Genomic DNA, 144179 nt, shown 5'->3' with positions numbered 1-144179 from the left:
AAAATTTTGAGTTCCAAATTCTCTCCGTCCTTTCCCTCCTTCCTCCTTGAGAAGGTAAGCAGTTTGATATAGGCTATACAGGTGCAGTCATGCAAAATATATTTTCATATTAGTCACGCTGTGAAAGAAAACAGACCAAAAAACAACAACAAAGGAAAACAAAGTAAAAAAAGTGTGATTTGATCTGCATTCAGACTCTAGTCAGTTCTTTCTCTGGAGGTAGACAGCATTTTTCATTTTAAGTCTTTCATAACTGTCTTGAATTAATGTATTTCTGATAATAGCTAAGTCATTCACAGTTGATTATCATTCAATATTGCCATTACTGTACACAAGGTTCTCCTGGTTCTGCTCACTTTACTTTGTCTCAGTTCATGTAAGTCTTTCCAGGTTTTTCTGAAAGCTCGCTGCTTGTCATTTCTTATAACATAATAGTAGTATGCCATCACAATCACATACCAGTTTTTTCAGCCATTCTCCAATTGATGGGCATTCCCTTGATTTCTAATTCTTTGCCACCACTAAAAGAGCTGCTATAAATTTTTGTATAGGTGGGTCCTTTTTTTTTTTTAAAAATCTTTTTGGGATACAGACCTAGTAGTGGTATTGCTGGATAAAATGGTATGCATGGTTTTATAGTCTTTTGAACATTGTTCCAAATTGCTCTCTGGAATGGCTGAATCAGTTCACAACTCTACCAACAGTTCCTTAGTGTCCCAATTTTCCCAAATCTCCTCCAACATTTGTCATTTAAAATTGCCTGTTTTTGTTTCTTCTTTCCCTCAAGGACCTCACAGTCTAGTGAGGGAGATGATAATAATCAAATATGTACAAAGAGCTACAATATATATAGAATAAATAGGAAATGAGTAAGAGAAGGGAAGGCATGATGAGAATCAAGAAGGGTTTGAAAAAACTTTCCGTAGAAGAGGAGATTGTAGTTGGGACTTGGCAGGGAGCCAGGGAAGTCAGCAGGTGAAGAGGAGGGAGAGCACATAGGGGACAGCTAGAGGAAATGCAGCCAGCTGAAAGATGGAGCTTGGCAGCCAGGAGCCTGGTTCTGTTGCCAGCTTGAACACCAATTAGCAGTGTGACTGTGATCTGACTTCTCTACCTCTTGTCTTGAGTTTCCTCAACTGTACAGCACCCAGTATGTCTTCCGTCATATATGAGACTTAGCAGCCAGTAAGAGGACATATTAGTTCATTTAATTAAGTAGCATATTAAATAAAGGATTTCTTTCCTCCTTCCCCTCCCCAATCTGCTTCTACACATATGGACTTAACCCATGGCAAGTGAGGGAGAGTAAATATGAAGAGCATTCACATGATTATTTCTTTAGCACCCTTCATAATCTGAATCCTTCCTATATTTTCAGTCTTTTTATACTTTATTTTTAAAAAATTATTTATTTTATTCTTAATTTATGGAATAAAACAAGCATTTCTGTAACATAGTATAATAAAAGATGATTTCACATCAAACTACAAATCTATTACATACAACTTGCTATTCATGTTAAAACATGTCATAAAGTTATTATGTAAATTTTTTCTTTCCTCCCTATCTCCAGTCCTAGAGATGGCTGTCATTAGACACAAATATGTATTTGGAAAATCATTCTATACACCTATTTGTCAATTCTTTCTCTGGATACAGATACAATAATATTATAATAATATTTATAATTATGGCAACTGCTTGAAGTTGTTCTTAAAACAATATTCTTATTACCATGTACAATATTCTCTTAGCTTTGTTCATTTTACTCTTCCTTATTTCATGCAAGTCTATCCTTGTTTTTGTAAGATTGTCGAGCTCCTCATTTCTTATACTTTGCTTTTCTCCTTATACTCTACAAAGCAGTGGTACTGGCTTTCTTCTTGTTCCTCACAAAAGACATTCAATTTTCCCATTGAGTATTTTTCCTGGTTGTCTCTCATTCCCAGAATGCTCTTCTTCCTTATCTCCACCTCCAGCTTCCCTGGATTCTTTCAGGTCAAATCTTACCTTCGACAAGATACTTTTCCCAATACCCCTTAATACTCCACCTTCCCTCTGACATCACCTCCAGTTTGTCCTCCATGTATCTTGCTTGTACATAATTGTTTGTATGTTGGCTCCCATTAGATTGTGGGTTCTTTGAGGGCAGGGAGTTGTTTATGTCTTTCTATGCCAATATCCTTTTATAAAATTGCTTGTATTTTATTTTTAATTTATTAAATAAAACAAGTATTTCCATAACATGGATTTTAAATAAAAGATAATTACATACGAAATGGCAAATCTATTATGGACAACTTGCTGGTCCTAAGGGTATTCAGGGGCTATTTTTACCTTTTTTTATTCCCAGACTTAGCAGATTGTCTGGCACATAAAAAACACCTAATAAATGCTTGTTGATTTATTGATGCAGAGGGAATGTGTGCAGCCAGGAAACACACATGAAGGGGCACACACCAAGGACATGTATGATGAGGGAAACACACCTCTGCTGCTTCCAGGTTGCAGCTATCCCCACTAATATCATTAAGTTGCTTTCTACTGAATGTTGAGTTGTCTTTTCTGCCTGTTTCTACTAATCAGATTTCTCCTTTTCCCATCTTCCGGTCTTTAGCTGTTCAAAACTATCTTTTGTCGACATGTGCCTATCTACTGCTAGGGTGTGGTGACTTAGAAAATCCATCCCTAACCAGAGTGGGCTGCACTTTTTAGTCCATTATCATGGCTTTGAAGTACCATACATCACCAAGACAAACAAAAGCCAGTCAAGGCAGCCCCAGATTAGTTCTCTAACTTTGAATTTCTGTGTCTGGTGCTACTTTGAAGGCTACACTCGTGGACAATCACCTAACTTAAGGTTAGGAAATTTCATATTTTCAATATCTAACAGGGATTCTGTGATTTTCCCATTACTCTCCCCCACCCAAAGTGAAAACAAAACTTCAGATCCACAGGATCTCTGCTTAAAAAGCCCCCATGAGAGCTTGGTTGATGAAATTAAACCCAGCTTACCCCGAAGAGCCTCTGAATGAATGAATCTGAGGGAGAACAATGACTAGAGGAGGAAGACAAAGTCATTGTTCCCATGGCACTGGCCCACATTCATGTCTCTATCATATCTATCTTCCAGAAATAAGAAGCCCTTGGCTTTGTGTTTCCTTCTGACCAGCACAAAATCTCATTATCTTCTTACATCTATAAAATGATGAGGACTGATTAAATGATTCCTAATACCCCTTTTTATCTTTAGCAACCTATGTTTTATCTTAGTGGATCTTTGTAGTTATTTTTGGGAAATGTTTAAAAATTTGTCTATCAGTGTCAGAAAAGCAAAAATTTGACTTTATGTCATTTCTGTACCTAGTGGGGTGTCAGGCAGGTACAATCTGGTTTTAATTCAAGACCTGCTTTCTTGAAAAAAGAATGATTTTAAAAAGAGACTTTTTTTTTGCTAAGATCTGACATTGTTAGAACAACATGCCATAGTTTTTCACTTTCTTCTTGGTGAAGATGAAACTCCTAAAATATTAATTTGAGGTTTTTTATTTTTTAATTAGATTTTATTTTTAATTTATAAAATAAGCATAACATAGTATAATAGTGAGGGATTTGCACTGGTCTATCCTCATACGATTTATATCATTCTTGTTTCTTTATACTTAGATGTGTGACACAGAACCACGGCTCTGAGCTCACTTTGAACAGGGTCAATCACATGGTTATAAAACCATGGATTTAGAGCTGTGTTGGGGGGCTCAGAGGTCATTAGTCTTACCCCCTCATTTTACAGATGAAAAGGAACTGAGACCCAGAAAGGTTAAAGCATTTGATTTTTGGGGACCTCTCTCTAATAAGAGTCTCTATGACATACTTCATCCTCTCTCAAGACTCAGTCCCTGGGGTTACCTGATTTTAGTTTATTTCTAGAGTTTTCCATTTTCTTTTGTGGGCCAGGCAAGTAATAAATACTTAAGCACATACTTTAGGGGAAGGGGAGAGACAGAGAGGAAGAGAGAAAAAGAGAGAGAAAGAGAGAGACAGAGACAGAGAAGGACACAGAGACAGAATGAGAGAGACAGAGAGACAGAGACAGATACAGAGACAGAAACAAGGAGCCAGACACACAGACAGGAAGAGACAGAGAGAGACAGAGACAGAAAAACACACACACACACAGATAGAGAGAAACAGAGAGAGAGAGAGAGAGAGAGAGAGAGAGAGAGAGAGAGAGAGAGAGAGAGAGAGAGAGAGAGGAGCTCCAGAGGGTAAGTGGAGTTGAGGGGGAGGGATAATAAATGGATAGCAGATACCTTCACCAGGTCCCACAGAACCCTAGGGCAGGTATAAATAGGAAAACAGTAAATTCTATGTGGGCAGAATTCTGTGTCTACATGTCAGTGAGCCAGAGAAAGCCCTGACCACTCCAATTATATTCCTTCAGAGTGGTGTGTTTTATTTATTTTTGACCAGTGACTGGTATTCCATATCTGGAGCTTCTCTCCTGTCCCATGATCTCAACAGCTTTTCCAGTCTGCTTGACTCTTGTCTCCCATGATCTTCGAAAGTATATCTTCCATCAATAATAATAGCTGTCATTTACATAGAGCTTACTATGTGCCAGACATTGGGCTAAACACTTTACAATTATCTCATTTGATCCTCCCTACAGCCCTGGAAGGTGGCTGCTATTACGAATCCCATTTTGTAAATGGGAAAACAGAGAAACAGAGATTAAGTGACTTGCCCAGAGTCTCATAACTAGTAAGTGTCTGAGGTCAAATTTGAACTCAGGTTTTCTCAGACATTTCAGTTTGACATGGCTGAAAAATGACTGCACACACACACACACACACACAATGCTTATCCTCTCTACAGTAAGCACACCCATGATCCTGGCCCCATCACACTAGTGACACACAAATTAATGGAGGAAAACATATCCACAATGCTCTTGTTAGCAAATGTGTTAGGAAGTTTTATTACAGCAAGAGTCAGACCCTTCCTGAAGAATTAGAGAGACCCTGAATTATGCAGTACAAGAGATTCTGAAAACTCTATGACCGCACTCCCATGGCCCAGCTGCCATATATCTTTGGCCCAGCTGAATCAAACCTGTAAAGGGGCCCAGAGCAGGCCTTCATTTCTTGTGGGAGTCTGCTTGTGCTTTAACTAAAGCAAATCTCTAATAAGGCCCCCTGCAGCAAGTAAAAACCCTTCCTTGCTTTCATAGATTGTCTGCAAAAGGTTATCTGGAGCTGCTTCAGGGCCCCGGGCCTGCTGCTGATAAGAAGGGAGCTCCAGCTTTGTTTTCTGAATTTGAGCTGAAAGACTGAAACTCGATGGAGCTAGATCAGCCTTGAGAATGAAGTCACTCAAAAAAGGTGGAGGGAATGACTAGTCATTAGTGGGCTCCTATTTCCCTCTCTGGTCTCTTTCCTTAGGCATATAGAATACATTTCCCTGCAGCACACCCAGAGAATTTTATTTTAAAAATTATTTTCAAAGGTTAATATTTATTGCCTGGTCAATCTCTCCCAGCTAAATGTTAAAAGAAAAGAGGGCTAGGCTTGGAGTCAGGAGGGTCTGAGTTCAAATGTTGATGAGCAAGCCCTATAACCTCATGCATCCCTTTTCCTTATCTATAAAATGGGGATAATAATTTCTCATTTCAATTCTTTCCTCAGATGCTTACTAGCAGTGTGGCGCTGGGCAAGCCCCTTCACGGCTCTCAACCTCAGTTTTCTCATCTGTATAATGGGGATTATATTAGCATCTGCTTCATAGCGAAGATACTGTGAGGATCAAATGAGATAATGTATAAAGTACTCTGAAAACTTTAAAACGCCATGGAAATATATTATTATGTGCCAGGCCTAGAGGCCTGAGGGCTACCCAAGTCTTACCTTACCTATCACAGGTCTTCGGCTGGCCAAACCAGATAAACGTATGAGAGAAGAGACTTTCCGGAGTCGAACAAGGGTTAGGCTTTATTCAGGGTCCTGGTTACATGTGCAGGGGGAACTCTTCCTTAGGAGAGAGAGAGAAATCTCCCAAGAAGGCAAAGATCTTACAGTAAGAGAATGAAAGCAGAAGTGGAAGTGGGGAGAGAGGGGGGAGGGAAGAGCGAAGAGAGGAAAAGGGGCCTTCTGTCTTGTAAGGGCCCCTCAGCGCTAAGAGCGCCTTTGGGCTTTCCTGACCCTACTTAAGCTCTCCTGCCGCATAGTTTGCACCTGAATACCGTGCCTGTTAGACAACAATAGGTGTGCCCAGATCCGGGCCAGTCTCAAGGGCGGGGATGCTCTCTCCCATCACGTTCTCACGGGAAGAGGCGGAAATACACGAGATCTCACTCCTCAATTCCCTGCTGTTTCCTGGGGGGCCTCATGAGAACTCTAAGGTTTAGAAGCTCTCACCTTTACCCGCCTGAGACTGTCCACATGGAACTGAGCTTACACCCCCAACAATTATGAAGTTCATTATTTTTACTGACTAAGCAAACTAAAGAAAATAAAACACCTAAATGTTGAAAATCAACAACCAAACTTTACTTTAGAAATATAAACTTTGCAAAGGTCTCCTTTTCTTTTTCTTTTTTATTGAGAATGAAAAAAGAATTTTTATAATAAATATGTCAAGGTAGCACCAAGAAAGATATAGGACTCCTTTTTCATCTGACTCTAAATGCAAACCAACTTTTCCAGTCTTATGCACTTGCCTTAAATCTAATCTTTTCCAGTTGGGCTTTGCTTCTGACTTCACATCTTTCTGAGAAAGCCTCACACTGATGTGAGATGCCTCTCCTTAAGACTGACATATATAAACTATTTTTGTCTTTTTGGTCTCTATGTGCTAGAGCCCCTGGGGTACTGAGGACTGAGATGTAGAAAACTAAGTGATCATGGGAGTCAAAAGAGAAAATAACATTTGGTTGGTTTTTAGCCTGGTCATTTACAGCATTTTGAAATACCTAGGTGGGAGGGTGGAAAAAAGGACCAAGAAGGCAAATGGTCATTGTGATACACCCCCCACCCCCAGGAATTGGGCCCTACAAATATAGGTAGGATGGAAGCAGCCTCAGCAGCACCAACATCTGAGAGAGAGTCTGGGGATAGTTGAGGGCCAACTGAGTCACGAGACTTTTCCCTCTTCTCCCTGCACCAGAACTTTTCTAGAGGGAGAAGTAGGGGCGGAAACAATTGTAAGGGTGGAATCTCCAGAAATTTGGGGTCACTAGAGACTGAGAAAGCCACCCCCTTGTGCCCAGCAGGCTCTGAATCCTAAGAGAGAAGGTTGCTGGCACATAAGTATGATGAGACACACCCATACAGACTTTATGTGTGCCCCTGTGTTTCTTGTATCAACTCAGATCTTTCCTGATTCCCCCAGATGAAATTTTCTTACAGAAATTTGCATCTTTTGATTTTCCTACTCTCCTTGTGCATGGATCATATATTTGTTGAGTCCTGTATTAGATTATAAACACCTTGGGCAGGGCCCATGTTATTTTTCATTTTTGCATGCTCTGAGAATCTTTGTATGTACAAAATTTAGCATGGTGTTTTTTAACATGATAATTTATTTTATCCTCTAATTACATATAAGAACAATTAGTATGATGTCTTGAATTAGTGTTAGATTGAAGTGAATTCTTCATCTATATTTTGTGATTTGGGAGACTGAGCCTGCCTGCTCCCAAATGTGTCTCCTACCAGCCTCTCAAGGCCTAATGTTCTCTTAGCAGGTCTGAAATCTCCTCATTAAAGTTATTCCGTTGGGTTATGTAATGACAATTAGGCTGTTTTTCCCCTTCAAAATCCAGCACTTAAAATGTTACCTGGGTAACATTTCTTTTAAAAAATTAATTAATGAAAAAAAGGTTACTTTATCAAATGAACTGATTTCTCCTTTGGAAAATCTGGTAAATGGATGAGATATTCTGTGAGTTCTTTTCAACAGAGGGAAGAAAAAGCAAGGATAGACTCTTCTCAGTCTAACTGCCTCTGAAGGAGAGTGTGTTCTGGGGAGTGGGTCTTGTGAGGAACAGCTGTAGAAAATGGGACAGTGCAGAAAGGAGTGAGGTCATTGAAAGAGTGGGCCCTGAAGGCGAACTTAACTTATAGTATATAAATTATTTTCTATTAACTAACTCTTCATCACCCTGTTTTTTCTTCCAGAAAAGAGTATATTTATAACAATCCAGTAAATTAATAATTGTGGAAATATTCACTGCATGACTTCTGAGGCTGGCATCTGTTTGCTATGGTGGTCTTTAAAATTTTATATTTTCTTTTTCTTTCTGTTCTCTTCTTTTGATAATGAATTAAGAGAGGCAGCCTGGTGAGTTGCATGGAGGGGCCACCTTATTCTGACACATATTGACCACAGGCAAGTTACCTAACACATCTGTGACTCAAACAATTCTCTAATTATATAAACTGCAGGAGAGTTGCAAATTTCCCTAGTGAAGGGAGTTCCCATGCTAGAAGCCTACAGTTATAGACTTTTTTTGAAAGTGTAATTAATTTAAAAGCTCAGTGAACTTGGGCCCTTTGTTACAATTTTCGTGCTAGCAAAGACTTATGAATCAAGCACTGTGGTCATGGACTTTTTTTTAATAAAGAAGATTTCTATTTATTAATCTTGTTTGCTGAAAATTCTCTTAGAGCTATAGTTCCTTTGCAAATAATTTATGAATATTTATGGCTTATTAAACTCTTTGGCCATACTAATTACTAACCTTCAAAAAGAACTTGTAAACATATATGTGGAAAGAAATCCATTCTAATCCTATCTATGCAATACTTTCTTTATGACCTAAAATGACTACATTCAAAAAAATTTTAATGGAATATATATTATGACTTTCTACAAGAATAAAGATCATTAAATTTTAGCCAAGGTACATGTAAATGGATGGTTTAAAAAAAAATGTTGCTTTTATAACATTCCAGAATCAAGGGAAAGTATAGGTAAAATATATAATATTGTAATAATACCTTACACACAGACACAGACACAGACAAACTAACAGATAGACACACACACACACGCACACACACACTTACGTTACTGTTCTTCTAGTGAGCCCAAAGCTCTGCTAGAGAACTGAGCAATGCTTCCCTGATTATCTGTTACAAAAGTTTTAAGAAAACATAATGTGCTATCTCTGAACCAGCCATGTTCCTTTCTTGCTGAGCTTCTGGTGAATGCTGATAAAGAAGGGGAGTGAGAATGCCCCCACAACAATTCAGAGGGAATAGAAAAAGGTGATGGTTGTAAACTGTTATGCTTTGTAGCGATGTGGTAATATTACGTTTAGATGAAACAATGCTATTTACAGCTGAGCTTCACTTTGTTTTTTAATTTGTTTTCCAATCAACGTATTTTTTTTTAAAAAAATAAACTGGGAGCCAGCAATCTCAGTTGCTTCACCCAGTTGCTTAATCTCCCTATTTCTTGGACCCTTCAACTACAAAATCCCATCATGTTTAGGAATGAAGCTCACCTATGATAAACTGGATCATGGGCATTGTATTCTTTGAACGTATGAGGTAGAGATTCATTGGAAAACAGCAATGGTTGGGAGAAGAGACTTTCATTTGAGCCCAAAGCTTCAGTTTTCCACTGAATGATCATGGGATGCCAATTGACTGCCCTGTACTCCAGTTTTCTCCCTTTGTAAGGTGGAAACAAAAAAACCCTTGCAGCATTCTCCCTACCTCAGAAGAATAATCTTAAAACCTTAATAACTTAAGATTGCACTAAGACTTTTGGAACACCCTGTATAACAACAAAAATAACATAATCATAGATTGTAGGTTTAAAGGTGGATCACAGGACAATCTTACCAAATGAGGTCATACAGTCAGACATGACTGAAAAACCAACAATAGAAGATAATCATAAGGTAGTTAAGTGGATATAGCACTGGACCTGGAGTCAGGAAAATCTGAGTTCAAATCCAGCCTTAGACACTTGAGATCAGTGTGACCCTGGGTAAGTCCCTTAACCCCTATTTGACTCAGTTTCTCATCTGTAAAAATGAGTACACACTAGAGAAGGGAAATGGAGAACAATTCCAGTATTTTTGCCCAGGAAACACCAGAGACAAGGTCATGGTGTCCTGAAGACTTGGACATGACTGAACCAACAATATAGAATAACAGATTTAGATATAGAAGGGAATGTAGAACTCATCATAGCCCAACCACCTCATTTTAGAAATTAGGAACCTGAAAGTTAAGTGCCTTGCTCAGGGTCACACTCAGAGTAATTGAAGCGCTTGAGATTTGAACCTAAGTTCTCTGATCGCAAACCTAGGTACTATACAACATGGGCATGTTACGTATTGTTGTAGTATGCAAGTACTTGTAATAACTTGTACTTGAAAATACCTACTTATGTAAAATTATCTATGTTAGAATAATTAAAACTTTTTTTTCCATTAAAGTCATTCTGAAGATGTATCTTGGGATCGGGTAATACTAGGTTCATAAAATCTGTTAGAGAATTACAAGCTTTGACAGGTCTTATGAAACTTTCAGTATGAACCCAGTATCTATTATTCAAGGGCCTACGTAACAAAGTTCAGAATGAGTTATTCAGAAGATTGACCAGGAGGTGCTGACTTTTTGTCCATATCCATTATTTTTTTAAATGACTGTTTAAAATCAGAATGAATATTTTATCCCCTCACTGTCTCTTCACAATAGAACAATTAAAAATGGGAAAAAAACCCCTCACAATTAATATGTATAGTCCAGCAAAGCAAATTCCCATATTAGCTATATTGAAGTGTTTGTATATTATTCTGTGTTTTAAGGCCACTCCCTCTTGGGTAGGAGATATATGCCATGTTTTGTATTCAGTGCTCAAAGCTCCTGGCTTGTCATTGAATTGATTAGAGTTTGAAAGTCTTTCAGAGTTATTTTCCTCTATAATATTGTCACTGAAAAAAACTGCCCAATTCTGCTTACATTACTATTTATAGAGGTCTTTCCACTTTCCTTTGAAACTGGCCATTTTCTCATTTCATGACAATAATATTCCATTGCATTCATATTTAGCCATTCCCCAACAGGTGGACACCCCCTTAGTTTCCATTTTGGGACAACTATGAAAAGAATTCTGTGATCAGTAATTAATAATAATTGAGAAAACAATCCTAGCTGTAACATTTCTTAAGAAAATAAGCACAATAAATTGGTCAATGGACTCCTTAGTCAGCCCAAAGACCCTGAATCCAGAGACAGATTTTTACATGTTAAAAGCAACTAATCAGATATGACCGATTAATCAAAAGAAGACAATTAATCAGGATACAAAAAGGGGTAATTTGATTTCTAATTGGAGAAAAGATGAGCAACTTTCCAAGTTGGGAGGGGGAGAGTGAACAGGTGCCAGTCCCTGAAAACAGAAAAAGAGGTATCCCATCCACTCCAGCCTTCCCAATGTTTGTACACAATCAAAGGAACATGTAAACAATAACTGATTGCCCAGTTTGGGGCCAGTTTTCAAACAAAACATGTTGGTTGTCTAAGATGTGAAACTCTGAGAAAATGCTTCGCGTCAATCTTCAGATCTGACTGGATTTCTAGTCAGCATAACGTAGATCCTTAGTTAAGCGTCTCTAAGCATCAGGGAAAGGTGGGCCAGCTCCCCAGCCATGTAGAATGTGGGTTTAAACAATGCAATAAAGTTTTCTCACAATTCCCATATTTGAATCAAGTGTTTTCACCAGGTGGAAATTGGTCTAGACCCATAATTTAATAGAAAGGAAACTGAGTTAAATTCAGAATTGAATCACGAGATAGCATCAGTGTGGTTCATTCAATTCCCACAATTGTTATAGATATATTTGTACATATAGGCTCTTTTCCTGTTTCTTTGATTTCTTTGGTGTATAGAATTAGTAATGGTATCGTTAGATCAAAGAATATGCACAGTTTAGTAGCTTTGGGATCTTTGTTCCAAAATGCTTTTCAGATAGGCTAGATCAGTTTATAATTCCATCAACGATGCCTATTTCCCATAGTCCTTTCAACATTTGTTATTTTCCTCTTTTGTCATTTTTGCCATCATTTTTGTGATATAATGCATGAGGTAAAACCTCAGTGATGATTTAATTTGCATTTCTTAAATTATTAGTGATTTACAGTATTTTTTCACACAGTGCTTGATAGTTTGAAGTTTTTCCTTTAAAAAGTCCTGTTCATGCCCTTTGGCCATTTATCTATTGAGGAATAGCATAGTCTTTTAAATTTCAATCAGTCCCTTCACATTTTGGATACGAAGCCTTCATCAGTGAAATTTGCTGTGAAGGTATTTTCTATTTACTTCTTTCTCTTCTTATGTTAACTGTGTTGGATATGTTTGTGCAAAACTTTTAAATTCTACGTAATCAAAATTGTTCCTTTTATGTCCTGTGATCTTCTTTATGGCTTATTCAATCATAAACAAGTTTAGTCATAACTATAAAAGATAATTTCTTCTTTGTATTTTGAATTTGCTTATAACGTGACCTTTTCAGGGCTGCTCATCCACCTTTGGTGTCCACTTGGCATGCAACTCTCACCTGTGGTTCCAAGAAACTTTAGCATGGGTGGTTGCCACCCCCTGGTAAAACCATATTGGCAAGTGGGTAACAGATGTACCACAAAACCCTCGGTGAATTAGGGTGATGCCTACTGCAAAAATGCATATTTCCTCTGGTGCCATAGTTGGATGACAATAACTCATTCCAAGGGCCAGAATGACTGAAGCAGATGTTTAGAGATTGGTCAGATATCCAAGATGCCAAGGTCATCCACTACATCCTGGGCCATCTTCAGCCATCCTGAATTTTGTCTTTTTTTGCCACTGGACTTAGATGACTCTGAAAGAGTGTGAGCCTAATGACTGTGCAACTCTGCCATACTTAAATCCAGTTCACACAGTAGTGAAGACATCATCCTGTGATGTCATTGGTCCTTTTTAAAAACAAAGGACAAAAACCAACATTCTGACATAGACTTTGAGATGCTGATAAATACCTCATTTCTGCCAAACTGCTTTCCAGTTTTCCAGGCAGTTTTTGCCAATTAATGAGTTCTCACATTAGTAGCTAAGGTCTTTAGATTTGCCAAACATTATGCTACTATTTTCATTTGCTTTTTTATGTTGTGTAATTAATTTGCTCCATTGATTAACCTCTATTTTTTAAACCAAAATTGTTGGAATGGTTACTGCTTCATAATTTTAAGATCTGGTACTGACAGACACCTTCCTTCCCATTCTTTTTCATTATTATCTTTAAGATTATTAACATTTTATTTTTCCATAAAAATTTTGTTATTTTTTCTAGCTCTATAAACTAGTCCTTTATTAGTTTTGTTTTAGTATAGCATTGAATAAGTAAACTACTTTATGAAGTGTTATCATTTTTAGCATGTTCAATTTACCTACCCATGAGAAACTGCTATTTCTCAAATTATTTAGTTCTGTATGTATTTCCATAAAGAGTATTTTACACTTAGATTTATATAGATTCTATGGTATATATACTCTCAAATATTTTATAACTTCTGATCACATCCATTATTGAAGTTCTAGTAGGACATGGAAAGGTTTGTGATGTGCATTAATAAAGGGTACATCCACGCTGGTGAAAAGGGAACTTTCAAAAGACTAAAGAATTGATCAATACCTTGTAAATTTTGGAAAACTAATGTTTATTCATAATTAGAGTGGGGGTCCATGCTAATTCATTTTATGTGAATGAATAAATGACAAACCAGTCAGTAATTTCCTACTATGTTAGTCACTGTGGTGGGCCCTAGAGAAAACAAACCCAAAACTGAGACAGACTTGTCTTCAAGGAGTTTACATTCTAATAAAGGGATGAGATATGTATAGGGAAATGATGGTGAGGGAACGGAGATTTGGTCTGGGTAGTTACCTGGATGGTGAGTGGAGTCATAGGGCAGTCCACCAACAACCTTTATGGTAATGATGGTAGTATTAATTTGATGACTATTCCCAGAGCAAGAGAAAGAAGTAGAGAAATGGACATGCGTGTTGGGAGAAGGGGGGAGTCCAGGAGAGTGCTGGGACAGAATGCAAGATGCCTGGTAAGTCCTGGTTTCCTTCTAGTGGGTGGTAAGATGGAATGGGGGTACATGCTCTGGGGTCAGATAGACAGTTGAGTGAACTGGAGCTCACTCACCAATCAGGATTTATCAATTTCAAGGCAGCAGTAAAGCTAAGTGGATGAACACCCCATGGTGAAAGAACATGCAGTCTTGGAAATATACTCTGTTCCAGGTAGGGAGAATTGGGGAATTGACAGAGCAGATGACAAGATGTGATGTAAGACAGTAAATGGTTTGCATGTGTGATTAAAAATTAGCAAACATAAAAAAGATATGGAAATTCTTGTCACCATCTTCAACAAGTGTCTACTATTTATACTAGACTTTAGCAGCAAATGGGGCATAAGAACTTGAGTGTGGAGAGATAAAGTATATGTCTCTGTTGGTAGGGAATTTATAATCTAGTTGGAAGACAAGACATACAGGCGTCAGAAGGAAAAGAAACAGCAGGTGATACATACCAGGTAAGAGATAAGATAACAAATCCTATAAGATTTCTATTTGGTATGCAAAGCCCTTTATAACCTGCTTCCTCCTATCTTTCCCGTCTTCTTACACCTTATTGGAGGAAAGATTAGACACTTTACAAGTTGGAAGAGGGAGAGTGAAGAGGTACGATTCCCTAAAATCACAAAAAGAGGTATCTTGCCCACCCCAGCCTCCCCAGTGTCTACAAACAATCAAAGGAACATGGAAACAATAACTGTAGAGTATGTATATGTTGTTCATCCTTCATTTTTGAAGAGACCAATGACGTCAGAACGTTGGGGTCAGGGTACTGTGCGTTTGACTATGACTGGTCAGTCCAGTATGAATTTGGAAGACTCTAGCACGGGTTGATTAGAAGTATTCTGTTAGAACATTTGGGATGGAGATGTTTTTCCGACCACCATGTGAGTTCCTGCCTCGTGTGAGTTCTCTGTAAAATAGTCTTTTGGGTAAGTGTGAGTTTGGCATTCAGACTACATAGCCAGCCCATGACAACTGCTCTCTCTGCAGTAGAGTTTGAATGCTTGGCAGTTCAGTATGAGAGAGCATCTCAGTTTCCTGTGTCTTTGTCTTGCGAGGTGATCTTCAGAGTTTTCTTAAGACAATTCAAGTGGAAGCAATTCAGTTTCCTGGCATGACATGGATAACCTGTCTAGGTTTCACAGGCTGCAGCAATGAGGTCAGCACAATGGCTCTGTAGACCTTCAGTCTGGTATCCAGCCTGATACTTCTTCTCCCTCACACTTTCTCTCCTATCTATATCTATTTTTCATATCTATCTATCTACATAAGTGTACATATGTATATATGCATACACACATATCATATGTAATATATTAACTTAGCCCTTAGATGCGCACTATTATTGAAATATCAAAGCTTTGCATTATTCTAATCATATGAAGGGCTTTTCCTATACGAGAAATTGAAATGAACATCTGAGACAATGAGTATTTCAAACAAAATTTTTTCTCTTTTAGAAAGGACAATGTGTTTGCTTTTATAGTATTCTTTTTTAATTTTGATCTCAGTTAATAAGTGATTATAAAGTGATGAAAGATTTATCAGAATAACACAGACATCTCATCTAGGTCCTATGTAATTCCTGAGCATCTCTTCATAGCAGAATAGTTAGTTCAATGCTGTCTAGACAAGGCTGAAACCACCAGTATACCTTTTCTCCATCCCTGCCCTACACATTTTTCAATCAACTGGCTAGATTGGCAGGTTTTTATATGGATTTTGTCTCTCTTTGTATCCTCAACTCTTAGCACAATCCCTGGTCTTTGGCCAGTGATTGGTTGATTCATATGGAATATGGTTGAAATGTTGAGACAGTATCATCAACAAATCTAGATCTTAAAACAGTTAAATTCTACATATACACATGGTTTAAACTCCTCAAGGGTAAGTTCTGTTTTTGTTGTAGTCTGTATACTTAGTACCTAGTACAGTGCCAGGCACATGGTAAGCATTTAATTAATGCTTGATAATTGATTGATAAGAAGCTGCTGGGTGGTATGGTACTGGACCTGGAATCAAGTATATGTCTCTGCTGATAGGGAATTTGTAATCTGGTTGGGAGACATACAGGTATCAGAAGGAAAAGATAGCAGGTGCTACATACCAAGTGAGAGATAACACGTCATTTAAGACTTCTGCTTGGTATGCAAAGCCCTGTATAACCTGCTTCCTCCTACCTTTCCAGTCTTATCACATCTTACTGGAGGAAAGATTAGGTACTTTCCAAGTTGGGAGCGGGAGAGTGAAGAGGTTTGATTCCCTGAAATCAGGAAGACCTGAGCTCAAATTCAGCCTCAGACACTTTCTTGTTATGTGATCCTTGGCAAGTTATTTAACTTCTGTTTGCCTCAGTTTCCTCACCTGTAAAAACTCTGAAGTTAAATAGTATCTAGTTTCTTCAGAATGTTTGTGAAGGCACTCTTGAGAAATTATAAGATATTCAGCACAAAGACATAGGGAGAGTAGGTTTTATTTTGGTGGAGTGGGGAGTGGAAGAAACACTGCGTTTTAGAAGTCCACTTGAAATACTGAAGAAGAATAGATCATTTAGTAAATGTCTATAAACCTAAATTCCTATTGGGTTCTGAAAAGCTTTGAATTACCTGGTTTTAAAAAAATGACAACTCCATGGCTAATATAGATGCCTTATGCCATATGCCCAATACTGAAGCCCATTACAATAGAACGTGCTAGGAAAGGCAGGTGTGGTGGCTTAATGACAAAGCAAGCAGCTGCTAAGGTGGGAGCTTGCTGATACTAATATGTCCCAGAATAAAATCTAGACAAACTACAAAAATCAAGTGAAATATGAAAGTGAAAAAAAGAAAAGAAAAACAATAAAATATCTGAAAAATTTGTAGAGGAAAAATAGAATCCAGACAAGCACACAGGCTCGTTGTAGCAAAGCTCTCCAACTAAATAAGTAGGTCAAACTCTGCAGCCTTTGTACTTTAACCTGGGCCTCCTGGAGAGCAGCCCAATGAGGAGACTGGCTTTGACAAAACAACCTCCTCCCTCCACCCCACTTCCCATGATTGATTTCTGACAGTCACTTCACAGAATCTTAGTTGAAATCCCTTCTGCTTACATACTTTTATTGGCATTAGTCAGCCTTGAGAATTACCCCCGTTTCCTGCAGTGTTTTCTTTCTCAACCATCAGGAAACAGTGATTTTTCAAACTCCAAATCAGGCAAGTTTGGAAGATCATGTAGAACTATTTGAGATAGAAATAACTGAGATCACTCTGAAGTATTCCTGGGAGCCATATTTAAATGGGATGACTACAGTATGATTATTATCATCACAGCTTTCCCTCAGGCCAATCTACAGACTAGGGACCTGGCAGATACCAGGCTGATGGCAGTAGTCACAGATAGTGTTTCCAGTGTAGCACTGGAGCATTTTTTCTAAGTACTGGCAGTTTACAAGGACACAGTTTAATAGTTTTTGTTTGTGTTCTACTCTTTATGACCCCATGGACCATATTGTCCATGGGTTTTCTTGGCAAAGATACTGAAATAGTTTGCCATTTCCCTCTCTAGTGGATTAAGGTAACAGAGGTTGAGACCTGCTCAGCATCATATAGGTAGTGATTGGATCCAGATTTGAACTCAGGTCTTCCTAACTCTAGTCTCAACACTGTCTACTGAGTCACCTTGCTGCCTCAATTAAATATAGTTTAAGATAGAGGAAAGTTTTATATATATAGGATCCTAGCCCTAGAGTTGATAAGGGTCTCTAAGGCCATCTAATCCAGTCATTTTATAGTTGAGGAAAGTGAGGCACAGAGAGGCTAAGTAGGTAATAGGTGTTTGAGGTGGGTCTAGAACCCAGAGCCAGTGCCCTTTTCTATGGTACCATCTTCCATTCTAAGTCTAAATGCTTGTTGGATGGAATTCTAGTCAGCCATCTTATTTGTGGTGGGGAAAATGTAAGATGTTATATATGGAAGAGTTAAATAATTTACACTGATTACATCTATTAATAGAGTTTGGTTGCTAATCACATGAGGGCAACTAACTGGTACAGTCAATAGAGTGATGACCCTGGATTCAAGAAGACGAGTTAAAATCTGGCCTCAGATGCATATTACCTATGTGACCCTGTACAAGTCGCTTAACTCTGTTTGCCTCAGTTTCCTCATCTGTAAAATGAGAAGAAATTGCAAAAAACCACTCTAGTATTTCTGCTAAGAAAACCTTAAATGGGGTCGGGTCACCAAGAATCAGATATGACCAACTAACTAAACCACAATAACGTTAATCACCTGAGCAGGTCTACAAAGACATCTCGAATCAATACATTGGCCCATAAAGTTTGAAGTCAATGTAATATATGACAGATCACTATGCAAATGGGTGATAGGTGCCATGTAATTTCATCCCTGGTATTTACTCAGTCTCTTTTCTCTTTCTTCTCTAAAGTACCCAGAAAAACTGAGGACTCACCAGGTTTTTTGTCAAGATAAAAAGACACTGAAGTTTATCATTTCTAACTGTCTGCACTGGCCCCTCTGATGTCAATGGAGATAAAATATATTTCAGTTCTAAGGTTAGTTCGTGGTATTGGGATTTGAACAAAAGCATTTGGAAAAAATTGGAAATTTATTTAAATTTATATTTATATTAAACATATGTTTATATTAAATTTATTTAAAAACATGAACATTAGCCATGCAAAGTGTAATCCATAGAATGGACTGACAGAAATAATTGTAACTCCTATGGGTTGTGAAGTTTAACAAATAAAACTCATAGTAGAAAAAGGTGTTTTTCACCCCCTTCTATTATCTGGGCCAGTGAACCAAGGCGAAAGATGCAAACTAATGAACATAGTTCCTGTTTATTCTTTATTTTCCTTTTAAATAAGACAAGCATTTCCATATACAAAGCAGAACTGAAAAAAAAGGAATATACATGAAACTTCAAATCCACATTATGAGTGCCTTGCTTTTCACTTTACTGGTATAATAAATTTAATATGTTAGCTTTAAACTTGCCTGTTTGTCTGCATTTCTTACCGACCTCTGTCCTGTTTTCTTCTATGTATTTTTATGATACTTTTTAAAAAATATATTTATTTCATTTTTAATTTCTGTAATAAAGCAAGCATTTCCATAACAGAGTACAATAAAAAATGATTGCACATGAAAACTGCAAATCTGTTATGTATAATTTGCTATTCCTTTTACATATACAATGAAGTTATCATGTCAATTTTGTTCTATGTATTTTTAAAATGCTTCAATGACCCTCTTGTCTTCTTTTATTTTTTTAAATTTTGGTAACACTTTTGGCAAGATGGTTGCAATTTTACTGGATAGATCATGCTATCTACTACCTGATGTAGAGAAGTGATGGACTCAGAGCACAGAATTAGGTATATATTTTTGGATATGTCCAAATTTTCAATATTTTTTGCTTGATCATGTGTATTTGTTACAAGAGTTTTGTGTTTGTTTTTTTCTTTCCTTGTTCTAGTCCATCCATCACTCAGCCCCTAAATATGAAGTCTGACCATGTCAGTCATTCTGTTCAATAAACTTCAGTGGTTCCCTATTATTTCCAGGATCAAGTCAAATTAACAAGCATTTATTTAGTACTTACTTTGTGCCATGTTCTGTGCTAGGGATTAGGTATAATGAAGAAAGGCAAAAAACATGTCCCAGTTCTCAAGTAGCTCGCAATCCAATGAGAGAGAGACAACATGCAAATAGCTATGTATGAACAAGCTACATGCAGAATAAATTTGAAATAATCCCAGAGGGAAGGCATTAACAGGGATCAGGGACTGGAAAAGGCTTTTTATAGGAGATTGAATCCTAGCTGAAACTTGAGGGAAGCTAGGGAAGGCAAGAGGGGGAAATGAAAAGGTAGAGAGTTATGGGTTTTGGGGAAAACAAGTGAAAGTTGAGTGCCTTGTATGAGGAACAGTAAAGGGACCAATGGCACTGGGTTGCATAGTATGGGGTAAGATTTGAAAAGATTTGAAAGGTAGAAGGGGTGAGGTTCCAAAGAAGGGCTTTAAAAGCCAAATAGAGGATTGTGATCCTAGAGATAGTTGGGAGTCATTAGAGTTTATTGAACAAGGTGGTAGCAGGGCTAATGTGAGCAGACTTGTGCTTCAGGAAAACATATTTCATGGCTGACTAGATACTGGACTGGTGTGAGGAGAGACTTGAGGCAGAAAGATGAAGGAGATGGCTATTGCAGTAGTCCAGACAAGAGGTACTTCTCTAGGGTAGTGGCCAAATCAGAGGAGAGTAGGGGACAGTAGGAGAAATATTATGAAGCTAGAATTGACAAGACTTGGATCTTGATTGGATCTAGATATGGGGATTTAGATATGGACAGACTGAGGAGTGGATGATGATACCTACGTTTCAAGCCTGGGTACCTAGGAGAATGGAATGGTTCTCCACAGTGCTAGAGAAGCTAGGAAGAAGGGTGGTTTTGAAAAAATTCTTTTTTGAAATTTAATGAGGTCATTTTTTGAGTATGTTTTGATTATGAGTTTAAGATATTTATGGGAAGCCCAGTTCAACATGTCCTATAGACTTTTGGAGATATGAGACTGGAGGTGAGGAGAGAACTTAGGACTGGATCTTGGAATCATCTGTATACAGGTGATAACTGAATGAATGGGAGCAGATGGGATAATCAAACAAAATAGTACATATTGAGAATATATAGGGCCCAGGATAGAGCTTAGAGTTTTGAGTGACACCCATTGTTAGTGGGCATGAACTCTACAAAGATACAACAAAGATGCCTGAGAAGGGCTAGTTAGACAGGTCAGAGGAGAAGCAGGACACAACAATGCCATGAAAATATGGAGAGAAGAGTTATTAAGGAGAAGGGAAGGGGGTAAAATGTCACAGGGGAAGAAGAAGGAGGGGAAGGGAATAAACATTTCCTTATGCTCTAAATACTTTACAAATATTTCATTTGATTCTCACAACAACCCTGCAAGGAAGGTATATTTTATTGTTGAGGAAACTGAGGCAGGTAGAGGTTAGCACTCTATCCACATCTACCTGCCTCTAGGTCACCTGGATGGAGAAAGATCAAGATTCTTGACTTGTGGCCTTCTAGGTTCTTGAGTGATGGCTTTTGATTGAGTCCAAGTTTTACAGAACAAATCCTATTATTAAAGGGATTTGTTCTGTGAAGTTTGGATTCAGTCCAAGGGCCACCCTTGAGGACCTAGAGGGATGCATGTGGCCTTGAGGCTGCAGGTTCCCCATTCCTGGTCAAGAAGGTTGAAGACTGAGAAAAGGCCATTAGATTTGGCAGTTAATTGGAATCAAATATAAAATCCTGTGTCTGGCTTTTAAAGTCTTTGACATGTGGATTTCTTCTTACTTTTCCAGTTTACTCCCCTCCAGATAGAATATGTCCTCCTTGCTGTTTGGTGAACAAGACACTCCATTTCCATGCTCCAGGCATTTTTACAGGCTCATTTCTGGAATGCCTGGAATTCTCTGCCTCCGCATCTCAACCTCCTGGTTTCCCTGACTTCCTTCAAGTTTCAGTCAAGACCTTTCTGCAAGAAGCCTCTCTCGCTTCCCCTTAAACATAGTGCCTTTCCTCTGAGGTTGCCTTCTATTTATTTGTTTAGATCTTGATTATGCATAGTTTGTATGCTGCCTCTCCCCTTAGAATATGAGCTCTCTGAGAGCAAGGGATGTATTTAACTTTCTTTACGTTCCCAGGGCTAAACAGAGTGCCTGGCAAGTGCTTAATAAACGCTTGTTAATTTTACTTTTCAATAGGGGAGAATTTGGAGGGAGAGAAAATAGATTTTTTGCTAATTGGAAATTAAATTTTAAAACATTTTATAACATCATTGGTATTCTCCACCCACCCATAATGAAAGAAAAATAAAACGTTGGTACGAAGTAAAGCAAATCCCCCACATTGGCCATTTCCAAAAAGGTATGTCTCATTCCTCACCTTGAGTTTATCTCTCTCTGTGAGGAGGTGGCTAACGTATTTCATCACTGGTCTTTTGGAATCCTGGTTAGTCGTTGCTTTAATCAGAGTTCTCATGTCTTTCAAAGTTCCTCTTCTTTAAAACGTTGCTAGTATTTAAATTATTCTGCTGCTTTTACTTATTTCACTCTGCATCAATTTGTACAAGCATTTTAGTTTTCTCTGAAAATGTCCCTTTTGTTATTTTTTATTGCGTTGTACAATTTGTTCTTATATAACAGTTTGGAATAAACTTCTGCAGGGGAGCTGTGATTCAGTTACGGATACCATTTCTTTATCATGTGCATTTGTGATTTAAAAATCTTATACCTGGGAGGATGCGAGCAAGAGCAGTCAGGGGAATTATAATCCTCATAATTCTTTTCCCCACTATGGAAATGTAGCAGAAATGAAACAGAAAAAAAGAACTAGAAGATTTCTCTTCTTCATCATATTAGTATTTCTTCCCCGAGTCTCCTCAGCTCAAACATTACTACCCTACTCTCCTACTGTACTAACCTAACAACTCTAGCCATCCTCATTATATACTAATGTAATGTAAATTCCTTTAGAGCAAGTCTGTTTTTTCACTATTTTTGTAGCATACCTCTTGCATATTACAGGTCTCTAATGCTTGTTGAATTGAATTATTGAATTAAATCTCATGAAATCTCATAATATCGAAGATATGCAAAATATAATATTAAGGCTACAGTTAGGCTTAATTTTTATTGGTTCTTTTTTTTAAAAAAATAAATAGTATTAATTTTTCCCAATTACATTAAAAACAATTTAAAACACTCATTTAAAAAATTTTTAGTTCCAAACTCTCCCTCCTTCCTACCCTACCCTGTGCTGAGATGGTAAGCAATTTGATATAGGTTATACATGTATGACCACATAAAACACATTTCCATATTAGTCATATTGTGAAAGAAATTAGACAAAAAAAGTCATAGAAAATGAAGTGAAAAATAATATGCGTTGATCTGCTTTCAGACTCCATTGATTCTTTCTCTGGAGGTGGATAGAATTTTTCGTCATGAGTCCTTTGGAATTATCTTGGATCACTGTATTGCTGAGAAGAGCTAAATCATTCACAGGTGATTATTGTACAATATTGCTTACTCCTGGTTCTACTGACTTCACTTTGCATCAGTTCATATAAATCTTTCCAGATTTTTCTGAAGTAATCCTGCTTGTCACTTCTTATAATACAATGTTATTCCATTACAATCATATGTCACAACTTGTTCAACTATTCACCAATTGATGGACATCTCCTCAATTTCTAATTCTTTGCCACTACTAAATGAGCTGCTAGAAATATGTATTTATAAATGGGTTCTTCCCTTCCTCTCCGCTTTTTTATCTCTTTGGGATGCAAACCTAGTAGTGGAGTTTCTGGGTCAAAGGATATACAGTTTTATAGCCCTTTGGGCATAGTTCCAAATTGCTTTGCAGAATAGTTGGATCAGTTCACAACTCCACCAACAATGCATTAGTGTTCCAATTTTCCCACATTCTCTCTAACATTTGTCATTTTCCTTTTCTGTCTTCTTGGACAATCTGATAAGTATGAAGTAGTGCCTCAGAGTTGTTTTAATTTGCATTTCTTTAATCAATAGTGATTTAAAGAATTTTTCATATAATTATAGTTAGCTCTGATTTCTTCTGAAAACTGCCTGTTCATATCCTTTGACCATTTATCAGTGGAGGAATGACTTCCATTCTTATAAATTTGACTCAATTCTTCATATATTTGAGAAATGAGGTCTTTATTAGATATACTTGCTATAAAAAATCCCCTAGTTTTCTGCTTTCCCTCTAATCTTGGTTGCAGTTTGTTTGCTTTTTGTGCAAAATCTTTTAAATTTGATATAACCAAAATGATTTTTTTTATATCTCATAATGTTCTTTATCTCTTGTTTGGTCATTAATTTTCCCCTAATCCTTAGATCTGACAGGTAAACTATTCCATATTCCCCTAATTTGTTTATAGTATTACTCTTTATGTCTAAATCCTGTAGCCATTTTGACCTCATCTTGCTATATGGTGAATATTTCCCTTCTTAAAACATCCAGTCTCCTAAGGGAAGAAAGAAGAGGGGAAAGGTGAAAATAATACCTGGGGAAAACTGGGGAGACACCAGGGACATCAGATTCATACTGGGGAGGCTCCAAATGGATGCAGTTGTCTCAAAGATTTTTCTCTATCCAGTTCTGGCTCTTCATCCTTGACTCTACTAGACTGAATACTTCAGACCATTGATTTGAATATGTAACTGACTTGAGACAGTTGTAATCTTTGGTTCAGTCCAATCACTCTTTATGTCTTGGTTTTATTTAGTATTCTACTTTTTGGTCTTCCTCATGCAGTTCATTAGAACTCAGATGCTAGAATCCAAAAGTGGTAGATCTGCTATTACTGATGTGGAAAATTATTTGTATGGAAACATTTAGATATATGATCCAGTTTTCATCTGATTGTTGTTCCCATTTTGTTAACCAAATGCTCTTGGGATGATTGGATTTAATTGGATTTTGTACCAACATTTCTATAAACTAATTTCTCCTTGATGATCCTTTTCCAATATCTTCAAGTCAAATCAACAAGCATTTATCAAACACTTACTGTGTGTCAGGCACTGTGCTAAGTGCTAGGAATATAAATATTAGTAGAAAGGTCAGTCCTTGTCCTCAAGGACTATTTTTCTGGTGAGATAATCAGGGTTAAGTTACTTGCCCAGGGTCACACACCTAGTAAGTGTCAAGTATCTGAGACTGGATTTGAACTCAGATCTTCTTGACTCCAGAGCTGGTGGTCTATCCACTGTGTCACCTAGTTGCCACAGAAGCTGACATTCTAATGGAGGAAGGCAAACACATAAAAGGGAAGAGGGATTTGAGAGAAGTTATGTCCAAATAAGCATTATAGAGACATTCTGGAGAGTTGTGTAGTCAGAAGCAAAATATCATTGTGGGATTAGGTTCTTTCCTCAAAATGGAGATTCTAAGAGGAACTAGTAAATCAGAGAAAGGGAATACAGGAAATTTCAGTGTGAGGAATCCAGAGGTGAAATGAACCTCCAAGATAAGGAGGCTGCTCTGACCTGGTAGAAAAAGTCTGTAAAGTAAGGGGTGGAGGCCAGGGAGAAATGATTCTGCAAATTGGCTTAGGTGTCCTTGACTTCTAGGCAAAGGGGCCATGTGTTCCACACCACTTTCCAGACATTTCTATAACATGCTGTCTCCACTTTCACCCCATGTCTCACAGTGCCAGAATCAGCAACAGGGCCATTGACTCTTGGTTGCAGGCATGGTCCTGAGCATCTCATCATCCTTTTCAAGCATCAGCAAGTCTGGTTGTAGCCCACACCAAGATAAATAGCCCTGGGATGGTCAGTGCCTTTTTCAGTGTACTCCAGTTCTGGCTTTCTATTACATCAAAGAGATTCCTTTTTATTACCTGGTTAGCATACTGAAACAATTCCAAAATATCTGCTCTTGTTCACATCTTTCTAATATATGTCCATTACACTGCATCATGACTTTCCATATTCAGGCTCCCTAGCCTTTTCCACAGAGGGAATTATATACTTCTCTCTCTCTCTCTCTCTCTCTCTCTCTCTCTCTCTCTCTCTCTCTCTCTCTCTCTCTCTCTCTGTCTCTGTCTCTCTGTCTCTCTCTCTCTCTGTCTCTCTCTCTTTCTCTCTCCCCTTTCATTCAACCAATTATTCCTCCATACCACCATTCTTCTATCCCTACATTCCTCTCTCCCTCCAACCATTCATCTATCTATCCATCTATTTATGTTTTATGTTAAATTTTTGTAGAAAATGGTGACAGTGGGAATTGATGTCTATGCCTTTTTCCATTTACCATTTTGTGACCATAAACTTTATGTTTCTAGTCCTTTTTGAACACAAATTAACTCACTGATGTCATATTTGCATAATATGCTTACACAAAATTCTAAATGTACTTTATTAGCAAAAGTAAACTTGTTTTTTTTCTTTTTTGTTGAGGGATATAATCTAGATATACTGGGTCATTATGGAAATTTTGAAATAGAAATTTTTGTTGGTGATATCTACATAATCAGCTGACTTTGACACAGATTTATCTTTGTAACATAATCTTTGAATGATGTTAATGTGGGCTAATGGTATGGGAGGAATGAGAACAAAGGTGATAACATGCTGGGGTTGCAAGAACAAAATTAAAGTACTAATCTGATTAATTGTGTGTATATATCAGAACAACATTCCTGTCTTCTTTGGAGGACTTTACATTTTTATAACATTTCACCTAAACAAATCGATGCCATGAGTGAGTTGCTACAGCTTATAACTCTGTGTGTGTATTTATGCATGTATGTGCATATACATATAGTTTCTTGTTAACTGAGGGTCAACCCAAAACTTTCTTTTTATTTGTTTTGAATCATTTTAGTATTAGTAATATATAATGTAATAGTGAAGGGTATCAATCCACTTTGCATTCTTAAGTCAGCATAATATAAGTTTGAGAGGAATAGAATTATTCTTTGCTGATGAAATATGCTGCCATTTTGGAAACTCTCTATGCTGAATGCCAGTGATCACTGTAGAGGATTGTAGATTATATTTAGCAGTTGGGTTGAATCCATTCTGACCCTAGGAAAATGCCCCAAGGTGATTAAAAAAAGTAGGCAAACTTACTTCCTAATTGTCTGCCTTTGGTGGAGAGGAGGATAATTATTGGCTTTTTTCTCCTAAAATTTGAATACCCAGAAAAAAAAATCCTGGTAAACTAAGAGTTTCACTAGGTGGCTCAAGTGGATTGAATTCAAGACCTGGAGTTAGGAAGACTCATCTTCCTGAGTTCAAATCTGGCCTGTTTTTCTAGCTGTGTGACCCTGGGCAAGTCACTTAACCCTGTTAGCCTCAGTTTCTTCATCTATAAAATGAATCACAGAAAGAAATGGCAAGCCACTCTAGTATCTTTGAAGAGAAAACCCCAAATAGGATCCCAAAGAGACAAATGTAACTGAAACAATTGAACAATAACGGAAAAATCTTGGATTTTATCAAGCCTGAATTTCTTCCTCCTTTGCCATTTGGGTTGGTGCACAGAATCCTGACAATCTAAGTTTCAGTGATTCTATGATTTTTTTAGAGATCTTAGTCACCATGAAGCAATACTCAAACATCTAAATTGTTCTTATTACTATTATTATTTGTGTCTGCAGAAGTAGAAACCCTAAACAGTTGTAAGCTATATCAACTCACTCATGGTTGTGCATATAACATTCCAAAATGGAATCCATTTGTGTAGGGGAAATGATATAAAAATATAAAACCCTCCAGAGGAGTCAGGAATGTTGTTCTGAATCATTCTGTTGTAATTCAAACCTCGAATCCAAGGGACTCAGAGTAGTGCTATAGGATCAGGATGAGTCAACAGGATGAAGTAGCAATCAAAACATCCCCTGAGTACAGTATGGGGCTTCATGGAGAGGTGTACCTTCCAGTAGGGAGAGAATGAGAGTTCATCTGTGTGCTGTCCTGGTTACACTACAATGAGGAGCATTTTGTTCATCTCTGCATGCCAGTTTAGGAAAGACAATGGGGTTCTGGGAATGCTCAGAGGAAGGCAGTCAGGATGGGGAAGGGTCTTGAGGCCAATATCATTCGGGATAAATATCATTCGGGAACATTGAGGATGTTTATCCAACAGAAGAGAAGACTTAAAAAGAACATAATAGTATTCAAAGGCTGTCATGTGGAAAGGGCATTGCACATGTTCTGTTTGGCTCCAGTAGCTATAAGTAGGAGCAATGGGTAGAAGTTATAAAAATGCAAATTTAGGTTTGATGTCAGAAAAAAATTTCCTAGAACTTAGAGTTCCTCCAAACTATAATGAGCCACTTCCCATTTATCCTCCTTTTTTAATTAAAAAAATATTTTAATATAATTAATTTATTTCATTTTTCAACATTCACTTGCACAAGATTTTTAATTCTAAATTTTCTCCTCATCTCTCCCCTCCCCTCACTCCAGAAGAGCATGCACCCCAACTACCCTTTCTCCAATCTATTCTCCCTTCTATCACCCTCCTTCTCCCCTCTGTTTTTCTGTAGGGCAAGATAGATTTCTATACTCCATTGCCTGTACAAATTATTTCCCAGTTGCATGCAAAAGCAATTTTTAACATTGATTTTTGAAGCTTTTTGTTTCACATTCTTTCCCTTCCTCCCTTCCCACCCACCTTCACTGAGAAAGCAAGCAATTTGATACAGGTCATACAAGTGTAGCCATGCAAAACACTCTCAGAACAGTCATATTGTGAAAGACTAATCATATTTCCTTCTATCCTGTCCTGCCCTCCATTTATTCCATTCTTTCCCTTGACCTGTCCCTCCACAATAGTTTTTGCCTCTACTTACCCCTTCCCCCAATCTTCTGCCCCTTCCATTATCCTCCCTCTCCTATCCCCTTCCCCCTTGCCTTCTTGCAGGGTCAGATAGGTTACCATACCCAATTAAGTGTGTGTTATTCCCTCCTTATGCCAAATCCAATGACAGTAAGTCTCACTTATTCCCTCTCACCTCCCTCCTCTTCCCTTCCATTGTAAAAGCTCTTTCTTGCCTCTTTTATGTGGGATGATTTATTACATTCTACCTCACCCTTTCTCTCCTTTCCTCTCAACACTTTATTTTAGTTTTTAGGTGTCCTCCCTTCATATTCAGCTCACCCTATATCTTCTGTGTGTGTGTATACACGCACATATACATACATATACACATATACATACACACACACACATAAAATGTACACGTGCTCACATATATTCTCTCTAACTACCCAATACCGAGAAAGGTTTAATGGGTTACAAATATCATCTTTCCATGTAGGAAGGTAAAGAGTTCAACTTTAATGAGTCCCTGATGGCTTCTCTTTCCTGTTTACCTTTTCATGTTTCCATTGATTCTGGTGTTTGAAAATCAATTTTTCTATTCAGCTCTGGTTTTATCAACAAGAATACTTGGAAGTCTTCTATTTCATTAAAATTCCATTTTTCCCCTGAAATATTATATTCAGTACTTCTGGTAGATGATTCTTGGCTTTAATCCTAGCTCCTTTGGCCTCTGGAATATCATGTTCCAAGCCCTTTGATCCCTTAGTGTAGAAGCTGCTAAATCCTGTGTTATTCTGATTGTATTTCCACAATACTTGAATTATTTCTTTCAAGCTGCCTGTAATATTTTCTCCTTGACCTGGGAATTCTGGAATTTGGCTACAATATTCCTAGGAGTTTTCCTTTTGGGATCCCTTTCAGGAGGTGATTGGTGAATTCTTTCCATTTCTATTTTGCCCTCTGGTTCTAGAATATCAGGGAAGTTTTCCTTGATAATTTCTTGGAAAATGATATCTAGGCTCTTTTTTTTGATCATGGTTTTCAGATAGGCCAATAATTTTTAAATTATCTCTCCTGGATCAGTTTTCCAAGTCAGTTGTTTTTCCAATGAGATGTTTCACATTTTTTTCATTCTTTAGGTTTTGTTTTATAATTTCTTGGTTTCTCATAAAGTCATTAACTTCTATCTGCTCCACTCTAATTTTTAAAGAACTATTTTCTTCAGTGAGCTTTTGAAAGTCCTTTCTCTTTTGGCCAATTCTGCTTTTTAAAGCATTCTTCTCCTCATTGACTTTTGGGACCTCTTTTGCCATTTGGGTTAGTCTGTTTTTAAAGGGGCTATTTTCTTCAGCATTTTTGGGGTCTCCTTTAGCAAGCTTTTGACTTGCTTTTCATTATTTTCTTGCATCACTCTCATTTCTCTTCCCAATTTTTCCTCCACCACTCTTACTCGATATTCAAGATTCTTTTTTGAGCTCTTCCATGACCTGAGACCATTGCATATATTTTTTGGAGGTTTTTGGATGTAGAAGCCTGCCTTTGATGTCTTCCTCTGATGGTATGCTTTGTTCTTCCCCATCTGAAAGGATGAAAGAAAATACCTTTTCACCAAGAAAATAATCTTCTGTAGTCTTATTTTTTTTTCATTTTTGGGGCATTTTGCCAGCTAGTTACTTGACTTCTGAGTCTTTTGTCAAATGGAGGATATACTCCAGCAACTTATAAGTTGTCAGTTCCTCCAGGGTGGCACAAACATAAACTCCTATCCCTTGGAGAGGAGTTTACTCCTCTCTTGGTCTGCACTCTTGTCTATGAGCAACCAAAAGCCTTCTTTTCTGCCCAGGATCTGTGAATAGGCTTCCTTTTCCACAGCCATCACCAGCTCCACCCCACCAGCACCAGTGCTCTTCCTCACCCCAGGACCACTACTCTGGGCTGAGACAGAGATCAGCTGCTTGATTCCCCCAGGGTCCTTAGGCTGAGGGCTCCAAAAATGGATGCTGCTACTGCAGTGACTGCCACTGCCCTGGGGTCAGTACTGGGGCCCAACCCATGCTCCCCTCTTACCCAGGTGAAAAAGTTTTTTTACTGACCTTTGAAGATGTCTTTGGTGTTTGTGGGTTGAGAAATCTGGAAACTGTAGCTGTTACCTATGATTCAGCACCTTGAAGCCTTCTCCAGTCCTGTCTGTGCCATGCTGCACTACCAAGGCTGGGCTGCACTACTTTCTGGGTCTGGTTCCATAGACCTTTCCTGTCAGCCTTCTAGTCTGTTTGGACTGGAAATCTCTTTGACTCTGTCATTTTGTGGATTACACTGCTCTAGAATTTGTTTAGAGTCATTTTTTACAGGTATTTTATGGGCTATGGAGGGAGATCTAGAGCAAGTCCATCCTTCTACTCTGCCATCTTGGCTCCACCCCTTGGGTCTTTTTTGATCATGGTTTTGAGGTAGACCAATAATTTTTAAATTATCTCTTCCACATTTATTTTCCAGGTCAATTGTTTTTCCCATGAAATATTTCACATTGCCTTCTATTTTTTCATTCTTTTGGTTTTGTTTTATAACTTTTTGATTTCTCATCAAATCATTAGCTTCCACTTACTCCATTTTAATTTTTGAAGGAATTGTTTTCTTCAGTGAGCTTTTGGACCTCCCTTTCCATTTGACCAATTCTGCAGATTCTTCTCCTCATTGGCTTTTGGACCTCTTTTGCCATGTGGTTTAGTCTATTTTTAAAGGTGTTATTTTCTTCAGCATTTTTTGGGTCTTCTTTAGCCAGCTGTTAAATTGTTTTTAAGAAATACTTGTTTCCCTTCCTACTTCCTTCCTTCATTCCCTCTCTCCTTTCCTCCCTCCCTTCCTTCCTTCCTTGTTTCCCTCCCCCATGTCTGGAATGATTTTTTCTTCATCTCTCCTGCCTTCTGTGGTTTCTTTCAAGTCCCAGATTAAATATCACTTTCTACAGGAAGTCTTTCTCAATCCCTCTTAATCCTGATGCTTTCCCTCTATTGATTTTCTCAAATTAATCCTGTATGTAGCTTTTTTGAAGGGCAATTAGGTGGTGCAATAGATAGAATACAGTGCTCAGGGCCTGGAGTCAGGAGGACCTGAGTTCAAATCTGACCTCAAACATTTACTAGCTGTGTGACCCTGGCACTTAACCTTTTTTGCCTCCGTTTCCTTATCTGCAAAATGACCTGGAGAAGAAAATGGCAATGACAACAATTTCTTGTTATGTTTTCTCCCCCATCAGACTATGAGTTCCATGGGGGCAAGGACTTTTGCCTTTCTTTGCATTTCCATGGCTTAAGTATAGTGCTCAGCATATAAATGTTTACTGATTGACTGATATTTTTTGACCACTTATATAAGAGGGAATAATTTTTGCTCTTATCTATCTTTTCAGTTGTTTTTTTGCCTTGAAAACTAAACCCTTATCTGAGGAATTTGGTATGAATTCCTCTCCATGTGCCCATTTGGCCACTTTCCTTCTTATCATACATGCATCCATCTTATTCTTGAAAAAGCTTTTCAGTTTCAAGTCATCAGATTGTAATTGCTTCCTCTATCCCTTGTTTGGTTAAGAATACATTTCCTACTCATACCTGCGAAAGACATATGATCTCCTTATCTTCTCATTTTTTAAATGATATGATCTTTATATTCAGGTCATGTATCCATTTGGAATTTAAATATGGTGTAAGATTGTGGCCTAGGCTTAATTTCTGCTAAATTGCTTTCCATTTGTGAGTGATATGGTTCTCAGAGGTAGCATTTTTATTCTGCTGCCTTAAAAGCTGTACATGATGCCAAGTTCTGAAAAAATCTACACTTCATTCCCAAGTTTCAATAAAAATAATGGGCCTTATTAAAGTTGGAAGTGACCTTAGAGATCAATGCCTTAAGTTCACCTAGGTAATAAATAGCAGATCTGAGATTTACATCCAAGACTCCTGACAATACAAAGATATGTGATGTCATCAAGAGGGATACTCTATCACTAGTTCCTGTGACCTTGGAAAAATCATTTCATCTCATGAGGACTCAGTTTCCCACTCTTAATCTATGAATTCCCTTGCCTTCACCCTCATTGGTAGACAGGTTTTTATGAGTTTTAAAGGGAAAAAATTCAAAGCATGATGGCCAGGCTTTAGTAATGAGCTCTTCTCCACGGTTGGTCCTTGAACATAAACTTTCAATTTATCACCCAAAGTTTCCATTGCTTGGTAGCACCTATGAGAGCTTATACCTGACTGACCTAGCCTGAGAATCTCAGACAACCTCAGTAGGGAGGTCCTCATGGGCTAAGCTCTCATAATGGCTTTTGTTGATTTATAGTAGTACTTGCTCCATAAAAAGCTCACACAATTACATTGTTAATTCTTATCAAATCCTTTTGGAGCAGGCTAGAAGGAATAGTACAGCAATTAATTATTTCTATCTTTAAAGGAAACCACACAAAGATAAATGAATTGGTCAAATCTGTGTCAGAGTGGGGATATTTAATTCTTGGATCTTCAGTTACTCACATTTACTATGAAAGTCTTTGGTCCAGAATGGAAGTGAAGTTCAGAATTGTCATAATTTTTCTGGAGAAATTAGTTTAATGATATTTGATATCAAAGACACTGTAGGAGGAGAGGGAAGGGAAAAGAAAGAAATAAGCATTTACATAGCATCTTCTATGCGCCAGTCATTGTACTAAGCTGTACAAATATTATCTCATTTTAACTTTCCTCTGTAAATTATGAGATTAAAAAAATTAAGCATTTATTTTCTCTTACTTCCACTCATCCTCCTTTTCCTCCTTTCATCACTGAAAAAGAGAAACAAAATCTTATAACAAATATGCATAGTCGAGCAAAATTAATTCCCACATGGATGATGTCCAAAAATATAGTTAAAATGTTTAAAGAAAAAGTTGTTTCTACTCAGTGATAATATGATTAAAAATTATCAACCTAGCAAATATGTATTAAGTGCTAGTCTTTAGGTGAGAGAAAAATTCCATTAAGACTTGTTCCTTGTTTTCAAGGGGTTTGCTGTCATAGTTAGGATGGCTGATTTTATGTAATGATGAGCATTTGAGAGTTACCAAAGTGCTGTGAGAAGAATGAAGGAAGGTACCCAATGGAAAGTAACTGAGGAAGAATTCTAGAGGGTCTTGAATGCCGGGCAGAGAATTTCAAACTTTATTTGGCTGATGATTTTGAAGCATAACAGTGATATGACTAGATTTATGACTTATTACCATTATTATTAATACTGGATCTATGATTTCATAAGTGTAGGAAATTATTCTTGAGTAAACTATGACTAATGAAGACCGACAACTGCTTTGCAACCTATAGGTTCAAAGTAGGGATTCTTAACTTGGGGACTGTAAAGTTGCTTTTGTTTTAATATTTTAATCAATTTATATTAATATAATTGCTTCCTATTTTTGTCCTTTATATTTTATTTTCTTAGGTATCAACCTTGACTTTAAAAAATATATTTATATTTATTTGTAAATTATAAACATGTACTAATTAATTATGCATATTATAAAGCATATGCAAAAGACATTAAAAGGATAGAATAAATGTGAAACAAATATTTTAAATGATTTTTTCATGTATCAATGGTACAAAAAACTCTGACAATTTGATTGAATATATTTAACTGCTTTCAAAAAAATCAGTTTTCTGATTCTAAGTTGCTTTTTCTGCTACTCTCAAGAGCTGCAAAAGATCACTCATAAAAAAGTGTCCTCACCTTCTTTCACTCACTTCTCACTTACTTCACCCTGACCCTTTGAATCTGTTGCCAAGTTCTCTAGATTTGACCTTCCTAACATCTCTCCTATATTTCCCCTTCTCTCCTCAGATTCCTCTTCTCAGACTGCCTTAGGCTCCTTAGGCTCTCACTATTTCAAACCTGGACTACTGGAATAGGTTCAGAACCCATGGCTCAAGGGTCAGGGACAACTGGATCTATAGATAAGTTCTATGTGTAGGAAACATTATTCTGGTAGTACTGCAAAGGAAAGATTAGCAGGGGGAGAGGATGGAGCCCAAAAAACTTGTAAAGAGGTTATTCTCCTAGTTTAGGGCCTTTATTAGGTGGTTGCAGTGGGTACATAGAGGAGTACATGTGGCACCTTGCTCTCTGGGTTGTTGTGAGGTTCAAATGAGCTAATAGGTAAAGCATTTTGCAAACCTTAAAGGGCTATCTGCTAGCTTAATACCTGTTATCATCACCACCACCACCACCACCACCACCACCACCATCATTATCACACTGGAAAAGCAGGAGAGATTAAGGTCATCAAGAAAGAGCAGTTGACCAATAATGTCAAATACTTCTGAAAGGTCAAAAGTGATGGTTGACGAAGTCACTGATGATCTTACAGAGGAAAGTTTCATTAAAAGAATGGAGAAGGAAGCAAGATTGTCAAAGGCTAAAGGAGTCATTGGTAAGGAAGCAGAGACAAAGATGGTAAGACTACTTACTCTTTCTAGAAGTTTAATAATGAAGGGAGTAGAAATATAGTACGATAGCTTGAGAGGTTAGTATTGTCAAGAATGTTTTTTAGCATAGGAGAGAGAATAATAATTTTTTTTTACGATCTATCAGTCAATTAATATTTATTAAGCACTTACTATGGTGCTAGGTAATGTGCTAAGCACTGGGGATTTACAAAGAAGCCAAAGACAGTCCCTGCTCTGGAGGAACTTACAATCTAATGGAAGAGACAACATGCTAACAAATATATACAAAGCAAGTTATAAACAAAGGAAACTCCACACAGGCAGTTAGTTGGCGTGGTGGATAGAGGACATAGGCTGTCGTCAGGAAGATTCATTTTCCTGAGTTCAAATTCAGCCTCAGACACTTACTAACTGTGTGACTTTGAACAAGACACTCAACTCTGTTTCCCTCAGTTTCCTCACCTGTGAAACAAGCTGGAGAAGGAAATGGTAAACCACTCCACTATCTTTGCCAAGAAGAACCCCAAATGGGGTGTGACTGAAAAGACTGCCTAACAACAATAAGCTACAAACATGATGAATAAGAAATAATGAAAAGAGGGAAAGAGGGGCATTAAGGCAGTTCTTAAGGAAGGGTTCCTGTAGAAGGTGGAATTTTATTGGAGCCTTAAAGGAAGCTACTATGTGCCAGGCCCTGGAGGAAACATTTTACAAATTTAATTTCATTTGATCCTTAAAAAGCATATCTGTACAAAGAGAGGAGGGAACTAAAGTAAGAGGGAGACAGGAAAAATGAAACTGTAGGACAAGAGAAAGAGGAGCAGAAGTGGAAGGATTTGTCTTTGGCAAGGAGGCAAAGTTACCTCTACCTCTGGAATTGGAAGAAAGGGAGAAAGGATGGGGAGAAAAAAGTGAAGTTTTGTGATATGGAGGAGAAGAGGTGTGGGGTTTGAAGAGGAAGGAATGCATGATCTCAGTGAAGTAGAAGTCATGGCTGACGAGGAGGCAGTGATGCAGTGCAGGGGAGTTAAGGATAAAAGAGTGATTAGATCAGTCAATGAAGGGTATATAAAAATCATTCTGTTGTAATAGGGACACATTGAATTTATATAACATGAATTTGTAGTGACTCCAATTATATCAATCTTAGGATTTCCTTTAGCAGTGTATGGTACCTTAATAGCTGGAACAGAGATTTGTGGTAATGATGGGGAGGAGGAAAGGTGGAAATAGGAGAAAAACAAAGGGGCAAAGAACTAAAGGTCAGATAATTCTTGTAGCTGCACAAATCCTTAAGCAAATTCAATTTAAAGGGGAAGGTGCGCTTTTTGAAAGGAAGGAGCCAAATTTGGGAGGGTAACTTTCCTTAGTGGCAGCTTGTAGACTATTTGGTGAACCCTCATGCACCTTTAGTAGTCATAAGCCGCCCTTTTAAAGTTACTTCTAAAGATTAAAGGTGAGCATTTGGGGGATGATATTGCGCACAAGAAAAGATAACTGGAGATTTGTAAACATACTCATATTTTTCCTCAAGGGTTGTAAAGGATTATGTCTGTTGAAATTTTCCACTGACACACAGTGACACTGATCTACAGTCCTTAGGAACTTAGAATGTTATTTTTGGCTTGTGGTCTTTTGAGGTTTTCTTTGCATCAGCTGTCCTTATAAGATCTATCTTGTTTATGTCTCCATTTTTTCCCCTGTAAATTACACCAGATTCTAAGTACACTTATCTGGATGGAACCTTTTTCCCACAACAATGCTCTTTTCATATATCAAAGCATGAAACCAAAGCTACTCAATCCCAATCCCCCATCTGGGTCAGTTTGGCATACATTTCTCTTTCCTTTGGATACCCAGCCACAGTACCAGATCTGAAAAACAAAACTGGAAAAATGTTATTGGTATCCACCTTCCCCCCGCCCCAGGCTTGCCTCATTACTTTGCATTTATTTGTATGTGTTTTGTCCATGCTGTTCCTTTCAGTAAGATAGAAGCCCCTTGAGGCCAGGGATTATTGAATTGTTTTGCTTTTTTATTTCTAGTATCTAGCACCGTGTCTAACACAGAGAAGCAACTTGATAAATATTGATTCAACTTAATTGAATAGAATGAATGAATCTCATAATAACAGCTCAGAAGTACATAACACTTTAAAATTGACAAGGCGTCTTCCTCATAACAACCCTGTGAAGATGGTTGTAGATGTATTCACAATTTAAGAACATGGAAAGAGAGGCCTAAATGAGGTGAAATGATTTACCCAAGGTCACATTGGTGGCAAGAATTAAGGATAAGATTTGAATGTGGGTCTTTTGTCTCCAGACTCCAACATGTTTTCCACCAAACCATGCTTTAACTAGATTAAACCTTTAATTGGGGAAGAGTCTTTCGTTGTACAGATTTTACTTATGATCTGCATTACGTGGCTTTTCTTAGGTAAGAAGGGCTTGAAAATACTAGAGATGACAATACTAAGAAGGAAAACAACTTTGAAAGATCTCAGAGCTCTGATCAAAGCAGGAAATAACAGTGACTTCAAAAGATGGATGATGAAATGGACCTCCCACCTCTTGGCAGAGAGGTAATGTGCCAGAGATGCAGGATGAGACATGCATACTCAGAAGTGGACAATGTGGTGACTTGTTTTGCTAGACTCTACAGGTTTGTTTTACTGGAGCTCTATGGGGGGATAGGTAGGTTAAGTGAAATGTAGAGAAGACTGTTAGGAAAACATTTAAAATGCAGAGACAAGAAAAAATGGGTAAAGAGGTATAAACTAATAGAGTAGGTTTGTTATCACCCATTACAATTATACACACACACACACACACATACACACACACACAGATCTCAAAAAATAAACTAACTCAGCAACAGAAGTTCCAATTTCTTGTATTTCTTGTCTTTTTTGCTTTTTGTACATTGAAATGCATATGTTTACTAAGTTCAAAATTAAAACATAAAGTTAAAAACCAATGAAAGAGAAGGAGGCAGTGTCTGGGAAGGGACAAAGTGCTTCTGGAAGCTCTTTGAGAGCCAACACCAGGATGATGGTCTCTGGCCTTTAAGTGTTCTTTGATGGCATCATTAAACTAACCTCTCAGTACCCCAGGCCACTCTTTAAGACTTTAAGAATAGATGACAACCTTTGGTTCTAGAGAGACTTTGCTCCTTGGGAGGTCCCTTTAACCAATGAAATCACAAGTTTGGGAGGTGAAAATATCAGTAAAATAAATAGCAACTTTAAATCATCCTAATTTCCTTGCTTCAGGGTCTAGGTCTTGTTTGGGGAGAACCTAGAGACTCTGATTTATACATATATATATATATTTTTATTAATTAGTTTATTTTCATTTTTCAGCATTCACTTCCACAAGATTTTGAGTTCTAATTTTTTCCCCCTCTCTCCTCCCCCCCCCACGCCAAGAAACTCTAATTTATATTAAAGTGACCTAAGAAATTTCATTTGGAACTGGTGTACAAGGAAAAATTTTTCTTCTCCAATTGATGCCAAACTATTTTTCTTCTTAACTCTATCCCATCGCTAAACATCTCTGTTTCCTTGAAGATCTAGACTAGTTAGATTCCTAACTAGTTCCCATGACATGGAGAGATTGAACCATAGTAAGACTTCAATTTTCTCTAAGGTGAGATCAGAGAAGGAAATCATTTCCCACAGAAAAATAGACCCACTACAGAGATATCAACACACTTGATTGCAAAATACACAAAATGCCAAACTGAAGTAAATCAGTTGCTTACTCAGTCCACATTCTTGACTCTGACAGCAACAAGATACTTAGCAAGATCTGTAAAGATAGCTTTCTCCAGTCTTGACCCACAAACATCCTCCCTTCTAAATTTTCCTTCTCCTCATGAGAAGACTTACATGGCTTCAAAATTTATATAAGACTTCAACAGTGACCAAAATGAATAACGATGGGAGGTAGGTGAAGCCACCTGACTCTGAACCAGGAAGGACTGTGGGACAAAAATAACTACCTCACCTTCCCGGAGTAGCAAATCTCAGTGTCAATGCCTGGAAAGAGTCAAAGAGTAGAGGCTTTCTACCAATCGTCAGTTAAGGGTGGCTACTTTTTCTGAAAGACCATGATAGCACTTCAAGCTGAGTCAGAGACTGGACCTCAACTACCCATTGAAGGATGGGGCTAGTGACCAAACAGAATTCCTGGCCCAGTCTAGCAACAGTTATTACTGGTGGTTGGTCAACTGTGCCAAGGGAGATGCCAGCCCAGTGGATGAGTGACCTGAGCTGCTTGGCCCAGCCCAGTAGCAGACTGACTTATCCAAACCAGCCTAGTTGTGAAGTGGAAAGACCTATTCATTACTGATACCCAGCTCCACAGAGAACTTGGTGAGGACTCTGGAGAAAGAAAGGCCATTGAGTCAGTAGTTGGGATGTTTGCTTTGCAAATGAATAATTATTTTCTCTCAAAATTCCTGGCCAACTGTATTCATTGACCTAGTCAGTGAGGGTAACTTTGCAAGAGTTCTTGGCAAAGACCCAAAAGAAAGGGTCAAATTGGCCCTCTAATTGCCCTGCTAAAGTCCAGATGCAATTCATTAAAAAAGCATTATCCTAGACTGTTATGACTGCAAAGCTTCAGAATAATTGAAATTGTATTTCTATCCTCGATACCAAATATAAAGGACTGGGAGATGATATGCCCTAGCCTGTCTGCTGGAGAATAAAAATAAGCTAAAAAAATGAAAGGGGGACTCCATGGACTATGAGACCTTGTTGTAGACCAGGTTATGCCATTTAGGCTGTGCTTTGCTATAACCTAAGTCTCCCTTAATTGTCCCCTTTCTCTGATCCTGGCCATACCCCTATGTTGGAGATGTGGCTCTGTGCCAGAACCCTCTTCATTTAGGCTTGATATTGGGACAAAATGAGGCACTCACAAGTCACTGAACTTTTAACAAAGGAGGCTTACTTTGCCCTAACTGCAGGAATATAAAACACCCGACAAGATAAGGTACTGCACACTGAGATCCTTTTTTGAACTAAACTGTCAAGTATTTAAACTTTACTGCAGAGAACACAACTCTGGTGGGCTGACCACATCATTCTGATGCCAAATATGGTTGTTTGCCTAAAAGACTATTTTGTGGAGAACTCACACAAGGCAGATGCTCATGCAGAAATCAGAAGCAATACAAAGACACTCTCAAGGTCTCTCTGAAAATTTTTAGCATCAATTGTGAGACATGAGAGACACTGACATAGGACTGGTCAGCATGACAAGCCTGCATCAAAGGAAGGAGGTATATTTTGTAAGCAAAGCAGAACCGCAGTAGCTTAACAGAAAAGTGAGATGCTCAAATTTAGAGACATCTTTGTCTCCAGTGTTCAAAAGGACTATTTTGTGCCAGACCTGTGGTAGAGGTTTCCAAGCTTGAATGGGTCTGATCAGCCATAGTCAAAGCACACTATACCTGGATCCCAACATTGTGATGTCGTGTTGGTCCTCTTTGAATCAGAAGGATGAACAACTGAATGGTGATAACTACGTGGGATAGTGCAGGTAACTCTAAGGGCTACCCTTTAGACTGGCCTCTCTAGTAATTTGCCTAGAAATTTCTAAAAGGGCCTATACAAATACTTAGTGAACCTATAATACCCTTCTCTCTGTGGACTGCCCTCAGTAGCCTCTCCTGAATGATCCAAGTTAGACAGGACTTTTGAGGATACTTCAAGTGTGGGTAACCTAAAGGGCCCCTAGTGCCTGATGCTGTATTTCTCTGTACAGTTTTACCAGCCTCTCCTCATCTCACCCTCACCATCCCTCCCAGGCTAACTTACTTATCAGTCTTATAGTTCACCACCCTCACTGAAAGTTCCTTCCTAAGGATGGCTTCATTCTCTTCTTCTCACCTAGCAGGGTGACTGCGAGCTCTCTCTCTTCTTCTCCCCACTTCCAGAGTGTTGATTTCCACTGGTAGCTATATTGTCCACAACTGCCCCACATTGCTATCCAAATTTTACCAACTGATCAGCCCATACCTGTATGCTTGCATGGTGAGGGAGACTCATAGCTAATGTCTGAACCCATTACCTGGTGAGCTCCCACCCAGAAGTCAGGATCTAATTGCCCCTGAGACTGGCAGGGGATAAAGCATGGCAGGACTTGGAGGGGAGGGTAGCAAAAATTCAATCTATAATACCCACTTCCTTTAGGAACTTCATCCCCTCCCTCTCAGATCGCATCTGTGAGCTGGATACAAAGAAAATTCACCTTTACAAGACTAAGCCATGCTAAAACGGATAAGAATCTAACAAAGTCAGGTGGCTCTGTAAAAGTAGACGAACAGAAAGTTCCACGAGGCCACAGAAGCATATGGTAAAGAGAATCAAGCATCAGCTCCATGAGACCACACTTTTAGGAATCATTGTTTCAGGAACTCCTCAGGTTTCTGTCTGAACTTCTGAAACTCAGCTGTTTAGTAGAGAGGGTGGCCCTCAGTTTGCTCCCCCAGGCAGGGAGTCACTGTCTTCCTTCTGGGATAAGCTGGGAAAAGGCTGCCTAAATGCCAGGAGGGATTCTTTATTTTCCACCCTAAGCCTGCTGTCCACCAGTCTTATGGATCTTAGTCTAGAAAGATTCAGGACCTACGGGTCAGACACTACACAGGTCGGGGACCCTTTTGCCCCATTCTCACTAGGAGATATCTATTTATTTGCCCTACCATTGAGTCCACTAGAGGCTTCTCAGTTTTCCTTGCATGGTCTCTGAAATCTGAGAGCTCCATCTCTAGCTATTGCATATGCCAGCCCAGTTGACTTTCAGTCTGACTTACGGCATACAGTCAACAACCAGGGAATGATGACTTCTTTACTCTCCTGGGCAATCTCCTCCAGCCTCCACTGAACCAAGCCCTCAGCCTCCATGGGAATCTCTACTGAAATGAGTCCTCTGCCTTGGTGGGAGCCTAATGCTGGTTGCACAGAGAGCACTCTCCATATGGGAGGACTATGGTAGCAAGGAGCCAGTCAGTATTCCATTATCCAATCAGGCCACCCTCCTCCCTTATATTTCCAGGGCTCTTTTCCCAGCTCAATCATGAAGGGAGCCAGGAGATCATCTCCCCTAGTCCCAACATGCCAGGACTATGCCAAATGTTGTGGGCTCGACTCTAAAGACACCACTTTCTTAGTATGGGTTTGATGTTGCGACAAAGTAAGGTACTCTGAAAGGTGCCCAACATTTAACAAAGAGGTTTGGTGTGGTTATTCAGTAATTTTTCAGTCATGTCCAACTTTTTGTGACCCTGTTTGGGGTGTTCTTGGGAAAGGTACTGGAGTGGTTTGCCATTTCCTTCTCCAGCTCGTTTTTTTTTTTACAGATGAGGAACCAAGGCAAACAAGGTTAAGTGACTTGCCCAGGGTCACACAACTAGTAAGTGTCAGGGGCCAGTTTGACCCCTTGTTGCCAACAAAGAGGTTTACTTTGCCCCAGTGCATCAAGGATATAAAACAAGGATATAGCTACTCTGGATGAGAACCCCTTCATCTCCACGTGATTGGTATGTCATCAGGAATAGTAACATCAAAGTTGAGTTGTTTCAATTGTGTCCAACTTTCTGCAATCCCATTTGGGGTTTTCTTGGCAAAGATACTGGAGTGGTTTGCCATTTCCTTCTCAATAATGATAATAATAACTGACATGTATATAGTGTTAACTATGTGTTAGGCACTGTAACAGGGTGTGGCAACCTGGGTGGTGTCAGATACCCACCAGGTCTGAGAGACCTAGACTCTCTGTGGTTGGAATTGTTTTTATCCTCCTAATGATCCTAATATACCTTGTCTTCCCTAGCCAGCCAGCATTGACTCCTACGTTGCTCCTCCAGATCATCAATTCCAGTAATCAGCTTTGACCCACACTAATACCCCAGAATCATTCTGGAACCTGACCTGACCTTGGCCTTACTAGGCTAACTATGTCACCACATGTCAACCCTAAGCTTGCCTTACCAAGCATTTCATTTCCTCTGCCAGCTAAGAAAACCTGTACTGACACCATCCTGAGATTCATTACCACCTCCTGCTGTCTTGAACTTTACTCTGGAAGGAAAGCTCCCAGGGCTTTCCAGGTCAATTCTGGAGGACTCAATTTATCCCCAAACCCTTCCTCTAACAGTAGTTGAATAGGTGATAAACTCAACCTTACTTCAAAAATAGAAGGGTCTTCCAAGCCCAGCCCACCAATTGCTCCCTCAGGCTACTACATTTAATCATCTTTTCAGATGTCTTAATCTGTTAATTAAAAGATTTAAAGTTTCTTTACACACATCAAATAGAAATTATGATGACTTTTCTTTGGCATTCTGAGAGAAACCAAACAAAGTCTTTTTAGTTGCCTTGGATAATAAAAGGAATGGGCTTCCTGTTAATTTTTGAATTTGACACCTGATTTTGCTGTTAGAAGGGACTCCTACTAAAGAAACTCGTTCCATCAATGCAAGTCATTGCCTCCTCTGTAATGGAGTCTTAGAGGGATTCTAATAACATTTGGTGATGGAGGGACTTGCCCAGGGTTAGATAGACTAAGATTAGAACCCAGACATTACTGATGAGGACATCTCACCATTCACTACTCCATGGTTGATGCTGGGACAAAGTGAGGCACTCACCATGGCACTGACCATTCAACTTTGCCCTAATGCACCAAGGATATAAAATAAGAACACAGCTTCTCTAGATGAGCTTCCTTCCTCCATCTCCATCTAAAAACCCAACTGGTCAGTAAGCATGAGGATAATAACTATAACTAACATTTATATAATGCTTGCTACATGCCAGGCACTGTGCCAGGGTAGGGCAACCTGTGTGGTCTCAGGCACCCAACAAGTCCCAGACTCCCTGTGGTTGGGACTTTTATGTTCCTAGACCAGCATTAAGAAAGCTGAGGAATATGTGTCAGGAAAAAACATACATACATGAAAAATAGGAATTATTCTATTAGTTGTCCTTCAATATATCTAGAAATTCTAAGTCCTTAAGCATATAAAATTAGTTAAAAATTGGTAGTGAGTGAATATTAGATGCAAGTGAAAGAGGAAATTTCTATTAAGAGTAAAAACACATGACACACAGATTGTAATCCTGGATGACTAGGAGGTTGAAGGTATCCTTGACAAGTAATACAGCAAAGTTAGGAAGAGATGATGGTCTAGGGGTTCCCCCCCCCCCGCCCAGGGTTTATTTAGACTTTTTTAACCTCAACTATTTAAATTTTTTTCAAAAGTAAGATTTATTAAAACATTCATTTTTACATTACAGTTATTTCTAGATATATACTCCAATCCTGAACACTGGTTTTGAACCTTTTCTTGTAACAACAACAACAAAAAAAAACAGTTAACAATTGATACCGGGACCATATGTGACAAGATTTGTAGCCTCCTGCCTCTCTAGTCAAAATGTTTTATAATTTAATTTGAAATATAGTGGTCATCTAACATCCTTCAATATCTTTAATATATATATATATATAGAATATATATGTATATTAGCAGTTACAAGATGAAGGAAGTATGTTTCATTATTCATTTTCTGAGTTCAAGATTGATTATTAGAATTAGACTCTCCCTTTGGTCTAATGTTTTTTTTAATTTACATTATTGCAATTATTGTGAATATTGTTTTTTGATTCTGCTTCTTTCACTTAATGAAGATCTTCCAATGATTTCTTGAATTTCTTGTATTTAATTACAGTAATCAACAAGAATTTAAGATTTTTCAAAATCATATTTATCTTAATTTTTTTACAACACCGTAATTTAACCCAGTATCCTTCCCTTCCTACTCCCCTTCTCAAAGAGCCATCCCATATAACTAACATATTTTTAATTTTCATTTATTTAGTTTAGGCAATTGGGGTTCAGTAACTTGCCCAAGGTCACATGGCTAGTAAGTGTCAAGTGTCTGGAGCTGGATTTGAACTCCTGACTCCAGGATGCTCGATCACTGCTCCATCTAGCTTCTCCCTAACAATATATATTGTACAGAGAAAGAAGGAAAAAAATCCATAAACCTGATCAATACTGCACACTGGAAAACTCTGAAAATTTATACAATGTACTATATCTGTGTACCTCCTCCCACCTCTGTAAGGATTGGAATTGAATGGGCGTGTTTTCATATTTCTTCTTTGTGGCAATGTTTGTAATTTGTAATTATGCAACATTTTTAAAATTTTTTTCCTGTGTGTATTCTTTCCATTTCTATTATTGTAGTGAGTCATGGTTCTCTTGGCTCTGCTTGCTTCACTTTGCATCAGGTTATATAAATCTTTCTATGTGTTTATCATGCTAGTCATTTCTTACAGCATAGTGATATTCCATTACATTCATGTGCCACAATTTATTTAGCTGTTCCTTATTCAATGGGAATCTCCTTTGTTTCCAGTGCCATACTGCCACAAAAAGGGGTAGTATAAATATTTTGGTGTATATAGGGACCTTTTTCTTATCAATTACCTCCTTGGACTATGAACCTAATAATGGAATCTCTGGGTCAAAGGATATGTATACTTTAGTCCCTTTGTTTGCATGGTGGTTTCCAAAATGGTTGTACTGCTTCTATCAACAATGCACTTGTATGCCTATATTTCCACAGCCTCCCCAACACTGATTTTTGACTACAAATAGTCAATAGCCTTTGACACCATCAATGACTCTTAATATTCTCTCCTTTTTCTAGGTTTCATGACATTGGTTTCTTTGGTTTCTTCCCCTCAATGTCTCAGTCTCCTAATTCCACTGATCAGTATCACTAACTAAACCCATTAGAGAAGGATTTATAAACAATAATGCCAACTTATTCATGTACAATGGAGGTATTTACCTCTCATGGAGACCAGAGTATGGGTCAGGCCATCCCCTTTGCAACACAAAGGTATTTGGAAAATCTAGATAGTAGGATCCATTTGACGCATACTAAAGATTTAAACTATGACTTACCTAACTTGCACCTCACCTAGGCTGCTTGGTGAGCATGTAATAATTGAATAAAAGGAGTTAAATATCCTCATAAGATATTTTTATCAGAACATGCTAGCTTTGTGGCTCACGATTCTATACAAGGTATCCCCAAAGTCCTAGGATATACCTACCCCATAGATTAAAACATGGAAATGTACTCATCTCTACCTCTTTTGGCCAGATGATGAGGGATCTATAACAATGAATTCTTATTCTATTGATATTTTTTTCAAGTCTTCATGACTTGAACACAAACTTTCTTCTTGCATTGTCAATATGCTATCATCCATATTTTCAACACTTAAAATGGTATATTAAAGCTCTTAAAAAGACTTGCTTTCCACTTACCCACTCCTTTCCTCCTTATAACAAAAAGTATAATTAATGAAAAACAAAACGAAATAACCTCCCCTCCCAAAATCCAAATACATTGGTCATTTGTCTTTTCACTGTTCATCTGTAGCTCACAATATCTCTGCTGAGAAATAGAGATATATCTCATCTTCAGTCCTCTGGAGTTGCATAGTACTAAACGACTCTTGATTTGCTCATTGATTGATTGAAGTTAGAATTAAGTTACATTGAAGTGATTTCTGATGTCTTTTATTGTTGTATCACTTCATATTATTTATGGCTATTGTGCAAATCCTTTTCCCGGTTCTTCTTACTTCATTCTGCTTCAGTTCATACCAATCCTCAGAAGATTTTATGGAATCTTAATAACTGTTTCTTAATGGCAAGTTAATATTTCATTACAGAAATGTACTACAATTTATTTAGTTATTCCACAATCAATAGGCTCCTGTTTTGTTTGCAGTATTTGCTGCTACAAAAAATAGAGAAATTTGCTGCTGCAGTATAAATATGAACAGTTGGAATTGCTAGGGTAAAGGGCATGAACATTTTAATGACTTTTTCCAGGAACTGTAGATCATTTAACAGAATGGTCATCCCAATTCACAGCATTTTTATGAGTGTGATTGTCTGTTGACTGCCCCTTGAATGTTTCTTGCCCCATTCTTGTCTTTTGTAATCTCAAAGGTCAGATTGTTTTAAGGTGCTTTTGCTTTGGCAGTTAGGTGGTACTGTAGCTAGAATACTGGACTGTTAGTCCCATAAGGAAAACCCGAGTGCAAATCCTGTCTTGATACTTATTACCTATACGATCCTGGGCAAGTTACTTAACCTCTAACTCTCAGTTTAGACATTTGCAAAATGGGGATAATAATGGCATCTATCTCACAGTGTTGTTAGGATGCAATGAGATATTACATGTAAAATGTTATTATTAATATTATCATTTTATTAGTTGTACTCAGAGCATGCTTTATATAATAACAAACATCTGCTCTGAATTTTCACATTTCTTCTTTTGAAAACTGCCTATTCATATTCTTTGACCACTTATCCACTAGGGAAGGGCTCTTGTATTTATATATTGGTGTCATTTCGCTATATATCTTGGAGGCAGCATGGTATAATGGACAGACTATTCATTTTGATGTCAGGAAAATGTGGTTTGGGATTTAACCTTAGATACACACTGCCATGTTTTTGTTCAGCATTTCAGTCATGTCTGACTCTTTGTGGCCCTATTTGGGATTTTCTTGGTAGAGACACCGGAGTGGTTTGTGGTTTGCCATTTTCTTCTCCAGCTCATTTTACAGATGAGGAATAGAGGCAAACAGGGTTAAGTGACTTGCCCAGGATCACATGACCAATAAGTGTCTAAGGCTGGATTTGAATTCCGAATGATCGCTCCTGCTGATTCTGAATCCACTGCTTTATCCTTAGTGCCACCTTGTTGCCATAGAAACACACTCACTTTCTACATCAGTTTCCTCTTCTGTAAAACAGGGATAATAACAGTAACCTATCTCATAGGCTTGCTAAGAGGATCAAAAAAAAGAATATATGAAATATATGAAAAGCATATGCAAACCTTACCCTGAAAGTGTTATATAAATGGGAAGCAGTTAGATGACACAGAGGATAGAGTAGTGGGCCTGGTGTTAGGAAGACTTGAGTTCAAATCCAGCCTCAGATGCTTGTCTCAGTTTCCTCATCTGTAAAGCAGAGATTATAATACTAGCACAGCCTCCCAGTGCTCTTCCTCACCCCAGAACTGCCACTCAGGCAGCTGCTCGATTCCCCCATGGTCTTCAGGTCGAGGGCCCCAAAAGAGAATGCTGCTGTCTTGCTCTAGAATATCTTAAAGAGATGAGATATTTTTGTTTTAAAACATACTCATGGATTCATTGTTTTTTTATTCCTCCATTTTTTCTGGTCCTTTTAAACCCATATTATTGTTGTCCACTTCAATAAAGCATATTAAGTTGTTTCCAAGTGCACTAATTTACTATAGTGTGATAATGTCAAGGTACAAATGGTTTATAGTTGAGTCATTATTAAGTACATAATATTACATTGTCAGTTTGCTTTGCATAGTTTTTGCATATTGAGTAGATTTCCCTCCACCCCAAGTCATTCTTTTCCTTTTCTTATTAGCTCACCTTTCTTTTATCCTAAGACTCTGGCTGAATTCTACTCAGTTTTCTACTGATTTCTACTGTTAATTTTCTCTCTTCTCTGCTTTCATGGCCTCATCACCCCCAGACAACCAGGATTCACAGTAAAGTCACTTGTCTGAGATTAACAAAATAGAAGAAATCCTAATTCAATCCATATTTCTGACTCTGGAATGTCTGAATAATATTCTTTTTCTTTCAGTCATTTCTTGGATTCACATCTGGAACTCAATTGTACTTAATTATTTGATGTCTAGTGTACTTGACCCAAATTCACAATGACATGAGAAGAGGGTTGCTTATAATGTAAAAGCATTCATGATGAATCAACTTGATTTTAATCACAAGAAGTAGAAAAGGTGATACTTGACTTTTATGCCCTGTCCTTTCTATATTTGGGGGCCTGATCATGCCTTCAGTTGTATGGCCCCCTATCCAACATCTGTAAGGATCAATAAGTGGATTATCAAGTCTAAGACTTGATGGCAACATAGTCTTTTAAAGGGAGAATAGGAGAGGGTTAAGCTTGCCCATGTGCTATTTCATCAAGGACTTCAGAACCTGACCATTAACCAAATGAGATATAAATATTATCTCATGTTATGTATATTGCCTAATATCTCATATTATCCACTGTGAAATAGCATCAAGACTTGAAGGGAGGTCTGGGTCAGAAGTCTGGCTCTTCCACTTACTAGCTGTGTCTATGGATAAGTTTCTAAGCCTTAACTCCTTCACTTGTCCAATGTGGATAATAATGTTTGTACTACCTTCTTCATGAGAGTATGGGTAATGAAATGCTTGTTGACTGACTGACTGATTGATGGGATTGCTATAAATTAGTGCCTTCTAAACTTAGTAAAATATCATATAAACAGAAATAAATTATGTTTCTAAGTAAACAAACATAAATCATAAATGATTATCCATAAGTAAAGCGATGTGAAGTTAAATCCATTATTTCTTAATACAACTGGCATACAAACATTGGAGCAGGAAGCCTTTTTCCCAGTTATCATCCAATTCATAATTCTCAGTTCTTTTAGTTTAACAACTATTGGAAACCATGTACTATTATTTCAATGTGAGACAATCCCATTAATGTGCAAGTGGGTTGGGGTTCAACACCCTTTCTTAGGTATGCTGAGATCAAAATTTGTGTTTGTGGACAGAGTATGTACACCAGTAAAATCACATATCCTTGAAGTATTTAATAAATGTAGAAAAATACCTTAAAATTGCAATCTGTTTTGCAGTCTCTAAAATTTAAAAAAGAATGTGGGTTGGTGTTTCTCACTTGAAACCATGAGATAACAATATTTTTAACTTCTAATTATAACAATGAAAATCAGCTCATGTTTCCACTTAAGTTACTTAGTAACTTGTTAAGCAATAGTTTTATAAATTAGGTAAATTGCTCTTTGTGTCAAGAAAAGACTGCAGCCTAAGTAATTGTTCTATAACAAAATATCTACTGTCAAGCAAAGAAGGGATATGAACTTCACACCCATGTAACTATATGAATTCTTTCTATTAAATAGAGGCATGTGTAGCCTATAATGAAAGAGGAAATATGGTATAACACAAGGGTGTGGAAACTGCAACCTTGAGATCACATGTGGCCAAGTGCACACTTGAGGACCTTGAGGGCCACATGTAACTTCAAGGCCACAGGTTCCCCACCTCTGGTATAACAGATGGAATTTTGCCTCTAACATACTAGCTGTATGATGATGGGCCAATTCTTGATTTGTAGTTTCCTCATCTCTAGAACAGGGATAATGCTACTTGTCATATCTGTAGGGGTCCTGTAGATCTCTTCTCACTTTCTCCAGACAGCCAGAAGGAGACATAGCTGCACTCAGAGCCACTTACTGATGACTATGTTAACCCTGAGGATACCCACCACTCAGTACCCACTCCCCCCAATCCCTTCCATCAGCCACCCTAGGGAAGGAACAAATCTATGCTCAACCTATATTCCTCTATACCACCCATTGGCGACTGTGAGCTTCATTATTTGTCTATTATCCATGATTACTTCAACATCTCCCATTTCTCTCCAAATACTGTGTTAATCAATCACCAGCCATTCAGAAGAAAACCATTCTCAACCTCTTCTTCCCATTATCCCATCTTCAACTTCTTTGATTGTACCCTATCCATGACCCACTTCAATGCAGCCCATTTTTCTTTCAACTGTGCTCTCTGGGAATCCTGATCCACAGAGATCAAACTCCCCTTCATTCTTGACACCGTAGTTTCACACTTCTTTGCTCTAGCTTCATTGAGTCTTGGTTCTTTCCTGATAATGGTTCATCCATCCCTTGATATCCTTCTACTACTAGCTGTAGCTCCTCTTATACACCTGACATACTTGTTCTGGAAGAGGATTCAGAATACTCCTTGATCCTCTCTGTTGCTTCCAGTCTCTCCCTTTGTCTTTTTCACTTAAGTAAATTTTCCTCATAAGAAATCCATTCAATGAATTATTTCCCACTCAATCCAAAGAATAGTGACTGTAATATTCTGACCCTCAGGTCATTCTCCCTTCTCCTTCAAAGAATTTGACACCTGGCTTGTAATATTCCTTTCCTCTCTTACTTCTTTTCTTTTATTAGGGGACTTCAACACTCCCATATGTGACCCCTCAGAATCCTCAAACCCCCAATTTATCAGCTTCCTTACATCTCATAGTTTGCTTCTTTCTTTCACCTTATCCATATATAAGGATAGTCACATACTAGATCTCACTATTACCCACTACCCAGAAGTTCCACTTCCCTAATTAGAAACTCTGACTTCCTTCTATCTGACCTCCTATCACTTCATTTCCATCTATTCCTCACCATCAGTTTAATGAAGAATCTCAATTCCCCTGCCTTTTGGTATTTTCTCAGGTCATTCTGACTTTACTTTCTGATTTCACTTCCCACCTTTTCCAGTCTCAACCCGTTAGTTAATCATTTTAATTTTATACTATCCTCTGTTCTAGAATTCTCATTTGCCCCATGCCCCATGCCCACTGCTCAACTCTTGCCAAACCTGAGCCCTCAGTTCCTCCTACCAGCCACGTTCTGTTCTACTGTCTATGAACTGTTAAACACAATTAAAAGCAGTCTCACAACTATGTTGACAAGGTGAATTGCAAATTTATGTTATTCAGCTTCAATAAGAGAAATTGTAGAGAAACAATTGTTTAATTCCTTGTGAATTGAATCCTTATTTCACTACCTCAAAAGTTATTTAAGCCTTTTTCTTCTTTAACCTTCCACACTTCCTCCCCCCTCAGCTGAAGACCTAGCATCTTACTAGACTGAGAAATTTGAGATGTTCTCTATGTACTCCCTCTTTGCCCATTTCTTTGTCTCAAAAAACAATTGGCATCATCCTTTACTTTCTCCATTTTTTCCTCCCTGCTTTGACAAAAGGTTGGCTTTGACAAAGGTGGCGGATGAGATGGATAGATTATGTCATGGAAATAATGAGCATGAACTTGGACAGACTTTGAGAGGTAATGGAGGATAGAAGGGCCTGTCAGGTCACAAAGAACCAGGCATGACTGAACAGTTTAACAACAGCAACAATGTAACACATATCCTGTCTTTTGTCTTTGTATTGGCTGTTGAACATGGCTTGGAATGACCTCTTCTTACTGTTGTTCATGGCTAGTGGCTTCCCTCTTCAGCGACATTGTATATAACTACTTTGTATATATTTGAATTTCTTTGCATTTATGCTGTATATATGTGTGTATATGCATGTATATGAATGTATATATGCATTTGTGAATATATATATACACATTTGTATGTGTATGTATATACATATATACACACATATATATGATGTATACATACACACATACCCTCTACTTGTAAAGGTGCCTCTTAGACATCTGCAACCAGAATTAGAGGGTTAAAGGTGGAAGGACACCTGGAGCCAACTATTTAACTTCCTCCCTCTACCCCATGAACATTGACTGAGCTGTGGTGACTAACAGCCAAAGGTCTCTGCCAGTGACTAAATACGAAAGCATCAGCCACTTGGAGCTCTAGTCTGCCCTGGGTCCTAAGTCTATGTCTGATCTGTGAGGAGAAGCCAAGACCCACATCCAGAGTTCCTGAGACTTGCTCCCAAGACCAGACTTCCTGGAAGTGTGAGTCAAATATCATTTGGATACTGTTTCCTAAATTCCTTTGCCCACTGTCAGAAATAGCAGCTGTGGGAAACACTGAGTCTTTCATTGAAAATCTAGTGTCAGAGTGGGTTTATGAACTGTCTAAAAGTCACTGACACACAGTCACATGGAGGATGCTTATTAAGTTTGGCTTTATTATATTGTTATTATACAGAAAGTAAAATACTGTATACTTCCTTCTCCTGGCTGTGCTTATGACTCTCTAGACTTCCACATTATGATTCAACTGTCTTCTTACCCTGGATCCCTTACTCTCTGCCATACTGGCCCACTTTTCCCATTGGTGAGTTCCCTTCAAAGTGTTCCATTGTGGGGGAATAGACCACCCTCTTGTTTGATTGCCCTCTTGTCTCTGTTTCTGACTCCTTAGGGGAACCGATTGTCTTTCTTTTCAGTTGGGGAATTTTTGCTGGGGATTTGTATGCATCCCCAGTACTTAGCATGGTGCCTGGCCCATAATAAGGGCTTTATAAACACTGGTTGCCTGCAAGCCTTTATACAGTATGCAAGCAAGTTAGTTTATTCCTCCATTATAGGGACACACAACCAGGGCTCAATGAAATAGTGCAGGTTCAGGGAGGAGGAAGGGTTAAGCAGATTGGTAGAGACTCATCTTGATTGGGCAAATTCATGTTAATTACACTTTAGACTGATGAGATGGGTGGCCACTCCAAGAGATTCGTAGCTAGAGGAGAGAAGGTGGTCCATCCCCTCTACGAGAACCAAAGAAAGACTGATACTTCCCCAGCTGACTCAGTAAGGTGATGGACACAAATGCCAGGGTGAGAACTAGCTTGGCCTTCTTACTGAATCAGATCATATTAGTGAGCTAACGTATTTGAAATACCTTGAAAACTTTTAAGTATCATTTAAATGCCACTCATGATTATGATCTCCAAGTTATTATATTAAAAAAAGAAATCATCTCCAACTAGTATTACAGAGAAGTAGAAAATACTACTTTTTCAACTATAATGTATTCCTATTGATTGACTCTTCCGTATTTCTTTCTTTATGTTGTTTTGTAGTTCTTTGTTATATACATACACATATACATACAAATGTTTATATATTCACAAATGCATATATGCATTCACATACATGCACATACATGTGTTTTTCTTGTTTGACTCTTCATGACAGCATTTGGAGTTTTCTTGGCAAAGATACTGGAGTAGTTAGCTATTTCCTTCTCTCACTCATTTTACTTTTATTATTATTAACAAATATTAATAATATATTAAATGTAGTGAGGAAACTGATACAAACAGGATTAAGTGACTTTCCCAGGATCACACACCTAGTAAGTGTCTGAGGTTAGATTTGAACTGAAGAAGATGAATTTTCCTAACTCCAGTACCAGCATTCTATCTATTGGGCCATTTAGCTGCCTTTCTTTATGGATAACAGTAATAACTCACATTTATGGAGCATAACAATAACAGTTCTTGGATAGTCTTTGAGAGTTGTTGCTGCTAAAATGTATTAATTACCCAGTGACTATTCTGATGATTCTGAGCTTTTCCAAACTTAGCTGGACCCATTCTTGGACATCAGATATACAGCTCCTCTCTTTGCTCTACCTCTGTGTTTATAATGTTAAAACAAGCAAACCAACAACAGCAACTCCCCTCCCCCCCCCCCAAACAAAACAGGAATCCTTTCCTGTACAATTAAAAGTGCTATCAAGTATGTTTTTTGCTTCCTTGGATTACAAATCCATTACTATAAATCCTGTATTAGTTTGGAGGCATATGTATAATGGGGGGGGGGGTGTATGTGATTACAATGAGCGTTGTGAAATCTTTCCATTTCTTCTTAGCATTTGTAAAGCACTCCTCTCCATGCAGTACCCCAGATTAATTATAAAGGCATTTCACATAACTCTCTCAAGAACGTCAGTGTCATCCGCTGATTTTTGTTAGGAAGCCTATGATTAATTTAGTCAGAACGGTATTATTTCTGAGACACAGACAAATCTTTCTTTTGAAGCAGTCTTTCAGTAACACCCTGAATTTTATCATCCAGGTAATGATGTCTTTGAGTTTCTTTTCCCCTTTCCTTTGGGTGTTGTGTAGGCTAATTCCACTGGCCTCCTAGTGAAATCACATTAATTATATGTTATATTTGAATATTTGTTCCTTTTCAGTTTACAGTGTGCATCTGTCCTTTCATTTACTCATCCCACACCTCTGTAAGGTAGATGAAATGATATTCTTTTCTGACACAGGAGAAAAGAAGGTCTGCTTTATCAGAGAGTTCATATTCATAGCCTATATATGGAATCTGATATACTATTCTTGTGTGTACAAAGGCGTCTCTGATGAATACTATTTAATACTTATGAAATTGGAATTGAAAAGCTGGACTTAGGATCAACATCCAGGTCTTTGGACTCTAGGAAAAGTACTTTATAGATCTGTAACCATTGGCAAAAGCTTGTGACCAGAGTCTTAGTTTTCTTGTCTGTAAAATGCAAATAATAAACTTGAACCAACTACTAAATGGAATTGTTGGGAGGAAAGCATTCTATAAATCTTAAATTGCTATTAAATGTATTGAATGTGATTATTTTCTTTTCACATTCTGAACTTTTCTTTCCCACTTGCCTAGGTAAGCAATAACTTTATCTGGGTAGGTCACAAAGCATTATGACTTTATTTTATTCTGCTCTTACTACCTGTGAGGTCAGCAGATTGGTGAGTCTACCCCCTAGTATGTGTGCACATGAATGATTTACAACTATTCCACACTAACCCACAATTTAGATATTATTTTGAGGCAGTGTCATGTAGCAGATTGCTTGGCCTTAGAATTTGGAAGACCAGAGTTCAGACCCAATATCTGATCCATGCTTGGTGTGTGACTCCGAGCAAGTCACTTAACCACTCAGTATCTTTCCAGGCAACTCCGTTAGGAGTGAAAGTTGCGAAGCAGGTGCTGGAATGGCAAAGGCAATTTCCTTACTGGAGAATTCTTCACATCAATGAAATCCCAGGATTGTAGGGCCCACTGGTCATGGTTGAAAATGCAATTTATTTTATAAATTAGTGGCAATAATATGCATAATAGAGCACTTCTTGGAAATTAACTTGGTGAGTGTTGATGGTCTGGTGTCACCAGATTTTCAAATGCCTTGAGACAGAACTAGAATTCATATATTTACATAGGTAAAGAAATAAATTTATATAAAGTTGACATCAACAACTTAATAAAATAACAACGGATGAAGTCTTAGACATTTTACTTTTTGTACCTTTCAGCTTTGTTCCAGATTTATTCTATGCTCATTTGTCCTCTAATTAATTTTTTTTTCTCTTGGGATAGTGTAGATAATACTGGTTCTGGAGTCAGAGGACCTGGGTTCCAATCCTGTCTCCCCCCTCCCCCCAATTTAGCTGACGTCTTTTGTGGTTGTAGGCAATTCACTTCATCTCTGTGCCTCAGTTTCCTCATCTATAAAAGAAAAAGCTGAAGTAAATAGCTTCTAATGTCTCTTCCAGGTTCACATCAGAGCTCCGATGAGCTCATATAAATGAGGCTCATTCTCAATTTCAAAGTCTTGGAATGGAAAAGGATCTTTGAGGTTATCAAAGTCCACGAATTACAGGAATCCCCAATACATGTTCAGTAGGTGGGTGCTTGAACACTTTCAGGGGTAAGGCATTTACTAGATAATGCATTCCATTATCGTGGAGCTGGAATTGTTCTTTCATCCCATATCATGCGTATAACTCTTTTTTCCTCTCTTTCTCACCCTGGATCTACATTAAACTAATTCAATTCCTCCTCATTAGGCCTGCATTCCAAACACCTGAAACCGACTGTTTCACTCCCTGAAGTCTCTTTCCCTCCCTGTTAAACACCATTTCTTTAATCCTTCCACTTTGTGAGGTTCTTTCCAGACCCCTTCACCAGCCACGATAGCAGCGCTTTCCTGGACGCGAATCAACATCATCAGTAATGCTCTTCAAACAGAGCCAGTTAAGGACGATCCAGTGTTTTGTTTGCCACAGGGCTCTGAGCTCTCTAGATGAAAGGCAATTATCATTCCTGAGAGTGCAACAATTTATAATGGTTTCATTTTATTCAGGGACAATTAAGCTATCTTATCCTACTCGTTTACCATCACCCACTCCTGCTGCACATGTTTTTTTTTGACCTCACACCCAAGCCAGCTTTTCTGGAATCCCCAACCTGAAAAATAAACATCTGTTCTGTCCACGGATAACCCCTGTGGTGTCAGGAAGGACCAGTCTGGATAACGCTGGCTCAGCTAGCCTGACCCCGGGCTGCCGCTTTACTTTCCTCTTTCTCCTTGGATTTTGAAAAAAATATTTTTTTTCTTAAAAAAAAATAACGTAAAAGTCAGTTCCTGCCAAGTTCTCAAACAATGCCTGATACCGCAGGTCCGATTTCGGGACACTCGTTTCCCTCAAGACTCGAGGGCTTGGGGCACAACAACCACACAAAAAAAGCAGGGTCAGGTGTCCTGACAAAGATGTGAGTCCTTTAGGGCAAATGAATCCCTGGAACTGGGGGCGGTGACCAGGATAAGACAGGGAGGAGCGGAGGGAGAGAGGAAAGTGAAGTTGGAGGCTAGGCACAGCTGGATTGCGGTAGCTCTGCGCCCCCGCGCGGGTCCCAGCACGCTTCCCTTGGACGGAGAGCCCTCCGAGGGCCGACTTCCTCGGCAGCCACCCCAGGGCTTTCGAGCGGAGCTCGAGGTCCCTCCTTCCCCTTCCCTTTATCTGGTAAAGGACGAAGCATCCGTTCCCTGGGGTTTCACCGTAGAAAGACAATTGAGTAGAAGGAGAAAGAAACAAAGACAGATCCAGAGGGAGGGGGAGAGAGTGCGAGAGGGAAAGAGTCTGAGTCAGGCGTGGAGGGGGTAAACGCACGTGTCAAAGAGAAAAGTGAGGAGAGAGGTCAGTGGGCACAGATTGCCCCCCGGCCTTTACTCCCCTAGAGAGGAGTCGCTCCAGGGCCAGTCAGTCTCTTACCTAGCTTCTAGTCTCGGGAAGTAAAAAGAAAGAAAGGAAGTGTGTGTGTGAGGGGGAGGGAGGAGAGGCAAAATTGGCTGATGTGGGGTGGTTGTTGTTTTTGGAAAGCCTGGGCCAAGGCTGACCCCGTTTTCTTCCGCAAATCCTGTTCCAGAGGCTGTGTGGGAGAGCCCTGACTTTGGTCAGCTCGGGTTTCGGAGCCTCAGGTGGTCTGGCGCCCTGTCCTCTGGTCCCTGGGTGCAGTGGTGGAGCGGGCAGGGTGCCGGGGAGGCTGACCCCACAAGCCGCCCTTATCTCTCGAACCCCTTTGTCCTCTTTATCGCAGGCGCACCCAGGGGAGCAGGGGCCCCGACCTGCTGTGCCTATCGCTTCCTCCCTGCTGGACACTCGGTTCAATGCCGGCCAGCCCTGGGACGGCCCAGGAGGAGGGGACTCGAGCCTTGACTAGCGCAGAGGAGAGCTGCTGGTGACCCCACGTTCGCTCAGCTCCGAGGTGCGAGCCGGCCAGCCCGCGGCGTGGGACTGAACACGTAGCTCGGCCTCAGGGAGCTGAGGCAGCGGCGGACTCGGGGCGCCGGGCTGAGTGAGTGGTGCGTGGCGGGCACGTGGGGAGCCCTGTCATGGGGGGCCTGAGCCGAGTCGTCGCGGGGCTGCTGCTGCTGGCGGTGGCAGGGGGCTTCGAGGGAACGTTCCTCCCCATGTTGCATTTCACCGAGGATCTGCTGACCGCATTCGGGGAGAACTGGAGCCTGTCTACGGCTCAAGTGGGTCACCTGCTGGATGACATGGGCGCTGCGTCGAGGAAGCCGGTGGAGAAGCTGCAGCACTTGGATTTGCACTATAACCAGGTAGGCTGTGTGACAGGGACTGTGACCGTGACCCGGGATTTCGCTTCCTCCTCCTCCCGGGGCCTCACTCTTCCTCTCCCAGCCACCTCCGGGCGCGGCGGCGGCTGAAGAGGTGCCTGCTCTGGCCACCCTGGCTGCAGCTTTCTCCTTTCTTCCTTTGCTGTTCTGCCAGGTGCAAAACGCAAAGTAGAAATTTGGTTAATCTGAGGAAACAAATAGACGCTGGCCTTTAAGATCAGCAGTTTCCCCGCCTAACTTTAATTTTTCTTTTTTTTAAAAGCAAAAACCAGTTTGCCTTAAGCGAACTTCTCAAGGGCAGGAGTGGAGGAGGTCGCAGTTTTTATGTCCGTTGTGCAGAACGGTGGGTGAAAACCTATTGTTTGGGAGGCACCATCAGAAAGAGGGGAAAGTCCTTTCATAGTTCTTCAGCCGTTAACAAGACCTTAGGAGCTTGGTCATTCCTTAGGAGGGTCGCACTCAACTCCTATCCAAAAGATTGCAGTTAATCCATTTCTTAGAAATCTGTCTAGAACAGCTCTCATTTCCCTGGGGATAGTGATTTCTTTGATGCTGGAAACTGTCCTATGAGGCAATTCATTTTACCCAGCGTTTAAGTGCAGTGCTGGTACCTCGTAAGTACTTAATTAATGCTTACTGACTTGGTTTTTCTTACCCATCTTTTCCCAGAGAAGGCCAACATTTCTGCAAATTATAATCTTAGTTGCTTGAGGGCACCAAAAGGTTGAAAGACTTGTCCATGTGTTAGAGCCTGGATTTTAACCTAGGCCTTCCTGGCTTCAATCAGCTATTATAAAAATTCTGGCCTTAATATCAAGGTTGCCAAAAACTGACAAAAGTAGTTTGCATACATGATTTCTTTCAATTTTCTTGACTACTCAGTGAGGTAAGTACCTGACATTGTCATATCTTGTTTACAGTCTTGGAAAGAAAGGCTTAGTTAAGTGCTTTGTTCAGACCTACATAGTGATGGGTATCAGATGTAGAATTTGAATTCTGGTCTCTAAAGACTCTTTCTGCTCCTTGGAATGATATGGGCCAGCCTTCCTCTAAATTCTGAAGGAAGGAGAATTTACTCTTAGCTTACATTTTTTCTCTACTCCCTTGTTTTATAATTTTTTCAATTCAGTTCCCTGGATACCTAGGAGTCTTTGTATAGTTCCTTGGTCATAAATTAACTATCTGAATATCCTTTCAAAACTGGGGTCTACACTTCCTTACCCAAGCAAAAACTTGGTTTTTATTCAGTGCCAATATCCCTTTTCCTATGGATAATAGATAGTAGTGGGCTAATCGGATAAATTGATTCATGCTAATGTGTTACCTTGGCCAGATCTGTGGCTGACTGAGAGGGGGGAGAATTTTTTTCTTTGGTTTTGGTGTGGTGCACTTATTTTACACCTTGACTCCATTTCATTCACTCTCAAAGATGAGTCTCCCTGACTCCAAACCCAGAAATCAATCCACTGCACAGCCTAGTCCTAGCTAAAATTCCACCTGCTACAGGAAAGTCCTTCTAGATCTCCCTTTATTCTAATTCCTTTCCTCTAATTATCTCTAATTTATTCTCTCTCTATATCTTCTTTGTACATCTGTGTTGCTTGTTGTCTCACTCATTAAACTGTGAACTCCTTGAGAACCTGCACTGTTGTCTTTCTAGGTATCCTTAGGACTTAGTACAACACCTGGAACATAGTAGGTGCTTAATAAATGTTGATTGAATGACAAAAAAAAGCAAAACCTAATACTCTTTCATTTATGATCTACTTGCTACCAAAGACCACTAAGAAACTGGCCCTTCCTTTTCCTTTTGCCCCCAAAGGGGAAAAATATATGGAATGTTTGCTATAAGTAACAAGTGGAAATTTATTAGCGGTTTGCCTCCCAGCTCAGGAGTAAGGGTAACTCAAATGGGTAGATGGGGCCTTGTGTAGATACCTGGCCCCATTCTACTGATTTAAACATCTAAAGGGCCTTTGTTATGCTCTTTCCGGGGATTTGAAAGTGGTAGGAAAAGGGGGAAAAAAAGCAAACCTTGAAGAGAGACTGGAGCATAGTTTTTTACATTTCCTGACTTGACAACAAACCTTGACAAAGAACCATCAGTTCAATGAACAAATCATTTATCCGATAAGTGTTTACTTAGCAACAGCCTATTAATTTGGGATTATTTATTTCTGTAGGGAGCAATATGATGAGATAGCTTGGAGTAGTTTGGGGTTAGAGAACTGGCCTGGGAACTGGGAAGATTAGAGTGCAAGTGTAGCCTGGGCAAATCACTTCTAGGGCTGTAAAATTGCCTTAGGTTGAAGTTCCTAGGAACTTCTCAGAAAGAGAAAGCAATTGACTTGCTGCTTACCTGGCTTTTCCCTGAATGGGAGGTGACCCAGGTGGGCCTTTCTTCTTGCTCCCTCTGGACCTTACATGTAGGCCTAGACTAGCTTTAAGATGAGATCCTACTCCATGAAAATATATATTACCAATGCATAACTTTTTTCAAATATACTTTAAAAAAAGTTTCTGTAAAGTCTTTATTTTTTTGTGTTGTGAATAGTTGGTTTGCTGGAATTCCAAAGAAAATACATCTCACAACTGGTAAAATATACTTGTCTGAATCAATGAAATAATATGAAGCATGCAAATGTTTTCCCAGGAGGAAATCCTGTAAATAAAAAAAAATGTCACAGACATGCCCAAATCCTCTGATTCAAATGTCTCCAGCCTTGTATTTCTGGGTATAAGAACCAATAATTAATCAAAATAAATTTATTTCATTAAATATTTCCCACTTACTTGTAATTTTTTTACATTCATTTTCAAAAATTTTGAATTTTCAAATTTTCTCCTTCCCTCTTCCAACCCCTGAGAAGGAACAATGAAATTTTATTAACTAGGGATCCATTCAGGTTCACCAACAGCTACTGTTCACACTTTAGAGTCACTAGTTTTGACTTTTCCAGACTCTCTTTCTCATAAAAAGTAGCCTGTCGCTTCCTCTTTTACAACCTTTCTAATGTCAACAATTAACAACACCTGTTGCTTGGTAGACACTGAGGGAGACACAAAACTTCGATAACACTTGGGCTCCCTTGTGGAGTTCATAGGCTACTCAGAGGACGATACAGACAAGAATCAATAAACATTTATTATTAGTTATGTCATGTATACTCAGGAATTAACAACCTGGGGCACAGTGAAATTTTTTTAAAAACAGATTTAAAAAACCCACAAAAATCATAAAAATCCATGTCCCCCCTCCTGGAGACTTTTGTTTGTACATTTATTATTTTTTAAAAAGTACAAAAAATTTAAAACCTCATAAAAACATTTTGATAGCCATATTTCAGTATATTGATGTACAGTGTGTGTATATATATATATATGTATACATATATATATATATATACATACATATATATATCAGTATAATGTGTGGGTATATTTCCTTCACAAAGTCAGGTATTTTATATATTTAAAAACATTCTGAAATGGGATCCATGGGCTTCACCAGATTGCCCAAGGAGTAAAAAGGTTAAGCCTTGCTGATGTGTGTGTGTGTGTGTGTGTATGTGTGTGTGTGTATGTGTAGGGCTATTAGTATGAGATAAGATAACCATCTGTCTCAGTCACTAGGCTTTCTATATTATCTGTTCTCTACTGGGCCCTCACTGCTACACAGCAATGCCTTTATTCCTTTCTAAGTAAGAAGAAGAAACTGGAGTGTCCAGAGGAGGCAGCCACAGTGGTGAGGCACCCAAAGTCCATGGCACATGAGTACAGGTTGTCTTCAAGTGAGGTTTTTGCCGTGCAATCACGTGAAAGAGTTGTAAACTTTTGTTCTCTTTGACCCTAGAGGGTAGAACTCAGAGCAATGGGTTGAAATTAAGAGTCAAATTTGGGTCTGATATTTGAGAAATGCTTCCCCTGCCTATTTACCTAATAGTTGAGGCTATTTAAAACTAGAATGCACTCTCTGGATGTTGAGGTTCCCCTTCATAGAAGTCTTCACAAGCATAGCCTTGATAACCACTTGTTGAGTAAGTTATAGTGGCAACATCTTTCCAGGTATGAGTTGGCTCAGCTGCCCACTGAGATATCTTTTCAACCCTTAAATTCTGTGATTTAGTGAATTCTGCCATCCAGACATCTCTTAGGGTCCGAGTCTCTGGCTGTTAGAACCTTTTTTTTAGGATAGGCCCTCAGATGCCAAGCTCAACCTGGAACTAAATACATGTAATTGTGGACTGCACTGGACTTCAGTCATCCCCTGCCTTTTTGAGATGATGGTGAATATGTTGAATTGGCCTCCCAATCTCTTGATTATTTATTAACCACAGATGTGCATTCTGATTTTCCTTTTTCACTTCTTTGAGAGAGGACATTAAGGCTATCATAGGATGGTTGAGGGTGAGAATAACTTTTCCTGTGGCTAACAAAGGTCTCAGACAAAACTTTCATTCCCTGTTATCACCCCCTCCCCCCCAATCTCTTATCCCAGGCTCTTATTTGTGTGATACTCCTCCCTGGTCCCTAGTCTTCTTTTCCCCTTCCCCTTCCATTGTGCTTTCTGGAACCCCCACTGTCATTAACTACTCTTCATATTACATTTTCCTTCCATCTTTGTGTGGTCACATAAACCTGACTCCCTCCCCAAAGTACCAACTAAAATGTACCATAACTACAAAGTTACATATTTCATGACTTAAAGTCTGGTTTGGTTTTTATCTTGTCCTTCACTTGAGCCTAAAGCTTCACATCCTAAATCACTTGGAGTTGGCTGGTGACAGCTGTTTTGGTTGGAGCTTTCTCTTTTCAAGGTGGGTGGTTTGGTTTTCAGCCCCACATCCTCCAGACTTCATGAAAGCTAGTCCATTTCCCCTTTCTTAGACTTTTAGATTTTTACAATTTTTGTGTCTAGCCAAACATCTTTTAGAGAACTATGTGATTTCCAAATGCAATGAAAGCATGTTAATGTGGTGCTCAATGAAGCCCGATAAACAAAGGATCCTAAGTGAGATTCGTTTTAAGTGATTTTTCAGGTAATTGAACAAGTGAAGTTGGAAGCATTGCTATATTTTCAGTAGAAATTCCAGTTCTATGTTTGATGACATTGACTTACCTTCAGTCAGTCATTTTGTAGCTCTTATTATGATTATTAAGTTTCTTTTTTACTGTTACAAAGTATCTTGCTTTGTAGAATATACTTTGTTACTTTCAAAATGATATAACTTTGAAAAAAAAGCCATCTAATTTGATTTTTCTACAGAGTTAACTTGTATCCCTTGATACCTCCCAAAGGCCTGTGCATTCTCTTATTGAGGTCCCACCTACCTAGGACCAGAAGGTGGAACCCTTCCATTTCTTCTCCTCCAGACTTGTATGGTCACCATTACTTAGGAAGCTCTTCTATGAGACTCATTTTATCTCACCACATTCAAGTCCTTGTTAGAGAGATCTGTTGATCCCCAGGTCACTTTCCTTTCTTCCTCAAGAAATTTACTACCTGGCCTCTAGTTGTACCCCAGTCTTTAGATGTGGGGCCTTCAGCACACATATTGATGCCCTCCCAGTTCATCAACTTTTGCTATACCATATCAACCATATCCTTAATCTTACTACCAGTCATAATTATTTGAAATCTCTGACCCATGAATTCCTGGTCTTCCAGAAGACCAGACAAGTCTTCTGGCCTTGTGTCTCTCCCTGTGTCCCTCACATCCTAAACTGATTAATTCTTCATCTCTTTGGTGGCCTTCCTATGCTCCCAGTCCAGCATCCCCCTTTGCAACCAGACTTTCTTTTCTCTGTTCTTAGTTTGACTCAGTAGTGAACTAGTTTAACTGTCATTATCCTCCTTTACCTTCTTCTCTGGGTGTCTCTGCTTTCTTAAACCTCAGTCCTGGATGACCCTGATCATTTGATATTTCAAAACTGGCTCCTGGCCAATTGCTGGAAATTGCCAGAAGCATAGAAACTGCATGGTGTTGGATCTGAAGTTAGGAAGACCTGAGTTTGTATCCTGCCTTGGTCATTTATTAGCCATGTGACCTTGGGCAAGTAGTTAACCTCTCTCAGCTTTGGTTTTCTCATGACTAAGATATGAATAATGATAGCATGTACCTCCCAGGATTGTTGAGGATCAAATGAGGTGATATGGGAAGCTATTTGCAAACCTTAAAGTGCTTTATACATGCTAGCTATCATCACCACCACCACCACCACCACCACCACCACCACCGCCACCACCACCGCCACCACCACCACCACCATCATTATTTCATGCTGATGAAGTCCAATGTAAATTCATGTTGTCTAACAGGTGGCAAAGTGAAAAGGGCCTTGGATTTGGAATCACAAGACTGGAGCTGAAATCCTGCCCCAGATACTTACTGTGTGACCCTGGGAAATTCACTTAATCTTTCTCAGCCTCAGTTTCCTCATCTGGAAAATGAGAGGGTTGGACTTGATGGTCCTTAAAGTCTATTTTACTGCTAAATGTATGACTTTATGAACTGGGTCCTCACTGCCACATTGAAACCCTTTTTATTCTCTGATCAATTCTATTGGATTTACAGAAATGGCTATTTGAAGCCCACCCTTCCTTCCTTCCTTCCTTCCTTCCTTCCTTCCTTCCTTCCTTCCTTCCTTCCTTCCTTCCTTCCTTCCTTCCTTCCTTCCTCCTTCCCTCCCTCCCTCCCTCCCTTCCCTCCCTCCCTCCCTCCCTTCCCTCCCTCCCTCTCTTCCTTCCTCCCTCCCTCCCTTCCTTCCTAACTTTCTTCCACTGGAGTGGTTTGTCATTTCCTTCTCTCTCTCTTTTTTAAATTGCTGGACTCTTTTAGTGTTTGACAAATAAAACCTTTGTGTGCAAGCTTCAGAGCATATCATGTAAACACCTTTACGGAAGTGATGATCACTTTGTCAACGGTCAGTTTATTTAAAAAATGAAAATAAAAACCCAGACATTGGTCAAAGTACCATGGGGGGAAGGGAGGAGGGGATGCAACAGTGACAAAAAAACAACAACAGGCTAGTCTATAGAGAGGCCTGCAGAATTCCGAGGCCCACAGTCTTCCAGACTCCCTGGTGACATTGTTAAAATAGATACCCAAACTGTTTGCTGCCTTTTATCAAAACATGCCTGCTTGGCATAAAGGCTATCCCTTCCCCCTCCCCTCTAGAAATGAATATTCCCCTGCATTCTTCAATGGATAACAATATTACAGTGGTTTGATGAACTGAAGTAAGTAGGTGTAAGTGAATTTCCCAGGGCCACACAGCCAAACTGAGGCTCTATTTGAACTTGTTAAAATAAACCTTCCTGATTTAAATCCCAGTACTCTTTCCACTGAACCACTCACCTGCACCTGTCTTCCTTCCTAAAGCCTTCTATCTCTCCTTGCCCCTTACCTTTTACTTTATTGAGAATGTAGAGCATATCCATCATGTATTTTCTGTTCTTCCCTATATTGTACCTTAAAACCCCTTTACCTAATCTTTGATTTGCTCTGGTCCCTGAAAAAGAAGTGGCTCTTCTTTTTTGCCTAAGGTCAAGGTCTTTCCTTGTTCCCTTGATCCCATCTCTCTCAGATGCTTACTTTCTCAGTCATCTTTCCTTGGTCTCCCATCTTCAATCTTTAATTTCTGCTGATCTCCTGGCTCCTTTTCTGTTGCCTACAAACCTACTTAGGGCTACTCTATCCTTTAAAAAAGAAACAAAAATTAAGAAAAAAACCAATCCCCCAAACCAAACCCAAAAACCTGGAATCTGTTATTTCTTCAAGTTATCCATATCTCTCCCAAATATACTTCCATTGCTACTACTTTATGTTCTTTGACTTACTTTCCCAACCCTTGCCATCTGGTTTCTTATCCCACCATTTAACTGAATCTCCTTTCTTAAAGATGACAGCAATGTTGTAATGATTAAATCTGATCTTTTCTAAGTCTTTGTCATTTTTGATTTCTGAAGCTTTTTGTCCCTGTCAATCAGTACTTCTCCTGGGTCAGTCTCTCCCCCTTCTCTCCCCCTCTTCTCCCTCCTTCTCTCCCCCTTCTCTCTCTCCTTCCCTCTCTTTCTCTCTCTCTCTCTCTCTCTCTCTCTCTCTCTCTCTCTCTCTCTCTCTCTCTCTCTCTCTGTCAGCATCTCTTTGTCTTCCTTCTCTGACTTGTTTTAGAGATGTGTGTTGGATTGACTTGTGTCCAGCTCCGTAACCGTGGTGTCCCCCAAGGCTCTGTGCTGAACCTTTTTTTTTTTTTTGGTACTTTCTCTTAGTGATTTTATTAATTCTCATGGGTCCCATCTCTTTATGATGATTATTCCAACATTTGTATGTCTTTCCTTATCCTGGACTCCAAAAGGGAGGTCTGCTAAAAACAAACAAACAAAAAAAAAAAAAGAGAGAAGTCTGGATCAGGCTAGAGGCTAGAACTGGAGGATTCCTGGAGCAGCAGCAATCCTGCTATAGAAAGTCATGAGGTGGGAAAGGACATTTAGCTCCCATACACACACACACACACACATGCACGCATGCATGCACACACGCACACACACACACGAGTGTTCCATACTTTTCTTCCTTTGTCCAATCTGGAGATGGAGACTGTTGCCTTAGACTTCACCTATGGACACAGGATATTGGGAATACTCAGGGCTAACTTAGGATAAGCTCCTTTTAACACCTCTCTCCTCTCTTCTGTGCCCCTCTCCCCCAAGTGAAACTCCCTAATTGTGGGGTCCCCCTAGGCTCCGCTCTGAACCCTTTCGTCTCTACCTTTTTTTTTTTTTTATCAATTCCAAGGGTTTAAAGGTCATTTCTAAGGTGGTTATTACAAAATCTACATGTCCATCCCTAGCTGTTTTGCTTCATCTTTTTGCTAGATGTTACTTATACCCTGGCTAGTCCAGAAGCTCCTGGTTGGAGGGAGAAGGGGATGGCCAAGAGGGATGAGATTGGCAGGGGGAGGGTCTGGCACTCTTCATCCACTCTTCATCCATCAGTGCCATTCCTGTCCACAAGCAGGTACAGCCACAGGATATGATAATGACAGGTAAGGCCTAGTCCTAGGCAAGGAGGCACTGTCAACACAGATCAACCTACTGGCCATGGCTGACAGTGTTAGGCACCCAGAGGCAACTGGTATGGCCTCAGTCAGTTCTTTGAAGTCGAAATTTGTTACCTTTGCTTTCACAAATTATAAATATTTAAATTTTTTATTTTAGATTTGTTTTATCTTTGAAGGAAGAAATCCTTACTGTTTGTGTGTAGTAGATTTCTAAAATGAACTTTAAAATCTTTGAGAACAGGAATCTATACTCTCATTTTTGTCACCCCTTCTGTCCAGTTAACCCAAAAGAAACATTAGTCAGTTTGTACTTTTTTAATCAGTATCCTCAGGAAGAGAAGCAATGTGGCCCAGCTGAGAGAAAGCTGGCTTTGAAACCAAAAGGATCTGGGTTTAAGTCCCCCCACTGATAGCTGCTGCTGTGTGAGTTGCCCTTAGCATGTTCTTTCACATTTTTGTGTCCTGGCCATTCTTTAAGATAAGAAGCTTCAGAGAAGGTATTGACCTGGATTGAAAAAGGAGTTTCTTCACGTGGGACTTCCTTATACTAATGAAATCACAGGACTAGTACCTATTACTAGTCTTCATAATGGCAGACATACCATTTTCTTCTTCTACCCTGGATGAGCATTTAACTAAACAGACTTTTAGCCCATTTTCACATTCCAGTATACCTTGTCTTATTCACATAGGTTTACGAACCACTTAGCAAACATCTCATTTGAACCTTACAACAGCCCTGAGAGGTAAGTGCTCTTATTTTCTTCATTTTACAAATGAGGAAACTGAGGCAGAAAGAACTTAAATGACTTGCTTGGGGTTATGCAGCTAAAGTGTCTGAGGTGGGATTTGAACTCACATCTTTCTGATTCCAGGTAAAGCACTCTATCCATTGCTCTGTTTCATTTCCTCCATCTTGACAGTGTAACATCTGATTTTTATATATAGACAGGAGATGGAAACAGAAACTGTCGGGAAAGGATGGAAAGTAGGGGAGTACTCCCTCTGATTTATGAAGTCTTACTGTGGAAGAGTTGCACCTGAGATGGCAGATCCACAGATACCAAGATGTAATTTTTCCTTCTCTCATAATGTTTAGAGACTATATCTGAATGAAAGTTGTTAATGTGCTTTCTGTAGTTACATTTCTTGTTGTTGCTATTGGGGATGTGGTTTTTGTGAAGGTTAGAAAGAACTTAATATGAATTGTTTCCTATTTCCCAACATCCTTGATGTAGGAGATGGTGTGGGATTTTGAAAAGATTATTGGACCAGGGACCAGGAGCCCAGACTTTGTCTGGACAGTTACAAGTTAATTTTGTAACCTTGATCAAATCATTTCACATTTGGGGGCCTCAGTTTCTTCATCTGTAAAATGAGGGAATTGGACCAGGTGATCTTAAGGTCTCATCCACTTTTACATTCTGATAAACTAGATTTTTTTTGCTAAATATGATTTGTATTATATGGTTTGAGTTTTTAAAAAATATAAAACATGCATGTTTTGGAACTTTCTGTGTTAGCAAGAACCATTTTCTCTTTGAAAAGAAGGGATACAGATGGCAGTTAGAAACTAGGCCTGCAGGTGAGAAGGAGTGCTGCTCCCTGGGGAAAGGTAAAGCAAGTTGAATGAGAAGAGTATTAGGAAAATAAGAGTTTGTAAGTTTGACACCATCCAGAATGAGATCTGCTCAAGTGACTGTAGAAATGCCTCAGGGCAAACATTTAACACCAGGATCACTTACAACCCAACTGGGTTAAAAATAAGAGCAAGTGAATGTTATGTAGACCCTGAGCAATATGAGAAAGGGCCTTCAGTTGTCTTCAGATAGTTTTACTATTTCAAATTACAGATAATTGTAGGCACATATTCATACACCTGGGAGTAGTTAGCATGTTCCCAAATGATCCCCAAATACCTATTTCGTGAGCCAAGTGAATTTAAGACTTAAGAATCTTAAAGGTTTTTTTCTCCTGAAGAAGAAAAGAAATGAACAACCTCTTTGTGGGTTGGATTGGTTGAGATAGGGAGCAGGGAGAAGCTTGTGAAAGGGAACTTTGTTTTTACAGTAACAGCAGTAACGATAATGATAATGGCCAACATTTTTACAGACATTTCAAGTTTATAATATGCTTTTACTAGTATTATCACACTCAGTCTTCATAGCTTGTTTCTCTGTTCTCCAAAAATTCCAATCTTGGGTTTTTTCTAAGGTAGAATGCAAATCAAAAGTATAAGGAAAGATAGGCTAAGCAGCCCTGTTCTCTAGTATCATTATAGTGACATCTTACAAATGAGAATGAGAATAGGGCGTTGTGGTACATTCACATGGTCTTTGCTGCTGGGAAGCCTGAGAATAGTGGATCAATTGAGTTCAGTTCTGAGCTGCAGTAGAGCTAAAGCTGATGGGGCATACACACTAAGTCTGCTACCAATATGGTGACTCCCTGGGAAAGAAAAGGGAAGCAGAGGACTCCACGCTGCCTAAGGAGAGGGTAAATTCATGGCTACTGCCCTTATACTTGGACAAGATAAGGAGATCTAGTCTCAAAATAGCAACAGCAACTACAGTCCTCTCCTCTCCCTAACCCCTCAAACAAAGCAAATGAATGAGGAGAGTGGAAATTAATCACACATTGTCAAGATGGTGCGGTTTGGGGAATTTACAATTTTCATTTGAGTTTCATATTCTGAAATGTGGGAAGCTCTTTCTTGGGGTGGTGAGTGCTTCTTTGCTTCTGAACGTGACTAGGTTATTTGGCATGGTCAGATCTATGCATTAGGAAGAGTATTCTGGTGTCAATATGAGGGATGGTTTGTAGAAGGGAGCAATGCAAGGTAATGAGATCAGTTAGACTATTACAATATGCTGAATGGTTATGAACTAGCATTGTGGTGACCCTGAGAAGTGGGACAACATAGTGTTGCTCTACTTAGAAAATTGGAAGCTGGGAGGAGGAGCACATTTGTGTGTGTGCGTGTGTGCGTGCGTGCGTGCGTGTGTGTGCGTGCGTGTGCGTGCGTGCGTGTGTGTGTGTGTGTGTGTGTGTGTGTGTGTGTGTGTAGATATTCTTTCAATTTGGAGATGCCTATGGGACATTGGGGTAGAGAGTGGGATAAGTAGTGGACCAATGATCTCATTGGTACAGGGAACTTTTGGAATAGGAAATTTCCTTTACTAATGCAAGTCACTATCTTTTCTGTAATTTATGGTCTTGCCTAGGGCACTGCGAAGTTAAGTGATTTACAATGAAAGGGTCATAGATAGGATTTAATCCCAGGTCCCTCCAACTCAAGATCTGGTTTCTATCCAATATTCAATGATGACTCTTAATCCCTCTGGAGACATCCATCAAAACGTGTTTGGAAATGGAGTTTGAGGAAAAACTTAGAGCTGTGTAGATGGATTTGGGACTCATTTTCATAAGAAGTAGAAATTGAATCTATGAGAGAAAAAGTGATCTTCAGAGTCTAAGACTAAGTCTGGGTGTAGACTCATACTTAAGGGGGGCAGGAAGATGGGGGAGAAACCCTACAAGCGACCAAGAATGAATGATTAGGCAGTAGGAGAAGTAGAAGTACAAGAAAATGGTGTCATGAAAGCAAAGGAAGACAAGTGGATCCAGAAGGAGATGTTTGCCAACTGTGCTTAATTCTGGGGAAAGGTTGAGGTTTGTTCTCTATTGATTCGGAATTGGACTTTCCCCTTGGTGCCTAGTGTTCCACATTAGAACCATTTTGATAATTAGTCTTAACTTGAGACTTCAAGTTTCATTTTTGCTAGGGTACTCCATCTAACAATGCAGAAGACCCTTTGCTTTAGTAGATTGTTTTAAAAAATAATGATAAAAATCCTATCATTACCAAGTGACTGATTTTCTGGTGACAAGTTCAGGCTGGCCTTCAGAGGAAAAGCATGTAGGTGGTGAGATTGCTAGACTTTTTGGTTAAAAAAAAAAGACCACCACTCTTTCATTGCTTTTTTTAAATTTCCAGATAATTCTGTTGTTTCGGATGTCAGGAATTAACAGTCATTACATTTAATTGCATACATTCCAGTGGAAGCAGGTAACAAGCACCGAGGAAGAAAAATCTGGGTTTCTGCTAGTTACTCTCTTGACAGCCTTGTACAACACTCTGAGCATTCTAGGAAGGAATCCTAAAATAAGCAGCGATGAAAAACAACTTGACTCTCAGAATGCCAAGGAATACCACTTGTTTTGCAGCTCTGGTAAATCATTAGAATATTATTCACATCGAAATTCCCAGAACTGATTACAAATCTCCCTCTCTAAATGATTTCTAATAAACTGGTCAACATGATTAGTTTGGAGTGGATTAAGTTTCTGGCAAAATTCATTCCATTTATTTCAGTCTTCACCTTTTTTTATCTTAATTAGGATGTCTGTTTAGGCTTCCTACTTTTTATACATTACAGCTATGCTTCCTTGGTAATTCAACCCATTATGCACTGGGTTGGAGTCTGAGCAGAGGAGGGTTCAAATTCTTCTAAGTGACCCTAGGCCAATCATTCTTTTTTTTTTTTTTTAAACATTTAAGGCTATGTTTTAATGCGATATGAAAAATGATGCAATCCATGCCCTTAAGAAATTTACATTTCCTAGGGGAGATATTGCATGCATAAAGTAAGTATAATATAAGGTAATATGTGATGGGGTTAAAAAGAGATCTAGAGAAAGTCCTCTACACAATTGTTTTTTAGTAGTAGAACTTATGCTTAAGGGGAATTTTATTTTATTTTATTTTCAATTCACAGAATAAAGCAAACATTTCCATAATACAGTACAATAAAAAAAAGAAGATTGCACATGAAACTGCAAATCTGTCCTTTCCAACTTGCTATTTCCTCAAATATACAACAAAGTTATGTAAATTTCTTTTTCCTTGTTTTCTTCCCTCTTCCCTTCTCCCCCCACTCCAGATCCTTTTCTGTACACAACATTTTGTCTTCTGTCTCCATATTACTTTGTATTCCAGCCCTCACTGGTTCATCCCTGTTCTCCAACAAAGGGATATAAGTACAAAGGACCAATATCCTAATGAACTGCTCACTGAAAGAACCATTCTTGGAAAATGTATCAGTAATGTGGTGCTTTTAAAGTTATAATCATGATACCCCTGGGAGACACAAAAGCAACAAACATCCAGAGAAGCAAGTTTAAAGATATCAAGGAAAAGAAACTGACTCACGCCTTAGTCTGGGGAAACCCTGGGGGACCAGGGGAGTGGGAATGTTGAATGAGGAGGGGGTCAAGGGAAAGGACTGATAAGGAAGTGGGAACGCAGCTAGGAAGCAGATATTTGAAGTTCCAGGGAAGCTTAAATTCAGGAGAGGGACCCAACAATGGTATGAGAGCAGTACCCAAGAAACACTAACCAAAATTTCGCTGCCAGATTTGTTGCCAGTGGAGTGGGGTAGTGGATCGGAGATGACCAGGTTGTTGGGTAGGAGAGTACATAGTAGCCCTGCTCATCTGTGTTTCTCCAAGGTCTCTTTGGTAATAAACTTCATGCTCCTCTGATCTACTTTGGGGCTGTTATTTATGGACCTGGATAGATGGATTTTGTGGCTCATTTTCTTTTTTGGTTTGTTTGTTTTTTGGGCTTATTTTCATAGAAGTGGAAATTGGATCAATGAGAGTAGAAGTGATCCCCAATGGGGACAGTATATATAGGCAAGAACACTTGGCATTTGCCATTCCCTCCTTTTTAATTGTTAGTTATGGGTCATGTCCAGTTGTCCTGATCTATATCTGACCACTGGACCCAGGTGGTTCCAGAGGAGAAAATGAGGCTGGTGATTTTGCATAACCTCCTTCACTTAAATCCAATTCACTTGCAAGTCATGACATCATCTTCCTGATGTCATCAGTCTTCTTTCAGAACAAGCACACACAGCAACGATTGTTAGTTGATCTGTTCCTGTATACCGCCAGGGTAAACTTCTTAAGGATAGCTGTGTGGGAATTGCACTTCACTGTATCTCCTTTTGCATTCACACTGTCAGTCAATAAACATTTTAAGAAATGTTTAATTTTACATTTGCTTAATGCCAGGCACTGGGCTAAATTTTGGGGATACAAAATGAGGTAAAAGACAGTCCCTGCACTTAAGGATCTCACAATCTAATGGTAGACAACAAGCAAAGAACTGTATACAAACTGTGTACAAACAGGACAAGTGGGAAAGGAAGAGAAGGAAGGCATTAGGATCAAGAGTGATTGGGAAAGATTTCCCATAGAAAATGGGACTTTGATGGAGACTTAAAGGAATCCAAGGAAGGCAGGAGGTAGAGATGAAAAGGGAGAGCATTCCAGGCATGGAGGACAGTCAGAGAAGATGTCCAGAGCTGACAGATGGAGGGATTTGTTCATAGAAGAGCAAGGAGGCCAGTGCCAGTAGAGTGCTCTGGACATAGCAGCCTTTCAATTAATGTCTGTGAAATCAAATTTAGTTTCTACTGAATCTCACTCCATATTGGAACAGAACTCCAGAAACTAGTGTGTGGTAACTTTTCAATGGGGATGGTCTTTTATTTCTTGGTGAATTTGAAGGAATGAAAAGAATGCTCAACTTACAGTCATAAAACCAAGTTTAAATCTAGCCTCTTAATACGCATGTGGCCTAGAGCAAGTCACTTAATTTCTGTAGGCCAGAGGTGGGGAACCTGGGACCTCGGTCCACATGTGATCCTCTAGGTCCTTGAGTGCTGCCTTTTGATCGAGTCCAAGTTTTATTAAGTACAATCTTTTATTAAGGCGGTTTGTTCTGTGAAGTTTGAATTCAGTCAAAGGGCTTTTCTCTCTAATCCAATCTCCACACAACTGCTACATTATTTTTTCCCAATCACAGATGTGAGCTCTTAAGCAGCTTCAAAGTTTCCTCTTGCTTCTAGGACAGGAGATCTTAATCTTCCTTGTGTCGTGGACCTCCTTGACAGTCTGGTGAAGCCTGTGGACTCCCCAAAATAATGTTTAAAATACATAAAACACAAAGGAAACCAATTATGTTGAAATAGTTATCAAAATGTTAAAAAAAAATTTTTAAAAAGCAAGTTCAAAGAGTACAAATGAAGAACTTGGGATGAAATACCAACTCTGCCTCTTATAGATCTTCACTATCTGGCTTGTCTTTCTTTTTAGGCTGATTTTACATTACTTTCCTTAATATACAGTAGGGTCTATTTTCTGTACATGGTAGTTGAGCTCTTGGCTCTGTGTCTTTGAATGGTCTGTTCCTTATTCTTTAGAATACTTAATTCTCAAGTCAACCTTTTAGAATTCCTAACTTCCTTAAAAAACCTCCAATCAAAAGTCTACCTCTTACATGAAACTTGTCCAGTTGCTGGTGTCCCCCAAGAAATTTCTTTGTCTGGATTTAGTATTTAGTTTCCTTTTGGTGTTGAGTCATGTCCAGTGCCTTGTGATCTTATTTGGGATTACTGGAGTGGTTTGCCGTTTCCTTCTCCAGCTCATTTGACAGATGAGGAAACTGAGGCAAACAGGGTTAAGTGACTCACCCAAGGTCACACAACTAGTAAGTGTCTGAGGTTGGATTTGGACTCAGGTCTTACTGACTCCATGCCTGGCACTCTATCCACTATGCCACTTAGCTGCTCCGGTTTAATTTTTTACTTACATTTAATTTCTGCCCCAAGAATTCCTTGAAGACAGGGATTATTTGTCTTTGTAATACGCAGATCCTAGTGTTGTGGCACACATTAGGTACTTAAAAAATCTTGGTTGAATTGAAATTGAGAAAATAAAGGTGACTCATTGGTTTCTCCTACTCTCCTACCAGCTAGTGGCAGTGAGTGGACCAGTGGAGGAGGGGCATAGTGAAGAGTTTCATTGTAAGGGTAACTGAGATGGTGAAATTCTGAGGTGTTTGATTTGGACAGAGCTGCAGTCCTTACGAGAAATATTTGGGCCATTCTTCCCTGAAAAACTTGTTTTACGGGAGAATGGCTATTCTCATAAGGAAATTGACTTGAATTTCCTTAGCTACAATTTTTTCTGCTTTTGTTGTTGAACCTATAAGTTCAGCCATGGTGCTCACTCCCCTGTTGGCCAAATATATTTTAGTAGATATTTGCTTTGTTAGTTACTTGCTACCATCCTTTCTCAGGCAATTTCTTACTTATGTCTATCGCTCAATTTTTGCTTAAATCAGAGCAGGAGGTCAAAGCAGGTTGAAGCCCAAAGTGTGCAAATGATGGTTGTCAGGCTGTGCAGCTTGATGATGAATGACATTTTCAGGATAAATATAAGGAGTGGACCAGGACGAGATACACTTATTCCCTGCCACTAATTCACTCCTGACCCTGCTGCTGCCACCTTATGGGGTGGGTACTGGTGGCCTCAAATTCTGTCATCAGGTGTTTTGTTTTTTAATCTCACTTTCCTTTGTTGACGAGAGAGCTCTCAGTGACATTTTGTAGCCTGTGATTTCTTTCCCAGTGAAAATGTCTACCCAAATGCTGTGCATCATTACGGGGTTTAATAATGAATATTTTAGATCATAGGCTGTAACCTATTTTGACAAAGACATTTCTTTTCAAATGTGATGCAGTAACGTAGTAACATAGGCATTACACTGACTCTCCCTTCTCAAACTCCCAAGTTAGGGAAGGTGGTGTTGTCACTGGGACAAGTGTCTTCAGCCTAGAAAGGCAGACTGTCAATCAGCAGGTATTTATTAAGCACCTTCCTTGTGACAGACAGTGTGCTGAAAATCCCATATTTGGCCATAGACTTCACTCACAGCTCCTGTGGCTAGTAAACCAGAACTTTGCTCTGATGAGCACTTGACTATTGGTGTTGTATCCACTTCCCCTCCCCCACTGGAATATAAACTCCTCAAGGACAGGGACTTTCAGTTTTGCCTTTTCCCCTAGCATATAGTGAGTGACATACATTAGGTGATTAATAAATACTTGATGGTACCTCTCTCGTTTATGCTCAGAAGCACAGAATTTGTGGATGACCATGAACCAGTAGCGTATTATGGGCTAACTGGCTCAGACATTTGACTTAAGGAGTTAGGATGACTTTTGGCTCTTTGAAATTATAATTCCAGGAGGTTTCAACTGCTTTTTTCACAAAACTAATTTCTCCCTAGTCTGTGAAATGGAAATTATTTAGAAAGTCTTTGAATTTTGTTTACTCCTCCTGCCTATGCAGATAACATTTTAAGGAGCCAAAGTGGGCTTGGGCTGGATCAATAACTGTTCTACTAATCTGTGCTCCACTTTATAATTAGATACCTAACAGATTGTATTCAGAACAAATGTTATCTCACTTACCTAATAGCTGTATTTGAGTGCTCACCCAGACACTTGACTTCTTCCTCTTCTGAATACCCCATTTCTTGGCTTTAGGCATTTTGCAGTTTTTCACTTTCCCTCGAATGCTCTCCCTGCTCATCTTTGCCTACTGACTGCCTTGACTTCCTTTTAGTTCCAGTTAAAGTCCTGATCATCCGTGAGAAGCCTTTCCCATTCCTTCTCGTTCCTAGTGCCTTCCCTCCCATTAGTTTCTATTTATCCTATAGAGAGCTTGTTTGCACATATTTGTTTGCTTGTTTTTCTCCCCTATTAGATTGTGAGATCTCCCTGGGCAGAAACTTGTCTTTTGCGTCTTTTTGTATCCCTAGTACTTAGTATAGTGTCTGAAACGTAGTAGACACTTAACAAATAATAGTGCTAATTAGCATTTAGTACCTTAAGGTTTTAGAAGTACGGTATCTGTCACGTCATTTATTTACAACCTTGTGAAGTGGATGCTATTATTATTCCCATTTTCCAGTTGAGAAAACTGATTCCCAGAGAAGTTATGACTTCTTCAGTGTCCCTCCGCCAAAAAATGTCTGAGATAAGATTTGTACTCAGGTTTTCCCGACTCCGAGTTGTAGCACTATTTCACTGGAGGTTTGCTATAAAAGTAGATTCTCATTTTAAAAAATAGTAAATAAGGATAGCTAGCTTTTTAAGGTTTGCAAAGCACTTTACAAATAATATTATATTCCCTCAACAACGGAGCTGAATGTTATAATTATTTCCATTTTTTACAGATGAAGAAACTGAGGCTTATGGGTTAAATAACTTGCCAGGGTCTGACCTGGGTCTTCCTGACTCCAGGCCTAGTGCTTTAGCTACTGAGCCACCTGGCTGAGAGAGACTGAGTATATGGAATTTCTTTAAGGTCTGCTGCTTGAATTTCACTAGGCCACTGTTAGATAGCAGGTTTTTTTTGTTTTAACCTGGTATGGATTAGCTTGTTTTTTAAATATTTAGATAACTTACTTCAATATAGCTAGCTTCCTTTGAAATTGTATGTATTTTATTTTGTTCATTTTAAAACAGCGTTCTCAGAAGGGGCCAGAAGCTTCACCAGACTGCCAAAAGGACATGATACAAAAATGACTGGCTCTTGCTTTACAGCTACCCTGATTTCTGTCCCCTTCCTTCCTCCACTTTTATAAATGCAGATTAAGTCTTATTTTTTCTGAATATCACAGACCGACTTTTAATTCACCTTAATTCATTTTGCTGATTTCTTTTTTTTTTTCAAGAATCCTAGATTATTCACTAACTTTAGGGGAGCCTTGGCTGAAACAGAGAAACTCTATAAAGAGAGCTTTTGGAGTGCCTTCGGATGATTTTTTTCTCGTCCTTTCATAATATCATATTCTTTTTTTCAGTCGTTTTGTATTAGTGATGTAATTTTTCAATTTGTTTCATTTTTTCTTTTTGCAGTGTTTGTCTGCGGAAGAAATCTTTTCCATTCATGGACTCTCCAACGACAGCAGGATCACCACTTCTAATTTCTCCAAGATATGTCCAGCTGTCTTACAACAGCTGTCCTTTCACCCTTGTGATCACCGTCCAAAGCATAAATCCAGACCAACGTCTTCAGAAAGTATGTAACTTGTTCCCTCTCCTGGGGAATGAGGCTATCAGAAATATGGTGGCTAAGGTTCTGGCTTTATCTCCTAATTAATCGTTAAACTGCTATTAAAAATCACTCATAAATGTGAATGACCAGGACTTGGTTAATGGCATACTTAGCTATGTTATAGGTGACCCTTAACTTGTTAAAGATCAAAGTCATTGTTGGTACCTTTGCAGAAACTGAGTAAAACTGAATTCCTGTGTTTAAGTGGCATTGATTCTTATGGTCTGCCTTAGAACTAGGATAGATATTAAATATTTGACCTACAATTCACCTCTTGATTGACTTTTTCTATCAGAATTTCAAATTTCAGACCATTTCTTTACAATTGAACAAACCTTGATTAATTTCTCACTAAGCAATTAGTACTTTGCGTGCTGTCTCTGTTAGCAGATTGTGAGTTCCTGGAAGGTAGGTATCGTTTTTGCCTTTTTTTCTTTTTGAATCCTTAGCACAGTACCTGGCACATAGTAGGCAGTTAATAGGTGCCTGTTGATTTGATTAAGGACTAGGCTAAGTACTGGAATTGTAGATATGGGAAAATAACACAGTCCCTGACCTCACAAGATCATAAGTGTAGGCATAAGGCATGTTCACAAGGAAGACTGATTCTAGAACAAATAATAAAGGCACAAGAGAGATCCAGTAAAATAATACAAGAGAAATTAAGGAGATAACTTTTAACTGAGGAGATCAGAGACCACTTTGTGGAAAAAATAGAACCTGAGTGAGGCATTAAAGGAAGAAAAGTATTTTAACAGGGATATGAATGGAATACATTCCAGGCAGGAAGAAGAAACTAGACATAGTCACTGGACAATTAGGGATTGCTATGTCGAATGGGCAAAAGGGAAAATATCATAAAATAAGACTGAGAAAGGTAGGTCAGAGCTGCTTTGAGGAAACATCTTCAATACCAAGCTGAAAACTTGGTATTCTGTTCTATAGATAATAGGGAGCCAGTGAAGATGTTGGGGTGAGAGTGACATAGCAACCTTACTGCAGCAGTCTGGGACAAGATTGGTGAAATGGCATAATGTAAATAGGTACTATTAGATTTAGTCTTTTTTTAAGCTGTAAATGAACCCACCCCAGCACATTTAAAATTGTCAGTAATTCTATTAGACTTCCACCCTTAGTGAACAAACTGCTATTAACATATTTTTATTTTTTTTATTTTATTATTATTTATTATTTATTTTAATTTAATTGACAATTTGTTGTCATTTCAGTAGTGTCCGACTCTTCACGACCCCATTTGGGGTTTTCTTGACAAATATATTGGAATGGTTTGCCATTTCCTTCTCCAGATCATTTTACAGATGAGGAAAGTGAGGCAAATAAGGTTAAGTGACTTTTCCAGGGTCACACGGCTAGTAATTATCTGAGATCAGATTTGAATTTGGGAAGATGAGTCTTTCTGATGAACTCAGTGTGACATAAGAGTTTTTAGCCCTGGATAGTCTTCCAAACCAAACTTTTAAAAACAAACAAAGAAACAAAATTTCTGCCCTCTTGTGTGCTATGCATCTTTTTGAACACAGATCATTTTTATGGCAGGGATAACAGATATCCACTTGGAGCTGTTTTAGTGCTTTTCTATACGCATCTTCCAACTTTGTGCTCTCTTCTCATTTTCTGGTTGCCGAGATAGGAATTTGCCTCCTTCCCTCCTTAGACTTCATATTTCAAAATAAAAATGAAATCTACAAAATCTATAGTGTCAGTCATAAGGATTTACCGCTAACCCTCTTCATTTCTCTCTAAAATATTGGGGCCAGCTGCTACCCCTATCCTGTGCACATACCATTTCTTGTTTGTGTTTATAACTTAGCCCCTTCTCCCAGGACATCTTTGATTCATTTTGAGAAAGATAAGTGGGTCAGGAAGACCTGGGTTCAAGTCCTTCTTCTGACATATGCTAGCTGTCAGTAGTCTAGGCAGCTCTGTTAGCCTCCCAGTTGTTTGTGTTCGTCCTTCGTTGCCGAAGAAGACCATGCCATTAGAGAAGTTATGACATGACTTGCACTTGACTTTGTTTTGAGTGAGGAAGGGCTGTGCAGGTCACCAGCCTCACTTCTCCTCCAGAGCCATCTGAATCCCAGCCTCCCAGCTGCAGATTAGGTGGAGGCCTCCATCACCTGGGAGTTCCCTACAGCAGTGAAATTCCAGGAGTATTGTCTATCTCTAATGACATGGTCAAAGCAATGACTATACTAATCACACATTTCTAGAATACTTCAAAAAAAATATGTCCTTACAAAAAGCCTGTGGAGTGGGTAATAATAGCATTGTTATTCCAGTTAAAGAGACTGAACCTTAGAGAGGCCAATAATAATAGGCAGCATTTATGTAAGTGCTTCACTATTTATAAATTGTTCATTTCTGTGGTAGATGGTACAAATGTTATTGCCCTGTTTGATAGATGAACAAACTTAGAGTCAGAGTTTCAGTTACTTGCCCATAGCTGGTAAATCAAAGTCTCAGAATTGGAATAGTGTCAGGCAGATCTAGGGTGGCTCTTAAGTGAGTGGGAAACTAAAGATAATTAGTATGGCAGATATTGCCTCTCAAGGACAGAATCTAATCCAGCTTCTTGTCTCTTTCTCCCTCCCCTCCCATAGGAAAGCATGGTGGTCTGGATGGATGGGGCATGTGCCCCATAGACTCAGTACCAATGAGTGCCTGGGTTTCCATGGGGTTTTGAGACAAAGAGCCTCCTGTGGCAGATGTCATGTCATAGATGGGGTCATGAGCATGGAGCAGTAGCAAAAGTGATAGGGGTCTCTAAAGGCCTAGTTAGGATGAGGAACTTGATATTATAGCTATGCTATGTCAGTAAGCTTGCTGGAGAGTTTCAGCAGCCAGTTCTAACTACAATTGGGTGCAATTTAAATCTTAATCATACCAGAGTTGGGTAAGAGGGGAAACAATCTTAGGAGAACTGGGCCATAGATCATTGTAAGAGACCACAGTGGTCCTACCTCTGGTTCCACCTTTACCTGAAAAAGCTTCCCCACTAAAACATTCCTGTTAGATCATCATCCAGCCTTTACTTGAAGAAACTCATTGAAGGGGAACCCACTCACTCTCCAATCAACCCATTAGGCAGCTCTAAACCAAGGGAAGGTTTTCCTGAAATGAAACCTCTAATTGCTTCTTTGGAACTTCTCCCCACTGTCCCTGGTTCTCTCTGACCTAGCAGGATGTCTGTTTCTAAGTCTCCATTGTAACTGTCCAAATCCTTGAAGGTGACCACCATATTCCTCACAAGGTGCCTTCCCCGGGCAGATGCCCAGGCTTGGATGTGAATAAGGATGCGTGGATTTCAAGTCTTGTGCTCTTTCCACTAGAATAGAAGATGATTTTTTTTTTTAGTGGGGTTGCTAGTAGTGTTTATTAAGTTGCAGTAATGGCTCAGACTTTTCCCTTATTCGTTCTCCTTAATATGCCACAGCACAAGTGAATCATTTTAAACTGGTCAATTATATTTGAAAGCATCAAGAAATGATCAGGGAATTTTTTTCCCTACTAACTTGAGGTAAGGTGAAAAGATTTTCTTTCTGCTCAGTGCATCTCTTTGTAATCACTACCAGAACATATTGTGTTCAGTATGTCAACAGACCTGTGTTGATGATGATAATCTGAATTAAGTGGAAAGTAAAGCTTTTTGTGTCTCCAAGTAGTTCTATTGGGGACTAAGACTTATTTCTGGCTATTTTACTCCAAGATCTCATGAATAGTTGGAAATTAATTCTTGCTGAATTAATGTTGTACAAATGGAATCAATTTGTGAATTTGGAGAATGATATATTTATGTGCTATCCTCAGTAATGTGTCATTTATTCTTAGTGTTTTGAACTTTTCCTATCAATCTGTTCCCCCCCCCCCCTCCCCGGAATTTGAACATATTCCCTGGGGTCCTCATGAAAAAGGTGCTTATTACTTTAAAAAAATTTTTGTCTAAAAAAATGTTGTCTGACTCTTAGGTATCTAGGAACATGTGCATACTTTATATCCTTTAATTCACAAATCAGAAAACTGTGAAATTTAATCCTACCTAGTTATTATGGTTTTCCTTGAGTTGCTTTTCTATCTTTTTGACCCTTTTTTGGCTGACTGTTTCTAGAGTACTTTATCTTTTAAAGTACTCTAGTAAAAGTAAAGTAACACAAACAACTTAAAGTAAAAGTAAACTAAGATATTTTACATTATCAATTTATTAAAAAATTTGAGGCCAGATTTAGTCAAACCAAGGTGTAAAACATTAAATGCAAATTCTCTGACTTATTTTAAAATAGTAGCCTGATTCTCTTTCCCGTGTCTAAGCAGTGAGGACCCTGGGTAGTAGGTTAATTGCCTTTACTTATTCATGTGCCAGTTATGAGATGCCCTCTAGCAGTGTGTATGATCATTAGTGTATTTAAAGACCTCACAGACAGTGATCACATCTGTGACTAATAGCCCTTTTCACAGAGTTATTGTGGTTGCTCAGTAACTCCTTGTTACTCCATTTAGGCTTTTCTTGGCAAAGATACTGGAATGATTTGCCATTTTCCTCTCCAGCTCACTTTACAGATGAGGAAACTGAGGTAAACAGGGTTAAGTGACTTGCCCAGGGTCACACAGCTAGGAAGTGTCTGAGGCCAGATTTGAACTCAGGAAGACGAGTCTTCCTGACTCCAGACCCAGTGCTTTATCCAAAATGCCACCTAGCTACTTGTTCTCTAAACATACACATTTGCAAAATGAGAAATTTGTAAAATGCTTTGCACGGCTTAGTGTTGCAAACATTATCATCATCATTGTCATCATTACCATATGCTTGGGGAATAAATACCTAGGCAGCTAGGTGGGGCAATGGATTGAGCACTGGACCTGGAATCAAGAAGACCTGAATTCAAATTCAGCCTCAGATATTTATTAGCTGTGTGCCCCCAGGCAAGTCTTGATCTCTGTTTGCCTGTTTCCTCTTCTGCAAAATGAGGATTATAATAGCACTTAGCTGGAAGGGCTCTTGTGAAGCCCAAATGAGTTAACATGTAAAAGCACTTTGCAGAAGTTAAAGTGCTACCTAAATGCTGTTACTACTTACTACTACTCTTTGCTACCTATTACTACCACCGCCACTACTACTACCACCACCACCATCACTACCACCACCACCACCACTACTACCATCACTACTACCACCACCACCACCACCACCACCACCACTACTACTACTACCACCACCACCACCACCACTACTACTACCACCACCACCACCACCACCACCACCACCGTCTTTAGTCTTTTATACAGCAACCCCTGAAGCATCTTCCTGCCATCCATCCATTCTCCATTATGGAATTCAGAGGAGCCTCAGAGATGATCTAGCCCAAACTTCTTATTTTACAGATGAGGAAGCTGAGACTCAAAGAGCCTCACATATTTTACTAAGATCATACATTGCAAATCTCAAGTTGTTAGGTGACCTGTTATACCTTTATGTAATCTTCACGTGTGCAACACTTACAGTCTCAGACTACCTGATGTTACATAAATTCCTTAACACTGAGGAAGGGGAAGAGAGATTTTTGGAGGACAATTTTTGGGATCTCTCACTTCTTATCATCTTTGTCTAAAAGTTAGATCACTATAAGCTTTTTCCTCCCTTCCCCCCCCCCCCCCCTTCAGCCTCATATAAGGAATTTTTGATGAGGAAACTCCTCTTAGTAATAGTGAAGAAACTCCATCTTCTAAAGGAGACAATAATCATTTGCTTTGAAATTTGTAGATTTAAGGGGACTGCCAGGTTGACTTAGAAGCCTAATGATTTATCCACAGTCACACAGTCAGTATGAATCAGAAGTAGGATGTGAACCCAGAATTTCCTGATTCTTTATTCACTATAGCACATTATCTCTCAAGACCTGAGCTTAGGTATGGAGGATGGGGATACATAATGATCTTTTAATGGGCCCAGAGATTTAGAGTTGGAAGGGACCTTAGATATCTTCAAGTCTAACCACTCATTTCACAGATGAGGAAACTGAGGCACAGAGAACTGAAGTGACTTGCCCAAGGTCATACAGGTATTCATTGTCTGAGGCAAGATTTGAAATTGGTTCTTCCTGACTCTCAGTCCTGTGTTTTATCCCCTGCGCCTCCTAGCTTCTCAGTTAAGTAAACATTAGCCACTGTTGTCTTCAGGGTCTAGAGTCACACAGATCATAGAAGCAACAAGAAATAGAGGAGAAATTCACTATACTATCACAAAAGGTGTTTCCAGTTTTAATCTTCTATGATTCTTAATGAGAGAGGGCTAATTAAAAGGCCAACATCATTCCCACTAATGTTAGTGAGGCTGCCTTCCCTCTGCACGTGAGCCAGCCTGGTGTGGTGGACAGAGAGCTGGCCTTAGATCCAGATCCTGCCTTGGATCCAGATCCTGCCATTGCCACTTATACTAGTGTGACTCACTGAATTAGTCACCAAATCTCTCAGTGCCTTGGACCCTTCTCCTCTAAGGCTATAAATGAAAGAGAAAGTGCCCACCTGCAATGAAATTGTTAGAGATATCACAGACTAGTACCTCTCCCTATTTATGTTAACAAAAGTTTATTCGTTTTGCTGTTTTAAAGAAGAAATCTGTTTTAAATTTAGTTGAGTATTTATTTTGAATTAGAATTTGGATCACATTTCTTATCAAATTCATCCGTTAATCTTTGTTGGTTCTCATTCACAGTCTGGGGATATGGATTTCTTTCGGTGACTATCATCAATTTGGCATCTCTCCTGGGATTGGTTTTGACTCCATTGCTAAAGAAGCCATATTTCCCCAAGATTTTGACTTATTTTGTGGGATTAGCCATCGGGACTCTTTTTTCAAATGCGATTTTCCAGCTCATTCCAGAGGTAAAGTCTTTGGTTATTTGTTTATGTGCTTAATAATAACGCAGTGCTTGGTTTTCCTCTTTAAAACATTTTGAGCCCCCTCAGTTATGATGATCCTTGCAGTATTTGTTTTTTTTTTTAAGCTGGGTGGATTGGGTGTTATTTGAGGGAAAACTAAATCCTATCAAGGTTACAGACTTGTCCTAAAACTACAGAGGCTATCTGTGTTGGAGACAACATTACCATTTTGGGTGTTCTGGCCAGTAGTCATACTCAAACAACTTCTGTACACCTCTGAGCAGCTCAAAGATTTCTACTGTTCTGTATTTTGGCAAGTCCAACTTTTCGATACAGTGTTACCATTTTCTTTTAAGAGCAGGCAGTATCATATTTACTCAGAGAAGACAAGTAAATGCCCATCCGATATTTACTTTACCTAAAGAAGCCCAGGGGATAACAGAACAGCAGTTCTGAACATTTCTTTCAATCAAGAGCTACTGACCCACAGAAAAAATTCTTTTGAAAGCCACACAAATAAAGCTGCTATTAACTTTTTTTCTTAGAAAATATTCCATTTAACTGCTCCTAAAAATAAAAGTAGTAAACATAAAATTATTCAGTAAATAAAATAAATAAAAAAGAGGAGATTTCCGTACTCTGTACAGTGAAGGGAGAAAAAGAGAGTTAGAAAAGAGAGGAAAGATGAGCTTGAAAAGTCACCAAAAGGGACAAAAAAAGACAGGGATGGAGACAAAAGGCATCCCTTCCCGACTGAGGTACACACAAAGCTACACCCAGAAAAAGAGGCTAATATACAGAGCAGAGAATAAAAAAGGCTTTCTTGAAATTACGTTTTCATCTTGCGGTCTTTTAGGAAATTATAAGTAAAATCTCTATAAGGCATGCTAAATTTTCACAACCATAGCTCCAAATAATAATAATAATAATAATAAAAAACATTTAGGGAACTTGGTCCAGTCTCTCTGCAGATGAGACCTAGAAAGGTGAAATGTCCTATAACCCAGGTCACGGAGCTGCTAAGTAAATTGGCCAAACTTGGAATCCAGTTTTCTCACTCTTTTCAGTACGTTATTCAGCTTTTTGAGCCAGAGAAAAGCCAAGAGCCAGAACTGTCCTGAAGACCAGAGAGGTCCCATCCCTTAATTAGAGGTGAAGTATACTGTTGTGCTACTTTGAAATGACTAGTAGAGAAATGGCTACAAAGAAAAGAGAAACTTTCATTTGTATAGTAAGAATGATATGTACTATATATACAATATAACTGTATAACAGTACAACTATACACACACACATATACATACATACACTGAAGATCAAAGTTTTTTCTGAGAGAGAAAAGGAAAATTAGCAAATGTATTGATTAGGTCCTGCTTATTCCTGTTTATTTGGACTAGTTTTTTTTTTAAGTAAAGCATTCTATTTTAATAAATGGCACCATAACTCCATAAACAAATACTCACACTTGAATTTCTACTTCTTTTCACAGTATAGACCCAGGCTGATTTAGCAATTTCATGTCTTGACACCAAAAATCAGGACAGGGTGTATTAATGGGCTAATAAATAGTCCGCAAGAGCTTAAGTAGAATAATGTGGATAGTTATTTTAATTATATAATTTATAGTAGTAGAATATATAATTTACATGATAAATGCATGTGAGACACACACACACATATGAGTGACAGTATTGTATAGGAGATGGAGAACTGATCTTGGAGCCAGGAAGACCTGAGTCTTATCACTGACACATACTGGCTGTATGACCCTGGACAAGTCACTTAATCCATTGGTGTCCTTCAAGGACTCTAAACTGCAGAGAAAGTGCTGACCTACAATGGTAGGGGGAATTTCCTTTATCAGTGGAATCGAGTTCAATCTTTATCCCTACAACACAGATGAATACAACATATAATTAGAACCCTGTATCATGAATTTATTCTTCCTGGCTTTAGCTGAAGTGTATGCATGATTGGTATGCATCTATAATCTTCTGTGCCTTTGGATAAAGTCCTTCTCCAGGACCTCGTTGGGTCACAGAAGTCACTCTGGGCTTTCAAGCACTATGCCCTTTGAGTACCTGATTTTGGCATTAATACTCGGGATGGGAAGGCATCCAGTGCATGATGGTGACAGATTGTCTGAGACCTGTCTTTCACAAAGTGAAAGCTGTTTCATAACCAGCAAGTCAGACATTGCAACTTGTGAAATCTGCTTCTAAAGCATGGCTTCTTCATGTGTCTATGTCCTGGATCCCTTGAGCTAAAGTCTGGTAAAGTACCTGGAACCCTTCTCAGAATCATGTGTCTAAAAGTACATGGGATGGTAAAGGAAACCAATTATACTTATCAGAATATTGAAAAAAAATAAGTTAATGGGCATTCCAGATGAAGAACTTTTTCTAAAACCTGGAGGGGCTATGGTTTGTATCAGCTGATGGAATCATAGATCTTTTGAACCATTGGAAAAGTCCATCTATTTATGGACAAAAATATAATACGTATAGATTCATAAGGCACTTTAAAATCTTGTATTGTGTAGTTACATTATATGTATGTATATGGAGATATGTAAATATATATACTTTATATTTCAATTAATTGGAATGCCTTTTGACCAATTCTGTTATCAAATTGAAGTCCTTAAAAGACCATTATCTTTAAAGAAAATTCTTTGTGCACCATTGGAAATGTAAGACTCAGAAGAATAAGCTTAATGAATACTATGGTGGCCTGCAGGGTCCAGAAGTGCCCAGAACTGGGCACCGGAAAGTTCTGCTAGAAGAAGTGATCATAATAACAACTTGTACCTTATGTCTCCCATTCCTTCACACCCTGCTTCACTGACCCTGACCTCCTTGCTTTTTAAGAAATGGCTGTCTCCCATGCTCAGAATGTTTTCGCTCCTCGTCTGACTTTTAGGCTTCCTTCAAGTCCCTGATAAAAATCCCAGCTCCTGGAAGCTCTTCCTTCCCTTTCATTCTAGTGTCTTCCCTCTGTTGATTAGTCTTTTTTCCTGTATATATCTTGTTTTTCATCGTCTCTCCATTCACATGCGTGTTGAGAGCAGGGCCTGTCTTTTACCTTTCTTCGTATCTTCAGTACGTAAGCACTTAATCAATGTTTATTAACTGACTGAGAGTTGAAATTTGCGTAGCATATCTTTGCATTTCATTCATGACTTTATTCTAAGAAGGGATCCATAACTTTCACCGGATTGCCCAAAACTGTCCATGACTCTGTGAGTAGCATCACTTTCATATTTTTAAATGCTATTCAGCTTCATGATGATCCCACAAAGTAGGTAGAGAGGGAAGATGCTATATTTTACTGGTGAGAAAACTGAAACTTCTATAAGTTATGCTTCTTTTAGTGGTAGACCTGCGATTTGAAAGTAGCTGTCCAGTGGATAGAGTATCAGCCCTGAAGTCAGGGAGGACCTGACTCCAGCCTCAGACCCTTACCAGCTATGTGACCATGGGCAAGTCACTTAACCCTATTGCCTCAAAAGGAAGAAAAAGAGTAGCTGTCTAGGCTCTTGATGTCAAGTTTCCTTTGGAAACAGAGACCTATCTAAACTACAACAACGTATTGGTATTGTTGTAAGCCAACGAGGCATAGACTACCACAGTCTCTGTAGAAGAAAAATGAATACTGTGGCAGGTAACTGGAGGACCATATGGTATATAGGAACAAGCATAGTATATGTCCAGTGAAGAACGTTAGAGAAGAGCAGAGCTAAAATTAGACCACTGAGGAAATGTGTGCTAGGAAGAGAAGACAGGTGATTCATGTGGCAGAACAACGCATGGTGGTTGGACACTCAGAGTTGTGTATGGAACCTTCCCAAGGTCAGGAGAAAAGGAGACCGGTCTCAAGCTCTCTCATGGTAGAGGGTTGGTTTCCCCTTGATAATATGATTGGCATGAAGTGCCAGTGGTCATCTATAAGTGGATATAGAAAAGCATCTCACTGGGTAAGTAAGCCAGGATGGGTTGTTATCAGATGAGATCACAGTTCCATTTGAGTATGTGGGAAGTCTGGATCCTAATCCATTGACTTTCATATTAGACAGCTGTTCACTTGTGAACTTTGCAGTTTTGGGAATTTCAAATGGTGGTTTTTTATGTTAATTTTCCATTTTTTTTTAAACTTTTTTGGAGGAAGCAGGTGGAGTGTATCTCTGTTCATCCTAAGGAGGGAGGACCTCATATGGTTTTTAGTTCTAGTTCTTTTTTTTTTCTTGAAATAAACATATCATCAACTCTTTTTAAATTTTTTTGTAGGAATTTCTTCTGTTGTTTAACCTCCCTTGGATCTCTTAAACCTCTCTTTTCCTTATCTAGCTCCGAGTCTTCCTTTTTACTTCTCCTTCCCTCTGTGTTTATGAACAAAAGTACTTCACTTGTATAGTTTTCAAACTATGGATTTTGCAGTGATACTCATAATACTTCTATTCCTGTTAAAGAAAAGATATCCAGAGACAGGTTTTAAGAAAGGACAGTGAATTGATTTTCCTTTTACATATTGCCTCCAAAACCTATATTACATTTTTAAACAGGAATGAGGATTGCTGACTAGTCAGAACCTTCCAACCTTTGCCTTTCACTGCTATATTACTCCTTTGATTGTCTGTGGTCTTCTAGTTGGTTGAGTTAATTTGACTCCCTCTGGAACAGGTCAAAGTGACTATCACTTTTTTTCTGCATATATTTACATGTGTATTTGGAAGACAGATGCACAAATGTGTGTCAATGGGGAAAATTGGCCGTGAAATCTTGGCACTAACTGATGTCATATACTCACTATAGTATTTGATTGTTTTCCTGTAATTAATTGGATTTGTTTAAATTATTATTTCGGTTTATTTAAATTCTTATTCCTTCCTCTCTTAGGCATTTGGATTTGATCCCAAAGTTGATCGCTACATTGAAAAAGCAGCTGCTGTGTTTGGTGGATTCTACATACTCTTCTTTGTTGAAAGAGTACTTAAGATGCTATTGAAGACTTATGGGCAGGTAAAAGTGCTTTCTTGAAGAGGTCTCTTCATCTTTCATGTCTTGCTAGGCACGGATGATTTGATGGAAGCAAATGAATGTATAGTTGCAGTTAAAAGAATTAAAATAACGATGTGAATCAACTCATTGATTAGCCTGATAAAAGCATTTGCTTGGTGCAAAGATAAACAATGAAGGACATGTTTAGTTTGTATACATTCTGTTTAAATGTATTTGTGCATCTTCCTAGAAAAAATATCAGTAAAATATAAGCAATAGGACAGTGTTTTAAAGTGAGAAAAATCATGTATTTTAAAAGATTGTCTTCAACGTATAGATAAAATAAATATGTGAATTTCCCCCCACATGTGAATAGAAAATAGACTCCTTTCCTTTTTGTTTCCTTATCTTGATCTCCAAAATGTGTACTTTTCCTTTTTTTTCCACTGCAGAATGATCATGCTCACTTTGGAAATGAGGACTTCTTTCCTTCTCAAGAAAAAGCGAACCCCCCAGTCCCCAAAGTGCCTGCCATCAATGGAGTCAAATGTTATGCAAACCCAGCAGTAACACAGCCTAATGGACATCTCCATTTTGATAATGTCAGTGTGGTTTCTCTCCAGGTAGGATGATTCTTTCCTTTTCTTGTTTAATTTACTGCAGTCTTTGTGTCACATAAGGCTATCTGGAAGCCTGGCTAGTTTACTCTATTTTTGAAGATCAGTCTGATTCCTTATGAAAATGTCAACGAATTTATTATTTACTTCAATGTTTTCCTTGCCTTGCCACAGATGTGACTATTCTACATCCTACAAGGAAGAGAGGAGAGTTGAGGAATTATGGAGACCTGTGTTCTGAGTCACTGACAACATTCATTATTTTTCAGCTTTATTGAGGAAGAATGACTTTACTAAGGAACAGTGACTCATCCTGAATTGTACAGGAATAAGTAGCAAGCTTAATTGACATCTATTTTTTTCTGACACATTTCTAACAATTCTTCAACGCTTAGACCTAAAGACTACTTTGGTTGAGTGAGAGAGAGAAAGTGCAAGAGTGAGATGATTTAAAAATTGAAAGAAGGGCTCCATTGATATCCCAAAATGTCCTTTGCTATTTCAGGTTTGGGTTTAAAGCCCCTTTGGTCTAGGGCAAGAGCAACTGCGGCCCCAGACCCCTGTTTATATGCTTCAGCAGAGGTGGACACACATTTGGGCGGTGAAAAGGAGAGGGATTCATGATATTTGTGTGACCCTTGGATTGGGGAAGGAAAGAGACTAATGATATCTCTGTAACCCTCTGACTGGGTCAGAAGAAAGTCCAGAGCATGGTTGCTGGATCCCTTTGGGAGTCTGGGGAAGCTATGGACCCCTTTCTTAGCACAATATTGGTAAAAGCATAAAGTAAAATATATAGGATTATAGAGGAAACCAAATTATGTTGAAATATAATTATCAAGCAAAATGCAGCTAAGGGCAAATAGAGAAGTGCTGACTAACTTTCCTCTCTTCCTATTAAGCTAGCAGCCAGTAACTGTTTACTTCCTTTGATTTAATCATGTACTGCCTTTGCAAAAATAAGTGTGTTCTGTTTAGAGGTTTTCTTATTGGGTAGATGGCTGCTATTTCAAAAAGGGTGGGGCAGGAAAAATAGGTGGGGAAAATATCACCCTTAATTCTGGACTCAATGATTGTTGAGGCAAAAATGTGTGATACTAAGGATAAGGGAGTGATATGAATGAATTTGCCTGTGAGAACCATGATGGACCCAACTCTTGCATTCCTTACTGAAGGAAAAGAAAGTAAAAAGTAAAACCTCAGTGCGCTGACATCAGGATAAACCATGTCCTGAAATTTGTTTGGTGTCAGACTACATGGAACAGTGGAAGTAGTTTTTTTTTTTTTTTTTAATTTTTTTATTAAGTGTTTAAGCTCCCCCTGGAGGAGAAAAGGAGATATGGCCCAGAGCAGATTAGGACCAGCTCTGTCTTGTTTCACGACCCTGAAGTTATGAAGCCTTTAGAGGCTGTGTAGCTGACACCTCATTGTCTCTGTTAACCTGCACCTTCTCTTCTAAGATTTCATCAGTTGGGTGGGTGGGGAGATGGGGAATCAATTGATCAGAGTCACCTGATCATTCCCCTCTCTCACATTAATTTTAGTAACCACTGATGTTATTTTAAAACAAAGGAATTAGTCCCACAATTTTCTGATAATCAATAAGGATTTATCAGGCACCTCCTATGCGTCAGACACTGGGATAGGTACAGGGACAGGAAGATGAAAATGAAACAGTGTCTCCCCTCAAGAAGTTTATATTCTATATGAAGAACCAATAACAACAAAAAATAAATTTAAGCCTATTTGAGAAGTATATATATATATTTAATTGAAAGGTGAGGCACTAGAGCCTGAATGTGCCATTTAGAATTTAACTCTCTGCAGAATCTGATGACTTGCCTCTTTATTTGGGAATAACCCAATTTAGGTTCAGCAGTATTATTTTCTCCTTATGTGAATTATCAGCAGTCGTTAGCACCCGTCATATTTGGAAAGTCTCTTAAATTTCTCAGGCTTGGAGTCAGGAAGATTTTTTGAGTTCAAATTTGACCTCAGACATTTATTAGCTATGTGACCCTGGGAAAGTCACTTAACCCTGCTTGCCTCAGTTTTCCATCTGTCAAATGAGCTGGAGAAAGAAATGACAAACCACCCAGTATCTTTGCCAGGAAAACCTCAAATGGGGTCATGAAGAGTCAGGCACAATTGAAATGACTGAACAACAACAACTGTTAGTTAAATGCTAACCAAGTAGGGTCAGTTTTTAAAGCCCCAGGTACTAGCCTCACACCAATCTGATTCTTTCTTCAATTGAGATCTGCCCTAAGACTCTCTTTGATAGTAACTAAACCCAACTAGAAGAAGGATTTTCTTTTTATAACCTCCAGAAGCTATTTCCTCTTAAACTATAATGTGCTTTATAGTGGTTTTCTGAGAATCTAGAATAATCCCAAAAGCCAGACAAAGAAGCTCAGATTCAGTAACTTCTAGGGCTTTCTACATTTCACATTAATGTTATTTTCCCAGAAGAGGGTAACACAGGGCACTTCAATGAGACTTGGTTCCATCACTGTGGTTAGTATCTCCTCCAACATCAATTACAACCTGCCCGTATATCCTCATTTTTAAGAAAAAAGATGATTGTTGTTCATGTGTCTGCTCCCCCTCCCCAATGAATCTTAGTTATATGGTGCAGTGGATAGGGCACTAGACTTTTCAAGAAGACTTGAGATCTAATCCTGTCCTAGACACTTACTAGCTGTGTGATTCTGAGCAAGTCATTTAACTTGAGCCTGTTTTGTCAGATATGCGGTGGGGTTGGACTTTATGGCCTCAGAGGTCTCTTCTAGCTCTAAATCTATGAACTTGAGACCTTATAAAACTGGATCAACTCAATCCATTGGAAGACTTTCCATAGTCCTTTCATGGACAGTCATGCAGGGCCTGGGCTTGGCCCTCTGCAATCTATTCCAACTGTTACTTGGCTGACTTATTTACTTTCCTGGTTAACCATTCATGGCCTCAATGAGTTTTGTTACATCACTTCTCAAATACAAATCATTGTTGGTAATATGCCAAGGCCCACATCTCTCCACTTCTTTCTGCATGGTAATGCGGAAAATTCAGAGATTGTTCATCTCCTTCCTTCTCTGTTTCTTATTTCCCAGTATTACTCTTGCTACATCACACAGAATCTAAAGTTTTATTAAAAAAATAGTTCAGAGCTCTCCAGATATGAAAATAACCTTCAGATGGTAAAGGAGGTCAGTATCAATCTTTTCTTTCAGATTCAAGGAGAGTGAATCAGAAGTTTAAAACATTTGCTGTTATTGAATGGAATATAACTTTTGAGACCAATTTAATTTGCCATTTGCATGATAACTTTGCCAATCTTTGCACTGCTGATTTTCTATGAGAATCTTTTGAGTTATGTCACACACTTTCTGTGAGGCTAGCAATGTCTGTCAAAGTCTGACACATCCAGTTCATTTGAAAGCATTAAAAATGAGTGTGAAGCCTTGAGCATGCAGAGAGAATATTTGATTGTAGTACTATTGAAATAATTGGGATGCAAGCTGCCATCTTTTAAAAATTAAGAGTCACAGTTGTTATAGTTACTGATAATTTTAGTCCCAGAATTCAAATTTAACAATTATTTATTAAGTACTTATTCTGTACTAGATAATGGAGTATCAAGATTGGTAAAACCAGCCAGCCTCTAAAGGAAGGTACAATGTAAACAACTGAATGATGGACATAAATTGTCATTCTGCATCCATGTGTTTGCTATCATGGAAGCGCGCCCTTCATGTTAAATAAGTTTTGAGTTATTGGCTTCTCTTTTTCAATAGAACATATGTCTATGGCTACTCTGTTGCTCTTTCCTTTGTAATCCCCAATATAAAATTTGAATAAATCTCAAAAAACCCAGAAAATGGATTCATCTTTTCAACTCTACCCCAAAAATTACCCCCCCCAAAATTATATAGGGAAATCCAGATCATTTACTGCTTAGTATTTTAAAGACTCTTTTAAGATGTATATAAGTAAATTGTTGTTCATTTTGATAATTCCCATGTATAAAGTAACATCAGGATCTCCAAGATTCAAGGTTTCCTGCTTGATATGTGCCCTTCTGCTGCTAGGCACCAACCCCCTCATCACTTTCCCTCCTGTCTCATCTCTCCATCTTGTTCAAAGACTTATCATCAAATCATATAACCATTGCTGCTGTGGAAGGTGTGCCAGTCTACTGACCTGTGACTCCATTTAGAATCTTTGTTGCTGGCTTCCTAGGCCATAACTCCTTTCTTGGCCACCACTCCTTGTTTTCCACATCCATGTTTATCTTGTCCCTCAAGAATCCTGTTCCCACTCTACCCTGCTTTTCCATTGTGCCCTCTGGTACCCTTGTTCCATGTTGTAGATGTTTTTCTATTAAATATAGCTTGATTAAATTTATGTCTGTCTATAAGGTTCAAGGGGGCAATATCTACATTTCTGTGCTTGTCTGCATCCTCTTTGGAACATTCTTTTATTCTCTGTATATTTTTGAAAAATGTTTCATTGATATTATTTCCTTTTTTTCTTCTTTTTCTGTATGTTACTGTCACAACATTCTCTCATGATGTCTCATATAGCTCCTCCTCTCCAAATAAAAGCCCTCCTTTGTAACAAATAAGTATAGTCAAACAAAATAAATTTCTGTTGTATTGGTTATATCTAAAAATATGTCTCATTCTTCATCGGTCCACTCTCATCTCTTTACTAAGTGATCGGAAGTATGTTTATGGTCAGCCTTCTGGAATCATAATCAATTTCTGAATTTATCGGTTATGAAGTCTTTCAGAGTCATTTTATCATTCTTTACAATCTTGCCAGTTTATAGTTACTGTGGTTCTGCTGACTTTACTCTGCATCAGTTTATACAAGTTTTCCCAGGTTTCTCTGAATTCATTTTTTATTATCGTTTATGGTGAAATAATGGATCATACTTTTTTTTCTGCTTTTTCCCTATTAATGGACACCAGCTTTGTCTCCAGTTAATTGCTATAACAACAAAGGGTTGCTGTAAATACTTTTTACATGTGGCTCCTTTCCCCTTTTTCTTTAATATCTCTTTGGAGTATATGCTTAGTGGTGGTGCTGTTCGTTCAGTGTAGTAACTTTTTTGGTATAGTTCCAAATTATTTTCCAGAATCACCACACCACCTTACTGCTTCACCAGCGTGTATCAGTGTGCTCACCCCCTTTAGTAAGGATCATTGTCCTTTTTTTTCTTTGCCAAGCTGATGGATGTGAGGTGAAATCTTAGAGCTCTTTTAATTTGCATTTCTCTTACTGGTGATTAGGAATATTTTTCACAGTTATTTATACCTTATCTTTCTTTGAAAATTGCCTGTTCATATCCTTTGGCCATTTATCTGGTAGGGAAAGATATTTATACCTATTATATGTAATATGTCCTAAATATTAAGATTTTTATCAGAGAAATTTATAGCAAATATTTTTCCAGTTAACTATTTCTAATTTAATTTTGGGCTTATAAAATCCCAAGACAAGGGGCAGCAAGGTGGCACAGTGAATAGTGCACTGGCCCTGGAATCAGGAGGACCTGAGTTCAAATTTGTCCTCAGACACTTGACACTTACTAGTTGTGTGACCTTGGGCAAGTCACTTAACCTCAATTCCCTTGCTTTCCCTCCTCCAAAAAACAAAAACAAAGTCCCAAGACTTGAAATCTGTTTCTCTTCCAGGGTTTCATCCTTTCACAGTTCCCAATCTCACTGTTAGCATTCAAAGGATCAGACCTGGTACAGGGTTGAGTGATAATCTGGTTTTTAATACATTGTCACACAAACACCTCAAATATCACTATTTATGAAAATAACAGCTTTAAAAACAGTCACTGTCTGCTGTTCATGGAGGAAGAGACTGGGGAGCAGCATAGCTGACTTCCTCTTCCATCTATTTGTTAGTTAGGCAGTAGATAAAGCAAGGAAAGAACTGGCGTTAGGTGAGAGGATCTCCACCTAAAGGCAAAGAGAGCATCTCTCTCATCATCAATCTCATTTCTGCATCTCAGATGGTCATTGGCCAGTTCTGGGAGTCTATCACTGGTGAGTGGTAATACATCAGTTAAACCTATAAATTCTAATATTTAGACACCATCTGGGTTACTATTCTTTTTCCAACCTCCTTCATTTCTCACCTATTAGGCAGGATAGTCTTTCTTCTTCCATGCTTGCTTCTTTGGATCTGGTTGCTTATTTGACTTCTCTTATCCATAGGTCCCTTCAAGGTAATGGTCAGAAGCAGTCTGGATAGGGAGGTGTTTAAAGAGCTTGCCCATAGGCAGCCCTCCCTCTCCATATCTCTCATTGCTCCATCTCCAAGTCCTTTTGGAAGGGTTCCAAAAGGTGGGTTTGGAGGCAGAACTAACAAGATTTGGCAGCTAACTGGATAGAAGGGGTGGAGAGGAAAGAATTAAGAATGAATCTGAGTAGGACCCTGGGTGACTAAGAGGCTAGAGATCATCTCAACATAAATAAGGAAATTTGGTGTGTGTGTGTGTGTGTGTGTGTGTGTGTGTGTGTGTGTGTGAGTGTGTGTGTGAGAGAGAGAGAGAGAGAGAGAGAGAGAGAGAGAGAGAGAGAGAGAGAGAGAGAGAGAGAGAGAATGAGAATGGACTCTGTTTTGGATATGGTTAGTTTGAGATGCCCATGGGATATTCAGGTAGAACTGTCTGGTAGCCAGTTGTTAATAACTGCAGTTCAGCAAAGCAATTAGAAATGGATATAGATTTTTTTGGCCACCTGCATAAAGAGAATAATTGGCCCCATGGGAATTGGGGGGAGGGGGAGAGGATTGTCTAGCCTAGAGCCTTGGGGAACAACAACATTGATGGTGCAGGATATGGGTGAGTAGCAGAGGAGGCCAAGAAGCACCAGGAAGATAGCTGGGGGAGAGAGAGCAGCATTTTGAGATTGAGGGAGAGGCTGGAATATGCAGAAAGAGAGGGTGGCCAACAGAGTTCAAAGTTCCAGAGGGAGGTCAGTGAGAATGAGGATTCAGAAAAACCCATCTTTCAGGATGGCAATTTGTTTCGTTTGACTCTGCATATACATCACAAAGGTTTCCCTTTCTTTCCCCCCAATTGGAGTGAGAGGCTAGGAATAAGCTCAGAATAAAAAAAAGTAATAAAAAGACAAAAATGAAAGAAAAGGCCATTTGATCTAGCTAGCAATTAAGAGATGATCCGTTAACCTCTCTAACACCATACCCCTACCATTAGCTGACAAATGTTGGTCAGAAGGGAATCTAAGTCAAACTGAGTCAAAGACTTAGAATAAAGGCAGTGATATTAAAAAGAAATAAATGAGATCCCTATTAATACTGAATAATCAACCCCACTATTATATGAGACTTTTTTTCCTTCTCCTTTCATGAATTTCTCACCATAGTGAGAAATAAGAGATTGTCCAAAACATGTCTGATCTTTTCTTTGTGCTCCACTGCTCGCATATTCTTTTATATTAATACAGTATCATATTCTTTACATGCTACACTTTGCAGTTTTGAAATACTGGATCAAGACCCTGGTGAGTGATTTTAACTCAATGACTTGCATGAAATGGAAAATTACTCATGTCTCGGTTGTTTTACGGTTTAATAAATTATTAAAACCATGACGCAGGTGAAGTGTTGGCTATCAGGATATGGACTATCATTCATTTTCTCTATTTGAGGTAACTTTGAGAAAGAGAGTCCTTCAAATAAAAAGATAACTGACAGTTACAAATTAGGTGAGGTGCAGCCTACACACCATTTATATCTGAGACTTTGTAATAAGATATTACATATATGAAATGCATGCATAAAGGAAATAGTTTTTATGTCTGAGGATAAAGGTCCAGATTATACACACACACACACACACACACACACACACACACACACACACACACACACACACACACGCACCTTTTCATAGTTGGAGTGCTATGGTTGTTTATCTTAGTGACTATACTAAGGATTCATAGTACTTGGAGACTAAATTAATTGCTTACTAAATAATTATACCTATAGATTAGCACCAGGATCATTGATTGACTGGTGAAATTTATATTAGCATTCACCACAGTGAGCCTGCTTTTAGATAGAGCCTTCTGCAGCACTCTCTATCCAATTATCTGAATGAATACAAAATTGTTTTAATTACGGGGCAAAGTAGAAGTGCCTTTAAAGCTGTTCTCCATGCTTAATCAGTGGCTTGGACGCTCATTGATCTAAGGGAAAGAACCTCGTCTAGAGACACTTCTCCTTTCTGAGTCTTCATCTCTGCTCATTGTGGATGTTATGAGGTCATCACTACATTAAATAAAAAAAGAATACAATTTCTTTGTTTAGAAACATTTTATTTATGGTACTTTTTCCTTGTCACTTCCCAATTTCCCTCACCCCCCACTTGCCTGTTGAAAATCGATCTTTCCCTTTGTAAGAAAATACAGTTAAGCAAAACAGATGCAATACATTGACCATGTCTGAAAATGTGTGCTTCTGATATGCGTCTCTGCGTGTATATATAATGTAGGTTGTGTGTGTATGTAATATATGTATGTATAGGTATGTGCATTACTGAGCATCTTTCTTTTGGGTATAAATCCAAGGCATTTTTATTAATGGATATTAACAATATTGCATAATACCTATGTAGCAACTCTACTGATGACCTATTTTATATCTTGGAAAACTTAGAAGATTGTGTTTTTCCAAGGTTATTGGATGTCTGCAATCTCCGACCTAGCTTTCCAATGTTTAGGGGTTCTTCTGTGTTGTACAAGGACTTCCTTCTCTGGGTACTGGTATATTACACAAAGGTGAACTCATGATTCTTAGTAAACAAGCACCTGGGATAAAAAGAAAGGTAAAAGACAGCCTCTGTTCTTAAACAGTTCACAGCCTAATGGGGGAAACTCCATGCAAACATCTGTGTAGAAATGAGCTATAGACAGGATAAATTTGCAAAAGGTACTAGAAGAAACGAGGATCAGGAAAGGATCCTGAAGAAGGTAAGAATTTTGCTGGGATTTGAGGGAAGACAGGAAGCAGAGATATGGAAGGGAGTTGTATGAACATGAGGAGTATTTTGATACATGGTATTTTGACCCTAGAAGCTTATACAGTGCCTGGATTGTAGTATTTGCCTCGTAAATACTCGTTGATTGATTGATAGGTTGACTCATTACCAAAATATTGGACTCCAGAAGATTCTTCCTTCCTCCAACCCCCATTGGTCACAAGTTATGAGGCTGGGCAGGACCCACAGTGACCATGGATCTTAGATTTTGATTTCATTTAATCTTTATTTGACATATGAAACTCAGAGTAAAATGACTTACCCAAGGTCAGTCCCAGAACTTTTGACACCAAAACCATTGTTTTTTAAATTTTTTTTATTCAAGGACATCATGGTGCCCTCTAAGTACTAAAGCCCTGGAAATAATGATGAAACACATAAAAATAACATGGATCTGGTACAGAAAAAATGATAAGATGGAGCCAAGGTGTGTCTCCAAGTGAAGCAATGGTTCTGAATGCTTCAGAGCATGTTAACCTTGCAGTACTGGGATCTTAACATCCATATAAGGTTCATTTATAGTTTAGGAAGCAGAACTCTGTTTCATGTACTCTGGTGGGCTGTTACAGTTGGTATTTGAGAAGATCCCTACCCTGCCCCAACATATACACCTCTGCCTCTTCAGATTAGCTTACAGTACATTACACAGTCAACTCCATTTACTTGTCTCCATTGAAAGGATGTGATCATGCTGGATAGAGAGTTGATTCTGGGGTCAGGAAGATCGGAGTTCAGATTCTGTTTCTGTTATATACTGGCTCCATGAACTCAGGCAAGTCACTTAACCTCTCAGTAAAAGAGGCAACAATATGGCGCTATTCAGAGCAGCTGTCAATCAGCATTGACAGAGAGAATTGTTTCATCCAGATTACCCTGCTCCAAAGAAATCACCAGTTGATTCATTAAAAAAAAAAAACCCTTGAAATTCCAATAGATGACAATTGGTCCTCATTATATTTTCTTTCTCTCTTCTTGATCAAATTTCCAGGTCCTAGTGTTTCTTCCTACAAAACTTTGAGCCAGTTGTTAACCATCTGTCACTTGTTCTCTCTTCTGCTCTTTCTCTATTACTATGTATATCTCTGTGCAGATATGTATATGTATGGGTGTGTATATATTATCTTATATGCGTAGGATTCCTATATACATATATACATGTGCACGCACAAAGATCCTATTACTGACTCACAGTGAGACACGTGCTTGGAGATATCTTAATAGCAGTCATGATGGTTTATGCTATTGCATCATATTCTTATGTGAAATGTTTTTCAGATGTCTGACTATTATTTGAGATTCAGTCTTTGGTCATTTGGGGGAGACTAGAATGGGCAGCTATCTGGCACAGTGGATTGAGTGCCAGGACTGAAATCAGGAAGACTCATCTTCCAGAGTTCCAATCTGGCCTCAGATACTGTTGTGTGACCCTGGACAAGTCATTTAACCTTGCTTGCTTCAGTTTCCTCTCCTATCAAATGAGCTGGAGAAGAAAATGGCAAACCACACCAGTGTCTTGGCTAAGAAAACCCCAAATGAAGAGTCAGACACAACTGAACCACAACAACAAAGAGTGAAGTGAATTAATTGGTTCATCATCCTGAAGAATCAGACATGACTGACCAGCGGCAGCAAAAATGAAGTTAATTGGTCCATAGGATAATCAGATCTGTAAATGTGGTAGCTTAGCCAGTTCTAGGCATTCTACACCACTTCTAACTGCCTTTCTTTGTTAAGACATTCCCCCACTTCAACACGCCTTATTCAGAAAAAGAAAAAACATCATCTTTATCAAATAGTTCAGTAAAAATTTGGTTTTGGAGAAGTCTTGGGAATAGACCATTCTGACTAGCTGAAATTTCCAGACAGGTCCATATTAGCTCTAAAAGTTTTACATTAAAAAATGGAATTCTTTTTAAAATGTACGTTCAAGAGGTACTTTTCTAGCTTCTTAAATATAATGTATTGACTATACTTCAGACTTTCATTGGTGGCTCATAGTTATCCTGAGGAATGCTGGATATCCTTGACATTTGACTCAGGCATAAATTTCTTGTATTGACATGTGGACTAGAGATGACTATTTGTCCCTGGAGATTGACAATCTATTCTTTCACTTGTTGCTTCTTGCCTGATGGCAGAGCATCCGTTACCTGCTATCCTCATCATTGTTTCTTTTTACAGATGGTGCTTCTATTTAATTTTTAATACCCTGACTTTTCCCCCTTTTCTCTTCCCTTTTTGTTTTCTTGTATCTAATTTATTGTTGACTTTTCCTACGTGTCCCAACTTTTGTTGGAAAAGGCTCGTCTTCCATGGACATTCTCAATTGTAACACTCTTTTTGGACCAAACTAACTGCAGAGTATCAGATGTAATCTTTGGGTCTATATTCTCCTTGGCAGTAATCATTTGTTCCCGACTGCCCATGGGCTGCTGTTTTACTGACTGCAAGATTCCTTCTATACTCCCAGCCCCAACCTTGAACCCCTTCTTCCTAGCCGCTTCTAGGTCTGGAGCTCTTATGCATGACTAGCTTCCAGAGAGCTAAGGTTTTGCTCTATTTTTATAGTATCACTTCCTTCTTGAAATACCACAATTGTTCCTGGTAAACAAACTAAATGAAAAATGCCCTTTGACTTACAGACTCTTTTTAAGTAAGGTTAACCTACTTACACTTGTTCATAGAGTCAGAGAACCTGGATTCACATCCCAGCTTTGCTGGTCACTGTATGACCTTAGTAAGTCTCTCCTCATTTGTAGAAGGAGGGGCTTGATGATCCCTAACGTCTCTTCACACATACTATTCCTTCTACCTGGATTGCTCTTCTCTGCTTTCTACCATTGCCATATCCACATCCAAAATAGCCTAAGATTTGCTTGCTTTTTGAACCTTTTCCTCATCGATATTCTTATCGGTTTCACTCCCATCATTCTGACTCCTCCCTGCTGATACATGCATAGTTGTCTTGTATAATGGGATTGGTTGGGACTGGGTATAATCCAGGTATGAAAATCCAAACAATTGGTAGAATCTTTGTAAAACCTTGGGGTAGCAAGAGAATGCAGTGGTTAGAGTCCTGTGTCTGGAGTCAGAAAGACCCAAGTTCAAATTTAGCCTCAGATATTTACTAGCTGTTTGAACCTGGACAAACCTCTTAATCACTATTTGCTTTAGCTTTCTCAACTGTAAAATGGGAATAGTAATAGATGGATGTCTCAGGATTGTTGAAAGTAGCAAATGAGATGATAATAGTGTAGCACTTAGCATAGAGTCTGGCACAACCTGAGCCATTAATAAATGTTTGCTTTCTGCACTTCCTTCCTTCTGCTACAGGGTGAATTGCATCAGCAGGACCTCTCTGGTTCCAAAAAGAAGGGCTTTACCCAGAAGCGATGGTGCAGATAAAGTGTGAGACTGTCAGACTGAATCAATTGATCAAGAAACAAACATTTTATTTAGCACCCCCTTAGTGGCACTGTGCTAGGCACTTGAACTAGAAAGGCAAAAATAAAATCATTTTTGATCATCTCGAGCTGACGTTCTGTTGAGGACAGAGGGAAGCGTGGTACATATATTCTGGCATGGTGTATATTATACTTCTACTTCTTCCATGTGGCGGTAATCTCCACAGAGGGCAAAGATTATAACTCCCCACAGCACATGGTTTTCAGGGAGTCTGATGAACCTTAAATTCTCTTTTTGACTTGTTTTGCAGGTCAGTTTTTGATAATAATAGCTAGTATTCAAAACTCTTTAAAATATTATCTTCACAAAAGCCCTGGAGGTGGGTGCTATTTTGATGCCCATTTTATAGTAGAGAAAACAGGCAGATAGAGGGAAGTGACTTGCCCGGGGTTACTTAGGTAAGTGCCTGACTTTGTATTTGAACTCTGGTCTTCTTGACTCTAAGTCTAACATTCTGGCCATTGTAATACCTAACTGCTTCACTTGAGAGTGATGCCTCATACATTCTTCTCGTTTTTCAGTTAACCCCCTCCCGCCCTCCCCAAAAAAGAAAAACAACTTTGTTCTAATATTTCTTCCTGTCTTCTTGAGTCATTAAATTCTTTTTGCTCCATTCTCTTTTTTCCAGGTAATCCACTCCTTTGGTAATTTCCCCTCATCTTTTATTTTAATATTCTAAGTTTTTCTCAAGAGTTCTAATTTTATTGTTTACGTATTGCTTTCTTTCATGTACTTTTGGAGTCCTTGTGACCCAACTTTTCTCCTTAATAAGACTTTTGTTTCTTGTGGAGTTACTCTCTTTTTCTAGCTTCAGCTTTGGGTCTTCTCTTAACTCATGAGATTCCTTCATTGCCCATGGGGGTTTTCTTCTGTTTACTTGTATCTCTTGCCTCAGCTCCAAGCACTGTCCCCTTATACCTTCTTAGATGAATCTCTAGTCTTATCCCTGCTGTAGCCTTGAAGCTTTTATTGCTACCTCATCACAGTTGTGAGTGGGGTATTTGGTTCCTGGTTGTCTTTCTCACACTCTCTCACAGCTCTGGCCTTGATAGGGAGCAAGAACTGCCACCATATGCTACAGGCTCTGTCTGGTGTAATCTCTATCTTCTGGTAGACCAATGTAAATGATATCCTTGGCTCCATCTCTATTTCCTCCTTAGACCGTCACCACCTAGGAATTCCCCTTGTCTTCTGTGGAATGTCAAGACATTTCTTACTTCAGTCTTCCTGGAAAACCCTAAGGACACCTTGGCCTTACCTAGTCTCATTACTCCCCTGGTATTGAAGAAAGAGCTTACTGGTGTTACTTTTTGGATTGATTGCTTCGTCTAGCTCTCCTTTTAATTTTGCCTGGAGAATCTCTCAGGGGAGCTTGATGTCCTTGTAACCTTTCATGTGGTTTTCCCTGGTACAGCTGAAAGTATACTGTGGGCTCTCAGGACTTAATTAATTAATAAACTTGGGTAGGGTTCTAGAAGTGCATGTAGCACTTGTTTTCAATACTTTTGAACTTTATTAGGAACCCATTTATAACACAGTGAATACAATCTTCATAAGTTCTTAGAAATCTGGCCTCTCAGTGCCAATATGAATGGTATGAGTAGGGGAGATTGGAAATAGGTTTTTTTTATAAGAAGTAATATTCTGTTTCCTGTATGTGCCATAGTACTCTCATTATTTTTATCCACAGAGAGTATATAGGCTTCCTTTCAAAAGTAATTCAAGTAGATGGTCCATTAGGATTACTGTAAATATTTAATGTGTTTTGTACTTCTAAATTCCACCAACACTGTTCGTTTAAACTGTGAGGACTCCTCAAGTTCCCCAGAAGTTCTTTTGTATCAGGGCAGCAGAACTGCATGGCCCCCAAGTGAAAGTGAAGCCTATTTGTTTTAGGTCCTAAATTCTCAAGACAATATCTCTCACATTTCAGAAAGGAAACTATTTGCCAGCCTTCTCTTAATGATTCCTTTCTTGTTAATAATTATGTTCATTACCAAGAGTATTGGAAATGAGTGCGAGCTCCTCTTGAAACCAATGAGTGGAAACTATGTACAATTGACTTAAATGAGATTACAGAGATTCAGAGGAAAGTTCCCTTTTTGTTTTTTCTATTTGAAATTTTCTTTCAGCCACATTTTATTTTCTTGTTTATCTAGGTGATCTGAGCAAGTTCTTTCATCTCTTTGGTTGTCAGTCTCCTCATTTATCAATTGAGGCCATTGGAATAGACAGACTGGGAACTCCCTTCCCACTTGACTCAATCGACTTGTGCCCCATACCCATGGTGAATTTTTATTTCAGGATGGGAAGGAAGGATAATAGCGGTAAAGTACCAGTCATTTGGATTTACTGGTAAATCTACATTTAGAAATGAAGTACAAGTACAAATAATGGAAAATATGTGATTGGAGAGGCTTATTACCCATCTTAAATCTGTATCTAACTTGCCTCATGCATGGGTGCGTTATTTTGATTCATCTTGAGGGAAATGTGAAAAAATGTTGCTTATTTTCTGCTGGCTCAGGAAGTAGGACAACATCATAATCATGTCACACACTAGCAGTTCTCAGAGTTCTTGGCTTCAGGACCAAACAGTTGTTCTCCTAAAAATTATTGAAGACTTACCCAAAGAACTTTTGCTTGTGGGGTTTATATGTAGGGGGTGTGAGGGTAGATGATTAACAACTGGTTATGGGGCGGGGGGAAGGACATACTTTTAAGTTTAATTTGCATCATTAACATTTTCTTTATTATTTTCCTTAAGTCTAGGCAATAAAAACACTGAATTAAGCCCTGATTTGCAGTGCTTGCTGATTTTTGGGATGTAAATGCTCACACTGAAAATTGAACAATTGGGAGAACCAGTCCAAGCTAGCTCCAGCACAGCCCTGGGCATCTTTTGATATTTACTGAATCAGAGACAAAAACATTTGAGTATTACTATGAAAAGTAATAGTAGGGTTTCCTGGACCACACTTTGAGAATCACTGGATGAATGTAACTCTTCAGGGTGCTTTTCTATCTTCTATCTCTATCTGTCTATCTGTCTGTCTGTCTATCTATCTATCTATCTATCTGTCTGTCTGTCTGTCTGTCTGTCTGTCTGTCTGTCTGTCTATCTGTCTATCTGTCTGTCTGTCTGTCTGTATATGTGTATATGCATATATATGTATGTATGTATTACATATGTATTAAAAGCTATACTTTAATCATATTTATTCATTCCTTTGATAAATATTCATACGGTACTAGGAACCAAGGGCTTACAAAGAAGAAACTCCTTACCTCCAAGAAGCTTACAGCCTAATATACATGTTTATCACTTTTCCCATCGCCAAATTACACTCAGATTTTCTAACTATACTCACTTTATAACAGCTTCTTATAAGCATGCTTAAAGGATATTTTCTTTCTTTCTTTTTAAACTTTTAAATTCTTCTCTCTCATTTTCCATAGCCTGTTTTACCCTTCTAGGTAGTTAATTTCCTAATCTTAATTCTTATGTTTTTATGGACTTTAGCATGTCTACCACCTGAGAAAGTATTTAAAAAATTATAAACTTTGTCTTTCTCCTCTTCTCTTTCTCTTTGACAATTTCTCTCACCTCTTCCATTTCAACACCTTTTCCCTCAGTTTAGTTAGAGCATTCCCTACTTTTCCTTTCTTATAATTTTGGATGACTTGCTCCCAAATTCTGCCTTACCCTCATCAGAAAGGAGTATGACTATCTTTCTTTGCCTTCCAATTCCTTTCTTTAGGCAGGTGCCATTTCCCTAGCCCTAGAAGTTTATTAGTTTTCTTTAAACACATTCCAGGTGAAATCCATTGTCCCTTACATTTTCTGCTTCCTGTAGTTTCTGCAGAAATTTTTTTGCTATCTATACTTGATCTTTGGATGTCTCAATTTCTCTTTTATGGGTATAGATCACTTTCCTTGGACAGTTCTTTGTTTAAATTTCCCTGGTTTCATGTCACAGCTCTTCAGCCTTTATCCATTTTCTTTACCTTTCCCAGGTCTACATCTTTTGTTTGTCCCTAGAAATTTTTCCTAGCTGTCCCTGCCCCTTTCCTGTCAGTCCTTCAGGGTAGTGAGTAAAACTTTGAAGTGTGTCCTTCATCTTGTTTTCTTCTGATTTCTTCCCAGTGGAACAGAAACGCATGAAAACAGCTGAACATTTATGCATAGATTATGCCCTGTCCATCTTCCTCCAGGCACAGAGCTGTGTTCTGACTGTGCTTTCTATTATTCCATAAGACCACAAAAGAGATTCTTTTATGCAAGAAACATCAGCAGCACAAATTGTTTGAATGGTCTGAAGCTGTTTTAAAATAATAAAATTCACAGCTTTGCTTTTCCTCCATACTTGTGTTCCCTTTTTTAGTTCCTTTTGACCTCTTCCTCTCTCAAGTGGATGTTGAGAATTTTCACCCTATTTACATCTTCAGAGCCATCTTTACTTCCTTTTCTCCACCCCTCCTTTCTATGACTTTTCAGTCATTGTTGATTCTTCTTTCAATGTCCCAGTGTTACAGAACTAGAGTTGGACCTTAAAGGATATCTAATCTGGTTCTCCCTTTTGTATTCTGTAGAGGAAGAAACTGAGGTCCGGAGAACTTAAGTGACTTACCCATGTTTACATCTGTGACAGATTCTAACCCATGTCCACTGACTCTAAAATCTAGCCTTCTTCCTACTGCATTAAAAAAGTTAGAAGACTGAGGAACAGTAGCAAAATTTACTGACTTGTCAAAACTAGTCACTGACTAGTGATAGCTCAGTGACAGAGTTGGGATTATTGTTTTCAATTGCAATTCTGTGACTACCCCTCCCACAGCCCCTCACAAGATCTTGTTGGTTATGTGGAAGAGGGATAAGGACAGCAGAACTCTAAGATAAGGATTTATTAACTTGATGGAGTGAGTTAGGGCCTATTTATTCAGTAACAGTGACCTAGTTGCCAGTGAGTTATGAAACTTCTCTTTGTGAAAGTTTTCTTATGGTGGATTGTTCCAAACCTGTTGAAAATTTATAGCTGCTAACTTGTTCTAAGATGTCCATTAGGACGCTACACTCTTGGAGTTAATGAAAGAGATGATAAATTGACTTAATAATATCTTTGTCATTAAGATAACTCATGCCTGAAATATTAATTTAATTTCTTTTTCAGAATTGAAGGCATCCCAATACTGTGAACCTTTGAGTAACTTAGGTTTAATTTTGGCATCTTTTCTTAAATCACTGTAAGAAGATAAACTGTCATGAGTGTGTAAATCATTTGAAAATTCAAAATTACTATTCTGATTTCAAATGCTTCAGTTAAATGTGTTTTTGCTTTGGAAATAAATTCTTTCAAGGTCCATTTCGAGTCCCATCTCCTCCATAACCCCGTTCCTGACCATGGTAACCAGCATTTCAGTAGATCCAAACTCTTGATCCATATACCACTGTTTATATTGTGTATTTGTGATGTAACTGTAGTACCTGTAGACTTTCAGAAGGTGAAGGAAGATAGATGTACCAAAGATCTTCTGCCCATTGGGAAGCCTTTTTAAAGGTTATTCCTGTGACCCCTCCCCATGCCAAAGGAAGATTGTGTGTGTGTGTGTGTGTGTGTGTATGTGTGTGTGTGTGTGTGTGTTGGGAACATGTATACATATCTATTTTCTTTTCTGATGGTCTGCTATGACTACATAACTTCTCACTAGCATCTGCTGACCTTTGATGAGGGAACAAATGGCTAGGGATCCTGAGCAGGTACCATTGTCAAGTAGTGGAGTGTGGGAATTTGAGTGAGAAGACTTGAGTTCAAGTCCTGGGTCTCCCATGTATGTGCAAAAGTCACTGAATATCTCAAGGTTGCCTCATTTGTAAAATAGAGATAATGATACAATTCTGAGGTTGGTAAGGCTCAAATGAAATGATGTATGTAATTCTAAGAGGCTTTAGAGGTGATTGCCTCATGTGCCAGGTGCACTCTTTCTTGTCAATGTCCATACAAAACCCTCATGTCTCATCTTGTTACTTGATTCATTGCCTTATTGATTCTAATCTCATAGTCTAAGGCAGTCAAGGAGTATATTTTGATATTTCCTCATAAATAATAGCAATGCAAAATCTTTTGTTGTTAGTAGTATCTGAGCCTTTTGTTTATAAAGTGGAGAAACATTTATTTCCATAAGCTTTCTCTTCTCTTTCTGAAACCCCTCAGTCTCACAAGATTAAATATTTTTTCAATGTACAATTTTTTCATATTGTAACAAATAATACAAAGATATATTTTAATCAGTTCATCAAAATATCACAGTGAAGAAGATCATAGTCAAAGTCACCTCTAACCATCAGGTACTACAACTATTAACTTCTCTGAAATTCTGGAAATATAGTCCTACCATTCAGCTCTTTCTGAGTGTCAGTCGAAGTCTCTCAACGATTCTCTTTAAGGTACATTCTCTGTACCTAAAAGTTAAACTCAGTTCTCTCAGGAAATATCTCTTTAGTCTTTGTCAAAGATGACACTAACTCTTCCAGTCTTTCAAGGAAAGAGATTCTCATAAGAGTCAGTCTTAAGAAGACAGTTAAGCTGCCCTTTCTTCCCAGATTCTATTGCCTTTGAAAATAAAGTAAAAACACTGGAATTTTCTGTGGGAGGTGAGGAAACTGATGTTACCTAATATATCCATAATGCACTCGATAAACTTAAAGACAGCCTCAGCTTAGAAAATTATTATTGAGGATGAACCATTTGAAAAATTTAATGTCAAACTTATGGCCATGAAATTTGTAAGTATTTGTAATTAAAATGTGCTTTCAAAAGCAAGATGAGATTACTTACAAGGGAGACATTTAGAACCTCTCTAATTTCTAATTCCTCTCATCTTTCCCTCTTGTTTGCTTATTCCCCATGTCCTTTCTCCTTTAAGTAAGATTTTGTGGCCTGATTTGCATTTCTGAAAAATGTAACACATTAAGGTCAAATTAGAAATGTTTTGAATCTAGGCAACATTAAACAATTTAAAGGAAATGTTTTATTTTGACTGCATGTATTCAAGGACTGGACTGGATTGCCTTTTAAAAACCTTAGGCAGTCTTTGAAAGCAGTTTTTATCAATAGTTTTCATTGCAGTGGCACATAAACCATCTGTAACTAAACCCTTGATTTCTTTGAAATTAGGAGCTCAGTTGCAATGAGCTCAGAAAATGGCATGAAACATGAAGGACTGGGATTTCTGAGAGAAGATGAACTGAAATAAAGGGGGAAGCTGCTGTGGTGTGTTTTCATTGCCAGACTTCTTAAATGGGAAAATGAAGCCCTTTGCATTTTGATCTGTGTACCACTAATCTGTTAGAATTTTGATGTATCTTTGCATCTCTTAGGTAAAGAAAGAAGTGCCTAACTTCTGTGATAAGTACTAAAATAGAACTGCCATGAAGACAAAGACTGTCTTGTATTCTTCGTATCTCTCCTCAGTGCCTACTGAAGTACTTTACACATGATGCTTATAAATATTTGGTGAATTGAATAATGCAAATGTATAGGCATATATCCAGAAAATTAATACCGATAATGCCGCTCTTCACTATATTATGTCATAACAGACTGATTCTTTCTTGTAGAACTTCTTTATTGTCAATCCCATTAGAACATGATACCCTTGAGGGCAAAGACTCTTTTTGCCTTTCTTTACATTGCCAGTGTGGGCCATGATAAGCTCTTAAATGCTTGTTGACTGACTCAATCATATTATCCCATTTTCCTATAAGCTTAAACTATTATTCATGAGCATTTAGAATTTGATGAATGTTCAAAGATGGTAAACATGCTGATACTCCATTTTTCATCCTGATGGTCAGATTTATTTGTTGAAAAGAAAGCCAGAAATGAACACAACTGAAGCCAAAGATAGTGAGATCCTAAATAGGTCATCAATGCAAATACAGTTTCACTTGGTAGTGTCTGTCAAGAGGTCATGTGGAGTGAGTGAACTGGCTGTCTCCTTCTGGTTCCCTCTGCTTTACATATGGCAGGTTTGTGGATTTCAGAGAGATAGCCCTAGGAAATCTGAGGAGTCTATATGCACATTTCTTTGCATCCTTAGTGGGATTGGTTCATTTAATGCCCTTGTCTGATATCCGTCATTGGCCATGCCCTATTGATTTTTACTTCACGGTATATTGCATAGAATCTGAATTGGAAGGGACCTGTTGTGTAATCTGTCCCTGAGAATCCCCATATGGCATCCCTGACAATTGCACATTCAGCCTCTGCTTGAAAACCTTGTCTAAGGAGACCTCAGTACTGTTTAAGGCATTCTGTTCTACTTTTCCATAGCTCTAGGAATTGGAAGTTTTTTTTTTTTTCTCAACATGGAGCCTACATCTACCTCTCTAACTCCCGCCCGCTGTTCTTTGGCTTGCTGGGCCCAAGCAGAGCAAGGCTAACTCATCCCTCTTGTACAGGACAGCTCTTGAAATTCCTGAAGATAGCCAGTTACCAGTATTCCCCAGGTTGAGATCCCCATTTACTTCTCCTGATCCTCATGTGGTATGACCTGGAGGACCTCCCTCCCCCCTCCCTCTCTATGACAGTATGCACTCTTTTATAGGTTCTACAATACATTCTTATTAAATCCATTTTCACCTTAGTCATGTTGTATAGAAGAGTTAAAAAGAATGGGAGAAACCATAAAACAAAACAGAACAAAATATAACACAAGAGAAAATGGTCTGCTTCTCATTCTGTGATCCAATTCCATAGTTCTTTCTCTGGATGTGGAAGGCATTGTGCCTTAAGAGTCCATTGGGAATTTTTTTAGATCCTTGCATTGCTGTGAAAGGCTTAATCTACCAGAAAAATTCCTCACACACTGTGGTTGTTGCTGTGTACAAAGTTCTCCTGGTTCTGCCCCTTTCACTCAGCATCAGTTCATATAAGTCCTTCCAGGCCTCTCTGAAGTCTTCCTGTTCATCATGGCTTATAGCACAATAGTATTTTATTACATTCATATGTTACAATGTCCCAATTGATGGACATCCCCTTGATTTCCCAGCTGTAAAACTCTTCCATCAATGCCTACAACAGTGTCTTGTATGTGTTGCCTACTATTTAGCAGCTACTTGACTATCTTTTTGTTTCCAATAGGATGGGAAGAAAGAACCAAGTTCATGTACCTGTTTAAAGGGGCCCAAGCTGTCAGAAATAGCCACCATTGCCTGGATGATCACCCTCAGTGATGCCCTCCACAACTTTATTGATGGTCTGGCCATTGGTGCTTCCTGCACACTCTCTCTTCTTCAAGGACTTAGCACCTCCATAGCAATCCTGTGTGAGGAGTTTCCTCATGAGTTAGGTAAGACGCTTCCACTCAGGGCAGGAATCTGTTTGTTCTGGCATGATTTTAATCAAATACATCTTTGAAATACCAAGGACTTGAAATTCTGTCTGCTCTATTCAAATGGGAGAAAAACTGTGAGACCCTGGTAATCATTTGTTCTTGAGGCAACATCCTTCTACAGTGTAATTAATTTTGCATTTTCCTGTTTTCTTTTTCCAGGGGACTTTGTGATCCTACTCAATGCAGGAATGAGTACCCGACAAGCTTTATTTTTTAACTTTCTTTCAGCATGCTCCTGCTACGTTGGGCTAGCCTTTGGTATTTTGGTGGGCAACAACTTTGCCCCGAATATTATTTTTGCACTAGCTGGTGGCATGTTCCTCTATATTTCTCTGGCAGACATGGTAAGAAGGTTTTTAACTCTCATTCTAATTTTACATTAAAACTTAGAAGTGGTTAGGGGTGAGGACTCACCACGTTCTTATTTCTTATTGTTCTGACTCCCATAGAGGGGAAAGAAAAGCACATTTTCAGGGAAACTCCTTATGGAAGTTCAAAATAAGAACAACGGCAGTAAACTCAAACCAGCCACTTGTGTAAAACCCTTCTAGCTGAGAAAAAGTGCTTTTAGGTGTTTTCCTGGAATGGTCTTGGCAGATAGTAGGCAGCAAACATGTGGAGGCAGTGGGGTATAATGGATAGGTGGTTGGACTTAAAACCTGTTTCAGTTAATCTTAAAGTCATTGATACTCTAGGCAAGTGATGTCAAATTCAGATCCACATACTGACTCAGAAAACCACAAACGAACATTATGTTGTATTTTTATTTATTTTGTCAAACATTTCTTGGTTTAGCAGCACTTGGGGGTTTTGCTGTCTATGAGTTTGATACCTCGAACTAGAGTGTATCAATCTTTACCTATGACCTTATTTTTTAAAATTAATTTATTTGTTTTCACTTTTCAGCAATCACTTCCTTAAGTTTTAAATTTTCTCCCCTTCCCTCCTTGGCATGCAATCTTTTATGAGTTCTACACATACATTCTATTTAAACACATTTTCACATTAGCTATGTTGTACAGAAGAAGTAAAACGAATGCGAGAAACCATGAGAAAAACCAAATCAGAGCAAAACATTACACAAGAGAAAATAGTCTGCTTCATTGTGCATTCCAGTTCCATAGTTCTGTCTCTGGATGTAGATGGCATTTTGCCTCAAGAGTCTTTTGGAAATGTTTTACCATGACCTTACTTTTTTTGCCTGAATTTTTGAGATTCTCACCCAAGCCCTTCTTGTTCATTTTTTGTTGGGACAGTTGTAACCAGAGTTGTTTTTTGTTTGTGTCTTGCTATTGTGGTGATGCATAGTTTGATGATGAATACCCTCAGTGGTCTATTTTTGTATCTGTACAATGAAAGATCTTAGCCAGTCCCATATTTGGACTAAATAAAATTGGCTACATGGAATAACATGAGACATTTCCTGAAAAGTTCAGGTTGTGTCTTTTTGAGTGTGTGTGTGACTACAGAAAGGCAGCTAGATGGTTCAGTAGATACAGTGCTGTCCTGGAGTTAGGAAGACACAAGTTCAAATCCAGCCTCAGACGCTTAACTAGCTGTGTGACCCTGGCCAAGTCATTTAACCTCTGTTTGCCTTAATCTCCTGGAAAAGAAAGTGGAAAACCACTCCAGCATCTTTGCTAAGAAAACTCTGTGGACAGTAGGGTCCATAGGGTCTTGAAGAGTCATACATAACAATGATTTTAACAGCAGTTAGAACTGGGGGAAACCTTAGAGATCATTATTCCATCAGTTTGCAGATGAGAAAATTGAGGTGCAGAGGGATTAAAGAAATTTTTCAAGATTACATAGGAAATAAGCAGCAGAACTGAAATTCTCTAAGTCCATTGCTAGACCCACTGCATAATGTCTTCTGATGTCTCAGTCATGTTGTGGAGTCGACTCTGGATCTGTCTTGGAAAGAGTTTGGACCCTGCTGTGGTTTGTTCATCTGAAGATCTAGCTAAAGTCAGGGACGCTCAGCCAAGGGTAGCTACAGGGTTATTATTATTACTTCTACTACAGCCACAACCACATCTGAAGACCATTTTCTGAGGTGGTGTGATCTGTGTTGGAAGAGACTGAGCAAAATCACAGATCCTTGAAGTGAACACCTAGAGCTTATTACCAGGGGATCAATTAAAACTAAATGGCAGTGGTTAAAATCTGTCTTCTTGTAAGAGCTTGGAGAATCTGTGTAGCAGTAGCTCCAAGTGACTACAAGCTGTGTATCACATCCATGCACTCAAACATAGACACACCCATAAATCTTATGGATTTTGTTGGAGTGGAAGTGTACCTGAATTTTCAAAGGAAGTCTGAGAAGTGTTGTAAGACTAATAAGACTTTGAATGTGGACTGCTGACTCCATTAGACCATGAGCATCTTGGGAGCAGGGACTTGGATTTTTGGTCTTCTTTGCATCCCTAGCACTTAGCAGAGTGCTTGGAACATATTAGGGGCTTAGTGAATGCTCACTGGATGATGACATGCTTTTATATCAGTTGACTGAGGGCCAGCCAAGTGAAGCATAGAAAGGCCCAATCAACTTGGCTTCCAGTAGGGGATGTGTTTGGCCAGAGGAACTTTCATGGTGTGGATTGTTCTACTATGAAGAAAGTAGAAGGATTGTGACTTTCATTGGTAGTAGAAGGAACTATGCCCAATGAAATCATGGGTCTTGGAAGTAGCGTGTGTATGTGTGTGTGTGTGTGTGTGTGTGTGTGTGTGTGTTTATGGTTCTAAAACTACTCTATTGGAAGACTAGTTGGCCAATTAAATGAATCATGGGCAGCTTTCTAGACAATGAAACTGCTCAATGTGCCAACACTAAGGACTCTACTTGCTCATAATGCGTGGCTCATAATGATTTCACTTCAGAGCCATTAAGCAGATAATTTAATAGTTTCATCTACACCTTCTTGCCTCCAATTCAAGCCCATATTTGTCAGGGTCGAATACTGTCAGATTTCGTGTATCCTAGTAGGCAAAAGGAGATTTTTATACCATACTTCACAAAATTCTTCTGCCTACCCTGTTAGAAAATCCAGATCCTTTATGAACATGTGCTTCTATAACATCGTGGTGTAGTGGATAGAGAATTGACTTTGAAGACAGGAGAGCCTGGGCTGAAGTCTGAGCTGCCACATCCTGGATGTCTATGAGAACTCTGGGCGAGTTACTTAACCCGGAGGTAGCAACAAGTAGTCTGTGACATTGTGGCTTGTAACCCTACAGATTGAAGGATAGTTGGAAAGTATTTTAAAAACTAAATAATAGGTGGCATAATATAGGTAACATTCATATGTGGTTTTCCAAATCAGTATGCATCTCATGGAGATGCTTAGATACAGTTTGGTGGCCCTTGTCTTTATTTGATTTTGACTCCACTGTCTTCATATTTCCATTGCTTGTGACTACAAGTGGTGTGAAAGGTGTTGGCCTGCATTACGAGAGGGGACTTCCTCACCTGGAAGTTCTTTATACCACAGTTTTAAATCACAGTTCTAGTCCCTATCTCTATAACAATACTATTTGATAAGCTATGAAAGTGTTATTAGTAATATAATCAAACATTTGTAATTAATACAAAATACTAAATGAAAATTAATATAGAATATAAATTAACATACTTATATAAATTGATTTCAGTGATTATCATAATGTTATATCATTAATCAATTATATTATTAATAATAAAGTAATATTAACAGTTATTAAAATTTCTGATACTATTAATTTACTGGACCTAGGGTCTGTTTTATTGAGCTCCTGCTGAGATCGGTGCTTGCCCTTTATTGTATAATTACTGGATTGTCTTAATGCAAATCAGCGAGGAGGGCTGGCTCCTTGCTGTTGCCCTTCTTCAGTGGGTCCTGAGTGTGTGGAGGTGATGCTAGGTTACGGATGCCATGTTGGCAGGCATAAACTTTGGTCATTTCACCTAAGCTGGAAAGAGTTCAAGCTTCAATGGGGTCTATTTTTCTGACTCAAGAACCAACCAAAGGTAGTCCTAAGGTAATGAGGTGCCACCCACTCCACTGTAGGAGTACTCTCAATGACAGTCATACCTTTTAACGTGAAGATAGTGGGAATAACATGGAGAACTAGAATATGGCAAAGATGCAGAATGTCCACTCCTGCTTTCCTGACACTGGCAGTTAAATGGCTTGCTCAGTGTCACACAGCCAGGATATGACAGGGGCAGGGCATGAACATGGTGCTTCTTGGCTCTGAGTCAGCTCTCTACCCACATTACCATACTACCTCTAAAACTAACAAACCACCTTGTATGATGCTTTTAACCTTATATGATGTTTTTTGCTTTGCAAAATTCTTACTCTTTTGTTATCATTTTTTTCTTGCCATAACCCTATGAGGGTACCTGTGTTTATTGTGATTGCTTGACGATTCTCTGAATCTTCATACTGGTGGATATTCACAAAGGGATTATGACATTTAGCCAGCATTTTGGGGAAGCTGTCTGAATAGATGGCGTTTTCAGGTGTTACCACAGAAATTGGACTGGAACCACTGCCCCTAGTTTTAATTGATTCACTTGTAATGAGGCATTATATATTTCTACCTTGGACAGTGCTGAATGGAGCCAAAGATATTCTGTTCTAATGGAATAGAGGAAAAGGAAATAAAGGGCTAGCACGGAAGGAAGGATGGAAATGAAGACTAAACTCTCAGGAGTTTTATCACGAGCCTTCCGATGGTTGATCAGTCTTATTCCATTAAAGATGGTTTCAGTGTTTCCACTCTTGGTGATAAGGCACATTTTCTTCTGCAGTTTCATCTATTCTGATGCATTTCAACAGCTGAATTAGACCACTGAACCAATGATTCATCATTGATATGATGGGAAAAGGCTCGGAATTTGTAATAAGAAGGCACAGGCTCATGACCTGGCTATGTTCCATGTTTGCCTTTGAGCAAGTTCTGGGCCTCACTTTCCTCATGTGTAAGATGAGGTGATTTTACTAGATAACATCTAAGGTCCCTTTCAGTCTTAATTCTCTGATTCTATGAATTTCAGACTTAAGTCTTATTTCACCACAAGATGGCAACAGTTCTCTAAAAATCTACCTTTCTTTTCCCCTAGTTCCCGGAGATGAATGATATGCTAAGAGAAAAAGTAACTGGAAGAAAAACAGATTTAACCTTCTTCATTATTCAGAATGCTGGTCTGCTAACAGGATTCACAGCTATACTTATCATTACTCTGTTTGCAGGAGATATTGAGTTGGAGTAATCTGACTTTGAAGATGGCATAGTTAATGAAGACAATTAACCAATAAAAATATGAAGAATTGTTTTGGTCTGCATGGGGTCTTTTGATTGATCTATTGAGTTAAAAGATAACCTTGTTTTCTTTTGTAAGTCACAGAAATCAGTTAATGGTTCCAGGCCTGCAGAAGGGGTTATCAACAATATGTTACAAAAATAAATCCAGGAAAAATTTGGAATTCAAAATCTTGTAAAAAAAATGAATGCTAAAATTTATCTTGACATGTAATTTGGGGAAAAATAAAATACTATTAAAATAAATCCAAAAGTTGGATTTTCTTTTCCCATTAAATGCAGCTTACCAGTTCCTTGGTAAACAATGTTGCATGTTATATGTGGCAGAGAACCGCCAGGCAGCTGAGCCCTATGCATTCCATGACTGGCAATTAAGTCATGAAGATGAAGAAAAATTATTACAGGTTTTTCCAGGCCTTAATAATACTGGGATGGGAGCAAAGGCTCAAGTGGTTTCAGGGCAGGTTAATTCTCATTAATTTGTTGCAGTGATTTTATGGGCAAACCCATCAAAACATGGAAGAAAATCAAAACCATTTCAGCACACATATGAGAGATGTTGAGATCTCAATTATTAATTAATGCAAACAAGAAAGAGACCACTTTCAGCTTTTGATCTGCTTTCTTTTTATGTGACTCAAGGATTTGTAGATTTATTTTGAAAGTCCCTTTTAAAAATAGAAAAAAGCTCATGAAAAAAATCTGAACATTCTAGACATTCCAAAAAGTTTAATTAACCATGTGCATTCTGAATTTTATGGATATTTTACCCCAAAGGGTCAATTTCGCTTAGATTTGGCCAGAGGATTTAATTCTGAAGCTAGAATTGCCTTTATGGCATTCACAAGTTTCATTTTCGCTTATATTGTTACTGAGTGGCAGATTTGCATTCAAGGAGAAGAAAATGCTCACTATCAATGTATGATAAATGTTTATTTTCTAGAATGAGTGCTCATGAAAAGAAACAGTAAAATATAAACAATTCTAAAAAAGGACAAATGTTGGTTCAACGAGGTTTTTATAAATGCCTTAAAAACAGCTGGACTGTTGTTATAAGTAAAGGTTTAATGGAGGGATGTGGTCATAGTTTCCTTATGGGAGACTACCTGATCTTTGGAAAATTGCCTGTTTTGTTGTTAATTGATCTTTTTTTCCTTTGTAGTTTAAGTACCTCAACACAAAATAACTCAGGTCGTTTTTCTACATTGTGATAAGGATGCAACAGAGATCAATCTGTCCATTCAGTTAGGAAATGAATGCTACTGGTGAATTGACCTAAATGATTTTAACTGTATTTTGTATATGTGTGTAGAATAATTCACACTCCCATGTCACCTGAAAAATTATTTTAAAATGTGAAAATGATTGTTCTTGGAATCAGTGATCTTTCCAATGTTGTACAGTGTTTTTATGCAGCAATAAAATGGACTTGGTGAACATGTTATGTTTTATATGTTACATGACATAGATAACAATTTTTCAAAATTTCCAGTCAACTAAATAGTAAATTTATTTGAAACTATGAATTGGTGGTATCTGTAACTTTCTTTCAGAAAAACAATAAACTTTGATACGTATTATGCCGAAATTCTTGTGAGAGCAATGAATGCTGACTACAAATTTATGCTTACACTACAAATTTGTGCTTCATAGTCTCAACTGGGTCCTACCTGCAGCAAGGCAATCTGTTATATCTCCATAGTTGACTCACTCTGTCTCTCATAGCTGTTTTCCCAAACCTTTTCATCCCTTCTTAAACCTCCTATAGCTACCCCACAGTCTCTGTTAGGAACATTGCTTCATATTTCACTGAAAAAAAATGAAGCTGTTTTCTGGGAACTCCCTCTTCTCTCTTGCCACATTACTCAGGTGCCTTCACCACTATCTCTTTCACCTCAGTCTTGTATGAAATGCTTGTCCTTCTTGCCATGGCAAACCTCTCTAAATGCATACTTGATCCTATTCCATCCTTTCTTAAATAAAAAAAAATGTTTCTTCTGTCATCCTCACGCTTTTACTAATCTTCTGTCAGTCTACTGGCTGTTTTCTTGCTACCTACAAACATACCCATGTCTTTTTCATCTTTTAAACAATCCTTACTTTTTCGTTACTCCATATTTACCACCCTATATCTCTCCTGTTTTGTGGGTAAATTCCTTGATGAAGTCATCTGCAGTCAATCCCTCTGCTTCTTGTCTTCTCACTCTTAACTCTTCAGTCTGCCTTTGGACCTTATCATCATTTAAGCTTTCTCCAAAGCTACCAATAACATCTTAATTACCAGACCTAATGACTTTTTCTGAGTCTTTTATCTTTCTTGACTTCCTAAGCCTTTCATGCTGTTAATCACACTCTTTTGTGACATTGTGTTCTCCTGGTTTTCTTGGGCCCTTTTACTGGATCATTACCAGGGCACATCTGCTAAATGTGGGTGTCCCCCAAGACTCTTGTCCTATTCCCTGTTTTCTTCTTCCTCTATACTATTTTACTTGGTGATCTCATCAGCTTCCGTAGATTCGATTTTCTCAATGCAGATGATTCTCATTTATTCCACCTTAACTTCTCTGTGACTACCAGTCTCATATCTCCAACTGACTGTTGGGCACCTTAAATTCAATATCTGAGAAACATTATTTAGCATGTCCAAAACAGCTCATTTCTCCCTTTTTCTAACTTCCCTATCATTGTCAAGGGCATTGTTCATTGTCCCTATCATTTGTCCACTCAGGCTTGAAACCTAGGCATCATCCTCCACTCCTCACTCTTAGTCTTTTATATCCAATTAGTTGCCATGTCCTGTTAAATGTAGCTTCACAACATCTTTTGTATACATATCTTTTTCTCCTATGACACTGTCAGCACCCTGGTACAGATCCTCATTACCTCATGTCTGAATTATTGAAATATTCTGCTTGAGGTCTTCCTACTTCCATTCACTTGCCAGAGTGATCTTCCTAAATTGCAAGTCAGACCATTTAACTCCCTTGTTTAATGAACTCCAGTGTCTCCTCATCTCCAAGATCTTATATGGAATTTTCTGGATTTTAAAGCCCTTCATAGCCTGACATCCTCCCATCTTTTTAGTTTTCTTAAACCTTACTTTTCTCCATCTGCTCTAGGATTCAGTGACACTACGTTCCTTGTTCCTCCCACAAAACATTCCATGTCTCAAACAGCATTTTCATAGGGCCATTCCTCATTGTCTGGAATTTTCTTCCTCTCCATCTCTGCCTTCCTACTATAATTCCCATCCTTCCCCAGCTAAAATCTCACTTTTTATACTAAGCCTTTTCTCACATTCCTTAATTCTATTGCTATTTCCAAAGGGGAATTTGCAACATCATAATTTATTAAACTCAGTAATTCAGAACCTTTTAGCACAGGCTTTGATTTACATAGGTCCATTTCCTTTTTACTTTTATCTCTTTACTACCCCAGTGTTAGCTTCTGAACCAGAAAGGAGGCAGAATAAAGGCAAATGAACATAAAGAACCAGATATTTTGCTCAGAAATCATGGTAAAAGACAGTGAGGGAATAGGGGAAAATTAATGGTTAGCATTTATATCACTGTCAAATTTCACTTCCTTAGGCTGTTCCCACTGTTTTTAATTTAAAAAGCACAATGTTGTCATTGTGAGTACTCTTGCAGTCGAGTGGGTTGCAACTCCATCACTTAGTAGATTGCCTTTGAGAGTTGATGTGACTGAACACATCATTCCTTTTTGGCTATCCTGGTCTGGTTCTCCAGTCAGAAACATCTCCATAACTAGGTCCATGCCTGAACTCTTTCCAGCTTAGGAACCACCAAAGTTTATGTTCTGCTGGCATAGCCTTCAAGGACCCAAGGTCACCTTTGCACTCTGAGAGATTAGAAGGCTTTGTGCAAGAACTATCATCAGATTCACAGGTGTGAGAATCCATATGATTCAGACAAGTGCATTCTTAGTAGTTACTTAATAATAGGGGCTAGTTAGGGAATAGGAACTAATCAGCACTTCTTAAACTGCGAGTGGAGATCCAAGGGGTCTCAAGTGGAAACAGTTTAAGAAGACTTAGGGGATTTCAGGATGAAGACATTCCTTCCACCAGTTCAGGTCAATGCCTTTCTGCAATGTAGACTCCTCAGAGGTTAAGTAGTTTGTCCCCCTATCAGTATTTGTCAGAGATGGGACGTGAATCCAAGTCTCCCTAGTTTTGAGACTGGCATTATATCCTCTATTTAGCACTGCCTTTGGTCCTGTTAAGATAGACTCAACCTTAACAACAATAAAAATGTAACAGGTAGCATTTATATAGTTATTTTTTCATTCTGTATTGAGCACTGTATCATACATAGTATCGATACATTGTCCAATATTCTGTATCATATAATTTAAGACATTTTGTTTAAAAAGTTCGCTACATACAGATAAAATGCTTAAATATACTATCTATACTGTTCTATGATTACATTTTTTGCATTATTAATCTATCATTTGAGCTAACAAATTGCTTTCAACTCTTCTAAACTGAAATGAAGGAGTAACTGAATTCATTTATATTGCTTACCCCTTCTCTAATTCTTTTGTGCCATAACCTGTAGGGGAATGATCTCTGACAAGCATTTATTAAGTACTTATTATGTGCCTGGTACTTTGCAAGGTATTAGGAAAGCAAATCTAAAACCAGTATGGTTCCTGCCCACTAAAGCTTACAGACACACACACACACACACACACACACACACACACACACACACACTGCATACAAAGCAGATGCATGGTAACACTGAAGGAGATGAATGTGGAAAGAGGAGTTAGTAGCTATGGGGCAAGAAAGGCTTCACACAGAAGGTGGCATTTGAGCTGAATTTGTATGTAAATTAGGGATTCTTAGAGGTGGTGATGTGAGAGAATATTCCAGGTTTGGGGGACAGCCAATTCAGAGGCAGGAAAATGGGAGAGGCAATGCCAAGTGAGAAACAGAAAGATGGCCAATGTAATTGCACCATAGAATAAGAAGGTTCAAAAGGTAGGATAGTTTTGAATGACAGAGCTTAAACACTCCAATGAGACATTTATATTTGATCCTAGAGGTAATAGGGAGACACTGGAATTTAGTGAATGCCGGAGTGACATGGTCAGACTTTAGTTTTAAGAGAATCACTTTGGTGGTTCTATGAAAGACTTTTTGGAGGTTTGGAGTGGGAGTGGAGACTAGTGACTGGGAGATCATTTAGGAGGCTATGCAAAAGTCCAGTTGAGAGGTGATAAGGGATTGAATTGGGTAGGAGGGAAGGGAGCTGTGTTAGTAGAGAAGAAGGATGCCTGTGGAGATGATCTGGAGATGGGAACGACAAGAAAGAGCAAATTCTGGTAGTGTGGAGTGATAAGTTTGCAAACCTAGGTGACTGGAAAGATGGTGATATCATTGAAGAAATGGAAATGTTTAGAAAATGGAGTAGGCTTGGAAGGAAAGAATGAATTCTACTTTAGATGTGTTGAGTTTGAGATGTTTACAGAACATCCAGTACAAAATATCCAATAATCAGTTGGTGATGTGGGTCTGGATCTCAGGCCAGAGAAGGGCTGAATATATAGATCTAGGAGTCATCTGCATAGAGGTGACAATTGAATTCATGGGAGCTGATGAGGCCATCAAGTGAAAATACATAGGGAAAAGAATCCCCATCAAGTGATCATCTATAGAGAAAGAGGAACCAGCAAAACACTCAGGGCATGAAATGGATAATTAAGCAAAGAAAAATGTAAAAAAAGAGTGTCTAGAGAAGTGGGAGGAGAACCATATCAGAGCTCTGGGAGAAGAGTAGACCAAAGTGACAAATACCATAAAGAGGTCAAGAGGCATAAGAACTGAGAAAAAGGTCATTCAATTGATTAACTGAAGTCACTGGTAACTTTACCATTTTTCATTTGTGTGATAGGGTCAAAGTTTAAAAGGTGAATTAAGAAGAGAGGAAATAGAGACAATCAATGTAGATGGGTTTTTCAGGATGTTTGGCTAAGAAATGGAGGACAGATGTAGCACAATAGCTGACAGGTTTGGAAGGGTATAGGTTTTTCCCCCTTTTAATGGAAACTTGAATAGTTTAACTCCATTTGGGTAGGGATTATGTGTTGCATAAATTTTACATTTCTTTCCAGCACTTAGTTCTCTGCATATATCATCAGCTTCAGATTTCAAATGATCTTTGATCTCAGCAATATAGATCTTGTTTGCAGTGATGTAGATTTCAGTAGATGGTCTCCATGAATTTCTGAGACAATCCTCCTCCCTTCTTGCCAATTCACCTGGTAGCTAACCTTCTGTCAACGAGTCTTTCCAAATGTAGCTTGGCTAGCTCACAGAGCTGATGACTGTATTCATGTGCAAAGCCCTTCCAAGTTGTTAGCCCCTATGAAAGAATATGTTTCATAGGCTTAGCCTTTGGGATCCTAGAGTCACCTCTGTACCCCAATAAATACATGAGGAAGACTTGATAAAGCTTCAAGAATCTGTACATAATAGGATTAATATTTATTGACTTGAATTCAATGCAGTCTGTAATTCCTATTGCCACTTTCTCACAGTCTTTCTTTTTCATGTGGGTTGTATAATCTCTGAGAACACTATGTCCTCAGCTTTTCTGTTAGGCATCCTACAGTCAGATATATTCCTGTATAATTCCACAGCTTGTACGAGACAGAGTTTTATTACTCAAAACTGCTCTTCTCTTAAAACTTGCTTCTAGAGTAAAGGAGAGGGGGGTTAGAAACTACTGATATTTGTCTTTCACTTTAGCCATGTTATGATGATCAAAGGTCACATGAGCAGTATGCCACTGTAGTGCTTTTAAAGGAAAGGGGTATCCTTTTGCGTAGGTAGGCTCTTGAGCAAAAGTGTGCCAGGGAGTTAGGGCAAAGCAAAGGGTTATTTCCAATAGAAAGATGACTTCATAGGTAGATTATATGACAGATACGATGGGGAGGCTGGGAGTTTCAAGGATGTATATGAATGAATGGACTATGGAAAAATTTGGCAAGTATCTTTGGTCAAAAAAAACTCTGAAAGTGTATGTGCAAGTGCTCACTTTTAAGCACCAAACTCCTCGAAGGTTTATAATAAAAACATAGATTTTAAGCTGGGGAAGAGTGCATGCATTTTCAAAAATCATTACTGAACAGTCTTCTTTATATGAAGATGTCCTGGCATGTACTTGTCTATAGGTCATTTCTGTTCATAATATAGACTATAAATTATTGTTTGATGTGCCTTAATAGCATGACTAGGGAATTAGGCTGGTGCCATATACACATTACTAAGATGATGCATCTACATGCATGAAACATACATCTGTGTCATAAGTAATCAATGCTTTTTCTTTTAGTATTTTTACTTATGTCAACACACATTGTTTATATAATTAATAGTTGTCTGTTAATAAGCTGGGAAACATGAATTTAAATAAATCTTAGTACCTAATAAATTATAACATTCATAACATGATTTTTTTCTTGGCATAAGCATTATTATGAAACATAATTTTATTGCCTTTTCATATAAGAAGGTTGAAAGGGATGAGAAGGCACCAGATCTGTGATTTTCTTGAAGCAAGAAAGTCTGAGTAAGGAAATTCCCTCTACTAATACAAAATGAGACCTGATATTCAATTGATAGTTTTAGAGAGTTGCATCATAGCACTGGGGAGGGGGAGAGGGAGAGAATATTTATTAAGTGCCTACAATATGCCAGGCACTCTGCTGAGGACTTTACATGTGTTATTTCATTTGATCCTCACTATAATCCTGGGAGGTAGGTGATATTATCTCCACTTTATATAATAGAACACAGACAGATGGAAGTTAAGTGACTTGCCCAGGGTTACACATCTTGTAAGTGTCTGAGGCTAGATTTGAACTCAGGTCTTTCAGACTCCAGGTTTAGCGCTCTATCAGCTGTACCTCCTAGCTACTTCTACTATCCTGTCTAACTTCCTTTAAAACCATGAGGGAATATTAAGTGTTTTGACCAGGGTAACCAAGCCAGTTTTCAGGATCATAGAATCATAGTTTTTGAGATGGGAAGGACCTTGGAGGCTTTGAAACTCAGCTTGCAATAGGTTAACTTGCCCAAAAGTTACTTTTTGGGCAAAGAAACTTGCTCTGAGTCACATAGGAAGTAACCACTGTGTTGAAAGTAAGATTGAACTCGGGTCTTCGTGACTCAACAACGATCCACTATGCCCTTGTTGCCTCTCCATTAAACTTAAGACAAAGTGTTACATGCTAAATAGTTTATGAAAGGCAACATGTGAAAACTATCAGCCACAGTGATATGAGCAAAGCCTTGGTCTTTGAAGATGTAAAACCTTGGAAACACATCAGAATGGCCAGGATTAGCCAGAATATCACACAAGGAAGGAATTAGGTTGATTGAAAGTTTTGTGCAATGAAAATATGAGCTGAAGAGATATTAATAACTATAAATAAACCTATTAGGAGAGCTGCTTAAAGACCTATTTGTTTCAACTTTAGAATTTCTTGTTCTTGAAATGAACAGAGCCAGTCAGCTATTTCTGGGTTTCCCTTCTGTTTCCATTTGTAGTCACCTCCTTAGATTTTGCAAAATTTCTCTTGCAAACTCTTTATTGGAATAGAAATAGCAAAGGTTAAAACAAAATGGCAGGAAGCCCCCAAATCATCTTTGGGTTGTGATTTTGTTCATATTGCTAAATAATAAATATTTTTATTTTACTAATTTATCACTAACATATGTCAGAATTTGTGCTTCTGGTTGATAATGACTATGGACAGTAGACAATATGCCCCAGAGCTAATGAGTGGACCCATATGGTAATCCAAATGACCCAAGATATGATACGTGATCTAGGCAATGAAATAATGATGTATTTCTAGCCTGAAATGATTTCTAAAAGGGAGAACAGGCAAGAATAGCTGAGGAAGCAACTTCCAGATTGACAGTTTGTTCTGAACTCTAGTTCTATCCCAGAAAACTCCAGGAAAGCTGTGTTATGTAGGATGAGAATCTAGGCCATTGAATTTAGTCCTACTCCATATGCCATGGATTCTCAGAAAAAGTACAGTTCCTTAGCAACCAGAAGATCACTTGGATGCCAAGTGATTTCATGATTTTTATAGATACCCAGTTTTTTAAGACACCTGTTTCAGAGACACTTACCTCTCGCCCCTTAAATCTAGGTTATTGTCAGAATAATTACACCTGATGATATTTTAAAAATAAACATTAACTATTCACACACTGCTTTGATTTATTGCAGCTCACAAAAGATAGGAGAGGCAATGCAGAGTAGTGGATAGAGAGTTGTCCTCAGAGCCAGGAAGATCTGAGTTGAAGTCTGTTCTCTGCCCCTAACTTGACTGTGTGACCCTAGGTATATCATTTAAATTTCTGGGAAACTATTTAAGATGCCAAGAAGCTACATCAATGGATGCAGTTCCTTTTGGGGAATACCTTACACTGGTCTGATAAATAAACAAGTAAAAGAATGGGTGAATAAATGAAAAGACATGCCCATTTGGAAAAGCAGCAAAGGACAGGCATTAAAGAGTTGACCTAAGAATTAGGAAGACTTGAGTCTGATTCCCTTCTCCATGGAAAACAAGTTGTGTGACACATCATTGAACCACTTAATACCCTAGCAAGTCTTTTAGATTGTCAGGAGGGCAGCTAGGTGGTACAATCCTGGAGTTAGAAGGACCTGTGTTCAAATCCTGCCTCAGACAGTTACTAGCTGTATGACCCTGAGCAAATCACTTAACCCCAGTTGCAGCCTCAATTGTAGTTCTTCACATCAATGAAATCACAAGTCCATTTGAAAAATAAACAAGGGAGCTCTTTCTTCAAAAGAGGAAGTATAATTAACAATGATCAAAACCAGCATTTCTATAGTACCTTACAATTCACAAAGCACTTTATTAGTATTATTTTATCCTTACAACTTTGGGAAGGAGGCATAATTATTATCCTCATTTTACAGATGAGGAAACTGAGGCACACAGTGGTTAAGCAACTTACATAGGGTCATACAGTGAGGGTCTGAGGCCAGATTTGAAGTTGGGTCTTTCTACGACTATTCCCATTGTGTCACCTAGCACTGGCAGTAGTGTTAACAATGGAGGCATGAATTAACAACTCATCTTTATGTAGTCCTTTTCAGTTCCTCATTACCCTCAAGGTATCCAGAGCAGTGCTCCCATTTCACAGATGAAGAAACTGAGTTTTGAGGAGGTTACAGGATTGGTAAGTGGCAAAGGCACTGCTAGCACTCATGGTTTCCAACTTCAAGTCCATATTTTTCCCCACTTATCACACTGTTTACACCATTTCCCTGCCTTTCCTTTTAAAATTGCCAGAGTCCTAATAATTTGCTCTTATTGACAGTTTATTGAACTCTTTTCTCACGGCACCTTGTGAGGTAGATAATGCGATTTCTTTTTTTTTTTTTTTTTTATCATTCACATGTCATAGACGATGAGACCCAGAGAGGTGTAGTAACTGACTAATGGTCACACAGCTAGCAAATTATTAGAACTGGAATTTGGGTCTGGGTCTCCTAGGCCCTCCGATAAGCAATCTTATATTTTCTACTTTCCAGTGCCTCTCAACTGGAATAATTGTTTCATTCCCTTTACCAAGAAGGATTTATGTTTTGATAGTTTAATACATAATTGCTGTCAGGCTTTTTTATACACTTGGAATTTTTTCATAATAAAGATTGAAAAATATATTTATTCCTTCCAGTCAGATTTTAATGAGGGGGAATGATATACTGGGTTCTCTTTCCTCTGTATCTGCAGAAAAGGGATAGTTTTAGGCCCATAGCCTCCACCTACTTTCCCTTCTCTTCCTCCTTCACAAAGTAGTATCAGATATTTATAAAAAATAATAAAATGATAGTTTGGCATTTGAGAAGTGGAATGATTCTGCCCAATTAAACTCTTCCATTTTTCTTTTAAAACAACACCTCTTTCCTGTTGTCCAAATTGGCCCACATTGCTTCCCCTTCTATGAAAATCCTATTAAGCTTAATTAGGTCTAACGATTATACCTTTAAGAATAAAATGATCTCAGCTAGGTCTCTTATAGCTCAAATCAGGATAGAAGAACTTGTCTTCCTTTGATAAACAGGTTGGAAGCTATGCTGATTTTGCAGGGCTGTGTACAGATATTTTGTATTAATGAGGCCTGAGAGACAGTTACAGGGCACAATAAAATGTGAATTAGTAGGGTTTGGAGGCAGAGGAGCTGAACTTTCAGCTAGAGAGGCCTGGATATCCCCCAAGTGTCTTGGGGGTGGTGACAGCCCTGATGTTTGGTAGGGTTTGCAAAAGATGAAAGGGGATTTTGTACTAAACACACACACACACACATGCACAGTGCTGTACTTTACTACTTCTCTGCGTAGTGAGCAGGCTTCTTACCACTTCAACAAGACCAAATGTAGGAAGGAATTCTAAAGTCAGAGAAAGGATGTCTCCGCGGTGAGGAAAATAGCCCGAGTTAGGCCCACATATTTGACTTTTTATGTATTTGCGTCTGTGGGGGAGGTCGCATGTAAGTGGGGTTGTACAGTTGGCCCCAACGACTGTGTATTAAATAAGGCAGCATCTTTGAGGCGCAGCAGGCATTTTTCACTGAAAACAGTAAAAAGACATAACAATAGAAAGGGGACATAGGAAATCTAACAGGCATAGACAGCTATAAAAGTCTATCAGCCTTATGAAGTCCAGGGTAGGGACAAGAAGCTCAGTCATTGGGATATGCAACCTTAGAAGTTCATAAGGTGATCCTGAGCCATTAAGAAAAATGTTAAGTTATGTCTTTGATCAAGAAAGGAGAGAAGTTTGGAAAACATTGCAGACATATCACTGTCTCCAATGTGGGAAAAAAAGGGAATATTAGTGTTTAAAAGAAGTCAGTCTGGAACATGCACTTTCGAAAATCATTTTAGGTTTCAATGAGGAACAGTGATTGAGGTCTTACTGGGTATAGGTCAACACTGGGATAAAAATTCCTAGTAATCAATCAGTCAACCAATAAGCATTTATTAAGAACCCACTATAGCAATCACTTCCAGATCTCGAGGGATTAGGGATTTGGAAAATCTACATAAAATTTTTGGCCGTCGAAGTTTATACCAGAGAAGAAGTCCGTATTATTATGACATTAAAAGAGAAAATATGTTGATATTATATAGTATTATACATATTTTATGCATTACTGAGTTTCTATACTTTTCCTGTGTCATCTGTGGCTTCCACACAACTCCAAAAAATATTGCACTTAATTTCTTATGCTGACCTGTGATATAGAGAAACTATGATGGGGAAAGGTGCCAAGTGGAAGAGATAGCTGTTGTTCTAAGCACTGGATTAGGTTCTAGATATAAAAACATGAAAAGAGTTCCTCAGAGAGCTTGAAATATAGGGGAGAGTAATATGTGCTGACCTTATAGTAAAGTACAGTATACAATACAAGTATGCACAAAATAGAAAGTGATGGGGGTGGGGAAGGAACTGATAATTAAGGAGAATCAGGAATGTTCTCTTGTTACAGGAGACACTCGACCTAGACTTTGAAGGAAACTAAAGATTCTGAGGGTTGGGTGTGAGGAGAAATTATGTCCTAGGCTGGAGGACAAGCCAGGTCAAAGCATAATGGTGGGGGATTGAGTGACATTTATATGACAGCTAGTTTTGCTGGACCACAGAGAGCATAGAGGGGAATGATCTGCAATAAGTAAGCATCAAAATGATTTGGTACTGGGAAGGAAACAAGCATTTATTAAATGCCTACTGTATGCTAGGCACTTTGACAAATGCTTTACAAATATTATCACTCATTTGATACAACAACCCTAGGAGACAGGTGTTATTATGAGGTTAAATGACTTTCCCAAAGTCACAGACTAAGTAAATGTTTGAAGCTGGATTTGAATTCAAATTTTCCCAGTTCCAGGCTCAGTACCCCATCCACTGCATCAACTAGCTATCCAGGGTACAAAACATTAAGTCAATCAATGGACCAGACTAGATATGAAAGAGCTAGAAACAATCAAAAGTAGATGCTCAGAGTTCAATAAACTAAAAACACAAAATGTTGTTGTTAAGTCATGCCTGACTCTTCATGACCCTATTTCAGGTTTTCTTGGCAAAGACACTAGAGTGGTTTGCCATTTTCTTTTCCAGCTCATTTTACAGATAAGGAAACTGAAGCAAACAGGGTTAAATGATTTGCCCAGAGTAAGTGTGTGAAGCCAGATTTGAACTCAGGAGGATGAGTCTTCATAACTCCAGGTTTGGTAGTCTATTCATTGTCCCACCTAGCTGCTTTAAAATGCTGTATACAAATGGTAGCCTTCATTACTATTTCTATTACTAAAGCTACTAATAATGGTAATTGACTGAACTATCCCAAGAAAAAGTTTGGAAAATCATTGAATAGTACTTTTCTTAGTAACATTGTCATTGAGTGCTGTAGGGGATATAAAGGAGAGAAATTACAAAAAATAAATTATATGTATAATATACTATATATGTACATACATAATGCATATATATGTATATAAAAGATATATACATATACATACATGTACATATATTAAGACATTAATGAAACTTAAAAAATGACTTTCTAGTGTAGCGTTAAAAGCTCTTGACTCTTCATCTGCCTCTTAGAATTCCAGGGGTTGTAATTCTGAAGGATTGGGGGTTTTTCTTAACTACCATCAGCTCGAGTCCCCTTCCCTCCTCTTCACTGTTAGGGACCTGTAAGTAGCACCTCAGATCCATTTAACCTCTCAACTCTGATTTCTGCTTACAAGTTCTCTCCCTACTTTTATAAATCAGAACTCTCTCCTCTTTTGAGGTTCAAACTATTCATCTCTACTACTCAATCAAAATCCTGGTGGCTATTGTCTACAGATCTCTGGGTTATTCCTCTTTCTTCCTCAATGAACTCAGTACATGGCTCACAATTTTTCTTTCATTCCTAGCTCCTGATCTCATGCTAGGAAACCTCAACATACACATTGACTCTCCCCCAAAGAACCTAATCACCTGTAAGGCTAATGGGATATAAGATCTTCCCCACCCATTAATAGGACTCACAGGGAGCCCTGGAGTAGTGCCAATAAGTCTCTGGGTCACAGGGATTCTCACATCTTTCAGAATAAGTGCTAATTTCCAAGCTTCCTATAACTAAACCAATCAAAACTAAACAAAAGTCAGTCTTTGATTGGAAACAGAATATATTATATTGCTTGGAGGGAAGGTGAGGGTGGAGAGAGAAGCAGAGAGAGAGAGAAACAGACAGAGGGAAGAGCTTGATTAGGGGAAATTGCTTGTGGGAAGACTTGATGGAGAGAAATGTCAGAGCTCCCTGGATGGTTGATCTTGCCTTCTGGTATCCTTATAGCAATGTTAAAAATAAATATTTTGGTTTTTGTCTTGGAGGAGGAGAATTTGCTATATTTTCTGAACAAACCCTGGAAATGAGTACGCACATTCATGGCAGCTGCAATGGGTATCACATTGACATTACATCTTCTCATTTCCCTTGAACTATCTCTCCACCTCTCCACCCTGCCTCAGCAACATACAAAGATGGTCATACCCTTGACCTTGTCATTACCCACAAATGCAACACCTCCCTCTTCAAAAATGATAAAATTACCCTAACTGATCATAATCTATTGGCTTTCCACCTTTCCTTCTGCCTTTCCTTACCTAACCCTACTCTTCATCTACATTGTGACCTCCAATATCTTGACTACTCAATTTTCTCCCACCCCTTCTCCTCTACATTTGCCACTCTTTTCTCTTTTCCCCATCTTGATCCCTTGGAGAATCAATCACTCTCATCTCTTGACTCTCTAGCCCCCTTCTCATTCTGCCATTTGTCCTCTGTCAAGCCTCAACCTTGCATCAGAACCACAATTTACTGCTTTTGCTGCTACATGTGTACTGATGAATGAAGGTAGAGAAAATCATGCAACTGTTCTGATTGAGATCTCTATAAATTTATGTTATGCAACTTCAAAAGGGCTCTCACAGTTGCTCAGCAGTCCTACTATACCTCCTTCATCAGTTTGCTATCTCATTCTTCATAGTGTCTCTTCCAAATCTTTCCTAGAACAATACATTTCATCTCTTAGCTCTAGGATGTCCTCTATGCCTGGAATGCTCTCCCTTCTTGCCTCTGCCCTTTGTCTTCTTTTAAGTCTCAACTAAACTCTCATCTTCTACATGAAACCTTTCCTAATCCATCTTCATTTCAGTGCCTTTTCTTTTTAAATTATCTCTTATCCTTAAAGTAGCTTGTTTGTACATATTTGTTCACATGTTGTCACTCCCATTAGATTGTGACCTCCTTGAGGGTAGGGATTACCTTTTCCCTCTTTTTTGTATCTCAAGTACTTAACATGGTGCCTCACGTAAAATTTTTATTGACAGATTTTACAAGGATATTTATTTTGAAGACATGTCAAGACCAAATATACAAATATTTCCTCCAATACCACTCAGACTAATGTATGCTGATAAATGTTTTACAACCACTTAGTCTAGATAATCAAAACAATAAATCAATTCTTAATTGGAAGCATTTGCTGATTTCCAAGGTGTAAATACTCACTTTGCAAATTTGGCAATAGGTTCATGTGAGCGCTTAGAGATGGATTCAGCACACCCTTCCTCAGGCATACTGTCCCTTACACTTGGTCTCTGGGGGCATAAAACTTAGCTCAGTTCTTAGGTAACATCGCTCACTCCAAATTCATGTACAGAAGTGACATTATGCTAAATGAGTGGTTGTCTGAGTTAAAGCTGGGATATCCCCTCTGCCTCATTACCCAAAGTCACTTCTGGAGGTTGATCCTTGCTTTTTGGGGCATTGGATAACTTGAATTCTGATTCCCAGATTTCTGTGGCTTAATCTCCTGACCTTTCAAAATTTCCAAGATTGGAGATTCCACTCACTCCCTTTTCCTCCAATGATAAAGAACAAAGCAAAAGGCCAAAGACTGATGCATTCTTCTTGCCACCATGTAACCTCAGAGGTAGTGGATTCTGTAAGTCACTGAGATCCCCCCAAAGCAACTGAAGCAAAAGAGCAAGTGGCAGGTGCTGATAGCCCAATGCTTCTGAAGTCAATTAATGAATTTCCTCTGCAAAAGAACTGGGTATGGCATGTGTAGATATGCTTTATAGTCTCTCCAAGACATTTCTCCATAAACATTTTCCTGAAGCAAGCTCTGTAGTATTCTGCACACAGACAGATTGTGATAGATGAGGAAGCTGATAGGGTCTACACATTTGCCAGACCCCTATTTAGCACTTTTTCTGACATAACTATGAAAAAAGCATTTCTTCACCAACTTTACAGAAAAGAGAGACTATACACCATCTGTTCCTCCTCCTTAGCTCTGTTAGTCAAACTAGGACATTGGAGCCTTGGAGATAAGGAAGGTCCAATTTCTTTCCTCACTCTCTGCTTATAGTAAAGAGCAACTTAATGTTTGGAATTGGGTAAATTTATGTATGGAATAAGAAGAACAAAAATGCTTTTGGGATGATGCATCTCTGGTCCCCATAAAAGTGAGTCTCATGGTCCTGTGTAATGGGAATCATGTCTTAGAGTTATTGTTTATCCTTCATTCTCAAAGAGGACCAATGATATCATGAGGGTGATATCTTGACTTGCAAGCAAATTGGATTTAAGTGAGGTAGAGCTGTGCAAAGTCATCAGTCCCACTTTCTCCTCCAAAATCATTGGAGTCCAGTGGCAAGACACAGGTCTGGATGACTGGCAATGGCCCTGGATGCGGTGGAAGACCTTGGCTTTTTCAAGCTAAGATCTTTCCCAGGTCTCAGCTTGTCTGAGGCAACACCCATTCATTAGTTAAAGGCTATGTAAGAATTATTATCTTATGATAACTTGTTTTTTTTCTTATTTCCTGAGTTCCTCCTAGGGACCACTTATAGGTTGGAAGACTTATAAGTGGGAGCACTACCAATTTTTCCTTCCTCAGCTGCCATCAGGCTTGTGGCATTGGCTGCTTTCTCAGTTTCTGTTTCTTTGATGTCTGTCCCTGATGTTGCCATGCTCTATAGTTAGAATCTCTGGATTTGGGGTGAAAGGGTTAATTTTGGAAATTTGTCTTGGCAGTCTTCATTTTCCAGGGATATCTTACTGTTTTGACCCCTTTCTCTTTTGTTCTACTGTGTTCCTGGAGCTGTCAGGTTTAAAACTTACCAGATAAATACCTAGAAATCTCAACCTGGAGACACTCACTTATAGGGGCCATCATCTGACAAAACCAATTCATTAAAGAAATGATGACAGCTACCATCTTCACAGGGAATAGTGTTCTGGGAAAGACATTTTGACAGGGGTATTTTTTCTGCTACAGATGAAAGACTAAAAATAGTCATTCCTGCATACTCTTGTTTGTCAAAACTGAATGATATATCTGTTAGGAAGCCTCACAGAAGAGTGTGACTGAATGATGGAAACAACTTTGCTGCAGGAGATAGAAAAGGGGCATTGAAACCAGGTCACCCTTTGCCAAGTACAATTTTAGGTGCAAGATCAAGTTCTAATTTAAAGCTTTTGCAAAAATAGTAAAGAAATGAAATAGAATATTTTTTATTTGTAAAAATGCTAGCTCATCAATCAGTAATAATGATAGTTAGCATTTATATATAATGCTATATAAATGAGGTTTGCAAAATGTTTTATACATGTTATCTCATTTGATAATGATAGCAGCGAGGCACCCTCAGAGAGAGATAGGAGGCAGTATATGCCCGGGAAGTCAAGCCACCTTGACCACCATCTTTCCTCAGAGCCCAACAGAGACATCACAGAACCTTGAACCCAAAACCATGAGAATAGCAGTGTTTTCAGCCTATTGTCCTTAGACATCAACCTGGGAAACAACCCTTGTAGAGATAAAGCTTGGCAACTTCTGCTACAGATGCTGTAGCCTTAGCTACTGAAGACCCAGAAAGGAAAGTTCTTGCCATTCATGTCCTAGGCACTGTCACGTGGTTCAACAAAAGAAACTGCCATAATTTTTATCAATGGAAATAATTGTAACAAAGATATATTGCCCTCTGACTTTGCTGCTGCTCCCTGAGGACCATGGGATCTTTCCATCGGACTCACATTAGAAACATTCCAAATGTATTGTCTCCTCTATTAGAAGGTGAGGTCCTCGAGGATCAGTTTGTCCTATGTTTCTAGTTGGACTGCCTAGTACTAAGCATAGTACTTTGCATACAGTGAGTGCTAAAGAAGTGTTTTTTTAATTTGTAAAATATCATCTCTTTTGATCATTACAACATCGTGAAATAGGGGATATTGTTATCTCCATTTGACCAGTGAGCAAACAGAGACTGCGAGAAATTAACTGCCTTGCCAGGCATCTCAGGCAGCATTTGAACTCAGTTTTTCCTAATTATGAAGACTCCATCCTCTGTACCATCCAACTGCCTCATCAGTAAGGATAAGCCCCTCTCTTCTTAAGTCAATATAACAAGGCACTATTGAGCATCTGCAGGTGACAGAACCTTATGATAAGGATGTGGGACAGAAACAAAGTTTAGTAGTTCATGGACCATGGACTCTAGTAGAGGAAATCTAGTACAAGATGTCATTGAGTGAATTTGAGTTACAAAATCATGGGCTATGTGAAGTAGGAATAACAGCTTTAATTTGTCACGTTTCCTGTCATCTTGGTTGGCAGTACTTTTGTTCAGAGTCAAATTTTCCTTTGGAAATTACTCTTTTATGCATAGTTAGAGCAAACAAGTCTGTAGGAATGCTAGAGAATTCTTTTAATCTTTAAAAATGATAAATTTATTTTTAGCTACTTTGTGCTTTTAGAGAATGTTTCTCCTTTGGATCACATGGGCCATTCCTTGAGATGATGACGAAGATGAAGAAGAAGAAGATGATGATGATGATTTGCTTCAGATGGTATTTGGAGACTGTAAATGAGGGGTATTGCCTAGTTAAAATCTTTTCCTATAAAATTTGATCCACCTATATTTTTCCTTCAGGATGCATAATTCTTACTAAGTATTTTAAATCACCCGCATCCTGCCCAAGTACAAGTAGGGTAGGGATTTTTCTTGGAAAAAGTCTATCTCAAACTGAGGTGCTCTTCATCTCTGCCTAAAGGCAATATATATATATATGCTGCTTAAATTAAAATGGATTTTTAAAATGACATGAAGCATGAGTGGTCACAAACTCACTGAAATGATTTCCTGGTTTTTATTTTCATTTCTTTGGTCCCCTCATATTCCCCTTTTTGTATAGTTTGTGATGTGCTTAATATACATTCATCAGCCTTAAGTGTCACATTTTTTTTGCTTTCTAATATCACTTCATATTGATAATGCTTATATTTGTATAGGACTTTTTAACTTCCTAAAATCTCCAAATATATGAGGGTTAGACTCACAGATTTAGTGCTGAAAGGGACCTTAGAAGTCACTTTGTCAAACTCCCACAATTTAAATGTAATTCAAGTATCAACTTGACTCTTACCCAGTCAGGTAGAAGAAGGGAACAGGTATTTAATACCATGTAGATGTAGGAAGATGTGACTCCTGGTTGGTGGAGATAATTTTGTGATGAACTTAATGAGTTAGTTCCAGAGCTTTGGAGCAACACTCCAAGGAGGTATTGGGGAAAGACATGCATGAAAAGATGGCCATTTTATATTTATACTTTATATTTTGCTTGCAATTCTGGATAGACAAATCTAGAATGGACTTTCACTAGTTGAGAATATTCATCCTTATGCTTGACTTGAGCTGAGATAGCATCTAGCTCTTAGTTGAGCTCATTCACTCATGTATTTTTATACTATATTTCATCTATAGGACTTTTCAAGATTCATTTTTGCTTTTTGTTTGTTTGTTTTACTTAGACACATAAATGCACTTGCTCTTCCTTATTTGTGGTGATTTTTGTGAGATTTGTGAAAAGGACCTAAACTGGTGAGTGTAAGCCAAGATTTATGTGCCAAGGACTATGCTTCCTATTAAGAGTGACAAGAAAAGCAGCTTTCCATTTGAAGCCAGATTCATATTCTTAGACCAGAGATATTTAAAGAGGGCAGATAGATATAATTCTAGCCTGGGAACCCCTCTTGAAGACTAGGAAAATAATGACCAGATTTAGCAGTGCTTTTGGGAACTGCCTCCCTTTCATACCATCACATTCAACTCACTTCTCTGCTTTCTGTCTGTGTATACTCCTTCTAACTACCCTAATAATGAAAAAGTTTTAGGAGTTATAAATATCATTTTCCCAGGTAGGAATGTAAGCAGTTTAATCTTATTGAATCACTTATGATTTCTCTTTCCTATTTACATTTTAATGTTTCTCTTGAATCTTGTATTTGGAAGTCAAGTTTTCTTTTCAGTTTTGACCTTTTTCATCAGGGTTGCTTGAAATTAATCTATTTTGTTGAATGTTCATTCCTCCCCCTTTCCCCCAAAGGGTTATACTCAGTTTTGCTGGATAGGTGATTTTTGATTGTAACCCTTGCTCCTTGGCCCTACAGAATATCATATTCCAAGCCCCCTGACCCTTTAAAGTAGAAGCTGCTAAGTCATATCTAATCCTGACTATAGATCCACAATATTGGAATTGTTTCTTTCTGGCTGATTGCAGCATTTTCTCCTTGACACAGGAGCTCTGGAATTTAGTTATAATAGTCTTGGGAGTTTTCATTTTGGGATCTCTTTCAGAAAGTGATTAGTAGATCCTTTCAATTTCTTTTTCACCTTTAAATACCAGGGCAGTACTTCCTGGATAATTTCTTGAAATGATGTCCCACCTCTTTTTTTATCATGGTTTTCAAGAGTGCAATAATTCTTAAATTATCTTTTCTAGATCTATTTATTCTAGACCTATCATCTATCAGTCGTTTTTCCAATGAGATATTTCACATTTTTTCCTATTTTTTTCATTTAAACAATTTCATGTAATGCTTCTTGATATCTCATTAGCTTCCACTTGCCCAATTCTACTTTTTAAGGGGTTGTTTTCTTCAGTGAATTTTTGCACCTTCTTTTCCATTTAGCTGATTTGACTTGTTAAGGAATTAGTTTTGTCAGTAATTTTTGTGTATGTTTTCCCATTTACCTTCATACCTCTTGTTGTCTCTTTTTTCATCATTCTCTTAAATCAATCTCATTTCTTTTTCCAGTTTTTCTTCTGTCTCCCCTATTTGATTCTATTTTTTTGAGCTCTTCCAGGAATTTTTTTTTGGGGGTAGACTGAGACTAATTCACATTTTTCTTTGAGGCTTTGCATGTGGCTACTTTGACATTGTTGTCCTTTTGTGAGTTTGTATTTTGATCTTCCTTGTCACCATAGTAACGCACACACATACACACATATACACACAGTGTATGTGTGTATATGTGTGTATGTGTGTGTATATATATATCTATGTATGTATATGTGTACTCATTTTCTAGTCTCTATCTTGACATTTAATTTTATACTAAAGACTATCTTAGTGAAACAGTCCTTTGATAATGAACTTCTAAGATGTTTTGGACTGAAAAATAGTTTTATCCCATCTATTTGTTGCTTCTGCTGTTTCAGAATTCATTAGCAGGCAATATTTCATAGTTATTGAGAGGTAATTTTGAGAGATTTCAGGTGAGTTCCTATCTTCCTATGCCATCTTGGCTCCTCCTGATTCTACTACTTCAAAAAGATATTTCAATTTTAGCATGAGAGCTCCACACTGCTTGGTTGGTTGGTTCGTTGTTGTACTTCATTCTCGAAGAGGACCAAAATAATATCACCATGGTAAAGTGAAAGCTGATTGTGTGTGACTGTGGCTGATCAGACTAATATGAACTTGGAATGCTCTACCACAGGTATGGATTTTTGGGGTGGATACTCCAAATTTGCACATCCTATGTTTACTTCGTGCTGTCTCAATTCTGCTTTGCTCATAGAGCACAGCACCCTTTCTGATGTCGGCACACCATGCTGAGTGCTTCTGTGCCAGTGTCTCCCATTTTGCGCAGTCAAATCCAAAGTTCTTGAGAGAGACCTTGAGAGTGTTCTTATATCATTTCCCCTGGCCACCATGTGATCACCTACCCCATGCAAGTTCTCCATAAAATAGTCTTTTTTGCAAGCATCCATTTTGCATTTGAATAACATGGCCAGCCCAACATGGCCAGTGCTCTCTGAAGCATAGTTTGAATACTTTGCAGTTCAGCTTGAACAAGGACTTCAGTGTCTGGTACCTTATCATGCCAGGTGATCCTCAGAATCTTCCTAAGGCAGTTCAAATGTAAGCAATTCAGTTTCCTGGCATGGCACTGGTAGACTGTCTATGTTTCACAAGCATATAACAATAAGGTCAGCACAACAGCTCTGTAGACCTTCAATTTGACTGTCAGTCTAATACTTCTTCTCTCCCAAACTTTTATTCAGAGCCTCCCAAACACTGACCTAGCTCTGGCAATGCATTTGTCAACCTCATTATCAATGTGTACATCCCTGGAAAGTACACTGCCAAGGTAAGTGAACTTCTCCACAGGATTCAAAACTTCTCCATTTGTTGTAATCGATGGTTCCATGCATGGATGATGTGGTGGTAGCTGATGGAGCACCTGTGTTTTCTTGGTGTTAATTATTAGGCCAAAACTAGCACAGACAGCAAAGAATTGATCAATACTTTGTTGCATCTCAGTTTCAGAGGCTGCATTGAGTGCACAATCATCTGCAAACAGAATATCATGTACCAACACTCCCTCCACTTTAGTATTGGCTTGTACCCTTTTCAAATTGAAGAACTTACCATCAGTACAGTAATTGACCCTTGATGCCATATTCATCCTCATTGAAAGCATTTGACAACATGGCTGAAAACATCATGCTAAAAAGCATGGGAGCAAGCACAGAGCCCTGTTTCACCCTGTTGGTGACTGGGAAGACATGAGAGCATTGTCCATTATCCAGAATCCAGGCAAACATGCTATCATTGAAGTACAATACTGATGAAATTCTCTGAGCAACCAAATTTTGACATAATTTTCCATAGGCCCCCATGATTAAGTGTCAAAGGTTTTGGTCAGATCTACAAATGTTGTGTCCAGACCTCTGTTCTTCTCCTGGCATTTCTCCTGGAGCTATAAGGCAGCAGACACTATACGTATTGTTCCTCAGTCCTTTCTGAAGCCACACTGGCTCTCAGGTATATGACCATCTTCCAGGTGAAGGATCAGACTATTAAGGAGGACTCTAGCAAGAATTTTACCAGCAATGACTAAGAGAGAGATGCCCCTGTGATTGTTGCAGGACAGTCTATTCCCTTTACCTTTATAGTGAGTGACAAGAGAGGTATCCTTGAACTCCTGGGTGATAACCTCCTCTTGCCACATAACCTGGAGAATTTCAGTCACCTTTTGTGTGAGCAATGGTCCCCCTACCTTGTAAATCTCAACTGGAATAGAATCAGCACCAGGTGCTTTGCCACATGAAAGGAGCCTAATGGCCCTCAAAATCTCTTCTTCTGTTGGAAGTTCAGCTAAGGAGGGATTGACTTCAACCCGAGGTAAACGGTCAATGACCTCAGCATTGATTAATGATGGTCTGTTGAGAACATTATGGAAGTGTTTAGCCCATCTCTCTAGGATTATGTCCTTATCACCAATCAATGTGACTCCATCAGCACTGAGTAGTTGTGATGCACCATAGGTTTTTGTCCATAAATAGCTGTGAGGGAATCATAAAAGCGCTTTCAGTTGTTACTGTCAGCATAAAACTGAATTTCATCTGCATTCTTACTGAACCAGAAATCCTGTATCTCTCTAAGCTTTGCTTGTACTTTGCTTTTGATGGAATTAAATACTGCTTTCTTAATGGTATGGGTGATGTCTTTTGATTCGTGTGTAAACTGGATTTAAGTGAGGCAGAGTTGCACGAAGTCGTCAGTCTCACTCTCTTCTCTGGAGTCATCACAGTACAGTGGCCGGATGGTACTAAGGTGGCTGGTGATGGCTCAGGATGCAGTGGATGACTTTAGCGTCTTCAGTGTTTAACCAAGCTCTAAACACTCTATATCACCTGCTTCATCTGCCTTCATGACCATTGGAACAAATTGTTCTCATCCGCCCATTCCGCCAGAGGAAGTCTTCACATGCTTGGGGTAGACACCCCCCTAACTCATCAATAGGTTTGAGAACCCTTGGTTACCCTCAACCTGGTTTGGCCCGTCTACTGAAACGGTTTATGGGGGTGTGGCTGTTGCATATCCTGCAGCTTCTTGGAGCCACAGGTGAGAGTTGGGTGGAACAGGTGGACACCAAAGGTGGAAATAGCCCTGAAAAGGGCTCGGCAGCCATCACATCAAAGGTAATGGTCCTCCCTGAACACACTGTACACTCCACACTACCCTGCTTGTCTATGTCCTCTTCTAAGCTTTCCTCTTTTCACTTCAATTTATCTTTTGAGTAATTCAGGGATTCTCTTTTCTTATTTTTTAAATTAACACTGTCACTAATTTCTCTCACTAATAATTTGATGCTGCAGTGGATAGAGCTCTGGCTGGAGTTAGGAAGATCTGAGTTCAAATCTAGCTTCAGGCATGTCCATACTGTGTCACCTTGGCAAGTCACTTAACTTTTGTTTCCTCAGTTGTAAAATGGAAACCTCTTAGGGTTGTTGTGAAGATCAAATGAGATACTAATTGTAAAGTGCTTAGCATAGTGCCTGGCACAACGTCTTATAAATATTATTTCTTGTTATCGCTCTTATTGTTATTATCTCTTCCTTACCCCTTAAATGAAAGTCATTCTCCTTAACCAAAAAAGTATAATTGCACACAATATAATAAATACATACATTGGCCAGGTTTGAAAATGTATCTCATGCTGTACTCCTAGTCCATCACATTTTTGCCAAGCAAGGTTAAGAATGCTTTACCATCATGCTCCTGAAGCTGTCATTAATCACAGTTTTTAAATCTTTTGCAGATATCTTATTTTGTTGTTCATAGTCATTTATGTAAATTGTTCTCTAGGTTTTCTTCACTTTAGTCTGTATTGGTTCATAAAATTCTCCTAAGTACATCTGAAACTGTACCTTTAATAATTTCTTGCCCCACAGTAATATTCCATAGATATCATAATTTTTTTGGTCATTCCTCAATTAATAGACTACTACTTTTCTTGGAGTTCTTTGCTGCAATTAAAAGTAGTATACATATATATATATATATATATACACATATATATGCATATGTATACATACACATATATGTATGTATGTATATTTTTGTAAATGGCATATAGCAAGCATTTAATAAGTGTTTTTTTAAATTATTTGATTGTTTGATTCATTGATGTGGGTCCTTTTGCTCTGTATTTGTTCTCTTTGTTCCAGTAGCACAGGAAGTAAGGGAAAGGTGCTGAGTGAGCTCAGGGTCAGTTGGCATCAGTCCTTGGGTTAGTTTTTGTTACCAACCTTCTTTTTGGTTCTGAGTGTCCTAGACCATCCACCAAGACAGCTGAAATTGCTTTATCTTTGAATCTTTTGAGTGTCCAATCCATCATTTTGTCACACATGACGTTTTTACTTGAAGCGTTTGAAAGTCTTCTATTCTATTTAAGGTCTATTTTTCTCTCCTGTAGGATTATCATTACATGTAGGTTGTAAGCCTGTGAGTTTTGAAATCCCTATTCAAAAATATTTCTTTTATCG

At 38.6% G+C, this 144179-nt stretch overlaps 1 protein-coding gene across 3 annotated transcripts; it reads left to right on the top strand.

Moving 5' to 3' along the window:
- Positions 1–57312: 57312 nt before the first annotated feature.
- Positions 57313–119993, top strand: SLC39A8 (solute carrier family 39 member 8). 3 transcript variants are annotated; one of them, XM_072625084.1, is made up of 9 exons: positions 57313–57492; positions 58067–58589; positions 78449–78611; positions 85375–85544; positions 90437–90559; positions 90991–91161; positions 112846–113053; positions 113258–113442; positions 118206–119993. In XM_072625084.1, exons 2-9 carry the CDS (start codon positions 58362–58364, stop codon positions 118353–118355), a joined length of 1398 nt encoding a protein of 465 aa, XP_072481185.1. In that variant the 5' UTR covers positions 57313–57492; positions 58067–58361; the 3' UTR covers positions 118356–119993. The 3 variants fall into 3 exon arrangements, with proteins under 3 accessions (XP_072481185.1, XP_072481187.1, XP_072481186.1); XM_072625086.1 differs by lacking the exon at positions 57313–57492 and adding an exon at positions 57813–57947; XM_072625085.1 differs by lacking the exon at positions 57313–57492 and having other exon boundaries at positions 57837–58589.
- The last annotated feature ends 24186 nt before the right edge of the window (positions 119994–144179 follow it).

This window comes from Notamacropus eugenii, chromosome 7, assembly GCF_028372415.1.
Source record: "Notamacropus eugenii isolate mMacEug1 chromosome 7, mMacEug1.pri_v2, whole genome shotgun sequence".
Lineage (NCBI taxonomy): Eukaryota > Metazoa > Chordata > Mammalia > Diprotodontia > Macropodidae > Notamacropus > Notamacropus eugenii.
Note: the sequence above shows the minus strand (reverse complement) of the source record. Positions and strands in the feature narration are given on the sequence as shown.

Bases quoted from the DNA above. Each gene is read 5' to 3' on its own strand.
- SLC39A8 (XM_072625084.1), top strand. From the start codon at position 58,362: ATGGGGGGCCTGAGCCGAGTCGTCGCGGGGCTGCTGCTGCTGGCGGTG. The intron at 113,054-113,257 runs GTAAGACGCTTC...TTCTTTTTCCAG, and splicing joins GGAGTTTCCTCATGAGTTAG to GGGACTTTGTGATCCTACTC. The intron at 113,443-118,205 runs GTAAGAAGGTTT...CTTTTCCCCTAG, and splicing joins ATATTTCTCTGGCAGACATG to TTCCCGGAGATGAATGATAT.